The sequence below is a fragment of the Empidonax traillii genome, unplaced genomic scaffold, assembly GCF_003031625.1.
Source record: "Empidonax traillii isolate 1590-97213 ecotype Southwest subspecies unplaced genomic scaffold, ASM303162v1 scaffold187:size1931383, whole genome shotgun sequence".
Taxonomy (NCBI): Eukaryota; Metazoa; Chordata; class Aves; order Passeriformes; family Tyrannidae; genus Empidonax; species Empidonax traillii.
Genome location: NW_020955380.1, coordinates 665,942 through 809,089, shown reverse-complemented (window position 1 = coordinate 809,089; position 143,148 = coordinate 665,942). Strand labels below are relative to the sequence as shown.

Genomic DNA, 143,148 nt, shown 5'->3' with positions numbered 1-143,148 from the left:
CCCTTACACACCGCTTTCACTTTTTTTGTTCCTACTGCTGTCTTCACCACTGAACAACGATCAGCTTCTATGAAGAGAACTCTTTCCTGAAGGCAGGATCACATTTCTTTGCACTGTTCTCAAAGAATACCTAATTCTAATACGTGTTTTCTTATAAAACACTTGCCAAGTTTAACTCAGGAAGTCTTTTAACTTTGGGTAAATTATATGTTACAGTATTATCTGGCAAAGCCTTCTTTTTATTTCGATTTACCTTTAACAAGGTCACAGTCGTGCAGCTCTCCCAGCCTCCAATCCAGCTCTGAAACCCTCTGCTCCCAGATGTGCTGGGTCTGACAAAACAGTGATTTCTTGGAAGGCCACGGGGCACATCAATCCTTCACCCTGAGGAGCTTCACCTGCTGATTTGTGTAACCATCACACACTTATCTTTGGATGCAGGTTCCTGGACTCCAGCGGTCCAGCTGTCACTGAGTCAATGTGGCAGCAGGGCCTAACAAGCATCCCCCAGCACCGGGTGAGAACATTTCTGCAATCCTTGGCATGCAGAGCATCCTCCTGCTGCTTTCACTGCTGCTGGGCTTAGAGTTAGACCTTAAAAATGTGCTCCCAAAACGGGTGTGATAGAAAGGAAGAAAAACATCATGGATGGAAAATAGCAGAGAGGGACAAAGTAAGAGCCTGTATTCTGCTCAGTGCTGATGATGATGCAGGCTGGCAGCTGGGGATTGAGACCCCGCTGCCCTGGGTGGACTCCAGCAAGAACAAATGTGAAGAGATCACCAGTGAAAGGAGCAGAAATATCTTGCCAGGTACAAATGAACAGGAGCAGCAGCACTCAGGGCTGTCCCTGTCTATAGGAAACTTTCACCTACACACCAAAACCTCCGTGAGGAATTGTAGGTCATTTGGGTCTCACTCGGCCTCTCCAATCTGAGACAACTCTGGCCCAAAGCCTTAAAACACACCAATCCCCTCACCTCTGAGACTCTGAGGATAGCCTGGCTCAAGCAAGAAGCCTCCAGTGAGGTCAGGCTGGGTGTCCTGACACCTTACCCCTGGCATGTCCTTACTTGCAGTGCTGTCACTGCAGAGAGTGACCAGTCACCACTGGTCACATTCACCACAAAATCACAAGGCACCTTCCCTTCCCCTCACCAGTCATGGCTTAATTGTAGACCACAGAGGTCTGCAGGAGTGACTGCCTATTGACAGTGACCAGGGGATTCTGTGCTGTCACTCAGAATTAAAAAAAGAGTCTTCATGGATACATTTTTCAGCACCCTGACCCTCCCTCCAGGAGAAAGGCAACTACATTCCATGCTCTGTTTGGTCCCCTCCCTGCAGAGGGAACTCCAAGGAGGAGGTGGTGTGAGAATGACTGGCACAATGGGAAACCTGGTCCTCCTTTCTGGAACCTGTCTTGTTCTCTTCTGCCTAAGCAGGTGTGAGGAACCTTGAGATGTGCTGCATAGTCTCCCCCTTACCCAAGCTTTCAGGAAGGAGTCAGGGAAGAAAAAGCCATTTATGAGAAAAGACTGGGTTTGTGGGAGCTTGTTGAGCCACAGCATGTAGTCTTTAGGGTATGTGACTATTTACTTCTGCTGAAAGCTAAAAGTACAGCCAGAGCAGTGACAGCTACAGTTCTCTTTTTTTTTTTTTCCATTTAAAATTACCATTAGCTGAAATAAGTCTTAACTTGAAGTGTTAACTGAATACCAAGAGGAGGAAGATACTTTAAGCAGCAGCCACTAACCAATCCTGAGAAGACAGGCTAAAGCCTAAAGGCCCCTTTCTCCAGCTTGTCACACTTTGATCCCCCTGTTCACAGGGAGCTCTGCAGACCTGGGAGCTGCAACTGCTTCCAAAAGTTCTTCTCGTGAACCTTTGTTCATGAGGTATTTACATCACTGTTAACCGGATATGCCAGGGTATTGCAGCTTAAATATATCAACTCCATCCTCAAATGAACATTATTATCTTTTCATGTTTTACCTATGCACATACACACAGAATTTGTTAAAAATTAAGAGCTTTTTGAGAAACTGGGACAGGAAATGGGTTTATTAAATGTAAAGTGATTTTTTTTTCAGCCAAAAAACGCCCCCAGACAATCACACAGAAGTGCTCTTAAATTTTTGTTTAAAAGCAGTCAGCTTTCAGTTGGATTGGCTTTTCCCACTTTCTGCAAACTCCTGGCTCCCCAGCCAACCACTCACAACCAACAACTGCTGTTCAACTGCTGTTCTAACACAGCACCAATATCTTGTGGGGTTTGTGATGCTTTGCTGTTGCCTTGAATTTTCCTGTGCTCAGAAATAGTGCTTTGGAAGGAATGCCTGTGTTTTATCCAAGTATCTTTACTTCATTGTCATCCTGACAGGAAAAATCTCTGAGGGAAGTGAATTCACTGAAGCCATTAGAAAAAAACACAGCCGCGGAACAAAGCAAGAGGCAACAGCCTCTGGCACAGCATAAGGGAAGGGAGAGCCTTGGGCACTCCCCCTCTTTCCTTGCATGGCATTCCTTTATTTTTAAGGCACTCCTGGGAGTTTCCTTCCAGCAAGCCCCAGCTCAGAGGGCAGAGTGCAGGGCAGGAGCCAGGCACCCACCAGACATCACATCTGAAACGTTCCCAGTTGCCAAAGCTCACCCCAATCCCTGTGTCTCACTGAGCTGCTCCCCAAAGGTGTCTTGGGCCTGCTGGGCCCATCAGGACAGAAAAGGCATAAAACAGTGACATTCTCTGTCCCAGCACTGCAGGTTTTACACTGTTAGCACAAGGCACAAAGCAGGACACCGAGCATATCAACAACCTGTGAGCAGGAGAGTGACTTACCCTGGGGGAGATTCACAGCTGGCAAAGGATTCTGCCCAGACTTGTGCACCACTTTGGCTCCATTCCCGCCACGGAAACTGGTTTAAAGAAAGCAAAAAATAGGTAATTTCACTCTCTGAGAATATCTTCTTCCAGGAAAAACCAATTTACTAAACAACACAGCAAGCTTTTTTTTTTTCTAAACTAATTTAGCACAAGACTAGCACAGGCCCTTGCTGCCTGTTGACCCAGCTAAATGCAGACAGCTGCTGAAATTCCTAGAACAGGAGCTTCTTCGAGGCTCAGTGCTGACAGACAGACACCTTCCACCTGAATTTGACCCACACATTTGTCAGTGCCCAGACTGCTCTGCCGGAGGATCCAGCATTTCTTAGGTTTGTGGGCTCATATCCTATGACTCTACCAAGTTTATTCTGATGTCCCTTCAAGGATTAGAAGCAAAGAGCTTGATTTACCTGGCCTGTCAAAAAATCCTTTTAACCCTCTTTCTGCATTGCAGCTGAGCCCATTTTTAGCAGCTCCTTATTTTCTACACTTCCTAGAGATCATAAAGTCCCCTGCACTGGGAGGAAGGTGGGGACTTGTTGGGGCCACAGTATTTAATCTGAGCTGAGACATGAAATAAGCAGCTCACAGGTCCTCATTTTATCATTTTTATCATTCTTTACACTCCAATGACCCTGTTCAAGGAGAAGAAACGGCTGTCCATAGTGTCAGTCCATGGCTACTCAAGGGAAGTTGGTAACTCTGTCATACAATCCTGGTAAACGTTTACTTTCTCCTGCAGATCCTTTTCCTTTCCCAGTGGTTTTGGCAGAGCCCCCTTTCAGGCTGTAATCTGGATCACTGTGTACCTCGTGTAGTTTTTGTTACAGAGAAGCTGCACTGAGCATACTATTATTTTGCACATTATCCTTTCTCTCCTGTACCTCTTATCAGATCACAAAGAATAAAGAGTTGATCTCAGCTATCAAATAACCACAAATGCCTGCTGCGAGTCCAAACGGGGCAGAGGTACAGATATTACATACAGATAAGCAGAGCTCTCAGTAATCTCAGCTGCAATAATCACCTTACAGTTAAGTGTATTGCATAATGTGCTGCCCAGACCACAAATTAGCAATAATATGGAATCAATTCAAGTAAAAAATTAAATCAGAACACTGCCATAAAGAATGACCTTTTCTTTAATCAAATCCAAAGCTTTCAGTTCCATGAAAAATAATTTTCTGTCCCACCATTTTTAAGGACTATAGTAACTTCTCCATTTCTTGCCCAGATTTACAAAAAATCCTTTATTTTTGCACATATTAAGCACCAAATATTTCAGTTTTCACAGGCTATCAGGTTCGGTCTGACTCTTCTTTCTGAAGAGAAAAGCCTCATCTTATTTACAATCATATTTACATCTCACCATATTTAACCCTCATCTTTCAGGCACACAATTAAGGCTGGATTTATTTCCTTTTAATGCACACAAAACTGTGTGACAAGCAAAAAACGACCTTGTGCTGATACAGTTCCCTTGAGAAGCCAGGGTAACAGAGGGAGGAAGACTAGGAAAGGGAATATATTCACTTTACAGAGAACTCTACAACAATGAAAATAATTATCAAGCACAATTCTCCACTTCTTCCTGCTCTGTTCACACCTAAAGAAGCAGAGCATTTGGAATAAATCACCACCAAGTCAATGCAGCACCCCTTTCTTTGCCAGCACACTGCTGCAGCCTCAGCCCCACCGCTGTGTGGGCAAAACTGCCCACACCACGTGGCCTCTCCACTGCTCCTTCAGTGAGGAAAGGTCAAAGAGATGAAAAATTAATCAGTACCTACTCTGAGACACATTTACTCTGCCAGAGAGATGTAGAGGAGCATCCTGCAAAGCAGATCTGCGGCCAAGCTGCTCACACGCTCTCTGCAGGGACACACTTGATTTACACCCAGCACCTGCCTGCTCTGAGGGACACCTGCACCAAGGGCAAGCACTTACGAGCCCTCATCAGCCAGGCAAAGAGCAATTGGTCACAGGTGTCCCCACTTACTAAATCAATCTCATAAATACTTCACAGACCTCACGGACCAAGCTCAGCACAGAGCGGAGGCAGAACCCAATAATAATAATAATAAATAAACCAAACCCCAAATAATCTGATCATTGTTTCTGTTCTCCCTTGAAAGAGCATGAGAAAACCCACCAAACTGTTTGATGCTCCTCAGCCTATGACATGGTGTGTTACATCATGACTACAGCTCTTGGCTAACCTGCCAAAGTCACTGGAAAGCCCGCGAGCTCGGTGTGAGCTGTCAGCCACAAACCTGCCAGCAGAGACAGGGGTGTGGAGACAAGCACCCACATGAGCTGCTGTGATCAGAGCAAGGGATGCTCCAAACCTTCCTGCACAGATCTTATCAGAGCAGGGCAGGCAACAGGCAGGTTGTGAGTCACCTGGCAGGAGTCACACTGCCACCAACCCCTCCCAGCAGTATCAGGGCTGAAGGTGGAAAATTAAAGGTGTGTTGCAGATCAGGTCAGTCTGCGTGGTTGGCTTGCAGACACTTCCAACAGGTGTCAATGTGAACAGCTCAAGCATAAAAAAGGTGTAAGAACTTCAGAGAAGTGGTTAAAACAAGCACCTCACACAAATATCATGGTGATATTGCAGGACATTTGCAGCTGAACTTAACTCATACCAGATGACGTCCTGTCTCTATGATAGCCCTTGCCAGTGAAATGGGGAGCAAATGCCTCATCACTGCAGGGACTGTCCAGCATTGCTCCTGCTGGAGCACAGGGGTCAGACCAAGAGGCACAGCACTGAGGTTGGGGCAGTTCCTGGTTTGTACAGGTCTTTTCAGACCATCACATCATGTTAGTTCACTTTCTCCAGGGGGTTTCCTCTCCAGGGCCTGCCACTACTGCCTTGAACCCAGACTAGTGTCCTAAACTGCACTAACGTCTTAAGTGAGACACAAGTGGGGGATGTAACTTCCAGGATCAAGACCTTTCATTATTCATTGCAGGGATTTTAGGCCCTTACTGGAAAAATCTTGACAACCATGAATGGGAGCATTCAGATGACAAGACAACTGTGCCTGGGTTTTTCAAGACATCTTGTGCAACACCCTCCAAACTCAATTTGTTTTGACTGAATAAACTGTTCTGAGTTTCTTCAATGGGACTTATGAACACACTCTTTGGGATTCATGTACTCCACCCTGCATTATTTACTGTCCAAGTGAAGCTGATGCAACGAGAGCTGGCCAGGTTTGGGAACAACCTCATTGCAGTGACCCTCCACCACTGGCACAAGGGCAAGGACTGAAACCCAGCTTGAGGGAGGAGCTGAGCAGGTCATCCTGACAGGACAAGCAGGAACTGCATTTGTGTGTGGAAAAAGGACTCCTTCCTTGGAAAATACACGTTAAAATTTCTTTCAACCCAGTTACCACTGCTAACTAGCAAATACCATTCACCTTCCTCTCCTCCCTGGAGAAGTCTGCTTGGGTTGCTCCATGGCTGGCTGCCTTTCCATCCAGCTGAGGGTGGGGTCTGATACCCCCAGTTTGCTTCCACGAGCCCTCAGGTCTGTAGGGCAGCCCTGTGGTTGGGTAAACAGGGCTAGACAGGATTTTGGGGCTAAATGGAACAGGCAGGAGAGAGGAGATGGGGCAGCGACACAAGGAAAAGAGGCACAGCAAACATTTTCCATTATTCTGAGGGCACTGCCATTCTGGAACGTCCATAGCTGAGAGACTCTACAGTTTACAGGAATACAGGAGCTCTTGAGGATCCACTATTCTAAGCTCAAACACCTTGCAAAAAAAAAAAAAAAAAGAAAGTTTCAAAACTGAGCATTCACTTGGGGCAAAACTCCAAGTTTACAACTACTCCTTTTTCAGAATTATTTCAGTCCTTTTACAACCACTGCAATTACATCCACTGCTCTGGTTTGGCGTAAATAGCAACAAAAAGGGAAGACAAATGAGATTTGAGCCCTTTGTTTCTGTTATTGCTGTTTGCTGGAACTAGTATAATAAAAAATAGCTCCCCAATGTGTTTTCTTAAATTTCTCTCTTAACTAAGAGAGTTACAATGAAAAGGAATGAAACCAGTACAACCCTTACCAAGCACCTGTGCTAGTTTCATTTAAGCTGTGAAAGAAAGAAAAGAAAGAATGGAGTGGCAGAGGAAGAGAACAAAACATGGTAAGAAAGACAGAAATTTGTGCTGACTATCCCCTGTGCAGACTATGATAAATTGACAATTTGGGGCAAATCTCAGAAGGTGATAAATTCATCTTAGTCATGGTTTCTTGTGGCTTTCAGCTTCTTAGTGAGCAGCATTTGTTGTAGTCACCTCTTCTATTTGCCAGGGCTGGCTGTAGGCTCCTTCCCAATGCCTCTGTGATGCTGAGGCAAACATCCTACCACAGCTTAGAACAAACACGTTCTTGTCATGTCTGAACAGGCATTGTTTGGACAACTGGGGACCAAACCTTTGTCTCTAAAGAATTATAAGCCTCTGACTTAATTTTTCAGATATGGCAGAAAGTGAAAAGTGAAAGGAAACCCCTCCTTCCTGCACACTGCAGATCTAGGGCTCGCAGAAGAAAACCACAGCTTTTAACTTCTGGAAACCAGACTGAAATTTGGCCTTACCACAGTGGTATCTGGAATGTTTGTCACCCCAAATATTCAGAAGAAAGAGGTGATGTTGCAGAAATCATTCCATTAACACAACTCAGGTCATTTAAATTGGATCACCTTTGCCTGGTGCCAGTCTGTTTGTACTGTTTTCTGACCAGCAGTTTTCCCCTGGTAATGTTGAAAGACGTTGGGAAGAGTCAGGGTAACACTGTGCTCATTTCCAGACAGGATATGTTAGAACACAGTTTTGAGCATAATTTGTTTTCATTTATAGCAGGTAAGACCAGAATTCAGTCCTGTCTCTCTTGACCTGTCAGGCCAAATGGGGAGAAACAGGAAATGCAGGTTCCATATTCTCTTTATCCCTCCAATGCATTGACTCCATCGATTAATGGCAACTTTCCAAAGCTCTGCTTGCCTTTACTGCCAAGGCAGGACCCTGCTGGGGGACAAATATGTGAAGTCTATTGGTGAGATAAAAATGCTGCACAGAAACCCAGAGTTACACCACAGATATTGTGGCAAAGTTCAAAGCAGCAGCAGGTGTTTTCTTCAGATGGGCAGTAATGCTCCTCTAGTTTTCTCCCATGTACCTCTGGTGCTCTCCAGGTCTGCAGTCAGAATGAATAGGAAGCAAACTCTCTTTGCCCTGAATGCTCAGGTCTGAGCAGGAGCTGAAAAAAGGTACTTGCTCTGCTGCCCTGCTACTCCTTATTTCATTCCAAATGCATCTTCTCTTTGTTGCTTGGTTCTTGGGTTCTTCAGCCCAATTCCAAAGAACTGCTGTTCCTGGGAGTACCTTTCTACACACCACCACCGAGGGCTGAAGTTCTTGTTTTACCTGGCTGGTTTTTTGCTCATCTGTTTGCAATTTTCCCTCATTTTCTTGCCTGAAAAGTTCAGACTTGTCCTATAGGTGAGCTATTGAGTTCCTCAAAACAGGTACTAAGACACGTCCTAATCTCTTATGAGGAATTAGGGGCACGGAGACAAAGTCACCCTACTACAGTCACAATGCAGATCCGTGCCTGAATGGAGCAGGAAATGGCAGCAGCTGGGAAGTGGGAGGGAAGAGTTAGCACAGAACCCTACTGAGCAAGTTTTGATTCTAAAACATGGTGTGAAAAGGCTCTACACTCAGTAAATTTGGCCAAGTCTGTTTTTAAACACGAAATACAGCCAAAAGTGGGTATCTGCACAGCTGAGCTATCCTGAAACTCCCCACCTCCTGTAGCTGATTTGTACCTTGGCTATTGATTTTCCATTACAGCTGCTCACTGCTGCTTCCCCTGCTCCTGCCTGGGCTGGTGGGTCAGGCTGTCAATGGCCTCTCCACGCATAAAAGGAAATGAGACTGTGTCAGATTTAACTTGCTACTGCAGACTCCTCAGGCTTCTTTACAAAGCTCCTTTGGTTTTCATTTCTCCCTTTGAGACACTGCTCCAGAATCTCACTCCAGTGACTGAAAATCTGATTTCCAGGCTAAGTTTATTAATAGCAAATTTGCACCACTTTGTCCTTGTGCCAGCATTGATCTTTATTATAAAGAACTTTTCTTCTCCTCTAGTACCTACTTGCCAATGAAGTGTTTACAGAGAGACTTCACATTCCCTCCCAGGCTTTGTGTTGCTAGGCAGAACAAACTCACCTCTTTTGGTTTCCCCTCACCTGCCAAGCTTTCTGTCCCTTTTCATCCTCCCAGCCCCGTTCTGGACCTGCCCCTGCACAAGTCCATTTTTTGGGCTGAACCAGACACAGAGCTCTTGGTACACTCTTGTGTCTTGGTTTCAAACCTCCCTGTTTGTAGCAGGACTGTCTCCCTGAAACCATCCTGTCAGCCCTGACACACCTTCACCACCCGTTCCCATCGCAGACCAAGTCCCTCTGATGCCTCCAGCAGCCGCCTCAGCACTCGGCTCATTCCCTCCCCTCCCACCTCATGCACAGCATTCCCAGGCTGGCTGGGGACACACAGGGTGAGAGCTGGTGCCAGCACCCAGTCCCACACACACTGCAGGGACCAGTCACGCTGCTCTGCTCCTCAGCCTTTAAAACAAACAAACTCCCACAGATCCTGATCCTCCTGATCCTGGGCCTCATGGGCCTCCTTGCTTTGATGGCAGACTCTTCTGAACACCACAGGCTCTGCCTCTCAACCCTGGATCTTCCCTGGCTCAGGCAGTGGTGACAGAAGGACAGAGCCTCCCTCAGGCCCTCAAACCTTAGACCTGCCCTGCTCACAAGTGCACAGCCCTTAACTGATCCCACAAGCTCTAAAATGCAGCCAAACAGCCCCTTCAGATACATCCCCTGAACCTCCTCTGCTGCCATGAACATCCTTCTCCTAACAGAGGTCAGTTCCCATCAGGCTTCCCTGCTAATGAAACACCGGTTCCCTGCTCAGGGGGAAAATTCCTGCTGATTTCCTTGCACTGGTGTTTCCCTGTGGTCCCTAGTGCTACACACAGGCACACTGTCTACCAGATCCCAGCCTCTGCCTCGCCCTTCAGAGATCCTCCTTCACAGGAAACCCAGACTGGGAACAATGGTACACAGAGCAACACTTAAGGACAAGCAAAGGCATTTCCATACTTGCATAAAGAATCAATTTGGACAAAGCTAAATCCAGATCTTAGCCTAGGGAATAAAGAATTCTTCTGTTCTTCTGTTCCTTAATCTAATTCTGTGAATTGGGGCGAGTGGGGACATTTCTTATCTATAAGAAATAAAATTCAGAGGAGCACACCCATGGGAACTTGTCCAGTGCTATTCCAGTGGCATGGATCCAGAAACTGCCCTCACACCCTGTCTGCACTGCTCCCAGATCCTTGCAGTAATATTGGCATTAAGGTCACACAGCACAAACCGATCCATCAACCTGCTTGTTCTACACTCCTACACTCCTCAAAACCTGTCCCTCATCTTCCCATCTCCGCATCTGCAGCAAAGCTGCCAGTACCTTCATTTCTGACTTCCTGGGAGCTCAGCCCTCCCTGTCAGGTACGAGTTTCTGTCCCTGACACTGTTAAGAAAAGGATAAAGGAAGGCTTTAAATCAGTGGAGTGGGGTGAACACACAACAGCTGTGCCTTGCCAAGGGCAGAGCAGTTCCAGCAGCACCCTGCTGATCCGTGCTCTCTGCTGGGGTACTTCACAGCCTAGAACTGTTGGTGCCTGGATTGGGTACTGACTCCCATGAAAATAAATCCCACTGTCACTGCAGCCCTTTGCCACGTCACACCCAGATCTGCTCCTCCACTGCGGATGCCATTCCCAAACTGAACATGTTTGCTTAGAACAAGGAAGCTGCTTCTGTACCACCAGCTCTTTTTTCCTTTTAACTAGACGGTGTAAGAGCTGCATGGATTTAATTTAAGACTGCTAAGTTCTTCATCTGTGCTGTGATCCACACTGGAATTTGATTCCCTAGATTGTGGATTCCCAGCAGTGTCTGTAGTGGTGAATGCTGAGAGGCAGCCACAGGAACACCTTTCTCTACGAGGGTAGCCAAGGCCCACCCACCACACATCCCATTTCAGTGCAAAGCAGGACAGGAAAGGAAGCTTTGGCTCCATTGCTTTTTTGCCCTCCCAGGCATTCAAGGCATCTTCCCTGCTCAGGACATGCTGGGCGGTTTTTTTAGAACTTATTTGTGTTGGTTGTTTGGGCAACACCTTGGAGAAGAGAAACAAGACACACCAAACACTTGGCATTCCCCCCAGGTGGAGGGAGGCTCCGTGGCAGAGGTCCAACAGGGAGAGCACGCTGTCCCTTCCCTGAGAGGGGCAGGAGGGACAGCAGCTGCCTGAACGGCAGGAGAGGAGGAATTACCTCAGCCCTGACATGATGTGCTACAAGCACAACCAAAGCAGTGCAGAGCCAGGGAAGGGCAGCTGGGGCAACAAAGGGAATTTGAGGACTTTCACTGTGGAGATTTGGGCTTCAGTCCTGGTGAGAACATCCAGGTCTTCTCTACCAGAACACTCGGGAGCGTAACGAAGAGTGCCTTTGCTGGGACAGAAGGACAGCCAGCAGAAAAGCACCAGCAAAACAACAAAACAGCCTCTTGGGAAGAATTTCTTTTAAGAACAGACCTTTCCTTTAATTTGTTTTTGAAAGAGCATTGGTTTTGATAAAAGTTCCTGCCAAAGCTCCTTGGAACAGCTTTGCTTCTGGCACTTCAGAAGCTCTATTCCACAGCATCCAAATTTTATCACAAGAGGTTTTTATCCCACAAGCGTGGTTATTGCCTTGCCCTAACATGGAAAAAGCAGTGAAATATTTTATTACTTTTCAGATCATTAAGACAAATCAGTCACATTTGTTACTCCATAACAAAATGCTACCCAGTTTTCCAGACTGAGGCATTGCGTGGTGCTGGAATGGCAGTGCCAGACTCTCATTACATTGCAAACAAGGGAGTTCTTGTTCTAGCAAATAAGATAAGATGTTTCACTGATAATAAGCAGCAGTTGTTCCTACTGATTTAAAAAAAAAAAAAAAAAAAAGGTACCTAACTACCATTTTCTTATATAATATACATACTGTGACCTGCTACTAGGTTTCACTTAACAAATCAGCAGGAAACATAAGCAGTACAACTTAAAATGGATATAACTCAAAGCAAAAATTCAGAAATCCCAGAGCAGAACATTTCTAAAACTCAAAATCTGGGACATAGTGTCCTCATAGGAAATTTTGAAAATGATTTCATTCTGATTAAAGGGGAAAAAAAAAAATCTCAGAACAAGCTTTAGAGTGTCAGAACTTCCCAGGAAACAGCAATTCTGAGTTGGGCTGTATCTTAATTCCAAGAAGCCCAAGCAGCGTTTTTTGCGAGGAACAAAGTCCAAGATGATCTGGATGGAGGGAGTTCTGCAGGGATGGACAGCACAAAGAGAGGTTAGAGGAGGTCAGGCACAGCTGGCTCCAGGCTGAGCAGAGCCTTGCTGGGCAAGCAGGCAGGGTGTTCCCTTCACTCCTCTGCCCACTGTTTGCAGAAAGGTCAGCCTCGAGAAGTGTCACGCCCTGTGTGGGATGTACAGTGATATCCATGCTCAAGGCTCCACTGGCCAGTGCCCACACGTTCCAGAAGGGCTCAGGAAAAGGCAGCACCATCAGAGAGGGATGGGGCCTCCCCTCCTGCCTCTCCTGACACTGCACCAGCAGGGGGAGGTTCCAGCAAGCACCAGCCACGGCAAAGATGGGATTCCAAGCAGTTATTTTGTGATCAGGACACTAACAGGTTATGGGGCATTCCTCTGGATGCCTTCATCTTCTAATTTTTGTGCTCGTGACCTACCCTGGCCTTAATCCCAGCCCTACTTAGTAACAAAATTACTTAATTACTATGTTCAATAATATATTTAATACTAAACCAATTTTATTAGATTATCCAGCTCTCACAAGTTACACAGATCACCTCTCCAAAGACAAGAGTTTTACTCTCAGAGTATTTATGGCCTCCTTCTTTCCCACCCAGGCAGTGACGGATGGAAAAGCCAAATTAAACAAATAAGTATCTACCTCCATAGTCTTGGCTTTATTGCTGGTCAGTAGGGCACACAATCAAGCCCTGAAGCAGAACAGACAATAGATTTGTCAGGCTTATGGAACTTACCCTGGAGTTTATTGCACAACTCGGGACCTGCATCACATGTGTGTGTGTGTGCATTGCTGAGGTGGAAAAAGCTGTGCTGCTGAACAAAGGGTTACTGTCTGCTGACACAGACAGGACAAAAAACTCACTGACCTGGAAGCTGAAGTACAAAATCTACTTTCAGCCTGAAACCCACTGCTCATACACATTAAATGAAGAAGCCTTGTTTGAGTGAGGCAGGATCTTAATCTGCTCTTCTCAAGCACACAGAGCACATGGCAGCACCAGGACCCCACCCAGCAAATCCCATCAGCTGCAACAGCACACCAAGGGCCAGGCAAGACTTAACTGCCTTTTGGAGTAGATTTTTTCTCTCACAAGCTCACTCTAAATTATCCATGATAAATAAATTTATCCATGCAAGCCAACAAGACTGGCAAGGGGAGAGTTACACAACAAGATACTGGCAGGGGAATAGAGTAGTAAAAATTTAGAGATGGAGCAACCTGCGAGGAGTTTCTAAGCTCTATGGCAATGAAAACACACCACAGACTGCAAAGGCTCAGAGAAGGACTCCAGAGGAGCAGCAAGCTCAAAGTCAAAGCATGGCAAGCAGGTCAGTCCCGGGTAAGTGGCAGAGCAATACAGGAGAGGAGAAAAGATTTATCAGCTTAACAGCCTTCAGTCCCTGGAAAGGCTTAAATCAATCACTGGATGGTTGTTCCACAGAATACAAATAGCACACAGCACCAGGTGTGCCAACTGGAATGGCTGGGATGACTCCAGTGAGGTCAACAGAGCTGTAACAGTTTGCTCTGGATTTACAGCTGGAACATCAAAGCGCTACGCAAACCTAAGTAATTAATCATCAGCCAAATTCCAGGCCAGGAATTTTATAATTCAAGCCTTTTTCAACAACCCAAGCAACTGTGTTCACATTCCAGACAGTCTGAGATGTGTATTCCAGTTACAACAGTGAGGATGTTGATGGCAGAAGCCACTCTCCTGCCAGCACTGCTGGGTACTGCAGCTCCTGCAGCAGCTCAGGCTGCCAGGTAAGGCCTCCATGGCACTGGTGCTGCCAAGCTGAGGGGCAGGTTGTGTGTGTGCACAAACACAGAGACAAGCTAACCACCAAGAGAGGAAGAACAAACAGGTGGGTGGCTAAAACTGTAGACAGCAGCTGGCATAAACTGGAAATCAAAATCTTCCACGTAAGAATTGCTGAAGACATCCCACTCCCCTGCACTCACAACTTTTACAGAAACTGGGTTTACAGGAGCTCAGGCCGGTGGCACCTTTGTGACACACCCTGAGCAGTGCTCTGCTCTCAGTCAGTAGAGCTCCTCAGTCCTGTGCTCTGTCCACTGTTCCTTGCCCAGAATCCGTGGTCCACCAGGAAAACATCCACACTGGAGAAGGGGCTGTACTCACTCACTGCAGTGCAGACACTGAGCAGAAACGCTCAGTTTGCCTCCCATATCCAGCTTGCACCTTCCAGAGACTCAGCCCCACACCTGTGCTGTGATTTCAGAGTGCCAGGGCAGGAATGTGGCAGCACAGGCCATCCCTCCCAAACCTCGGCTTCACTCTAACACACCCTTTCTCAAGGATCATCTTCTCTAGCTGAGCTTCATGTGCTGGTTTCTTCACCACTCCCTTTCTCCAAACAATCTGCCACTTGTGTGCCACAGGTCCTGCAGCAATGGCTGTGCCAGGAACACTAACTGGGAAAATTGCCCTCCTGGCACATCCCAGCACCGGGGCTCTCTGGTCACACTCTCCACCAAAGAATAACCACCACTGCTTCCTGCTCTTGAGGCACTATCAGCCTTCCAAGGAACAGCTGGGACGTGCACTATTTAAAGAACCAGCCAAGGGAGGAACAAATACAGCTACAGCTCAGTTGCCAGATCTGCCACTGAGAGCATCTGAGCTCTTCCTTTGCTGTGCCTCAGTTTCTCACCACACCTGTTGGATATTTATATGGCAAACTCTTCTTTGCCACGCTGCAAATTCCAGCCTGGGAGCTGAGAATCCCTGCCATGTGTCCTGATGCTCCCTGTCATGGACAGGATGATCTCAGAACATCCCAGCTGGCACAAAAGAAAGGATGAAGTGTGAGACTACTTAGGTGGCTCTTTAAAGCAAGCTGAATCCAGAGTGTGTGGCCAAGGCCCCTTCCTCCCCAGGCAGCAGTTTGCTCACAGACAGTGGTTCTTGGGCCCTCCATCCTGTGGTAGCCTTTGCTCATGGAGCTCTGGTTACACCATAAGGCTGATGGAGCAGCTGCCACTGAAATGTTGATGCCCACTCTGCCCCAAATGCTGGGATGAGCACACAAGGCACAGGAGAGTGACCACTCTCTCGGGGTGTGCTGGTGAAGGGACAAGATGAAGCAGATCTTCAGAGCTTGAAGCTGCCACCTAAACAAAGCGACAGCTCTGACACCAACCACATTAAGGAGACAAACCACAGAGACCACAACACGTGGCACCACTTCTCTGCACCTGCCTGCAAGGCAGCACATTTGACTCGTGCACTGTCAGAGCACCAGCTGCTTCTGTGAACAGGATGCACATTCTCAGCAGCAGCCTCTGTAAGGCTCTCATCATGCTCAGAGATGCTCTTGCTGCAGAAAAACTAGTGCTGGTTCTCTGGCTCCCTCCCACATACTCTGGGTTTGCCCTGGAAAGCGGCAAAGCTGATCTGGTTTACCAGGCTGCAGCAGGTGGTGAGCCCTGTCACCAAGCAGCACAGCAGATGCATTTCATACAGGTTGGCTGTTTCTTTGCTCTCTCTGGGTGTAACTGAAGAACAGCCACAGGACAGTCACAATCCTTCTGGAAGTCAAGAGGTACCCACAAGCTCTATATCAGGTACTCTGACAATGGTTTGTGAGACAGCAAAGGAATACCATTCCAACCACAACAGCAGGGAACAGAGTAAGCCAAAATACACCAAGGTCAGGCCTGCAGTTTGTCACACAGCAGGGATCTGCACCTCAATCTGGTGAATCCCAGTATAGCATAGAACCACTGGAAAGTTTCCAGCAAATGCAGCACTGAACTTCCCAAAGGGAGCAAAGTGGAATGGCAGCTTATTTACCTCTGACCTAGTAATACAGATGGAGAAGAACGCAGGTCACACCTGCGTTTGGGCACCGCTGGAGCTCCTCAGGCCTTGCCCGTGGGCAGGAACTACTGCAAACAAACTCCCCCTTCTTTGTCATCCTTACCCACTCTGTTCCCACAGTGAAGTCCAAAGGAATGTTCATTTCTTTCCTCGGACACAAGAGAAAGAAATCTAAGGCACTTTGCTCAAGAGAAAATCCCTTGAAAACCAGTTAATTTGGCAAAACCTGCAGTAGATCTGCACACACCGTACTCCCCAAAGGCCCAATCCCAGGATCCAACCCAGAAGGCAAAATCATCGTGGTGTTCAGCTCAGTGCAGCACACACAGGTCAGCATGATCACACCTGGTCCTACCAGAGTGCTCCTGTCTGCTCCATTCCATGTGTTCAGAGGGTAACATGAGCCTTACAGACCCCCTCTGGAGGTGACCAAAAACTAACCCCAACTAACACGAGAAGGCAATTCAGCAAAAAACTCGTACTTTTATTCTACCCTCAGAGGCTGCTCTGCCAGGCCCTGTGGCAGTGGCAGGCAAGGCCAAAGAGTCCAGTCCAGGTCAGCATCCCACAGGATCCCACCTCCTGCTCACAGGCACACTGAGCAAAGAGTACTCCAGGCTGGAGGACAACTCCTGGGAACAGCTGAGATGCAGACTCTGATCCCCAGGCCTGTCAGCCTAAGCCTGTCTGGCACAATCAGACAGGTGACTGCAAAGCAGGAGAGCGCTGGGCACGGGCCTGATTCTGCAGAGAGGGCACGTTTTAGAACACCCTGGAGGCTCCAGGACCTTTGCTCCTGTCCCACTCACAAGAGCTGCAGGCAGGGCACCCCTTGGCCAAGACCCAGGGCTCAGGATGGCAGCACTGAAGAGCTCCTGCACTCACACAGACTGGATGGACCAGCTGAGATCTGCCAGCAGCTGCCAGGCAAAAGAAACAGAGAAGGACTGTGACATGACCCTCTACAGGAGAAAACATCTGACACTTCTGACACGTAACTGAAAGCATCTCAAAACATCTATGGAAAAGGAAATAATCTGGAAATTGGATTAAGTCTCTCTTGTTGTCTCATTATCTTCCTGACTGTGAGAGAGAAGTCTTCTTTCACCGGTTATTTGTCCCTCTGGATTCAAACTGAAGTGGAAACTGAAGTTTATTAAAACTTAAATATACTTTTTGATAACTTTCCCAGAGAAGCAAAATGTTAATGCAAGTTTTGGCTTAGTCTTCACTTGGGAAATGACTCCTCCTCCATAACAGGATGAGCTCTAGCAGCTTTGTTATTGCACTCACCAGAGGCCCAAGTATCACCTGCAACACATGGTCCCCTCACATTTCAGGAGCAGGGAGGGAAGGATGTGCAGGTGCTGACAGAAACAGAGAGTTGGAATTCTTTCCCTCAGAAATGAAGACTGAGGAAACATGGGAACAGACAGGGAAGGTGCTGCAAGCAGAGAGGCAGCTGTTCACCTCAGGACAGGACAAGTGCTCGCCTTTAATCACACAGAGCTGCCATTACAGGGGATGACTTTGCAGCAGATAGAACAACAAAGCACCAAAACCAGATTGCATGCAGAAGTCCTTATCAGCACTGGGAGCCTTTTAGATCGGGCTGGGCAAACATTTGTCAGGAATGATGTAACGCAAGTTGGTGCTTACTTGGACAGAGAAATTGGGCTAGCTGACTGTCAAGCTCTCTTCCAAACCATTTTGATCTATGGCCCTACATCGAGGAACATCGAGTGTTGGCCAGTAATCCACACACAGGCGGTTATCTGGGTCCCCAGAGATGTTCTGTGTCCCCCCAGTGGAGTCACCCTGTCAGTCAGTGCCTCACAGGAGCAGCAGTCTCATTCCTACGAGACCATGGGTAGTTTATCCTCTGTGAGGATGAACACACTTCTTTATCTCTCTAAGGTCCCTGGGAAAGTCCCTCTCACCCCATATCTTGGGCGGACACTGAAAGCACAGGTGGCACTTCAGGGTGCTCACGTGGACATTACACCAGAACAAGAATGGCACTCTGACCTCCAGCCCTAGGGGGGCTTCAGGCCCCCATTAACAGCCTGAGGTACAACCCCAGCCCCGTACCAAGCTGTGAGTCCCCTCCCAGTTTGCCGACACAAGCGCAGCGTGGAAGCTGTTTCACCGGCACAGGAACCGAGGGTAAAGCCCCACTTTGCAGCTGCACTGACAATGCACCCTCTGCTGACCCCAGTTCTGTCCTTAGCGGGGTCTGCAGCTCCCCACGCAGCGGGCAGGCTGAGGCAAGAGTCTCTCCCGCACGGACACGGCTAAACCGGGCCCGCAGCTCCACCTGCAGGGCTCTGCCAAACCGGGAGCCTTTCCCACCTCGCCCTCGGGGCAAGGGCAGTTACCCCAGCGGGTACCGCACACCCGGTAACCCCCAACCACCGCTGGGAGCACACATAGCCACATCCTCAGGGGCCTGACAGCAAACAAAGCCCCTCTCGGAAAGCACCGCCTCGGGAATCAAATCACCGTTTCCATACGGTTCCAAAGGCCCAGGAAATTCCCAGGAAATTCGGACCATGTCAGACACTGGATTTCACACAATGCCAAGTGGAGCGTCAGCCTCCCGCGGCCCCAGGGGCTCTGCAGCTCAGCCTCCTGCTCACACACAGCCCAGGGCTCCAGCGAGGGGCCTGGGGCTCCCTGAAACCACCACCTCCAAGGAGCTCCTCTGTCCCAAAACGAGCCGGGGCCAACGTGTGTGAAGCACTGCAGCACACACTGTTCAACACCAGCACAGGCCCTGCGATGTGAGTCTGACAAGAACATCCAGCCTCTTGGGAGGAACAGCAATTTTTCTCCACTCTCGTCTTTATGAAAAGGTCAGCAGCACCATGGGATTTTCCAAGACATATAACCCCTATGCAACGCAAATCCATGGAAATGCAAGCATTTTCACTATTGCTTTACTATAAATATAGGAATTTAACACTTGCCCTACTGGATTAGACCAACAGTCTGTCTCACAGGGGATTTGTTCTGCTCAGAGCTTGGACAAGTGACTGATTGATGATTCCAAGAAAAAGCACACTGCCTTCCCCAGCCCAGCCACCCGCACGCTGGGAGGGTCAGCTAGCTGCAGCCTGCTGCAGGGAAACAGCCAACCCCTGAAGAATGAAGCGTGAAGTGTTACACTCCCATGACCCAGCTCCTACAGCACCCTGTAAAAGCAAGCTGTGCATGTTGCCCTGTTTCATACAGGAACACTGCTAACACCCAGGAGAAATCTGTGAACCCATTTCTTTAAATTTAATTTCCAAACAGTGTCTGAGAAACTGAATTTAAAAAATATCCATGAATTACTGTTAAAAACAAATCCAAAACCAAATCAAACAACACCTCTTTGACTACAATTTGTACTCATGGCTCTAGCAAAACTCTAGCAAACTCCCAGTTTCAAACAGAGAGTGTACAGGCCATGGTTGTCTCCTGGGGGGATAAATGCAGTGTGAGAGGTACAATGAGGGAAAAACCAGTGAGTGCACAGAGCTGTAAGAGCCCAGAGGGTGGGAAGGATCCAGCTGGAGACCCGAGCACTGGGGGAAAGCAGGGCCAATGTTCAGGAGTTAAGGGGGAATGAAAGAGCAGGGAGAGTGGGAGAGGAAGAGGGGAAAGGGAGGTGTATTAGTGCCCATGTAATGCCTCTGAATCTGCTGCAGCCTTCCCAACAGACTTAGTTTGCTGGTGCATCTCCCGCCTAATGTGTCTGGCTGTGCAGTCCAGTCCAGCCTGGACAGGGCCTGACAGCACATCCCCAGCACACACACATTGCAGGGTCACTGTCTGGACACTTCCACCCCTACTGAGTCCTCACCTCCACTGGCCCAGCAACTGCTTCCATTTGGACTGGCAGAGCAGATACTTTCCTTGGCTTGCTTTCCTTCCTTCTCTCACTAGCTATGGTCAAGAAAGGAACTTACAACACTGGAAACAGCAGCAGCAGCAGCAGGAAGCAGCAGCTTGAATTTAATCCTGCCATTATTTATAATGTCTGATGTTGACTGTCCATTTCAGGGACTTCTCTCAGTGCTGTTTCAGGCAACCCTGCTCTGAGTCATCCTTCCCAAAGAGACAGTGGGATAGTTTCCCTCAGCTATTCCCATGGCTGTCAAGAGACTGAGTCCTACTCCAAACTTAGCTTGCTGTCACGTTTTGTACAAGTCATTTCACCTCCTGTTTTCCAACTTCTCCATCTGCAAAACTGGAGTAGCAACTCTGGCTTTCTGTGTAAAGTCTTGCTAGTAACTGCCTCACATGGAAGCTGGGCATTTGTATTACTATCAGAGCAATGTGTGGGTGCCAGGAGTTTTGTCAGGCCTGAATGATTGCAGAGCAATTCCTGTAAAGACACTGATCTGAAGCACTATATTTATTACAATGTTTTGACTGATTCTGGCAGCATCCACCAAGTGTCAGGGGTTGTAGATCAGGTGCTGTAACATGAGCACTGATCCTTCAATGGCATGTCACTCAGCAGGAGTGGGAAACTAAGGCTGATTTACTGTTGGAACATCAGGATCCTGGAACAGAACTGAATTGGAAGTGTGCAGGCCAGCCATGTCCTGTTATACCTGCAAATCCATGTGCCAATATAAGCCAGAATTTGAACCTATCATCCAATCTGGTCACATTCTATATAAATGAATCTCAAGGCCAAAAAATAATGGAATCCTTTCTAGGTCAAATGGGTGATCTGGCACGTCAAGAAGTTGTATTTTTAATGAAACATCTGGAGCTGTGAACTCTGTCTTGGGTGCTGAGATTAATGAGCCACTTTAGCAGAGCAGACTAAAAAGCTTCCTGAGGAAGGTGAAACACTTCCACATGCTCAGTTGAACTTCTGCATCTCTGGGTGAAGTCTGTATCGGGAAATGAAGGGGTCTGTCACTGCATGGAGAGTCCAACACAGGGGAGTGAAGTGGAGATTCCTTTCACCCAGCAAAAGGAGTTTTCTACAAGCTGTTCAGCCGGGCTCAAGAGCACAAAGCATCCTGCAAGGAGAGTTATGTCTGCTGCAGTTGTCATCTGCTTTGTTTCTGGATGTGCAGAAACCGAGGCCTGTGGGAAGAAGAATGACCAGAACTGTAAGTCTCACTCAGGGACAATGTGCCACTACATCTATCCTATAAAAGCAGCAATTTTCCAATGGCAATAATCCCACCAGAGCCTGTCACTCCATCAGAAATGCTCACCTGTGTCAGAATTTATGACTCAGAAACACCTGCCAGGCTGTCTCAGGATATCAGAAGGCTGAGCCCCTCTTTTGTCAAAGACTGGCTTCAGCTGTGGCCCTTCTCTGGCTGAGTTCATTCAGCTCATCAGAGTGCAGGGACATATTCCACAAAGGACACAGACCTACACCTGAAGGTAAAAAAAGACTTACTTGCCACAGAAGTCCTTGTGAACGGCACGGAGGGTGAGGGGTAAGTTTGGGTGTGCCTGTAGCCAGTGCTCCACCATATCTGGGTGTCTGGGATCAACTTCCAGAAACACACTCCTGAAAAGACACGTTCAGGTGTAGAAAGCAGGGAGATGCACATGTTTAAGTTGTTAAACTGATAAAAATGAAGGTCTTTCCCTCTGGATGACTCCTACCAGTGGGAAATGAAAAGGTCAGTAAAAACACTGCAATCCAGTAATCCTAAAACAGATCATAGCTATCCATTTTAGATGCATATCCCAACTGCCTCCTTCAGGGGAGAAAGTGTTGAACCTGGTGGGGCATTCTCATGGTACTTAAGCCCTTGTATTAAGATGTAAGGAGCCCTGTTGAAGCCCATGCAGAGATACCACCAGCAATGAAGCCCCCAAAGATTTAAGGCCAGAATTCAGCTTTATGCTGCAAATTCACAGAGCACTGGCCTGGCAGCAGGAGGTTCCTCTGTGTGGAAGCAGCAGGACCATGAAGCACAAGCCAGCACACACATCCTCCCACAGTAAATGTCTCTATAACCCAGTCATGAAAACACTACCAGCATTCAGGCTACACAAAACTCATCAGCCAAGGCACCAGGACTAGGCCTGGGCACTGCAGGGCTACTTCCATTTCTGCCAGGCTTTACAACACCAGCCCATTTCCCATCTCCCCTCCCCTGCTGGGGCAGAACCAGCCCAGCTCAGAGGCACGTGGAGGATGGAGCTGGTCATGGCCTGGGACAGCACAGCAAGATACAACTTCAACAGGCAAAGGACAGAGGCCAAGCTGCATCCTACGCTCTCCTGGGAACCCCTAAAACATCCAACACTGAAAACTCCCTACAAATTCACCAAGCTGGGTGTGGATCTCATTTCTGACCCTAAAAAACTTCCACTCCTCAATGGGGTCTCCACCTTATAAAAGGAGCAAGAAGGGAAAGAAAAGAAATAATCCTACAAATAACCCCATGGGACCAGTCTCTGTTGCTGGGAAGTTCTGAGGAGCATCTTCTGCTCCTGTGGTCATGCAAAGCATGAGGAATGAATTCTGCATGGAGGATGCCTCTTAATATTCCCATTCTTCTTCTCAGAACAGCATATTTTCAACAACCTCTCTCATGCTGGCCAAATGTCAGGAATATTCAGGAATATGTGTGAATGCCCTGGCACATGAACAGTGCATTCAGACTTTTGGTTATCAGCATGATGATCTTCAAAATGGATCCCACATGACAGAGGACAGGAACAATCAGTCTTGAATACTAATCATGGAGAAATTTAACATCTAAGAAACCACCCCTGGCTGATCTTTCTCCTGGGATATTCAGCATTATAAACTGGTAAAATAAACAAGTTTCCCCTAATTAAAGGGTGGGAGGGAACAGAGATCTACATCCATCCTCCCAGAGTTCTCCAGTGCTTCTCCTTCCATCAGTTATTCACCTTACAAAGTTTCCCTGCTTTTTGCACTCTCTTCCATGTTCTTTTTGTTGCTGCTTTGACCTTTAAAGGTTGTCACTTCACTAATGACCATGACACAGCACCACCAGTCAAGGAAGGCCTGTATCCCTGTATTAACCAATTCCAAGCAAATTTTGCTCATACACCTGACATTTTTTGAAGTGCTATTATTAAATGGGCAACAGGGGGATTGTTTTGCAACTATTTTCCCTCTGTTTTGTTTTCATACAGGAAGGTATAGAAGTTATAGAACTGAATGGATAAAGGGCACGAAATCCAAAGAGAGAGCAATGCTTACCCAGAATCCTTCACAAGAGAAGGAGCCAAAGCCAGAATTGTTTTGATGACTCTCATGCCATCATCTCCCCCATCCAGAGCATCAAGGTCCTCATAGCTGGAGTGTGGGAAGAAGAAGACATTTAACAGCAATTAATGTGGCCCTTGAGAATGGATCACCCCATGCTCCATGGAGAAAGGTGCACCAAACACACCTGAGCTCCAGTGCTCCTACAGCAGAGCACAGCACTCAGGGCTTTCCTGCAAAACACAGGGGGTGAGAGAGCAGCTACCACTGGGCTGGGAAACTCCACTTTTAGCACCAGCAGAAAACATGCCCTGGAGTTTCCCTGAAAATCAGGAGCCAGCTGCAGCCAGGGGCTCACAGCTCCAGCAGGTGGGTGTGTTCTCTGTGTGAGCTGTGCTGGGAGAGCAGGGGATGCACAGCCAGGGATCGCTGCCTGCTCTCAACCAAGCCAGCAACCACATCAGCTGCCTGCTAACCCAGCAGAGCCGGCTGGGGGGGAGAATGCTCTGCTGTCAGAACTCTGAGCACATCTCAGACAGAGCTGGGGGCAGGACTTTGTCCTGACACGCAGACAGTCAAGTCTGGGGAAGAACCAGCACACACAAAGTAGTTCCACATCCCAAAAGAGCTTATTCTGTTGTTTTGGGTTTTGTTGTTGTTTTTTTTTTTGCTTAAGACATGTATTGGGATGAGAATGGGTAGCAGCATTTCAACCCACCACAGAAAGCTGTTCAGATTACTCTTTCTTTCATAACCTCACACCAATTATTAAAAAAGAAGTCTAAGAAGAAAAATGCTCTGAAACAATTTTGGATTGAGAACTTGTTGGTTTCAAAGTGTGTGCGTTTTCCATTTTAATGAGTATTTAAAATACTTTGATACCGCTTCAGGCCTGTAAGCAGCATCAAAGTAACACTGAACTATTATGTACCACATAAACACACCCACACTTTGCCCATGTATACTTCATTTGCATGTTTTGTGGGCAGTTGTGTGCAGCACAAGGAAGCAGATAGAAAATCTTGCTCAGAGGAACAAGAGAGGACAAAACCATTTGTCTGATTACCGGAGGATTTCTGCATCCAAGGAAGCCAAGTCTTCATGGAAAACATACGGGGGGTTACTGACCAGGACATCGACGGGGCCCCAGAGCAGCAGCTGCTTGGCAGAACCTGGAAAAGAAGAATCACAACCAGCTCTGAACTGTGGCATCTTCCCTGTCAGCTCAGGGTCAACATCCCACCCAGCAAACAGCCAAGCATCGACTCACTGCATAAGCCTCAGCAAATGTCAGTTTTCACTGGTTTCAGCCAGGTCTGGGCAAGACAAGTATCCTTCCCTGGGTCAACTCACCTAATTTCAGGTGAATGAGGCTGAGGATTTTAATGTAAGCTAAACATATGGTCTCCCTCTAACATCAGTGGAGGGACAGGCATGTACATGTCTATCTAAAGCATTCATGTCAGCATGGAATGAATTATAACCTGCATATATTTGTCTCTCCCCTGTAACAGCAAAGAGCACCTGTGCTACCAGCTCAGACACAATCTTTGGACACATGAAATCAGGAACAATTCACCTTCTGATATGTAGGTAGGGACTTTATTCAGCTGCTTATGTGGCCTGGAACTCTCTGAAGGGAAAAGCTTCAGTGGCTCACTTCTTACTGACCTTTTTCTCTCTTAACTTCAACACCCCAGAGGGGTCCCTTGGGGGTGTGTCATACCTGCCTCCACATCAAAGAGAAAAGGGAGAAAGACAAGGGGGATTGTAACAGCGAAAAGACTTACTGTGGGAAACATCTTGGTGGATGACATGAATCCTCTCCTGGAGCTGCAGCCTCCAAAATTCCAGATGCAAGAACAGAAAGATTAGGAGGCATGTTTGTGTGGATTCACAAACAGCACATTCTACAAACAGATCTTTAAGTATTGCATCCCTTATCTGACACACTTACATCCCACCCCACTGACTGCAGCTGCATTCCCCTCAAGGGAAATTTAGGACCTGCTCTTTGCTTGAGGAACCAAATTCAAAGCAAAGAGCACACTGTGCACCCATGGTGATTCCAGGGTGGGGCTCCTCTATATTCTCCTTGCCAGGGTAAAATAGTTGAGACAGTGATCCCCTTAAATCTTAGGAATTCTGAGCAAAGCTCCCTTGATGCTCCTGGGACAGGAAAGAGAGGCCAGTCTGAAAGTAGCCTTGGGCTTGGTGACAGCCTGATACTACAGAAACGGGGAGAGTGACACAGCAAGGAAGGAACAGAATCTCTAATTCCTCAGCCACGTGGTCCATCCATCATAAAGCCCTCTCTTTTCTCTCCAGTTTTGCCTCTGGTCCTTGTGAAGACATCTGAACAATGCCAGAGGAAGTACTTTGCAAAGGCAGAAAGACCAGGCTGATCAGGACTCCAAGCCTCCCACACAAGATGCCATTGCCAGACCAGCAACAGCTGCCCTGTCAGCATACACAGGCATCAGGGAAGGGAGGGATTCCTGCACTGGGCCCAGATGGACCATCTGGCACCAGGACTGATTCAGTGACAGTAAGACTCACCTAAGCATCTGGAGATCACAGCTAGGATAAGGGAGCTCTGAAAAGCAGGCAGGATCCAAGCTGGGTTCAGTCAAGCAGTAACACAGTGATCCTGCTGGCTCCTCTCCCAAGAGCTACAGGGCACCACGCCATGGACAAGATCTCAAGGATGCAATGAAAATATCCATGGAGAAATACGAGGTTCTCTGACATGGTATTTACATTCCCTCGTGCACTCTAAGGTCAACTAGCAATGTTAATAAGCAAGACAATTTTTCCCAGATGACAGAGCAATAATCCACTAAGGAGGCAAAGATCTGGCCAGCTTTTATTATATCTATGAAAAATTGCAACAGAACTTGGTTTGACACTGCCCCATCAGAAGGAAACCTCTGCTCCCCATTCTGTGTAACTGGGCTAGGAGGCAAAGGGTGACAATGAGGTGACAAGTCTGGGAAGGGCTTGTTCCTACACATCTCTTCAGGCTCACTGTGAGCTGGGATTGGGTTGCAAGAAGTGAAGAAATACAGCTCATTGCAGCCAGAACCAGAGGTATCCTGTCCCTGTAGCCCCAGTGCTGGCAGCAGCTTGGGAAAAAAGGGTATGGGGGCCCTGTGGACAGAAATTCCAGTTAATGAGCACCTCTTGAGACTCATGGACTCCATGAGCAACAGGAATTCTTTGTGACATGTCTCTAATTCATGCCAAGGGCCCAGCAGTTACTCAGGACATGGATGCAGTCTGGGGCTCTGCACCTTTCACAGTGTCTACAGAGACTGGATCCAGGACTCGGGAGCATTCTGGGATGCCAACTCTGGAGCTCCCTGTGGCAGTGACAGTCCAGAACAGCCTGACAGAAGAACCAGCTGAGGAAGTGGAGCCACTAGGAAGGACAAGGCCAACCTGACAGGCATCTGTCCTGATTTCAGGCACACGGGGTTGATTCAGCAGCTCTGAACATCCAGGTGTCCAAACAGCATGGGGCCCAGCAGCACCATTCCCACCCAACCAAGACTGCCAGGAGGATCCTGAGGGAGGCCACACTCAGAGCACATCAGAAGAAAAGTGCTACTGGAGTGGGCAAGCTTATTTCTAGAGGAGCAAGGACAGACACAAGCACAGCAATAATGACCTAGGGAGCCAGAGGGAGAGAGGTTCAGGCTACACTTGTCCTTCAGTCCTAAGTGACATAAACATTCCTCCTGCTGCCTTGAGCTTCCCCAGTTCACAGAAAGGGATAAATGGAGTTACCAAGAAACACTTTGAAAACCCTTGACAACAGTGTGTAAGTACTGTTGCTTTATTGAGGCTGCTGCCTTTACAAAGCATGTTCACAAGTCAAAGAAAAAATAAGCGTTTTTTCCTGAGTTATTACACACTTTAGGAGCTCAACCAAACATTCCCTGTTTCCAGTGGTGATAAAAATGAACTACATGTACAAAAGACTCTCGGTCTTTCTCAAATAACAATTTACAAAAATGAGTAATAGGTGGTCTTGTACCTGTGTGCGTTCTCCCTGGTGAGGTGCACAGCAGCCTCCTCTTTATCCACGGCTATGACCTGGCTCTGGGACAGAAAAGAACCCAACAAACCCCACCAAGCACGTGTTACAACATCAAGGTTCCCAAGCTCTGCCAAACATGCAAGATCAAAACTGACAACTGACAGCTCATCTTGGCTCCTGAAAGGAACAGCTCATGAGGAATGTATTTGGGGCACTGCTGGGATCATGAGTCACGTCCAGCAAGGCACTGATGTGACCAAAGGCACTCTGCACCACAGCCAGGAGCCACCAAAACAGACAGGCCTCTGAGCTGACAGCAACAGCCACACTGACTCACATTACCTGACGTGCTCACAGCTCCTGGTAGTGTGAGGCTCAGCACTGGCTTCTCTGTGGCAGACACAGGCTGAAGGAAGATCACACTGAAGGTTTCTCCTCTCTAATGCAGACAGAATCCCTCCCAGCATCAACACAACCACTTGGACAGAGGCTCTAGAATTTTCCATCTGTTAGGCAGACACCTTTTACCCAGTTGCTCCACTGCAGTCCTTACACCACATTCACTGCCTGCACTGACTGCACGTACTTGACTGTGTGTCAAGTATTTGAGAGTTCTCCAGCAAAATGTTAAGAGGCAGGGCCACACAGCTAAGAGATTTGTCTGACCTTCCATTCCACCTTGGGAAAACCACAGGCAAAGGCCTAACTTGGTTTTGCTTTGCTCAATGCTTTTTAAGCATAGATACTGGCAAGAATTTACACAAAGAACACATGCTTGAAGAAACTTGCAGAAACACCATCGTTTGCAGATGATGGTGTGATTTGCCGTCATGCCTGAGGGGATTAATTTCACAGCCCCAGGCTAGAACCCACACAAGTGAAGCTGACCCTGAAGGTGAAGGACAGAGCTGAGTCCATAAATTAAAAGCTGCTGCTGTCTTCTCAGTACCCGAGTGCCAAATTCTGCCTCAAACACTACAGAGATCACACAGTGTAAACTCCACTTAGCTGTCAGTGTGGGTACCACTAATTCTAGTCGGTCAAGGCTCCTTATTTCTCTGGACACAGTTGTTTGTGCTGGGAAAGGACTGTTATCAGCCACAGGGACAGACCGACACGGTTCTTTACTTAACAAGCAAGGAAAAGAGCATGAAGCTCTTTTCCTAGCTCAGGAAATCAGACCAATTCTACTTTGAAGTCATGAAAATCCAGTATTAACCTTCTCGGGTCACTGGGAGGAGGGAACACCCCTCCCATTACAGGCATCAACTTCTAATTTTTACACAGCCAGGTCTACACTTCTACAGGAAGAGGGGTTGGCCAGAGCAATTCTTGTTCATGAGAAGGAACTGGCTGGTCTGCAGTTCTGAGGAAAGGGGAATACTTTCCCCTTAAGTACACGCAGTGAGATCTTGGACTCACTTCTCATTTTCTTTACCAGGAGTGTCTCAGTAAACATATCACATGCCACAAGAATCAGGGGCAAGAAGGGCTTTGGTCACCCAGACCTCAGTCCCTTCCTGCTCTTTTCACTCTGTTCAGAAGCTGTGGGTTGTTTCCAGGGAACAAAACACTTGTAAAAGGTGGTTTGGCAATGGTGGCAGTGACAGCTGAAGAACGAGCACATTCACTTCTTCCATTCTGATTATGCCTCTGCTACTCCTGCAGACAGCTGGGGAGAGCAATTCCCAGATACCCCTCCTCTCCCTAGTATGAACTCCCAGAGCCTGACTGCCCAAATCCCATCAGAGAAGTCAGTGACATCTCAGTGACGAGGAGCAGAGTGGGGCTTTCCTCTAGCACAGGCATCTGAAGAAAGCTTACCTGTGGCAGTTTGCTCAGCAGGCTCAGAGCAATTGCTCCAGAGCCACAGCCCACCTCCAGGATCACAGGATGAGGAACAGGAACTGGGAAGCAGGGGCCTGAATTCGCACATTTCTGAGATTCTTCCTCCACTACTAAAGAGACGAGATCCTAACAAAAACAAACAAATAACATTACTGAGGGAGCTGTTTTGATTCACACCTTTGTGATCTGAGGACTGAAGTTTAAATTTCTCGACTGTGTACCAGTGAAATGTACTTTTGTTGCTAATTTTAAAAGCACAGATGGTAGCAATGGAACTGACGTGCCAGAAGTCACTTCAGCTCCATCTGCCCCACAGGGTGCTTTGATTAGTAACCAATCCTCAGGATATAATTTCCCACAGATCCTCAGAAATCTTCTTGCTCTGTTGGGAACAGCAATAACCGAACAGCTGGAGCACATTATCTTCTGCAACACCGTTTTATTTACTTCAGAATTTCAGCTTTCAGAATTTGCAAGCATCAAAAGTTAAGATTTCTACACTGTCTCAGTAGGGTATGTGATCTGGAGGAGCTGCTAACAGCATCTAAACCAATAATCCAACCTGCAGATGAAAAGCAAAGGCAGTGCGTTACTAAATGATCCAAATGAGCAGCTCCCTGCATGGATTTCAGATTGTGGACTCCTACTATGCTTTACTGGTATAAAGTCACATGGTGACTGATACCTAAGGAGCCCCAGCCAGGGATGAGCAGTCACACCACAATGCCCTGCCCTGGTCACTGAGTCATTACTGGCATTGCTCCCATACAGGATTTTGCTCACAGCCTCCAAAATCACGTCTTGCTCGCTGCTGCTCTGGCATTTCTGTCCTAGACAGCAACGGATGAAAACATTCTCACAGGCCCCTAACCTGTAGGAAACTATTAGAGGACTATCAGACAGCTACAGGGAAAAATAAAACACCTTATCTACCCACTTTTGTGTAAAAATGGCTTTGGCCATTCAGCCAACAGCTCCAGATGAATCGGTCTGAGAACACTGGCAGTGGAGACAGCCAGAGACTGGAACCACAGCTGGTTTGGCAAAGCAGGTACTGATGATTCCAAGAGGCACCCAAAAAGTTCTGCTTGGCCATTAAATCACTCTTTGAAATACCAGCCATTTCTGGACACTTACAAATATTTCCAGGAAATCTCCACAGTAACTCAGAACCATCTGTTCCCAGAGAAGCACAAGTTACTGATTATAAATGTCCAAATGTGACTTCTATACACTAGAACTATTCTCAGCATTTATTAACTTCCTTAAGGTTTGTCATTAGCAATTTCAAGCTTGATGGTTTTTGACGGAACTTTACACATTCCACAGTGAAAGCATTTTACAGTGCTTGCCAAAGCTCCTATTTAAATATGGCCCATTTCAGTCTTTACCACATGTGCAAATGAAATGGGATGTTGGTATTCCTTAGGCTTTGTATTCTGCTTCCCAACCCCGCTTTGTCTCATTGTCCTGGTTATTTCATATGCTCCTTACTGAGGCAAAGGCTGGTTCTCTCATAATATTTACGTTTACCATAATAGTACCAAATTAAAAGATATTAAAAAATGATGTGACAACCTAAAGAAACTACATCTTTTTCTGAACATTAGCATCTCACTACAATAAAATAATTATTTCCATAATTATTCAACGTGATTGGCAAGCAAAGATGATGGTGTTTTCTAACTGGCAAAGAATCAGGAAAATCCAGCAACCATGGACACAGAGCATGTCCAGTCATCCCACTGCCATTGCCACTAGGCTTCCTTCTCAGAAAACAGGAATGATTAAATTATGCTAAATTGTTTTGAAACCACTTTCGTCAGATTCTTCTCAGTATTTCTCATCTTCTAGCAAATGATTCAGCGAAAATCTGTGCTTTTCCAAGCACACCATCATCTCCAGAATATCACCACTGGAAATTGATAAATTACAGCACTGTGCAGAACCCCTTTCAAATCTCATCTTGGAAGATGATGTATTTCTGGCCAAGCATTACAGTGTTCACACGGAGACTACAAAATACCCTGCAGGTCAGACATTCCCAACCTCTGCACTGGAATCCGACTGGAACCACAGCAGGGAAGAGCAACAGAGGGGTTGATGGTGCTAAAAAGTGATGCCAGTCCCAGACAGAAACACTGGGAACAGCAGCTGGCCAAAGGCTGGGCAGGATACCCCACGTCTTCCCAACTGAACAGGTTCAGAGCACAAACATCTAACACATAAAAGCCATTTTAACCATCAGTTTGATCACCAGCTTTAAAGGCTGGAGATGAAATGACACAAATCCCACTGGGATAGAAGAGAAAACACTTTGGCAGCCTTGGTGATTAACCCTTGGAATGTGTTAGGTAAATTCTGCAGGACCTGGCGCTCTACACTGAAGTGGCAGGCTATTCAGTAGGGCTTATTGTCACTCTCACCATTTACAGGGTTCAATACATAGTCAATACATCCTGGAGAGCCATGTCCCTCACTACAGAAAAGTGCTAATTTTGGAGAAAACAGAGACTCGACAATGAGTGTCTCTAAAACCGGAGAACAAGTCAGCCTGTTCAGATGTCCTGCCTACAATATCTAAAGAAATAGTGATTGGCTGCTCTTGATTTGGTTTTGGGGTTTTTTTGTTTGTTTGTTTACTGTTGCAGCTAAAAATGTAAACACGATTAAAAAAAATAACAACAACAACAAAGAGCTGTATTAAGGAGCAAGTAAAATCATAAATTAAAAAAGTATCTTAGAAATGTGACCCCATTCCATATTCGCCCACAGCATTCCAACCACTGGGTAGGATGAATGCTCAATTGTGGAGTCACCAGAACTCAAATTATTGCTCACAGCATGAGTCATTACTGTCAATAACAACACAGTCTACACTAAAAACCCTGCTGACCAGTGGTACAGGTACTGGCAGAACTCCTTTGAACCTGGAGCCTGGTGCACACACGCAGGGGTGTAAGTCCCAGCCACCTCTGAAACCTGTGCGTTCATGAGGGGGGCAAGTGAGGTGCAAGGCAAAGTATCTGGAAGGGTTTTCAGACTGCACAGGGCTGAAGGTGACACAGGCATCAAGTGATGGGTTTTCAGGGACTGACACTCTGTTGCTTAGCACAAAACAGAGTGGGGAAAAGCTACAGACCCTCTGTGTCTTTGACAGAAGATAATTTAAAAATCTACAGTGGGAAAGGCAGGACATCCTTGGGAGAGAGAAGGATATTCAGTCCTGACTAGCAAAGGAACACCTTGAGAAGATTACATCTTTTAGTGTATTTAGTCTAGAAAAGTTCATCTCATTAATAAAAACAGCAGGTGCCAAGAGGACGGTGCCAGACTCTTCAGTGGTGCCCAAGAACAGAACGAGGAGCAATGGCCATAAACTAAAACACAGCAAGTTTCACCTCAACACGAGGAAGAACTTGTGTCTGTTGTATGTGGCAGAGCCCTGGAGCAGGGAGGTTGTGTTGCCTCCCTCTCTGTAGACATCCAAACCAACCTGGACACGTTCCTGTGTCACCTGCTCCAGGTGGCCCTGCCTTGGCACGGGGGTTGGACTGGGTGATCTGCAGAGGTCCCTTCCAGCCCTGACCATTCTGGGACTCTGATTACCTGCGGTTCCACGTACGGGGCACACAAATATTTGCTTCCCATGCTACTTCATTTCCAGCACTCAAGAGGCTCTCAAGCTTTTGTCTCTCAGCCAAGCCGCTCTCACCTCACGATTCCAGGAAGTCTTGCTTCACTGCCAGATTCACCCAAAGTTCACATTGTCATTTATTTGGGGTTTCTCTTCCCCCCCCATCTTGTCTACTGAGCAAAAGCAAACCCTTGTGCACACCTCCGGCTTCCCCTGGGCCTCACCCTCCCACCACAGCTGCGGTTCCCCAGGCCCCCCAGCACCACTGGTGTTCTCACAGGTTCTCGGTATCACCTCTCCCCCGTGGCCGGGTCTCCAGTGCACCGTATTTCTTGGAACCACAGCTGCACAGAGCAAGTGTGAGGCCAGGGGCTGCCAGCACCCAAACCACAAGCCCCACAGCTGCAGGCCCAGCCAGCAGCCAGCGCAGGCTCAGGCTGTGTCCAGCCCCAGCAGAGATTGCTGCGCTCCAGAGTGCAGCCGTGTGCAGTGAGGGAATCCTGTGCTGCAGCCCAGCAACAAAGAACCATCGGGGATGCTTCAGCCATTGAAGCACAAGGCTGAGAAAAACCAGTGGAGGCACTGGAAAGGCAAGGCTAGAGGTCACAAACTCACACCATGTTCCCTACAAGCACCTTTCTGGTGTCCCATGTGCTCCGGGGAAAGCAGGGAAAACAAGGTTCCAGGAGCATGAGCCAGGGTGGCAGGGGGCTCTCAGTTCCCAGGTTGGCAAACAGGACAAGGAAAGCAAAAGAACCAGGAAAACCAACTTCTCCCTGCTCTCGCAGACTTCCTGGGATTGTTTTTTTTATTTGTGTGCTTTCCAGAAACTTCTGTTCTCAGAATCCAGGACTTTCCATAGAGCCTGATCTGATATTAACCAAATCACCCCTCCCCTCCTGTTTGTCCACTTGGCTGCAAATCAGCACATGATCAAACACCAGGAAGCCAAGCTGGAAACCTAACTCCATGGCACTGGCCCTAGGAGATCCCTGCCAGGGACCCCACTTGCAAAGCAGTGCAGTGCTCTGTGGGCAGGCAGGGCCTTGTCCTGGGCTCTCCTGCCTGGCACCCGAGTAGGAAAGAAAAAATGTTGCACGGAGCCCAGGAAACTCCCCCATAAAAGCAAAGCACCAGAATAACTGCAGAGAGAGCTGCTGATTTTAGAATAAAAGATGGCTTTATCAGGCATGAGCAATGACAAACAGGTCAAAGCATGCCCAAACTGAGGAGGGGGTTTGGTTTCTCTGTAATACACGTGTCAGGGCACACGCCAAGCGCTGCTTCTGTTGGAGCAGAGGCTGTGACAGCACCCAGACCAATATGAGTTTACCAATAGGCAGCAACCTTTGCAATCCATATGTGCCCATGCCCAAGAGAAATTACCACAGCTGCCATGCCTAAATTTAGCCACAGCCAAGGGACAAGAGTGGCTCCAAGTCACGGCGCTCTGGCCCTCCCTCAAGCCTCCAGCACAACGCTCTGTCTGTCTATACATCTATACCTAGCAAGGTATTTTCCTTCTCTGCAGATACTGCTATTGACCACTGCCAGACACAGCATCTGGACAGACACATCAGTCCAGCTCACTAATCCCTAGCTCTGAAATTCCAGTTGCTTGGATATCTGAAAAAAGCTGGGGGGGAGGAAATGTTTGGATTTTTTTTTTTTTCCCCACTCACGTGGGAATCTCCTTGAGTCCCATCTGTTCCAGCCATTCTATAGTTTGTTTTTCTCTATTCTAGTCCCACATCCTGCATTAACTGCTGATGAGCTTCACTACCCTGCTGAAATGCACAGTAATAGAGACCCTCTTTCAATCAGAACTGGGAGATTAAAAAGCTAAAGACATCAGAGTTCTTTTAGGGCCAAAAAAATACAGGCATTAACAACACAGAGACCTGTGGGAGCATATTAGGTAAGACCTGGGGAACAGGTTTGTGCATGAATTAAGAGAATAGCTGTTGCTCTCCCTGCCTTCAGCACATATTTTAGCTTTAAATTTACATTTTTTAGTCTCTCCTGAAAATCACCAACTTAGAAGTAATTCTCTGCAACAGCAGAGCCTTTTTTTCTTGCATAGGAAGCCAGAAGAAACTACTACCATAGTTCATCAAGGCCAGTTAGCCAGGAACAACCCTGTTTCTTCCATCATTTCCTTTTGAACAAGAATAAATCTTTCCAGGGAAAATATTCTGTCCTGATTTTCAAGTGGCCAGCAACAGACTTCTGCTAAGCTGTTTCAGCATTTTATTACACTCTCTGGTGAAGATGTGCACCTTTTCTTCTGGCCTGCATTTCTAGTGCTTATTGTACACTTGTCTGTGAAACCAGAGAGATTTCAGTTATCAAATTCCTGTCCCTGTGCCACCTAATTAACCCTTAAGCTTGTCTTTGATGAGCTAAACAGCCTGTAACAACAAGGCAGAATTCTTCCAGCTATTAATCCACATACTGTTTTTTCTCCAAACCCAGTTTTCCATTTCTCTCACAACCAGTCAGTAGCATAACTGGACACAACAGTTCTGCAGCTCCTGCACTCCTGCAGTACCAGTTTTTTAATGCTGCTACTGCCCCACACGCAAGGACCACGTGAGCCCCTGGGCAGCCCTGAACATGGGTGCTCGTGGTGTCAGTCACTGGCCAGAAGACACTGGCGATCCCAAATGTTCCTCCAAGAGCTTCTGGCAGCAGCAATGCCTGGGCCACGAGGCACAGGCTGTGCTATTTGTCTCTGTGTTCCTGTCAAACGCTCAAAGGGCAATTCCAATTGCTCTGCAGCAGCAACAGGCTCCCTTCGCAATTGCCATTCCCCAGCCTGTGTGCCACAGCCCACTGGCACAAAATACTGCTCTCCTCCAGCACACTGATCAAACACTGCATATCACACGGGCAGAATGTGACCTGTGTGAGGCCACACAGCAAGGCTCCATCTTTAGCACATTTGTTTACGCCTCCATTTTGACACACAGTAGTTAACATTTGATTTATTAAACAATGCCCTACTGCATTTATGATCAATATACCTTATACAAAGTCACGAAAGGACCTCAAGCTACGTCAAGACAGGACGCCACAACCCGTTTCATTTCCCAAACTGGGAGGCCAGTGACGCAGAAAGGACAAGCAGCTTGCCTTTCAAGGGACAACTGGTCAGAGCCAATACCGGGAAGAAAAAGCCAATCTCCAAACTCCTGACCAATGTCTGTACTCAGTAGACAGTGTGACCTTCAGACGTTTCCAAAAAGTAACCATCTGTGGTAAGGAAATTAGGGAAATGAAAGGACATTTCTGCATCAAAGGTTTCCTTTCAGCACTGATTAAACCAGAAAATGTGTCACTGCTTTGACATAAAGCACTGGCAAAAGGCCCCACCTTGCAACCTGTGTATTTGCATATGCAGGTCAGGAAGGGAAAATCCTCCCTTCTCTGTGTGCTGGACCTTCTTGAAAGGTTAATGATTATGTTTAGCTAGAAGTAAAGTTAACCTTTATGAAAGGTTTCTCTGAGCAAACCTTTGACTCGAGTGCCTTCACAGAACACCCCACACAATGACTGTCATTGCAGGAGCAGATGCAAGTAAACAGCAATGACTTCAGGGCTTTGAGCACATTTTCATGGAGAGAAATGATCTATTTTGGGAAACAAGCAAAAAGCTTAAAAATCATAGGTGGAAAAAAACTGATTAGACAGCGACATAACTAAAAATTACACATGTTGTGGATGCTTAAGTGAATGACTGAAGTGTTAAGCAGTAAAAAGGAAAGGTTTTCCTTTCATGGTTAAATGAGAAGGCAGCACCACAAGCAAAGAACACACTTTTCCCACTTACAACACAAAATTAGAAAGATTCGCTGCCAGATGATGTCAGGGAGGTCAGACACAGACTGACTCCAAAGAGGATTAAACAAATCAATGGAGGACAGATCCATTAGTGATTACAAGGCAGGATGGCCCCAAATCCAGCTTTGGCTAAGACCAGTCCTTAGCTGCTGACTGTCAAAAGAAAAGGGGACCCTTCCACACCCATCTTTTCCCTTGTGATTTTGCCCCCACCATCTGCTGCAAGCCCAGATGAGCCCGAGGACACTGAACTGGACACACCAGTATAGTGTGACACACTGAGCCTGTAGTTTCTTTCTCTAGACACACAAATCTGTAGTTTCTTTCCCTAAGATGCCTCCCAGGCTTAGCACACATCCTCACCCTGCAGTGCCTCCCCTTCCAGGACAGTGGACTGTTCCCATGTCACAGCCACCACAACAAAGGCCACGACAGAAAAATTATATAGGGTGTGAGTTTGTGCTGAGATCACAACAGGTGAAGGAGGTGACTCCAGGAGACTCCTGGGTGGCCTGAGCTTTTTGCTTTTGCTGCTGGGAGATCTCCAGAGCTGCCTGGGAGGACTGTCACACTCCCACAGCCCCAGCAGCTTTCCTTCAGCAAAAGCAAAAGCTCGGTGTCTGAGAACCTGCCTGTACCAACACAATCGCTGCAAGGGATAAAAGATGGCCATCTCTGTTTCCACTGTGCAAATAAGCCTTCTTAGAAACACCAGAAATCCCGGGATAAGTGATAGGAAACAGAACCATCAGGAACTCCGCGAGCCTGGAGCGCCCTCTAGGGGTAAGAGACGGGAGGGCCACGCACCCCAAACTACTCCGAGAAGTCCCGGACCGAACCAAACCTTCCCTTAAGGAAGTCATGGTGAGGCCTTCACTTGCCTGGACAAGAATGGGATTATGTAGCCATGGTTGGCTGGACTCTCCTCTCTGTCCTCATCTTACGAGCCCTTGCTTTGGGAGAAGCTCTTTCTCCTCCATTAATACAGTGACCAAGGAGTGTCGAGACAGGGATGCATTGACATTACAAGAATAATTGCATAAAAAACATAATATGAAACTGAGCACACCCCCAAACGTTGGTCCAAACATCCCCCGTGCAGAAGCCTGGGGAGGATGCAGAGCTCCACAGGCCTCACAAACCCACTCAGCCCTTGCAGCAGCGAGTCCAAAGCTTTGCTCACAGCAGGCCAGAGCTGTAACAGGACCTGCTAGTTCCCAAATTTTGTTCCCAGTTTCCCACAGAGCAGAAGAACAAAGACATATGTGCTGAAAAATATTCCCAGAGGGAGCGAAGGGGAGAGGGCTCAGCTACCGGAGAGGACTAAACAGTCTGCACAGGGGCAATTCCACAGGGCAATATTGAGCAGGCAAGGGAGCTTCTCTCTCTGCATGTGTCCCTGTCCCCAGGCCCAAAACAATGCTCGTGGTTTGTGTCCTGCTGCGTTAAAACTTCATGCCATTACCACGGCGCTGGGAGCAAGAGTCACAACCCTCCTGTTGTAGCCAGAGAACAAATCGTGTCAGAAACACAGCTCCCCTTCTTCTCAGACTTGAATCAACATACAGGAGCACTTGATGAAGCTACATAAATACTACTAGGGAACCAGTTTCGCAGCTGCTTGTGTATCTGCACCAAAATGTCAGTTTAGGGAGTCACATTTGCTCAGCCAAGGACAAGGCACGGGGCTTGTGTGTTCAGTCACAGATGAGCAACTTGAACGTGGGATAACAATGTTGATAACGAACTGCTTCCTAAAGAACAAGGATTGTTGACAGATACTATTGGGTGAAAAGTTTCAGCACTGCTGGATTTGAGAACACTGCAGACAAATCCTAAACACAAAGAAAGCAACAGATGCAATGAACTTCAACATTTCTGAAGTGAGGTACTTCCACTGCAGTCCTAAAGTCCAGTAAAGGCTGAAAAAAATCACTCTGATGAAACAAAATGGAGGCAAATCTCAACCCAAACACACCACACAAAGCTCCCAGTCTGAGATGACCAACCTTTCCTTCCAGCAGAAGGAAAGGATCTGGACACCAACGTGCTTTGTGCAACAGGTTAAGTGCAGGACACGGTTCCTGGTAGCAGCAAGTCTGAAGCCATGCCCTGCCAGGTGCTGCCAAACAGCTGGATCTTGTCCCCAAGTCAAAGTAACCTCCCCAGGACATCACAAGGAAACTCTGAGTTGTCCTCAGAGCTCCGTTCCTGAGCTATTCATCATAAACTTCTGGTCTTCCATAATAAATGTGCTATAAACGTTCCTTCAGGGTAAGTAAAGTGACACATCAAATCAAGTTTTCCCAGGGAAGAGGTTTGGGTTAAGCTGTTGATGCTGCATCTTTGCACCAGGGTATGTTAAGTGGTTTCAAACACAGCGTGTTGCACAGCACTGCACTCCAGCTCGGGCAAGAGGAGGTGATTTTAGCAAACCCAGGCATGTGGGCACAACCAACCACGTTCTCAGCTGTCAACAGCCACTCCACACACTAGGCCTTTGTTTGGGGCCTGGCACTGCATGGGGAGCACCAGAGCACAGCCCCAGAGAAGCCTTGCCAGCAGATACTTCGCCTTGCAGAATAGGAGTTCTCTCTGGTTTTAATGATCCAAGAAGTCATGGGGAGTTAGAGGTTGGAAACACTCTCTTCAATCAACCAGAGCAGAAATGCTGTTGACAATAACAAAGCCAACCATCGCTGGCTCCAACTGGCAAAACTATTCCAGAGCTCCAGAGAGCTCTGTCTCCAAACTTAAACACCACAGTGATCAACCCAGACAGAGCAGAGAGCTCCCAAGTTCTCTGGACAGAAGTGCCTTCAATATGACTTAGGGCCCAGCAGGCCCTCCATGAGATGCTGCTGATGCCCCACACCAAATCAAAGCTCTGGTCCCGAAAATTCTTCTACAGGTTGAGATGAGAGGATGTCTAAGCGGTAGTTGTGCTGATTGCCACCAAATGGTCTGGAACCCTCTCATGGATTTTAGTAGCAATCTCTTCCTCAAAGGGCACAACAGAAGCACAGGCTGTCTTTGCCTGGAACTTTTGTTTGTTTTTGAACACTACAACAGTCACCAAAGCAGCAGGCAAACAACTGAAGAAATGACTACTAGACTGAAACTAAGTTTCTGGGACTCATAAAATGGACAAGCTATGTCATCTCCAAAAGTTAACCCAAGCTCCAGAAGAAAACAAACCAATCCAAAACACAGGAAAAAAAAAACCCTCACAAATCTTAAACCCTCCTGAGGGCTAGTAAAGAGCTTCCTTGTGAAGATGGTCCATGTGCTGAGAGCTATGCTACTGTCAGGGAAAGTGTCACCATGTAGTTCTCGAGTTTTTCTGCAACAGCAGGAACACTGGGGAAAATGGAGTTTCACTTGGTCATGGATGGCTGTCCTTTACATTCTTATGACTGACAGTCATGTTTCATTCCAGCCCAGGTCAGAACTTATCTTTCATTTTCCTGTGCTTGTCCACCATGGAATCATCAGACAGGTGGTAGGTGCCATTTCCTACCAGCCTGCACTGTCTCAGTCTGCCCATGGACAAACAAGCTCTCTGGAATCCATTACTATTTTCCAGTAGCAGCTTCCTACTACTGCAGGGGTTTGCAGGCAGACTCTGGACAATGTTTCTGTTCTTATCCTTGTATAAATGTACTAAGCCACTGGGATATCAGTATAGATTTTGAACTTCCATAGCAGAACTAAAGAAAGCCAAGCCAAGTCCTTCCATCAATGGTGATGGATCTCAGTGTAATTAAGTGAAACATCAGCTTGCAACATCTCTCGCTCTGAACCAGGAGGCAAAGGTCACCAGCATCAGTTCCAGGTCACAAGATCAGAATCCCTTCCTTGTTCTAAACAAAGTGGAATGACCTGACCTCATCACTACAACCTCAGGACACACAGCGCACCTCCACAGCAATGCTCCCATTGTGCTGTGTCCATAACTCACACATCCGACCTGCCCCCAGCCCCACATCCATACCTCTGTTTCAGGCCGTGGAATGAACACTGGGGGTCTCATCTTCAGGGTCAGGTCCTGGAAGTCCCACTCACCAAGCACATACTGCACTGGCATCCTGTGGCAGGCAAGAGCAAGTGTGAATGCCTTGGGACCACGCTCCGTGAGCCAGAGGAGATCTCATGCCGTACCACGCTTACCTCACTGCCCACCACACCCCCCTTCTGAGGGGGAGCAGCTCCACACCCCCAGGCCCAGCTGTGTGAGCAGCTGGGGGAGCTGCATTCCCACAGCTGAGCTCGTTATCAGACACTGGGCCCAGGGAACTACAGGTCAGTCAGTCTTACACAGATACTGGGGAAAGCGATGGAACAAAGCAGTCCCAGAGACTGCTTCCAAACACAGCAAGCACAGGAAGGGGACTGGGAGCAGTCAGCATGGATTTATTTAGTCAGGGGAGATCATTCCTGTCTGACCTGGTAGCCACCCAGGACACAATGACCAGCTTGGTCACGAGGAGAGCAGTCAGCAAATACTGTGTATCTTGACTTTCCCAAGAGCTTTGATTCTTGTATCCCATAACTCCCTCACACACCAGCTGATGAAGTACATACCAGATAAAGGAGGTGGACTGAAAACAGACTGAACTGTGAGGCCCAGAGGGCTGAGTTCAGCAGAGCAAGGCTCAGCTGAAGGCTGATCACTAGTGGAGTACCCCGGGGTCAGCAGGGGGGACAATACTGCAGAACACCTTCATTAGTGACCTGCATGCAGGGACAGAGAGCACCCTGGGCATGTCTGCAGGTGACAGAAAACTGGGAGGAGTGGTTAACAGACCAGGTGGGTGTGCTACTTTCCAGAGAGACCTCTGGAGAAATGGGCTGACAGGAACCTCAAGAAATGCAGCAGAGTAATATGAAGCCCTACAAACTGGGAAGGAATAACCCCATGCACCAGTACAGGCTGGGGGCTGACCAGCTGGGCAGCAGCCGTGCAGGAAGGGCCCTGGGGATCAGGTGGACAAGTTTTGCCCACCACTTTAATCACCACCAGAGACCAACACAGCACTGGTACTTGACATCTGAGCTGCTGCTGTCTGCTACGACTCTTCTGGCTGATTTAAGGCTGAAGGAAAACTCTCTAAAGGAACAACTCTAAGAGGATGCTCTTACCTCTGTAGTCGCTTGTTGCTCAGCTGCTGGATTTGCTCCTGCTGCACTGCTGTAAGCGGAGTGTGGAGGCTTTTGGAATTCAGGCTCTGAAACTGAAGACAAAGTCACTTTAAAACCTGCCCACTTGTGCCACTGGGGTGTCCTCTGCCACCCTGCCAAGGGCATCCTCCAGGGAGATCCAGGGCACTGACAGTCACACTGCTGGAAAGCCCAGGTGATGAACAGAACCTATCAGCATGTTCAGAAACAAACCCATACCACTGTTCTGCTACTTCTTGGGGCTCACAAGAATAAGTAAAATTAACAATCACTTCATCAGGCAAATCAGGGTAAGTGTGTATGTCACAGGTTACACTTCAGTGCCTGCAAAGGACAGCATTTAAGAGGCCCCAAGTGTTGTAGTGGCATTAATAAACTATGGCTCACCCTCTCTGCCATTTAAGGAAAGATAAGTTGTTCTATTCCCTACAAGTGAGATAAAAAGGAAGGTAAGGGATTCAATCAAAATGACAAAGTGAGAGGCAAACACAGACCTTATTCTTTTCCTATTACTTAACTGTTTTTGCTCCCAGGACAAATGACACAATGTATTGGCTGGATTCTCGTGCTTCAGGGATCCCATTTGTCTCAAACACCTTCTGCCAGTAGTTGACCATATCAGTGGCAGTCAGGAGCCCAGGTCCAGCACTGCAGCTCTGCCTCAGAGACAGCTGGTTTGGACTGAGGACACCACCTTCACTTGGACTCAATCGCCCTGGCACGTGCTGAGGTGAGAGGCTCAACAACCTCCTGAGCAGTGGATGGCTGAGGCATCTCATCATTGTGCAGTTTCTGGTTTCCACACGTGTTCCTTGTTGCCATCTGCTGATCCAGTCAGTGCTGAGGCTCACAGGACACCTGTGGCTGAGCACCAGCTGACCACAGAGTGGGTTCTCCTCGGGGCAGTGTGAAAATGGCACTGTTCTGCAGCTCTTCTGGTCTAGAAAACAAGGCAAGAGAACTGCCTGAATCCACCCAATCACAGGTTCCCCTCTGACAGAACACAGACTGCTTGCCCTAACCCCTGTCCACAGGTATAAAACCACCTACTCACACCCTAAGATTACACCAAAAAAAGACTCAGGTGACAGCCAAGCAGCTGTGTCGCTGCAATCCACTTCTCCACAGGTCAGAGGCCAGTCCGTGCCTATGGCAGGGCAGAACGAGCTGCCTACAGAGCCACAGCCCTCCTGCCTATTCTTGCTCCCAGAAAGCCACTGACACACCAACCCTCAGCTGCAGCCCTTGGCTCTCCACCCCACAGATCACCCTGGCTCCCTGCAGGAACACCTTCAGTCTCTCCCGGATTCTTTCTTTTATTCCTCTCTCTGCTCAGAAACCCCAAGTCCTCGGTTAGCAGGGACGCTCACAGGAGACCTGGACTCAGTGGGTCAAGAGTCTTCCACACTGTCACCATCCCCAAAGGGCAAACAAGGGGTCACAGGGCCAGAGCTGAGCTGCTAAGGGCAGAGAAAGGAAAAAACCTCACAACGTAACAGAGGGAAGAGAAACACTTGGAAGATGCAAAGGCCAGAAAGGGCAAACCCTGCCAGAGGGAAGTCGGTCTCTTAAAGGAGAGAAGAGGCAGAGTCAGACAGAGAGAGAATAAAACCAAACAAGATGACTGCAGGAGACAAAGGAAATGAAACTTTACAAAACAGCTGCTGCACATCACACTTGGAGCAGTGGGAAACAAACAGAACAACCACCACATTTTCCTGCTGTGATCCATTTGAAATGAGGGCCCCCCTCCCTTCTGACTCACAGCCCCTGGAGCAACTGTGGGTTTCCCTGAGAGTCCATTTTTATTCCTCTGTTAATGGCTGCTTTTCAACACTGTCTCAGAGAGGCCACAACCTCGTCTACTCCAGTTCAGAAATGCACTACACAGCTAAATCCCTCTCCTGAGCAGCTGGCAGCACCCAGAGCAGCTCCCTGCCCCACAGCAGTGCTGCTGCAGGGACAGCTGGGGATGCCAGTTCTGTTCCAGCCTGGCACACGCTGGCACCACAGCCCTGCTCCTGCTGCACAGCAAAGGCATGGGACAGCTAGGCCTCCACTGCCCTCCTCCGTAAAATCAGAGCCCAGAAGGAAAACCCTGAAGCAAAGACCTCCAGACTGGCTTACATGCTACCTCCTGGCAGAGGGATTGGTGCTGTAAGAGCTCAAGAATCCCCTTCCTACCCTCTCCATTACTCTCAGCAGAGAGACAAACAGTCCCTATGAAAATCTGCCTTTATGTTATGCATAAGCAGTCCCTCAGATACAGCGTCCACCCAGGCAGCTTCCCACTCCAAGGTCCCGTTTAGGGGATACTGCCACAAGGGGAGCACTAAAGGAATAAAACATTAACAACCATTAGTGTTGTTAGGGAGGCAGAGCAGACCTTAACTGACCGTACCTGGAACAAAGCTGGCATTACTAGCATTATTAATCACAGATTCACAGAAATGTTAGGGTTGGAAGGGAGCTCTGGAGAATATCGAGTCCAACCCCACTGTCAAGGCAGGATCACCTGCTGCAGGTGACCCAGGAAGGCATCCAGGAGGGTTTGGAATGTCTCCAGAGAGGGAGTCCCCACTACCTCCCCGTGCAGCCCATTCCAACATCCAGTCCCTCTCTCTGTGAAGAACTTCTTCCTAATGACCAACCTAAACCTCCCCTGGCGCATTTTAAGACCGTCCCATCTTAACCTATTGCTGGTTAGCTGGGAGAAGAGCCCGACCCCCACCTGGCTACACCCTCCTGTCAGGGATTTGTAGAGAGCGATGGGGTCATCCTTGAGCCTCCTCTTCTCCAGACGGAACGCCCCCCGCTCCCTCAGCCGCTGCTCACAGCACTTGTACCCCACAGAGCCGCCCGGGACCGGCACGCGGCTGCTCCTCCCGGCCCTCCCTGCACACGCAACGCCCCAGCCCAGGTCGGGTGAGGGTCCCGCGGCCTGAGGAGCGGCGGCGGCTGCTCTGAGGCGAGCGCGCGCACAGCGCCGCCTCACCTCGCGGCCACCGTCACCGCCGGGGCCGGGGGCGCAGCCGGCTCCCTCCGAGGACTCGGCCGGGCCGCGGGCGGGGCGGGGGGTAGTCGGCAGCCGCTCCCCGTGCCGGGGCAGGGCAGCGGGTAGCCAGGACCCCAACCAAGTGCCGGGGCAGGGCCGTGCGGGATCCGCTGCGGGGCCCCGGCGCTCCCGCGAGCGCCCCGCCCGCCGCGCGCCTGAGTGACAGCCGGGCCGGCCAACCGCGAGCCGAGCCCCGGGGCTGCCGGCCAATGGGCTGAGGCGGTGCGCGGCGGGGCGGGGCCAGCGGCGGCGCGCGCGAGGCCGAGCCCGGCCCGGCCCCCGCGGCCCCGGGCGCGCCCCCGCGGCCGCTCCGCCCGCGCGCCGCGGGCACCGGACGGCTCGGCGGGGAGCGCGCAGTAAGTGCCGGCCCGGCGGGCGCTGCCGCCCCGGCGCGGGGGCTCCTCCGTGGGCTGGGAGGGGCGGGCTGGGCTGGGCCGGGCCGCGGGGCTGTCCGGCCGCGCCGTCCCGTCCCGTGGGCGCAGCGGGACCGCCGCGGCCTCTCGGCCCCGCCTGAGCCCCGGCGGAGCGGCGGCACCGCGCGGGCAGCGGGAAGGGCCGTGGGACCCGTTATCCGCCTGGGAACTCCTTCTCGAGATGGGGAAGGAGCGGTTGCCCGCAGGGATGGAGCAGCCGCGGTGGCACTGCCCGCACAGGGACAGGGACAGGGACAGGACGGGCGCTGCTGCTCCTGTGTCAGTGCGGGCTCAGAGCGCTGACATTGCTGGGGGGGTCCCCGCTCCGGGGCCCGGGTGGGATGGGAGCGCGGCCCCTGTCCTATACCCGGGGGGCGGCAGCGGAGGAGCCCCGGGACAGCGGGAACACGGGTCGGGGCTCCCCCCTGCCCTGCACCTGGTCAGCCCTGGGGCAGAGGGAGGGGAAGCCAAAAGTTCACGCACGGGGAAGCCACGTCCAACAGCAACCCAACGCCGCTTGCATTGCAGAATTACTAGAGCCACTTCATCGGGTGAAGTAATGCAGAAAAAATGCTAGTTACTCTTTGCGTTCTTCACCCAGCGACACCGTGACCCATCTTCATCCCTGTGACATAAACCTCTATTCCTGTCACACCCGAAATGGCAGGGCAGCACAGAGAGACTAAAACCAAGACTCAGAAAAGCCTCGAACTAGTGCCCAAAACAATGTTCTGCATCTCAGGCATGTTGGTCACCACAGCACCTACCAGAGATCAGTTTGGCAATACTGGCTTAGGAGAGAAACAAATGTCTTCTCCTTATTCCCAGATCCAGCAGAGAGCTCAGCACAGAGCAGTCCTGGCTACGTGAGGAGCTCTGTTGGTGCAGGCAATGGATCACTGCCAGCCCACAGCAGCTGAGGATCTGGTTGCTCTTCTATTTGTGCATGGACTGTGCTGAATCCTGTCAGTGATAGGTAGTATCTGTCCCTGGCCCTAAAGCCCTCAGAGACTTGGAGTGTGCCCAGCCTACAAATCAAACTTCCAGCACTCCAGTGACAACAGGGAAAGGAAGGTGGTGGGAAAGATCCACCACCCCCAGCTCTGCTGTGTGAGCCGTGGGCTCAGGGCCATCCTTGCACTCAGCCTCCCTCTCTGGCCCTCCGAAACCTGGACCACAAGGGGGCTTGGGAAGAGAAATACTCCATCTGGACCTGGAACTTGTTGTCTAAGCCAGGTCAGAAAACTTCCACACAGAACTGCTTCTAGAGCTTGGTCTGTGGGCTTGGGAATCCTTCAGCATTGAACAGGACCCTGAGAGCGTGAACGAGACCCCTGTTCTCACTAGAGCAGATTTCAGCTGGCCCATTTTAACCAACCCTAACTTTTTTGGTTTTCCAAAGCCAGCACCTCATTGAGCTGAAGGCCTAACTCACTTTGTTCCTAAAGTTCAGGAGCTGTTCATGATCTAGAGCCATGCTCTGCAAAGCCCTTGGGCCTGCTCCACTCCTTTCACTTTTTCCATTTTTTATTTCCTTGGTAGCGGCTTTTTTAAAAATAGGTATTATCATCACGGAGACTTTCCCTGAATAGCACAAATTGATGGACTCTGAGCAGCTGATGGATCTGCTCAATAATTCCTTTCCTTTCCCTGCTGGGCTGTAGGTGCTGCTGCTGCTGTTGTGATACTGATTTCAAACTTGCCCCCTTTGTGCCAGTGCTGAGCTGTAGACACCCTTTGTGCCCACAGCTGAGCTCTGCTGTGCTCAGTGCTGGCTGGGGGTGTCCAGGTGGTTTAAAGCAGGTGTTCATGGTCTGGTCTGTTCTGCAATGAACTTGTGACTCAGCACGATCTTAGGAGGGACCAGACCAGAACTGCTTTGCTCCCATTTCTCTAGAAACTCCTGTGAGTTTGACTCAGTCAAACTCCCACAGTCTCCCAGGCACTTCAAAATCCCCCTTTGCTTCACAAAGTTGTTCTCAGGGACCTGTAGACAAACCCTGCACGTGTGGCGAGACATTTACCTGCTCAGGGAGATGCAGGACGAGTCAAGGTGGCTGCTCCAGCTGCTGACTGTCCACAGGGCAGCCTGGGGCTGCTTCCCTGGTGTGATTTCTCTACTGCAGTAGTTGGTGACAGATGTTAATCACGCTGGGAAATGCAGTTGTGGGCAGCAGTGAGGCATCACAGTACAGGAACTGCACAGTAACCTTGCCTGGAATAGAACAGAGTGCAGCAGAACAAAGGCTCATTTCTCTTTGCAGGCACAGCTTTTTCTGTTCAGAGCTCATTAACCCCTCTGTCCCAGCTGCATTCCAGCCCAGACATGTAATGTCTGCTAAACTGCAGAGAAGTTACCAGAGAGCTCCTACAGTGCTTCCTGGGATCAGCTCTGCTCCAGAGGTAGCTGCTTTTTCATGGAAGCACTTCCATGAAGCATAATGTTATATACGGTGGTTTTATAAACAAAGTGTGCAAATACTTCCCACAGGCTCATCCCACAGCATTTTGTAACTCCTGATCATTTGCACAATCGAGGCATGAAGCAATTAGAGCCTTTCATGTTCTCAGCATGAATAGATCTATCAAATTTCACAACTCCAAAACTGGACTAGCTTTAAAATTAATATTGATAATTGCCAGTGCATGACTAAGCTTGAGTGGGTTCTCTCCTGGGAGATTTGAGAAATACTCAGTGTCTTTAGTAGCACATGGGAGAATGGTGCAACCCACCCTTTCCAGAGCACATGGGATGGCACCAGTGACTAGCACAACAAGGAACTCCTACTTTGGATTCAATAAAAAGCATCCTGAGATATGGATGCCTCACAGCTGAGTGTCATTTCATTGGATATATTCCCACTGATAAGGGGATGTGTGTAACTTTACACACTTTTCCAAGAGAAGAAGCAGGAAAATGCTGTATTTCTGGGGGGGATAGAGACCTCCTGGTTCAGCCTGGGGCAGACCAAAGACAGGGGTTCTGAGGTTGTCCCCACAGGGATCTGCCAAGTGCCTGCAAGGAGGCAGAGCTGAAGCAGGGAGGGGAGAGTTATTGCTGACTTCAGGTGAATCAGGCGTGGCTTTGAGGGCTCTCAGTACCCCTGAAAAATCTTTTCCTTATTTTGAGTGGACATTCAGAAACTGTCCTGGTGAATTGGGAACTGTGGAGAAGGCTGTACCCATCTCCAGGAGCTCTGCACTGTTGATCTGTTCTCCTTCTCTCCTAGGCACAATCCGGTGTGGTTCCTGTGAAGGAAACCCATCAGTGGTGATGCCCCAGGACGGGGCTCACGTGAGGGTCCTGCATACGAAGGGCAGCTCTGCACTTGTGTAGCTGATGGGTGAGGACACCAGCCCGGTGAGAGGAGCTACCAGGAGCAGGCAGGATGAGTTACAGCTCCCCCTCTGTGCACGACCCGTATCACAGCACCCCCACCACGGCCAGGCCAGACCCAGGGACAGCTCTGGATGTGACTGTACCAGAAACAGCCACCATAAGCCCTGAGACTTCCACCTTCAACAGCACCAAAATCCCAGATGTGGCCGGCACTGGAGCCAGCATGAGCACGATGCTGCTGTCCTTTGGGATCATTACTGTGATTGGGTTGGCTGTAGCTATGGTAAGAGAGCCAGCTAAATAATCCTCTGTTTCTTGAGGGTAGAGGGTGGCAAGGGGTTCTAGGACTGATTTGGGTTGAATAATTTATTTGTATTCTATAAAAGACTCACCCAGAACTGCTGAGAATTGATAGTTCCTGAGATCCCTTTCTTTTTAAAGCCTTTTTCCAGTGCTCCAGTATTTCTGAAGGTCTCCCTGAGGTCTCCAAACAGGATGCTCAGCAGGCCTAGAAGAAACCTTATGCAGTATTTGTTTTTCATAGCAATAGGAAGTTCCATTAAAAGAACACAAAGCAGATTCTGTTCTGACTTGTTACCTGGAACAGCTGCATTGATTTAAACCTTGTCAACACTGGGGACCTGCAAGAAAGTTCATCCAAATTAACTTTTACAGCAGACTGTTGAAACTGTGTAGATCTCCCCTGTGGACATGGGGTAATTGTTTTTGAATTCCAGTGGCCCGAATCCGTCCTAGCGAGACTCACTCTGGACTGCACGTCCCAGGCTGTGCTGGCTGGGTATCCGTCCTTGAGGGTTATTGTGTCGCTAACCTTGCCATTAATGCTGTGGGCAGCAGCTTCCAGAAACCACAGTTCTGGGCCCAACACAGGCAGTGCAAATGCTGTAGTTGTTCTTCTGATATGTAACCAGCTCGTTTCCCTGCCAGCAGAGAACAGGAGGTAGCAGCAAACTCCCATTCCTCGTACGAGGAAGGGCTTCACTAACACAACCAGCAGAGGAGCCCACTGCAAAATTTCATTGCAGGCCCCGGGAGGAGTTTTTCCAAAAGCCCCTAAGAAAACCTGGAAACGGTGATAAGCCCCCAAGAGCAGCACCCAGCATCCGTAGTGCTCAGCACAAGGCTGTGGAGGCCCAAAGCCTCCCTTCCTTCCCAGCGCAGCCGCTCGTTCCGGCTGACCGAGGCAAGTCCCTGAGCATGCCCTCTTTGCTTCTTCCCTTTCTCCTGGGGAGGGGGTAGCAGCACTTTTACAGATGAAAACCACCACAAAGGGAAGCTTTTCATCCACCCTTGAACTGCAGCGTACGTCCTGCAGCCACAGCAATGTGCTGAGCTACACCTAATAATACACCTAATACTCTTACTCCTACTAACACACCCAGTAACAGGCCACTCGAGCACTCAGTGCCAGACACGATGTGCTGCCAAGCTCACACTGATGCACATGGAATTTCATTTTCAGTTGTCACTTCTCCCTTCCCCCTGCTTTGGTGCACAGTGAGACCAACCTTCTACACCTCCCTTCTGTGTGCTCTGTGCCCAGAGTGTCTCTTCTCAGCTGCTCCCCGTCCTGCCAGGACTGTTGTTAATGGTGGTTCTCTTTCTCCTTCAGGTTCTGTATATCAGGAAGAGGAAGAGGTAAGTAATGCCTGTTGCTGGCAGAAGGAAACTCAGTGCTTCAAAATCCAGAGCGAGCTGGGAAGGACAGAGGGAGATGTGGAGGGCATAAGCGAGGGCTGTCTGAGAACAAGGCTGCAGGAATCAGCTGGGTGGGGCAGGCAGGGACACCGCACTCCTGCCACTGGCCCATCCTCTGACACCAAAGCTTCAAAGACTCCTCCACAGCTTTGGAAAGAAAATAAGGTTGAGCAGGAGGAGGTTGAGGATCCTGCAGGCTCTTCATCTCTGAGATGCACCAAAACAGAGGAAAGATTTATGGGTATATAAAGGAGCTGGGAACTCTGTCATGAAAGGTGTGAATCTCAGGTTTCTGCCGTTCCCAGATCCCTGTTTTCCAACAGCCCAGCCAGTGACAGCAGCTGGCAGCAGCACAGTGCAGAGATGCAGCTCTCTAGCCCAAGACTTAGTATCCTGATTTCCTTGCTAAGCTTCTAGCTGAAAATAGAGAGGAGAGCAGCATGCAGGGAGACACATGACTTGTTTCTTCTGTCTCTGACAGCAGGACTAGTGAAGATCCATTAGCTGTGGCACCTCCTCCCTACCTGATCCCTTGGGGCAGGCCTAGCCTGGCCCCAGACTCTCAAGAGGAGCTGCTGCCCACTGTAAAATTTCCAAGCCTACCCTGCAGCCCAGGCCTGGATATTGCCACAGGAGCAGCTGATGCTTGGCCTGTGAAAGCAGCACTGCTGGAGATAATGGTTGTGCTGGCAAAGCCATCTAGAAGCAGGGAAAGAATGTGTCATCCTCACACTTGCCAAAATAGATATTTGCGGTGACACTGCCAGTAACTGCTTGTGTGTTTCCTTCTCCCACCCCCTAAATCTCGGCTACAGCCCAAGGCGGGGCTCAGTGCTTTCCCAGGACCATGCCTACCCATCCATCATCCATCTCTGAGCTGCCCAGTACTTAGGGAGACTCCTTGGGCTAACACTTCATAGCTCTGTCTCTTGGAGCAATGATAACAAGAGCAGGAACAGCCTGTCCGCAGGCATCAGCCTCCTGTGAGAATCTCTCTCTTTCCTGTTCTCTATTCATTTGTCTATTATTTTCTATTTATTTTTATGTACTTTAGCCCTGGAGTTAAAGTAGTGTTAGGTCACTGGAACAAGAAGTGGCCTGCTGCTGGCAGACAGTGTGACATGGCAGGACAGGCTGTTGTGGGCACAGGGACAGGGGGAGAAGTCACAAGATGCCCAGCCAGTATGTTCCACTGGCTCTTTTGTGCCTGATCTTTTAAGGTCTGTGGGAACTTAAATCCCTGTCTGATTCCTCTGTGTGTAATGCCTGTCAACATAGATTAGTGATGGCAATTAATCCCTGTAACTGCACTCTGGGTATCTTCCACTCCTGCCAGCCGAGTGTAGTAGGTTCTTATCCTCATCCTGCAGGACAGGAGACAGCCCTTATGCAGCAGGAGCCACAGGAGCAGAATCCCTGTGCAGCAGCAGCAGCAGCAGCCTGGACACAGCCTCAGCAGTGGGGTGGGGAAGGTAGCTGAGCATCTGTTCTCCTCAACCAACCCTTCTCCCTCCCCTCCCACGGGCAGGTTGGAGAAGCTACGGCACCAGCTGATGCCCATGTACAACTTTGATCCCACTGAGGAGCAGGATGAACTGGAGCAGGAGCTGTTGGAACATGGGCGAGATGCAGCATCTTCCCAGGCATCGCAGAGCAAGGTAGGAATGATCAGGGAATCTCTTACTGCAGCCACTGCTACCTGCACTGCTTTTCTTACACGCTCACAGGGGGCTTGTAAACTAAGAAACCCCTGGAAGACCTCAGGAGGACTTCCCCACCTCTGCCAGCCCTGGAGACTTACTTGGGCATTTTGGAGTGCTTAGGATGGACTGAGGGAGTCAGGCAACTGGGACAAAGTGCTGGTTCTACTCAAGTAGGAGAGAAAAAGGGCAACATGAGTAATTAAGGGTGAGTTTATACAGTTTACCTCTCAGGTAACCTCTCAGGGCACCACAAGGGAGCAGTAAGATGAATGCAGTTTTCTGGGAGACAGGGCTTCAGTGCCCACAAAGCACTCAGGCTCCTTTGCCCTTACCCTAAATAGCAAGTAATTTCCACCCAATTCCAAGATATCCCCACTGGGCCTAAGGATTCAAGTGTGGAACGGGGCCTAGCTGAGGGAAAGCCTGTAATCAAAAGAGGTAACTGTGCTAGAAGCCCTAAGAACCTTGGCCCATAGTTTTTTGCTAATGGTCCAAGTGGGTCTTTGACAAGAGACTATCTCCTTCCCAGGGTAGCAGGAGGTAGGAGAAATAGGAAAGAAGGGTTTCTCACCGTCATTTGAAGCCAGCTTCACAGTGTTTCTGCTTCCTTTGTCACCTCCACCACACAAAAAGTCTTTCTGGAAGAACCAGCAGGGAGGGTTGGAACAGGTACATCTCAGCCAGTGACACAGCCTCTCCTTCCTTGAATTCCTCACCAGTTGCTCTGTGTTGCCCGTGTCTTCCATTGCTTTTCCTGTCTAGGAGCAGGAATTCTCCCAAACAATTCTCAGTCTTTACACCCTCAGATAATCTGTAGCAAGCTTGCTGTGGACAGAAAGGGAAAGGTGAGATAATAAATACAACCGTAATTCTAAAATATTTACCAGCCTGGTAAAGAGCGCAAAGGGGATGTGTGTGTTGGAACATAAAAGATAGTCAACCTATGGAATAGGCTGGTTTGGGAAAGCAAGAAATGTGTTGTATAAAAGCAAAAGATTGTCCTTAGAGCAGCACATACTGGGAAAACATCAGATCCCTCTATTAGCCCACACAGAGGACTTCCCTGCAGGTACTAGAGGGGGGAAATTATAAGGCCAGAGGTAACCTTAGTACAGTAAAAGCAGATCCTTCCTATACAGGGACTGGCCAGCAGGACACCTCAGATCCCTCCTGAGCTTGCTAGCACAGATACCTCTGCTTGGAAAGTAAAAGAGTTTAAAGGCTTAACATAAAAAGAGAGGGAGAGTCTAAAACAACAGCCCGAGTTCAGGCAGTGGCATGTTTCCAGGCCTTCTTGATGGCTCAGGTCCTTTCATGCTGCCTTGTATATATAAATAGGGAGACCCAGTAATCCAATGATGTGGGGATTTTCAGCTGGCGTGGATGTGCCGTGTAACTCCCCAGCCTGCTGTATTTTCACATTGCAGCCTCGCTAATGCCTTGTTAGCCGGGCCCCCCTGCAGGGATGGATGCAGTGCCCGAGCCATGGCAGCTGTGCTGGCTCTCAGCTGTCCCTGCCCCCCTGCAGGTGCTGCTGGCAGGCCCGGGGGCCGTGCAGAGACCCAGCCGCCTCGTGTTCACCGACGTGGCCAACGCCATCAACGCCTGACCAGCACCCGCCGCACCCGCCACGGCAGGACGAGCCAGCAGAGCAGTGACTGCACGGCTGATCCACTGAGCCCCCCGGGCACCCCGCTGGTTTGTGTGAGGAGTGGGCAGGGCACTGCCAGCCCTCGGGGAAGCAAACCCTTTGCGAGGGCAGTGGTGATTTTTTGGTGCGTCTGCTCCCACTGAAAGGTCCCGAGCTCATTTTTGGGCTGGCGCTGGCTGATTCCACCTGCCAAGCTCTGTGCCTTGGAACAGCGCCTGCCTGGGGGAGATTACCCTGGCAGAGCACACCTGGGGGCTGTCTGGGTCAGGGAAGGAGGAGAGGGGCGCATTTCAGACACCTTCCCCCATGGGTCTGTGGCACCAGGCCCAAGGAAAGCCATGAACAAACCTCTCTGTGCAGTGGCCACAGCTCTGGCAGGTCCTGGGAGTGGGATGGGACTGGTGGCAAAGCCTCTTTGAGCAAGGAGAGCTGAGTGGTAACTGAGGCACACCATGGAAAACACACACCAGGGGTTTATCCCCGCTGCTGATAAACGAGCATCAGGGTGACGTTGAAGCGTGGGGAATTCACTAGCTGTAAAAAGTGAAACAGAGAACATGTGGCTGATTACGTCTTAACTGAGGAAGTGGCTGAATATCCCAAATCAGGGCTATTATACAAAGAGTGGAATTGGCACAGCCAGAGGCAGGGGCTGCCAGGTCTGGCTGAATGACTCTGTGCTGCTGAACTAGGAATAACAGTGCTTGGGCCACGAAGAGGAGCTAAGTTGGGGTTCCAGTACCACGGATCTCCTCCTGCTTTGGCTCAGGGAAGTTTCTACAGGGCAGAGTGTTATCCAAAAAAAAAAAAAAAGATTAAGCTTTGAAATATTTTCTTTTAAATAAAGAAAAACATGTGTTGGCTCAAACATTACAACAGCCCCATGTCTGCCCCCAGAGGTGACTAACAGCTGGTTTGTACTTCCTTACTGCCAGGACCTGCAGTCAGAGCCTTCTCTTCTTCCTGCTGAAGGGAACACAGAGCTTTGTGTTAGCCTCTGCTCGTGTCACCTGCTAGGAACAGGTAGGTGGGACTAGACAGGTAAGCCAGGAGGTTCCCTGTAGCCCTGAAGTGTCTCTGCCTGAGCATCCTTCAGGGCTGCAGGAGAAGAGAGTGCAAAGGGGCCACCCTGGCACATGGCAGTGCAGTGTGGGGTCTGTGCTCTGCTGCTGGGCACCAGCCCCAAGGGCTGCAGAGCACAGCAGTGCCCAGCAGCAGTGCCCAGCCCTGCCCTGAGCCCTCCTGATCTTTTTCTGGTACGTGCATTTGTCAATCAGATCATAATCCATCCACAGTCAGAAGGGAATCGGGGCAAGCCAAAATTTGAATGCAGATCCAAAGCTTTACACAAGGGGATGTTTCAGAATGGCAATTCAGGTATCATGTGCTTTGCTGCAAGTCTGGACCTGCCAGTTATTTTTTGTTTTCCCAAATAATTTTTTTCCCCTTCCCCACTGTGTTTTTTTCCATATTCATCAAATGCAGGCTCTTTCCTGGGCGTGTGCCACTGACCCCTGCAGGGCACAGCTCCTTACCAGCCCTCCCCCCTTCACTGACACAGCTTTGCAGGGATAAGCTGCTTCAACTTTTCCCTATCCTGCAGTCTGTGTAAAGCTAGGGAGTTCTGGGAGTACATTAGGACTGGGAATGTGGAAAACAGCCCACTCTTCACAGCCAGGAGACCTGCCAGGAGGCACTCCAGGGATGCTGTTGGAAGGAAGGTGCCTGGGTACAAATACTCAGTTTAATCCAGATTAACCCTTAGAATTTGGGCTCTATCTGTGGGTCTTGCCAGAGGTCATGACCAGCTGAGAAACAAACATCCCTCCACCCACACACACTTACCATCTCCAAGTGCTCACTGCGAGTGGACAGCCACAGAGACATCCCATTTCTCCCCTCAGGAGCTGGCAGTGGCTGCCTGCCACGTTCCCATGTTCTACAGCAGGACAGGGATGCAGGGGGCACTGGGAGTGCATGGCCATCCTAAACCACAGCGCTGCCCCCAGAAATCTTAGGATCAGAACTTAACTGGTTGTTTTCAACTCAATAAAAGGCAATTGTAAGCTGAGCTGTTTCCTCAATCCCACAGCCCCCTTAGTGCTCCTCCCCAGCTCTGTGTGCTGCCCAGGCAGCTGCCCAGCAGTGCATGTGCCAGCTCAGGTGCAAGGACTGCACCTTGTTCCCCGTCAGTACCGAGATAAATCCTGTACAACAAACACACCTGCAGAGGAATCCTCTCCAGCCTTTCTCCCTGTGATGGTAGGCTTTGTGTCCTGTGATGACTGCCCTTAGATTAAAGAAGTACAGATAATAAGGCTAAAAGAATATTACGGGTATTTGCTGGGCTTGTACTGGAGTATTCTTTTAGTTCCCTAGCGCCTCCTCACAACTCTTGGAAGCATCTGTATAATTTAGCAGAAGCATTACAATGTAATTTAATTCAAGTGTTTCTGTGTTTTAAGCATTGAAATATAATTAAATTATCTACATGAAAATCTGGTGTGATTGTCTTTTCTCCCCCCCCCCCCCATCATTTGCATTTTCCACAGGAAACTGCTGGAGTGGATCCTGGGTATCTGTTGGTAATTTGTGTGAATTCCCCTGCTCTTTCAAAAACTGAGCTAAGTGTGAAAAACGTGGAAGGGGAAGCTGTGCAGGGGTCAGGGTTTTGTTCCTACTGCAGAGGTTTGATGAATTCTTGGTGTGGGCCCTCTGGGCTGAGGCAGAGCAATCGACATCTGATGATAACTCATCTGCTGCTCAAATTGAGGTTTTTTTCCCCAACTCTCCTAGCCCCAGGCTTTCTGCAGAGTCCACTCAAAACCTTTTCCACTGATGTCTTATTTTGGGATCTAACATCTGCCTCTTTCTTTTTAATTTTCTGAAAAACAAAAACTCGGAAAAAACTTTGGTCAAACATTTGCTAAATACAAGACAAAATATAAAAGAATACAAAATCTGAACGTTGCCACAATAATTATTTTCTTATAACTAGCATCAACATTGAAAAGCATCTAACCAATCAAAAAGACTATTAAACATTTGTTGGATATAGAAAAGTAAGCAAGGAACAAAATGCAAAAGGAATACAAAAGTTTCAAAGAATACTAAAATAACTAGGGATTAATATTAAACATGTTCAGATAGTTTAAACAGACTACTTAAACTATTCTATTGTCTTCTATCAGAACTTATGAAACATTATTTAAGCTATCCTTCTAAAGATCTTTATTAGAACTGACTTATAAGCAAATGAAAACAAGTAACTTTGATAGTTTTAGGGTTTGTGTTCCTGACTTTTATACAGGGTTTGTTCTTGAAAACTTTTATTCAATCCAAAATATCTCTGCAAATGAAACTCCATTCAGCTCAGGGTTTTGTGTTTTATAGTTTCCATCTAAGGGTGCATAAAAAACGTGGTGTGTGTATTTTGCAAACAGAAGCAGAGCATGTTAATACATTCACACATTCAGACATTCATTCACATACAGCTTTCACATGGTGGCCAGCAAACATACTTTCACACAAACATACTGCTGAGTTTTCTTTTACTGCGTTTTCTGGCTATGAAATGAGAAATTAGCACTCCTGTTTCTCACCCTTAGATTAGCAATATCTAACTCTGTATTTCTTTGTTGCTTGAATTACTGCTCTGATGAGAATATAACCTGTAAAACAGAAACATATTTCTACATGTTCAATTTAAAATTCAAACCCATGTAAACTTGTTTTATAACCCCCCAAGCTCCAGTTCTGATCAAGAGCCACTCACCTTGCCTGGTGATGTGCACAAACGTGTGCTGAGGGTGTTGCACAAGGAGGAGGCAAAGAAGAAGTCCAAGGTGTTTCATATCTTTATTTCAAACAAACTTCAAGGCTAATTTTCAAGTTGCCAACGCTCTTTATGCCTTCACCAAAACCATTTATGAGAAACTTCCCAACTTTGCAAGATAACAAACCTCATTTATCTTCTGTGTTTTGACCAGCTGTAATGACCTCTTATTTTTGGCCAAGTGAGACTAAAACTGCCTGAGTTTAAAAACCACTTGAAATGCATTTGCTCAGAGGTAGGATTTGGCTACACAGAAAAGGTAACTAACAATATGAAAAATAAGAAGTGATTAACATTTCAAAAAACACAGTCCAAGTAATCCAGTGTAAGATCCTAGGTCTCTGAAGATGGCTGGAATTCTGCTCACCTTTCATAGGCACTGACTTCCATTCTAAGTCTGCATAAACATGGAAGCTGAAGCTGTGGATTGGGATTTCAGCTACACACAGTGTGGAATTCTGCTGCTTCTCCTCAAGCACTTGCATTTTTATGGAGACATGTTTTCTACTGTGGCTTTCCAACCAAGTATTAAGAGGTAGCAAAGACTAGATTTTTATCAAACATTTTAAGAGAGGTACTTCGTATGCATTCCCAGAGGAATACTGCTGACCTAAAGAAAATGGATTTACTATCTAGCCAAGGCAGTTTCCACCCCTATTCCACGCCACCAGCTGAGAAAGCTCTGACTGATGGCACAGGAAAAGCTGGAGTCTCTCACAGATGTAATCCCTAATCCATTTAGGAGAAGCTCAAGTTCCAGTCTCACACTGTGACAGGTGCTGCTCTCAGGTAACAGTGGTTAATTAAACAGGCAGAAACAGCCTTGCAAGCAGAGCTCTGAACCTGCCGATTCACCTGTACCAAAATCAGGGACAGAAGTTGGTAAAATATTTTGGTCTGCCACTGGAGTGGCCTTTGAATGGACATGAACAGCAGCTGAACTCGTGTGCACTGAAGAGCAGCAGCTCCCTCACCTATTTCAGGCAAACACTGGTTGCCTCTTCCTGTGTAAGCATCGACAGTTACAGATTTACATGTGTCATGTCCCACCTGGATTTCTCCACACAGCAGGAGTCAAACTCTTCCCAGTCTGGCAGCAGAGCTTACCCTACAGCACAGGATTTAGGTCAGTCCCTGTGATCTAACCCAGTTAGTCCTCCATTTCTTTGCTATTTGGTAGCAGAGGCACAAAAGTTCCCTGTGATGCAGTTTTGTGCTGTGACCACCAAGCTCACAGAATTAGGACCAGGACTCTGATCACTACTAAGCAGAATTAATGGGATCAGGGCTCTCATCACTACTAAACAGGGTGGACTGGACAAAATGACCTAGAAGAAAAAAAGGCACTTTTTTCCTCCCTCTTATTTCTTAATCAGCCCTTCCTCTTAATTCTGCATACATTTTCTTGTGTTAAATAAATACTTGCCAAGGGAACAGAACTCTGATGAAAGGATAATAAATGAGCTCAATACATACTGCCATTTCATGGGTTTCTGCTATGCACCACCATAAATTTAAAGCCAATTATGTTCTGTTTAAATATTTAACACTGTAAAGCTAGCCAATTTTACATCCTGTCAGAGATAATTGAAATACCCACTTTGTCCCTTTAATAGGCAGGCAGAACATCCAGGAGACGGAAAATACCACCGGGATTTCACTGTCTGCAACTGGATATTGGAAACACCCACAACTCCTAAGAATTTTAACAAGTTCAGCTCTGGCACCAAAAGCACAAATCTGCAAACAGTGTGAGACTGAGAGCAGCCGGCACCGATCTCAAACTGCCTGGCTACTGCTGCCTCCCAAACCCAAAGTATCCCAAGGTTTTATTTGCATGGCTGTGACACTAGGGGACCCCCCCCACGCTATGGACTGCGGACACAGCCAATTTAAATGGAATGCTGAGGCTCTGCAAGAAAGTAACTTTTGTCTAACTGGTTCTTTACAGACACTCCTTTGAAGGATGAAATCCAGTGGCTGTGACTAAGCTTGTAAGCACTGGGAGCTGCTCTCAAATTCAGGGGGGGACCACCAGGCCAAAAGCAAGTTATAAGAGATGGCCCTGAGCTGATCATGTTGAGATAAAATTTTCAGAATCAATCCCCAAGACATAAGGGTGTGAGTTTTCCTCTAAAGCATCTGAGTTACTGAGGGCTGGAGCAACAGCACTGGAAATGCCATGAAGGTTTTTTCTTTCTGATATAGTCAGGAAAGGACTCAAAGGCTGTCTGAGATGCAACCCCCTATGAGCAACTAAGCCAAACTCAACTCTTGGCACTGCTCCATCAGTCTGCTGTGTAAATAGATTTCCCTTCCTGTATCTGCATTGCTCATTACTTTTCTGTTGAACTACTGCAGTCTGTGGCAGGGTAAGGCACCAGGTTATCCAAGTATTTTTAAAGAAACATTAATATCCTCACAAAAGGTACACTACAAACTGTGCAAGGCATCTCTCCAACAAGGCATTTGTTCTTTCTTCCCCCAAGTCCCTGTTTGGGTGTTTGGGATTAGCAAACCAGCAGACAAACAGGAGAGAGAACTTGGCCAAAATTATCACAAAGGAAGAATCTGAAATACAACATTAAAAATCCTGTTTGCTTTGCAGTCCTCTGGCTTCAGTAAGACATGAACAGGTGGCACTACTGAGCTGTGGCAGGGGTGGCAGTCTGAGATCTCTTAAAACCAGCAGTTTTGCCGGGCTTGGAACCGCGTTTTCCAGTGATGCCTAAAGGGAAAGATCGTGGGAGGAGACAGGGTTAGAGCTCTGGGTCCAGGAGCCTTGCTAAACAAGCGCCCCTTACAGAGCCAGTGCAAGGTTAAAAGGTGACAAGAATCCACTCCCAAACAACCAAAGGGCTTCAAAGCAACATTCCCATTGCTCTTGTACCAGCTGCAGGCTAAACGGGGCTCCTGACACAAATGGCTTCCCTGGCAGCAGGGCTCAGCATGAGGCTACTGAGAGCCCAGAAGTGACAGTCGGTGTGAAATTGTCTGCTTCTACTGTGCAAACTCACGATCAACCTCTGCTGAGAGCAGCTATGTGTTTCCCTGGATCCTCACCAGACACAAAGTGCCAGAAGTGCCCCATCCAACGTCAAACACCAGGAAAGCAGAGGCACAGAAGGGCTGAAAATTGGCTGAGAACGGGGAATGTTTCTGGCTACACGGGCTTGCTGTGATCTGTGGGTACCCCCTGGCTTTCAGGAGAGCTGAGGAGACCACCGGGGCAGCAGAGGGAACAGAGAGACAGGGAAGTTTGCAGCTGCTCCATCTCAAGTGCACGATGAAGAACGCAGGGAAGCGGAGACAGACAAAAAGGAGCAACATCCTGGCTTTGTACTGGGTCTTGGAAATTTTGCCATAAAGCAAACTCTTTCCCTCTCACACCTGTAACTACTCTGTTAGCCAAGCACAGTTACTGGGAAAAACCACAACTGCTTTCTTTGGCCTAGGAGGCTGTGAAATGAGGGTCATCACTCCTCTGGCAGTGGTACTTGTGGAAAAGAAGACAAATGCTTCAGACTCAGACAAACAGAGAACATGAACACCGCAGTTGTGACTGGCAGCATCTGCAGGTAGGAACACAACAGAGCCTGATCCATTAACAAACTCCTGCCTGCTCCTGGATAACTTGGAGTCACCCATAACCAATGCCTTGGGAAAAACAGAACTAGATCCCCAGCCAACAGCCACGGCAAAAAATACAGCTAGCTTTAAAACAGCTCTCTGCCCCATGGCAGGCTTGCAAGTCTTGCATATTTCTAATTCAGCTCTTCTTATTTCTTGATTTTCCCCATACCAGCCTGAGAGGCAGGCAGGCAGGCAGGCAGGCAGTGTTTATTTCAGCAATTCACCTCAAAGCTGCAGACACAAAGCCCAGGGCAGATCTCCTTCCCACACCGAGTTGTTCAGTGTACAACCTGCAGGGTGGGCAAGCCCGTGGATGCCCCTCTGCCCTCCCTAGTGCAGCACCTCACAAACCCTCACCTGGAAGGAAAAAGCAAATCAACAAACCCCTCAATGACCAAAGCTCTGGCTGTGGCTATGGCAGAAGAGCATTAAGTGAACACAGACTCCTGCTAACAAGTCTCAGAGCTGCAGCCTCCTGCACAAGTAGCACTAAAACTCGCAGGCACATAGCATCTTAGGTTAAACCCAGATCCACAGAATGGGTTAATCCACAAACTACCTGTCTGGAAGCTGCTACAGCTGCATTGTGCTGGCAAACAAGCCCCAGGATCTATAGCTTCCACTAAGTCAGAACAGCAAGCTTCCTCTTTCAGCCAGCAGTTTTAAGCCAGGATTACCACTCCATCTCAAGCTCCTGAGCAAGTAATAACCATTAAGAAGTTTTCCAGAGGACTGCCAGGTTTCATATTCCACATGCTCATTCGCACTGATTTTCTAGTTGTTGTTTTTTTTTGTTGTTTTCCTCCAGAAGGGCACACCTTCCCCAGCAAGACTCCCTTCTCCATCCCCAGCAGGAGCTCACACAGGGCTTTAGGCTGCGCTATCATGCACCGCTCGGCCATCTCCCACTGACCGCAGCATCCGCCTATCCCGGCACACCTGCTGCTGCCTCACTGCAGCAGGGGGAAACAGATCCCTCCTGTCACTGGTCCTGGTCCCAGTGGAACCGAAAGGAAGAAGGAAGCACCTGCAGTGGCTGTGGTTTGGGGCGATGCTCAGACGGCCGGAGGTGAGCTCAGCACCCGCGAGCCTGCGGCTCCGCTGATGTCACCGCCCGGCTCCGTGGCAGGAAGTGATATGGGAGCAGGAAACTGAACTAACTGAGCAGATGAGGTTAACTCCCCTGGCATTCAATCATGTGGCATTTCCAGGGACTTTCTAAGAACGTGAGGTTGGGTTTGGCTGCCCGGTGTCTGTTGGCTCACTCTGCACGCCCAGCGCTAACGGCAGCGGGGCCACATGGCAAACCAAGGCTGCACCTTCCTCTCCTGGGCTGCTGGTCCCTTCCCCCTCCCACTCGAGGGACAACAGTCAATGAATGGCTTCCTACAAGGCTCACTGAAGGCAGGACTCAGCCACACACAAGTTTTCCAGGAATCTACCTCAGAAACAGCCCTGAACAGCTGGATTTGGAGTTGTACTTGCCCAGGGCTGCAGAGAGGCTGGGGCTCTGGGTGGTGCACTGGTACATTCCTACAGCAGAGAGAACAGTTATCTGGGATCTCAGAGAAGCTTAGATACCTTTAACTGACCAGTGCCATCGTTCTCTGTGCTGCTGATGCACCTCTGCTAATGCCAGCACTGCCAGAGAGCACTGCCTGGGAGGAGAAGCCGGGAAGGAGAGAGCAGGACCATCATGGAGACACCTGGAGCTAATCCAGAATGCTGGCATGGCCCAAAGGGACCAAGGGATCATCTACTCTCTTTTTGCCAAGTAAGGCAAGACGTTCCCAATAGACTGCTTTCACTTTGCACATAACACAGCCAGCCAATCTCACTGAGCCACACCTTTAACAGTGGCCAGAACCTCAGATACGAGACTTCTTGGAAAGATAAACACAGAGATTCTCCTCCCATCTCTCTTTTCTGCCTCCACTTCTGCTGCAGTAGTCACAACTGAATCAGATGGAAGGAATGTGCTACCCCTCCTGTTGCCATGTGCCTGGAAGCTTCCAAATCCTCCTGTTTGCAGGATTTACCAGAATGACTGCAGCCAGTGCCAGAGCTTTGGGGGTACGTGCATGGTTTGCACAGTTTAGTCTCGTGTAATTATTATCTCATTTCAAACCTTGGGTGGTTGGTGCCGAGTTCAAATTCGAGTCACCGCTTTCCTGAGGATCTCCTTCCTGAGACTCTCCTTCTTTGACCACTGCTTGAGGCTACAAAGAAAAAAACACCAAAAATAAACAATACCCCCCCCCAAACTAGGTAGGTAGAGAGAAAATGCAGATGGAAAGCAAAAGCCTTTGATCAGTGTTATTTAAATAGGACTGTGCAGCCCTGACAGCACATCCATTGGCCAATTCCTACATCCAAACATAAGCAAGAGCACATGCAGTGTCCACACACATTCCCAAGTGTCTCTGAATCACTGTCAGAATCCATAACAAACCACCATATTACCAGCCTTGGCCCAACACTTGGAAAAAATCTGCCCATTATGCAACTGTGGAGAAATTTTTTCATCCTCGAGAATACTTTCATTGTTTCAGGATATTCCCCTGTCCTGACCAACATTTTTTCTACCAATAATTAAAAACCAAATAGCTGTTCTTTTTCTTCTGCTTTGGTTTTGCCTCACCCCAAAAAACTCTTCAGCTGTTTAATTTTGAACCGAAACATCAGAATGCTTCACTGACCAAAGTGAGAATGATACGTTTTGAAACATTAAGTTTTAGATGTTCCTGCTTGTCTTTGAGATTTGTCAGTCCACAAATGACACCAGCAGAACTCACAGGGTAAGGTTTTAGTCTCTAAGTTCCAGCCATTTCTGTCTCTGATGCTTTTCCACAGAGCTTGAGGATTCTGACTTGAAGAGCTTGTTGGTTTAAGTGCTGGTAACACACCAGATTTCCTTACTCAGTGTATTTAAATAAGATAACACAAATGGGCTTAGGTTTGGGTTTGAGTCTAGCAATTTTTGTGATGCACACTAAATAATGGTTTGTGGCTGTTATGGGGTTTTTAATCACTCCTAATGACAGATAACATGCCATTAATTGCCCAGAGGACAATGTCCTTATTGATTAAAAGCTTTCATCTTGTTTTCACACCTGAAATATTTTATTTTCAGCCACTGATTCTTACTAATCCTTTGTTTGCTGCATTAAGAGCCTCCTGCTGGCAGGACTCAAAGTTTCTTCTTTTGAGACAAACTGACTTGCTAAGCAAACACTTCAGTCTTTCAAGACTCCTGGGAAGACAATCCCTCAATGTGAGAAAGGATGGAATCCTCTGGTCTAACATTCCAAGCCTGGGAAAGTCCTATGGAAGTTTAGTATGTCTTGAATTAAGCCCAGCAGCTCTCCTGGGCTCTCAGAATACTTCGGGAGCTGAATCTCAAGGGAGATCAGGAAGGCAGTCAGGCCTTCCCTAATGATTCCCAGGCCACCCAGGCTGAAAGAACGTCATGGCAGATAGAGAGCCTGAGGAGAGCAAACACAGGTGGAAGTTCCCCAGGAGACTGGAGAAGGGGAGAAGGACTGAACTCCACACTCACCCACTTGCGGGGCCTCCCTCTTGGCCTCTTCTCAGCAGGAGGTTCTGCCTTTATTGAAAACAAAGGGGGAAAGGTATTTTCAGTTCTCACATTTGCTGGGCACTGTGACTAAGGTGCTGAACTTGGCCAAGGTGACCTTTATTATAAAGGTCTCACAAGTAGCAGAGAAAGCAAAAGCTGAGGACAGTTGAGGAGGAAACACCTGCCAGACTGCGCTGGTTGTGATTATTTGGCAGTGGTGGAGGAGAAGTACTGGAAGGAAGCTGCTGAACAGGCAGTGGCAACACAGAAAGGCTGGGAGGTGAGTTAGGACTAAAACCACAATAACTGTTTTGTCCTACAGTAGCAATTAAAGCTGAGCTGAATGAGGGGCAACTTTCACTACATCTTTAAGCAAAGAGAAGCCTCCCTGCTTGTCCCTCCAGCAATGCCTCCAGAGGGACAGCCAGCTTCTCTCTCCCTATGAAGAACATAAGCCATTTACTCTTACAGTTTCCCCAGTTACAGTAGTCCTTTTCTTGCTTCCTTTTGGCCTTCCTCGTGGTTTTGTCTCTGACAGCCGTTCCATGGTGTCCTCCTGGGATAAAAGGAGAAAACCATTTTAGCAGGATGATCCCTGGAACAACTCATTCTGATGTGTCTTGGACCCCAATAATAGCACCCAGACCACTGAACAGCTGGTTGTCTCTGCCTTTCCACCCATGAGGTGCATTAGAAGATGGCCAGCAATACTCCTACCCCGTTGTCTTTGGGGCTGGGGAAATGAGTAAGTTCCAAGAACTCCAGACAAAGTTCCTGGAATGAGGCCTTGTCTGTTCTGTCTTACTGGTGGTGTGGAAACAGAGGGTGACCTGAAAGTCTCCAGAACAAAGAAGCAGAGCCCAGTCTCACAACAGAGAGCTGGTCAGCTCCCCTCACAAGTTCCCTGGCCCGAACTGTCCCAGCCTGCCACGCCTGAGGCACCGCAGGGGCAGTGACTGAGATCCCCCGGGGTGCACGTCCTGCTGCTGTCCTGAGCAGCAATAACGTTTACCACAGAACTCTTTGCTTCCCTTGTTCTTTGTTAGTGAGCTGCTTCCCAGGGCTGCCTGCAAATCCCACCAGGCTAATGCCAGAGCAGCCTCAGGCAGCCTCTTGGGATGATGTGCCCTCACCTGTGGCTGCTTCCTTGGTCTTCCCCTCTTTTTCTTCTGGCCCTCGGTCGGTATAGATGAGACAGGGTTGTCTGGCCTCTCGTTGCTCATCTTGGCACTTCTCACAGTCTGCAGATTAAAATCCAACAGGTTTCTTTCCCAGCCCATACAAAAATAATCTTGTGTCCTTTTTTCCCCTATCTTGTTACAGATTCTCCTCTACCTGCAAGGCTGAAGCGGTGAGAGAGAACCAGGCATGACAGCTTGCTGTTGTTTTTATCAGCTGGAAGAGTCTGGGACCCAGCAGACTGTTAGAAGCATAACTGTGCTTTATAAACTTCTGGAATCCCTCTCTCACCTGGCATATTCTTCAGCTTTCTGAGGCTTTTGGCCACAGGAGCTCCAGGCACAGAACATGCTACTTACTACCTGTATCTACCTTTCCCCTCCTTGGCCAGTTTCATCTGAACCAACAAAATCAGTGTCTGCAGCTCTCTGAACTCCACTCTTTGGAGGCTTCCTCTGCCTGAAGAGGGAAGTGGGAGATAAAGTGGTGGTGGCGAGCAATAAACGCACTATTCAAGGGCAAAGCTTCATTGAGAGCTCCCATATCATCACATGGCAAAACTAACCCTGAAACCAAAATCTCCAGCAAAGAGAGAGCCTTACATGAGGGTGCTTGAGAGAACACATATCAGGGTACACACTCTGCAAAGTCAGGCTCTGGAGCTGCCCCTCAAGAGTTGGTTCCTAATCACTGACTGAACAGGCACTGGCTGGAGAGATGCCCGGCCCCATTCAGAGCACTCAGCCTCTGGCCCTCCATGAGGCTCAGTGTTTCCTTTGTAACACAAGTCCCCCAGATTGGACAAAGGTAGCTGAATGCTCATTTATCAGTTGTTCTTACCACAAAATAAGTAGCTGAGAATAGTACAGTTGAGAAAATAGCTCCATTTAATGCTTAGGAAAGCAGGAGCGTATAAATGAACCCTGCACTTCTACCTTCTCTGCAAAGCCATCACCCTCCCCTTCTCACCTAGACACTGCAGCTATAACCTGCCTTACCTACAGAAGCTCTTCTACCTCCACCTGAGGAATGTTTTTTTACAGCTCTTTGCTTTACCTGCTTTATTTCTCCTTTTCCACCTGCTAAATGAAAGGTAACAACAGCGAAGCTCAAAGAGCTCTTTGTCCCCTCGGCCTGAGCGCTGCTGTGTCCCCAGGTCCCTGTGGCAGCTCTACCCGAGGCAGTAAAGGCAGTACTGCAAGCAAGGGCACAGCTGCACCACGTACAAGTGTGACTTTTTTCTTCAAAATACTGCTAGAGGGCCAGCTGGGTTCAGTTCCAGTTCATGCATGAGCAGCCCTGCCGGGTGAACTCCCTGGATGCCCCTTTGTGCCCACTGCTGGGCCCCAGCTCACAGGTGCCGCTGCACACTCGGCTTTTCTATCAAACCCTCTGATCAGAGAGCGATGGAAAAACCACAGCGCAGGTCTCTGAGTTCAGGCTGCATCTGGAGCGGAGACAGTTAGGGAAAAAAAGTTTCTTTGTACTTGCAAGCCACTCACAGTTGCCACCACATCCCTGAGAGATAAGCATGAAACACTTGCAGTCTCTTTTAGAGAAGAGCTGTGCTTTTACAGACTGGAACCAGAGCTTTGTAGTTCGATCAGATGTTCAGGTTGCAAAGATGAGAGTGCCTTAATTGAAGATGACAACAAATGCACTGCCCTCTGGCCAGCCACTGTTCCCTGTGCCTGCCTTTACTGGTCAGAACTGGGGCTCAGACAGGCTGGTGCTGGCATTTGGGGCCCGCTGAGGCAGCAGAGAGGCAGTGAAGTGCACTGGACTGCCCCACAGAAGCCTCAGCCTCTCTCCCAAAGGCAGGTCTAAGCCAGCCCCTCCTCATGCTGCACACATCTGCTGCTGGATCAGCCCAGAGTCAGAAGTGGCCTGAAACCTCTGGAGCCTGAGCCTTCCCTCAGCCACCCATGGAAGGGGAACAGACACAGCCATGAGAACAGACAAGTGTGAAAGTGCTGTCCAAGCCAGGTCCCTGGGAAGAGATTACAGCTGCTTATCTGGGGCAGGCTGTCCTGACAGGAGGGTGGAGTTAAGCATTTGCATTCTGGTTTTTGGTCTCAGATTGCACTTTTTGCTTGGTCACCACAGGCTGGACACGCAGAATCTGACAATGCCACTGACAGATGCTGCAGGAGAACTCTCAACCTTCACTTCCTATTCCAGCATAATGGTCGCAGTCACGACAGACACTGAAGCCACTGCTCTTATTGGCACAACCTCTCTCACAAGTTCACTGCTACTGAAACCTGCATTGAACCCAAATTTGGCATGTCAGTATTGAAGTGGGAGCAACCACAGTGTAGAGAATTCATTTTCCCCCCAGTGCAAAGTCAGTTTTTGCCCAGTGACTGTTTGCTAAGCCTTGGTAGGCTGATGCACTCTACAATGTCTGTCATGTATCTGGCAAGCTTTCTGCAGGCAGGGCTGCAGGCAAATGCAGAGACTGCCAGAAGACAGAAGTCTTTGTACATCTCTTTTACCTTCTCATCACCCACCAAAGGCACACACTTCTTGAAGCCTCACGTGAAAAGAAAAACACACAAGCAAAGCTATACAAGCACCAGCCCTCAGGGCCTTTGTGAGCTTCACATGACTCAATGCAAGACCCAGGCAAAGCAAAAGCACCCACTGAAATTCAGCTTCACATTTCTCAACAACAGCTTTCATGTATACACAGAAACCCCCAAACCCATAATGACTCCCACTGTGTACCAAAAACCACATATACCTTGCAGGGTCACTGCACTCCCTGCGGGGATTGGAGCCAGCAGGGCTGAATCTCAGGCCCACAGACTGTCCACAAGGGCATGAGATCTCAAAAGCCTGTCTATCTGAGGGCCTGAAATCACCACTATGTCAGCCACATACACAGCTCTGCAAATGGGGCAGGTGTGGGATTGCACATTTGTGGCAGTATTGAGGCCTCTGTGTTGCAGAGACATCACCAAAAAGAAAGCACCTCATGTCCCAGGTACACTCCCAGGCACCTGGCAGAGGACAGGGGATGCTCACAGTGACAGTGCTTTACATCTCGACTGAGGTGGTACAAAGCCAGTTGTCCTACCATAACAAGTTCTCAGGAGAGCAAGGCTTCCCCTGGGGGGCTGTGGAGTTGTAGCCTAATACAGAGCACTGAACAGTGCTCTTGAGGGACTTTTCCCTTCCCAGAGGTTACAGAGCAAGCTTTGGGGATGAGCCTGCTGACTCGGGCAGGTATATTATACAGCAGTACCCCTCCCTCTGTTTCCTCAGGGAGGCTGAATTTTAGGCTCTGTCTTCGGGAGAAACACAGTGTGGATGCTCGAGGCATCCTACTAAAACCCCCAAACCATGTGCATGATTCACAGCAACACTGCCAGAAAGCAGCTCTCTGGCTGCAGTACTCACATACAAAATAAAGGCTCACAAAGCCTTTTTCAAGGGATAATAGGAGTGTGATTATAGGAGACCCTTCATTACAGCCTTAACTCTGTCGCTGTCTCTATAATAACAGGAAAAGCTATCTACCAAGCACAACTCCCACTTAGCAGCGCAGCACCACTGTGCTGCTGTCAACGTGTGAGAAAGCAAACCCAGGGTAAATTCACTGACGTGAACATGGTCACTCTTCACTCCCTCTGGTAAAAGAGGGAGGGAAAAATCTGGCCCGAGCCCCGCATCAGGCAGAGGAGGATAAAAGACGTGATTAGGTAAGGCATCGAAAGAGGAGGACGAAGGAGGCCAGGCAGAGAGAAACTCCTCATTCCAATAACTGCAGCAATAACGAGCTGCACTCGCATTATGAGAAATTACTTTCACCTTCCGAGAAATCAAATGCTCAGATCTTTTCAGATCTCGCCGCAGATCAAGAAATAACACAGCTTGTAGCGGTTCCCCGTGGACTGTTCCACCTGAACAGCAGGATAGCCAGGACCTGGAACAGCTCCCTTGGGAAAGAGCAGCAGCAGCAACACTCTGGCAAATGTGCCTCTTCTGCCAGATTTTTCTGCAAAATGAGGAACTTACGGGCTATGAAATCAAGCTTGTGGCAACAGCAGATAACTGCCATAGTTTCATAAATCACTTCTCAAAACCAGAACTAACATCTCCGGTGATTTCCCTGACTACTTTGAGTGGCTAAGTCTAAGGCTTCTTTGATCTCATGCTTAAAAGTCTCCTAGTTCATTGCCTGTTGGGGTTTTTCTTCATAATGAGCAATTTATTGTCACTTGTTCTTGCATCACACCAGAGCCCTACAGCAGCAATGTTCCTCTCTTCTCCATTTTTCAACCCACTCTACCAGATAAACAGGTTAAGGTGACCACCCTCACACCTTGCCTGTCTGAACAAGCCAGCCTGTTTGTTTCTTGGATGTGATCATATCTCCTGATCATTTTGATTGTTATTTACACTCTTTCCAATGTGAGCTCAACAGTTCTAAGGATCCTGACTCTCAAAACTCTTTTCAGTGAGGACAGCTTGTCTAACTTAACCTCTTGCACACCTGAGAAACATGGGCTAAGCAGCAGCTCAATGGGGAAAATTCAGTTCTTGTAGAACATTAATAGCACCAGCCCCAAAAGTGATTCAACCAGCAAGCTATTCCAGCACCTCCAGCATATCCTGGCTGATAAAATACTCAGGTCAGAAGACAAACTATTTAAGCTTAAAGAGCACAAAAAACACAGGGATTGTATGGGTGCCCCTGCTTCACATCACTGCGAGTGACCTGCTCAAGGGCTTTGCACTTGCCTGTAGAATGAGTCAGGCCACGTGTGCAGTGCCAGCTGCACTGAGGTCCTGTTCATGTCTGCATATGCAGGACTTTCCCTGAAGGTTGCCTCAGTTTTCAAGAGCTCAACCTCAATCCTACCTCAGTGTCATCAGCTTCCAAGCCCTGCCAAAGCCCCAGGTTCATATGCTCAGAGCCAGCAAAGCAAGGAGGGAGTTCACCATCCCAGGAAGTGGTGGAAAAGCACTGCTGGATACCAAGACTAGTGAGGAAGAGAGACCTGGAATCTTTTCCTGACTCTGGACTTGTGCAAGTCATACAATCTTTCTACACTTCACATTTTCTGCCTAGAAGGTTATGGAATAAAAGTGAGATATTTACACTTCCCTCAGCCTGGGATGGAGCAACTAAATAAGTCATCCCTATTTGTAGAGTGACACTAAGAACTCCCAACAGCAGAGAACAGAGCAGGGCATTGTTAGAGGAAGGCACCAGCAGCCCCCCGTGTCTTGTGCTCGGGAGCACAAAGGAGAGGCCGTCACAACTGCAGAAATACAGCTCAGGATCAGCCACATCCCGCTGAGCAGCAAAACACACCCTCACCCTCTTTCCCCAGGAAGCTGAAGGCTCGTGGGACTAGTTTGGCCCAAAGCTGTAAATTCCCTGCCCTGGGAATCTGGCACAGCGCTGCACTGGAGTGGGAGCTGGGGCTCCCCAGAGCCACTCAGAACCTCTCCCCACTCCCACACCATAGTGGGCAGGGGACCCAGATCACTCTCTCTGAGGAAACTCATGTACCAAACTCAGGACCACAAGCCTTGAGGCCACTGCCTGAGCTCTGAGACACTTCTCATTCATTCTCAGGACACTTCCAGCACTTATCCCAAAAGTCTCAAGCCAGGTCAGTGGGACTTAATGCTTCTCTGCAGATTGGAGACTCCCTGGCATTATGAGCCTGTTAAAATTCTCCCCTAGGGAATTTGCCCTAACACCCAAATGTTTTCTAAAGGACTCTTTCCTATCTTAAAAGTCTGTCTAGACACTTTCACCAAAAAGCAAGCACCCTAAGCACTGCAGAGATACGCTGACAGGAAAAAAACCAACAGTATTTACAGGAAAATCAAAGTAAAAAGGAGAAATCTGTGCTTACTAAAGATTAAAAAAAATCGCAGTTCTCATTTCAGATAGCATCGAGCCTCGTTCCTCTGCAGAATGACTATGGTGTTCAGCCCAGCTACTGACATCTGCAAAGCACTGTCCACTTGTGCAAGCCCAGGAGAAGGCCCTCTGCACTTCCTGGTGAGGACTGGCGTCGTGACAGGGGACACAGGAGGCAGCAAGCCCTCTACCTTAACCTACTTCCAAACAGTCTCTCAATTACCAAGCTGCAATGCATTGATCCCCAAGCTTTAACCTGCAGCCCCCTGCAGATGGGCTCTGCACACACATTTCAAACGCTACAGTAAGAAAGGAACGCGATTTACCTGCGGAGCAGTTGGGCAGCACTGCTTGACCTGAGCCCAGCAGAGCTAGCAGGGAAGGCAGGAGCGACAGCCAGCGGTGTCCAGCAGCTGACACCCTGCTGCCCCGGCAGAGGCAGCTACCCCAGGCCTGTGCACACACTCATTTCAGGAGCCCCACGGCGCTGTCTGCTGCGCTCCCGGTTCGCGATATGGAAACAGCCAGCGCTGCCAGCGCTCCCCTTCTGACGGCAGCCCTGAGCAGTGACAGCAACCGAAACCAGCTCGCCCCAACCCGCCGGGATCCCACACCAAATGACACGGCCAAGAGCCAGAAAAATCCCCAACCGCACCGCTTGCACCAGCCCGCTCGTACCACTGCCCCGCTGACAGAAAACCAGGCCGGTTTCCAAATGTGAAATGATTTATCTGACTAAAGGTGGCAGATCGTTAAGTAAAGACTTCCCTCTTTACAAGTGCTAGAAAGGATCACGCTGACCCTGTTCTATGAAAGAAACCAAAGCAAAACAAGAATCCCAAATGGGGAGGCCCAAGGAAGGCTTGGGATGACAAAGTGGTTATTAATCCGAGAGCAAAATGCGCTCAGGGCATTTACTAAAAGCCACAGATAAAAATGGGAAGCTGACTTCAGTTGAGCACAAACGTATTTAGAAAGGAGATGTTGCGGGGCTCTAAGTTAGGGATTCTGTATTAATTATGTGAACAACCATTAGAGCTCACAAAAGTCCCCAGAAGTGTTTCTACAAAGGAGAACGAAGACTTTCCATATGACTGCCTCGGTGTATTTAAGACATGTATACTGGGATTTTTTGGCACATCACCATTAGCAAAACCACAGACTTCAAATATCTCAGTCTGTACCTGTATAAAAGCCACTGCATTATCTTAGAGACAAAGTCTGAGACTCTTCTTTATGTCAAGTAGTAAATTGCTTACAGTGACAGCACCACTGAATAAACTGAAGACGAATTTTTTTTTCTCAGAGTCATCCATATAAAAGATTTGCATCACTTAAGTTCCTCAGTAACTTCTCTAAATGTCAGGACAACACCTAAATCATTTACTGCAGTCTGGAAAAATATCAATCCTGACCTTATTAATAGGGGGGAGCTGATCTCTTGGGTAAACAGGGACATGGGGGCTCTGGAAGTGTGTCCAGTTCTTGGGGCTGCCTCTGTGACCTCAGGAGCCTCACCTCTTCTTTTCACCCAGTTTCCCACACGTGAAGTGGGGATAACACACACAACAGGAAACACCTTGCTTGTTTAGACATTATTTTCTTTGGGAGGATCTACGTTTCTCACCATGTAATTACACAGGTCTGAAGCAAAATGGCTCAAGATTTTTTTCTTTCATTTTTTAATGAAACGACTTTATTTTCCTTTCAAATATCACTAGAGACAGAGCTGTCCACATGCTGTACAAACACAGTGTTAATCATAATGACTGAGTCAGAACTTGAAATGTTATGCTTTGTATGAAACGAAGAAATCTGCATTTCATGAAAATATTTCCCAGCAAGGAAGTACTAAACTTGATTCTACAGCACTAAACCAGAGATGGTTGACAGTTCATAAGTGCTAAAGAACATTACCATTATTCTAGAAATTAAACTTCTAGTTAGAAAATGTCAAATACAAAATTGGAACATGGAGTCCTATTTAATCTTTATTGGGCGCATATTTGAGAATAGTGTCTTCAATTTAATATCCACACTTCATAATTTCATTAATATTTAAGGCCAAGAGGAGTGATTTGATTGTTCTGTATATAAATGACTCCCACTTCATCATTATCCTTGGACTGAGTCCAAAACTCTCATACTTGACAGAACCATCAGCCCCAGAAAATGTGTTCTTGAGTAGAAGACACAGACCCATGGAGTTATCAAGGCTGGAGAAGACTCCAAGATCAAATCCAACCTTTGACCACACACCATGTCAACTAAACCAGAGCACTGAGTGCCATGTCCAGTTGCTTCTTGAACACCTCCAGGGACGGTGACTCCCTGGGCAGCCCCTGCCAATGTTTGATCCCCCTTTCAGTGATGAAATTTTTTCTGATGTTCAACCTGAATGTCCCCTGGCACAGCTTGAGGCTGTCACTTGTCCTGTCACTTGTCCCCTGAGAGAAGAGGCCAACCCCTACCTGGCTGCACTCTCCTTTCAGATAACTGTAGGGAATGAGAAGCTCTCATGGGATGGAAAATGCACCACACCCTTGGACATGTTTTCCAGTGGCTAAATCAGGGTGCCTGATTTACAGTTTGACTCATGTGCTATCAGATTGCAGGTGCTGATTCTTGTCATCCTTTTCTCAGAAAAGCACCCAGCCTAACTCTTCCCACCTCCTCTCCTCAGTGGTACTTCTACACTGGTATCACAAGTCCACTCACACTGTTCTTTTAAAAAACAGACTGAACTCCTTAAGCCTTAAAAAAAAAAAAAATTTAAAAATTGATTTTGTTCTACTCTCCTCATCTCCAAATATGAGGGTGACCAAAGCAGTTTGCCTACTTCAGGAGGGGCCTTTACCCTCATTAAACCCCTCCCAGGAGCCCTTGGAGAACATAAAATGATTCTTTCACTTCACAAGCTGTTCCTTCTATCCAGGGAGCACTGCTGGTTCTTTTCACCCTTGGCCCAGCTCTCCCTTGCTCTGTGCAGCCCTGTTTCTGCCCCAAAGCTGCTGTGCAGATGAGCAGCTCCTGACCCAGGGTTGAAGCCTGGTCACAATGGCACACTGATCAAATGTCTCTCTTGGAGGTCCCACGAAGGACAAACAAGCCTGACCCAGACCAATCACTAAAAAACCAGCAGCAGCCACATCTAAAGGACAGGAGTGCTCCAAATTCCCGCTCCTTAGATGGAAGGGGGGTCAAATCAGCAAGGCTTCCCCTCCTGAGTGACCTTGCCACAACATTCACGTCACAAGAGGGGTTTGTCTGCAGCAAGACACGACCTACACAAGGGCTGGTTTGTGCCTCTGAGATAGTTCCTAGTTTCCTTTAGGAAACATCCAGATTTTACCACAGTGCAGTGCAATTCTCTGCCTGTATTCCTATTCCTTATCTTCACTCTCCCAGAATCCAGAGTGGTCACTGTGGCACAGTGTGATACACGTAGGCTAACACCAAGTAGAGATTCATTTGTGTATAATCCCTTTCTGTTAGACAGGTGTGTATGAAAAGCTTCATTCACTGCTGTCCTGATCTTGTCAGAACCTCTCAGGTGCACAAACCTGTATCTCCTAAGTGTAAGGAAAGCTACATTCATAGTAATTGTTTTGTACATGCTTATTATTCAGGCTGTATTAATGAATATTTTAACTGGAGATTAGGCTGAGGTGTGATTTCCACAAGATAAGGAATAGATTTGCCATGCTCTATTTTATGATTGTAATGGAAGTGTGCCCCATAATCCTATATGTCTTAATTCTTTCATATTATGTTCATCAGCAATTTCAAACTCTCTGGATGACACAGGGTTACAAAAATCTCACTTTGAGAAAGTTGTGGACTTGCTGGAAGGCCTCCAAAAAATCAGAGGCTTAGAAAACATGGCCTGTGAGGAAAGATTGAGAAACTGGGTTGTTAAACTTAGAGATAGGAGAACAGAAAGGATATGATAATGGAACAGTGCAGCATCTAGGAAAGTAATAACGTGTGGATAGGATAAAAAGTTGGTTTAAATGCAGAAGGGAAAGTTGAACACCGAGGAAAGTCTAATGACTTAATGGTCCAGTCAGCAAACCACTGGAATAAGTTATGAGTTTGTGGAGCCTCTTCCCATGGAGAAACTACAAATGGGTCACACACATGCAGCAGGACTGGCATGGATGGTAATAAGGTTTCACAAGAGATGAAAAGTGTGTTTGGCAACTCCTTGGGCTGCCTCCCAACTCTCTTTTCTGTGACATGAAGTTTCTAACTAGGTCGTGGTTAAGTATGTTTATGCAGAACTGTACATATCAAAGGGCCAGATTAGGTGATTCTTGGGGAACCAGAATTAACTTCTACTTGTTCTCCAGGGCTGCAAAACCTCCTGAACTGGCTGTGTGTTATTTTCGAGGCTTTAGAATCCAGCTGGTTCTACAGCTACAGAGCTTGTGACTCACATTGGGAAAGCTAAAGAGTATTTCACTATTTCAGGCCCCAAATTCTGTCAATTAATTACCAGATGTGGTAGAATTTGACTCTTGCAACAATAAGGATAAATCCTGGTAAGCCAATGCCATAAACGCTCTCAGCTGGTAAGAAGGGTGACCTTTTTCTACCTTTCTAGAAAGAGACAGCTACTGTTCTGACAACATGCAGACAAGGAAGGTGGGACAACTGAGAATGCAAAGTGAAGAGGGAACAGCTTTGCTGCAGGCAAGAAAGGTGCAGCTCGAATTAGAAAGAGCTCACACTTTGCTCGATAAAGCCATGTGGAGACATTGTGAAAGATGGCCTGGGGACGGCCTTGAAGGACCTTTGTAACACAAAATGAACCTTGCACTAGCAGAGAGCTGAATGTGAATGAGGACTAGATCCCAGGGGGAAAGTAAAGACTGGAGAATTCTCATCTGCGACCAGAGGCAACCAAGAGCATCAGCCTAAGGATCCAAGGCAGGCACTCCACACCAGAGGACCTTCCCCTGAGATGCAGAGCAGCAATCTTATGGCTGGGGAGCACAGACTGGCAGCAGTGGCAAGCAGCCCCCCAAAGGCTGGGGTAGCTGTACATGTGGAGGAAGATGTACATGTCTGAGGGAGACAGCCCAGGCCCACGGTTAATCCATCAGGCCATCCAAAGGAGCAGCACAGCGGTACCACATGAAGGAGGGGTGTTCAAAGGAAATGCAGCAGCTCCTCATGAAGAGACACAGATACCCAAAGATACTTTGCTGGCAAGAGGGTATTGCACATTCCAGCTGGGAAGCCTGAATTTCTGGGAGAGAGATGCAGTGTAAGACAAATCTGTCTCTCCTCCACATCTGAACAGGGCCCTTCTGAAGATTGCAATCCACAAGCTGTGATTGTGTCCTCCTTCCAGTGTTCCCATAGAAAGTTCTCAAGTAGACCAAAGGCCAACAGAATCATTGGCATGTCTTAGGAAATCCATGCTGATGACAAGGCAGTGCCTGCCGTGTTCCCTGATTTAACAACGTGTATCCCATGAGCAGCTTCACGACATCACTGGTTGAATCCTCCTAGGCCTTACAAGAGTGAAAGAGGAAGCTCACATGTACTAAATACTCCCAAATTCCTTTTGACTGGGCTGAAGAGCTCATGGATTCAGGCTGTTTGGGGAGGATGTGTGCAAAGAGCCCCTGAGCACACTGATGGCTCAGCAGCAGAGCCAGAGCCAGGCTCACAGCACAGGTAGAGCCCACAGGCTATGCCCCTGGCAAGGTGGCTGCTGTTATTGTTGCTCTCTTTTCCATTCAGCCTTACAAACAACTTCAGAAGGAAGCATTCCCTTCCCTGGAGCAGAACCAAAGCAAGTTACCCACAGAATTAACATTTAAGGACCTTGAGCTACAAGGTACTGAAAAGCAAGAACTAAGGGGCGAGACCTGCTTAGTAAAGGCAAACGACCAAGTTAGGAGGACGTCAGGACAAGGGACTAAGACAACTTTAGTCTCAGTATTAGCACTGGGGTGCAGAATGCACACTGTAACAGAGGTATGATCACAGTACAGCCCCAGCATCACTGGCACAAGTATATGAAAGCACAGCCTTAAGTCCCTGAACTTGTGTTGTTCATACCTGACACAATCTGTAGGATATAGTCCAGACAAAATTTCAAAACAATATATTATCTTTATATGTCCTGTCCTTATCCCTTTATTTCACTATCCTTTGAGGAAAGGCATGATGTTAACATTATATGACTGGAAAAAGAACACATTTACTGGGAGAGAGAAGGGAAGGAAAAACAACATAAAATCAAAATGTAAGGGCCTGAAGTGTTGCTCCCGCTCCTTTACCAGGCACACCCCAAATCCTGGGAAGAAATCAGTCCCACCTCCATTAAGTTCAAAGAGACGCTCTTTCAAACCTGCAGTGCCAAGGACGCCGTGCTCCGTGTCACCACACAGCGGCACTCTGCCCACACATTTCCCACAGGGAAACCTGCAGGCTTCTTCCCCCCCATCACCAAGACACCCACGAGCGTTTATGCTCACGGCTGAGCAGGCAAGGCTTTCAGAAACCACCAGTCACTGAAACACATGCAACTTGGAACCTGCAGTGATGGTCAAACACCTGCTTTGACAGCACAAGCATTAGCTGATTACAAGCTGTTAGAAATCAAACACGAGGAAAATCTGATTTAAAAATTGCTGGTCAGTCTGTTCTTCAAATCCTTTTGTTTCCTTTCTCTTCTCTGCACACTTCACTTGCACATCAGCATTCTGGCTCTACCATTTTGACACCTCAGGTACTTCACACCACTTCTTTCCTTCCCTAACTCCAGCAGCACCACTCTGAACTCTGGCAAACCACTTACTCTCCATTGCTTCCTTAGAGGAAAAGCCCCAAGGACTCCCAAGCAATTACACACCCATCAAAACACCCCTCTGCTAGGCACACATGGATTTATTAAAGGTGACAGTGGTGGTGTGCTGAGAGGACTGGGGCAGAGAAACAGAACTCAGTGAGGGAAGTGATGGAAGTAGGGATTAGTTGGGAAAGAGCCACTCACACAGGCTCTCCTGATAAGTGTTGATTTTTCTCCTTAAGTGCTAAACGTACAGGGACAAACACAAGCCTTAATCTTTATGACCTAAACATTACACACACCTTGCACAGAGACAAGAGATCAGAGCTCAGGTCTGTAAGGATGCACATAAAAGAGAGGGAGCCTACACGATGTGAGAAGTCCTGCTCAGCCCTCCCAGCTGACCTCTGGACGGGGCCTGTGCTAATGCAGGTGGGGTCGGCCTGCTGGCAATAAAATACTCCTCCACCCCAGCACTTTCCCCAGGGTCCTTAAGCCACAGATCGACTGGGATTTGCAGACAGCAAATCAGGTGTATTTAGCCCAGTAAGACAGACTATGTGAGAACATGCAGGTGCTCTAAGTCCACCTGGATCCCTGAGCCCCTTCCAACCACCCCCTTCTCACTTCCTCCCTTTCCCAGCTCTCACAGAAGGCCCCGTGCTGTGGGGACAGAGGTGGCACAGGTGGCTCTATAAGCGATGGTGCCAACACAGCAATTAGTAGCGCAGAACCTTCACAGCCCAAGGAAGAGGGGCCTCCAGAAAGGGTCCTGCCAATTCCCCGCTATTTCTGATCAGTCTCCACCTTTGCAGCTGCCAGCTCCGATGAGCCAGGCTTGCTGCCAGTTAGCCAAGCAGAAGAATTCCAGATGCCTACAGAGATCAAAAGGATTCTCATGCATGTGTGGCATAAATACCAGTGACAGAGATTCATCTGGGCGAGGAAACTCCCTCCGCAGCCAAACCTCTATTTGGAGACTGGGCCAGAACTGTGAATCCATAAATTATTAGACAGGTTTTTATCTAAAGGGTAAAATCCTGTCTTCCCTTTTCTGAGGAAAGACAGACAGGAAAGGCTGTTCCTTAGGAAGGACAATTCCATTGTACATGAGAAAAATCACTCTAGGATATAACAGGTAAGAACATTTATGATGGTTCAAGCCAAGGTTTTCTATGGAATCCCCTTGTTCTTGCATAGAGGAAGGCAATGAACAATCCCTACTCGTGCTCCTCCACCTTGTCTATACTTCTCAGCCATGTCTCCCCCAAGCTGCTGCTGATTTCTCATTCAATCCTATACAGAAGCTATTCTTGGAGCTTTCCCATGTCTAGTAAACTCCTTGAGGATGAAGAAAACAAAACAAGATGTTGTATTCAAGGTGAAAGCACATCAGGCTTTTTTAAATCAAAACAAACAAATGAACCCAAACAACATTAAAACCAAACACACAAACACAGAGAACAGAACAAGTGTCTTCTGGTTTGTTCTTTCTCAGCTTCCAGCATTTGATTTGTCTTTCTCTTAAGCCTGACCTGATTCTTTCATGGGGCCATCTGACATAACCCCAAGATCCCAGTCTACTCCAAGCCCATGATTTTATATGCACAACAATCACTGGTTTTCTCTGCACACCTCATTTCACTTTTATTCACATGAAATTTCACCCAGCACTGTACTGGGCAGCCAGTCAGTCTCAGGGTTTTTCAACACTTCTTCACTGTTGACCACTGCCTTTCCTGTCTTTAAAAACTTTAATTTCAAAGAGCAAAGTCTGAGGTCTCCAAGGTTTGGTGCCATGTGACCCCTGAGAGGAGGGGACCCCTCGTGCTGCAGGAGGTCTCAGCATCCAGCTACTCTGCTTCCACGCCCTGTAGGATTTCTCCATCTCCCACCCCCATCCTCATTCACGGCATATTTTAGAGGTTCTCCACAAACCTTCCCCTTTTCACACCAGGGTCTCTGGGAATTCAGCATCCTTCCAAGGGAGTCAATTTGCCCCATTTCTCTTCTCCTGCACATGCACTTCACGTGTGTCCCCCTGTTCCTTTGTCATTTTGTTTTCTCCCAGTTTCTTTACCAGGGCTTTCATTTTCTCTCATTCCAAGGGTTTCACATGCCGCGAATTTCATTGTTTTTCATCTCACTGACAGGATCACAACTGCTGGGAAAGTCAGGCCTCTTTCCCTGTTCTGATCCTAAACAAAATCAGTGGTTTGCTATCCAGAAATCAGTCCTGAATATTACAGCTGATCAGATGCAGCAGCCACTGGCAGCTTGTCACAGGCAGATAATGCAGAGACAGGCAAGTTCTTACTCTTTCACCTTGCTTCTTTAATGGGCAGATCAAAAACACTAACTGTGTGACAGAAATGAAAATAAAGTATCTGGGCTCCTCGAGATGTATTCATTAACCAGGTGCTAGGTTTGCCAGGGATTTCAGTGGCTTGGGGTTTGAGATACAGGCTTTGAATTTTGATAGCAGCGGTGCCATTTCAATCGAGGTAGAATTCAGATTCCACAGATATCAGAAGTCTTCATTAAGAAGAAAAGGGAAGGGAACTAAAAGAACAATCCTGCAGAAAAATCAATCTATTTTGAAACATCAGCTCAGCCAAAGCAGGAAATGAAGCCTTCAGTCTGATATGCAGCTTTGGACCCTGCTATTCCAGGAAGAAAGGAGAGGCCGAGGCATGAAGCACAAAGACACAAGTCAGCTTGAAGTGCCCACGGATTAGTTGCCAGACAGTGTTGAAGTTATATAGTTCTGCATTTGGGAAGTCTTGTGCTAGCAATAAGATTGAATAAAAGAAACTAGTTTTGCAGATAGCTTAAAAGTTGAAGAAAGCAGGCAAACATGTCTGACAAAGCAATCTGTTTTTCTTCTAATTACCTCCAGTTTCCAGAGAGTTTATTAGAAAGCTATAGCATCTGGCTCTTTGGAATCAAGTTCATCCCTTCTGCAGTAGTTACCTGGCTAATCAAGGCAGCTTTGAAAGCCTGAGATCTGGTATTCTGCAGGCCACCAGGAGACAGGAACGGCCTGTTTAAAGGAGAGGTGATCAAACAGGGAGGGGCAGAGCAGAGCCCACAGGCACCAGGCACTCACGTGGGAGCCCATCTAGAATTCCAAACTCTCTTCTAAAGGAAATCACATGGAGAGCAGGCTTGGGATTCATCTGCAGGGGAACAATTTGCTTTTCTTATCTGGCCCTCCAATGCTATAGCACACTTGTGACGTGATATCCTCCTCCTCATCTGTCTCTCATTCCTGATCCAAGTCCTCCTCCCTCCCACACAGTGCTACACCATCCCACCTTCTCCCCCAGCTCCTACCTGTGCCCAGAGAGCCCAGGCACAGGCACTTGCTGTGACTCCTCATTATGGCTCAGAATTTTCCATTGCTCTCTGCAGCCCTCACGGTTATTACACTCCCATCGCCCGGGCAAGTGAGCTCAATCTTCGCTTTTCTGATTTTCTATTGTCTGTTTATTAGATGGGCCCTTTGTGAACTCAGCAGTTCACACTCTCCTGTGGTGCCAAGTGTAAAATTAATATTGACTAAAAAATCTGGGCACTTGTTTCTGGCCAGAGAGGAGACATTTCGGATTAATGGGAATGTTACAGTGTTTCACACCCACTGTCATCCTTCTGGAACCTCCAGTTCTTGCTGCTCATCCCGAATTGCCGGCATTAACTCTTAATGGGCCCTGTCTGCTCCGGGTGCCCACACGTGCTGGGCTGGCTGGGCACAGCCAGGACTTACTCGTGTCCTCACAGGCAGCCAGCAGAGGTGGTGGTGTATCAGACATTTAACTCCCTCCATCAGCTGACAGGAAGCAAAGCCATCACCTCTGCCTTCACCAAGTGTCCCCACAGCCTAATGCAGGTGCAGGGGCTTGGCTAAGAGCTCTGCTGGCACCTGAAGGGACACAGCCCAAGCACCACTTTCTACCAAGCTGCCCATGCAGCTGACCTGTTCCTGCAGGCTGACCTGGCAGAAATGTCTCTTAGCAAGGAGACAGTTCAGCCTCCGTGGCTCCAGCTCAGCTCTCTGCCTGAGAGGTGACTACCAGCGATTGAGGGGACAATTATTGCCAAACCTAGTAGGCCATTTACCCCCCCCCCAGCAGTAGCTACCTGGTTTACAGCTGAAACCACAAGCTCTTTTGCTAAATATCACCAAATAGCCCCTAAAGACAGCGTGTTACCTCTAGCCAGCTCAGAAATTTGAGAGGTGAAATCCTGTATCAGCTGAGCACACAGTGGGGAAATCCATGCCAAAAAGTCCAATTCTTGTATCTCTCTCCAGACATTGCCCTGTTTTCACAGAGAGGTGACAGGATTTTCCTAACTGGCATCACTGACCCAAGGCCACTGCAGAGCCCAGGAGAAATGACCGCTTGAATTAGGTACCTCAGCAGTCTAGCACGTTTTCAATGCTTGTAACACTGCTGTGATATCTCTGGAATGGTGTCACATCCACATGCAGAGCAGACTCAACTGAAGAGTTGAGTCATCCAGTGGTCTTCCCTACTGCGTGCACACTTGCTAACGTTTGATTTCTTTCAGAGCAAGCCCCAGTCCCCCTGGCCTTACCCAGGAGCAGAACCACTGCTGGGACAGCGTGTGCTCCCTGAGAAAGCAGCACTGTGTCCTGTGCCTGCAGACAGCTGAGCACTGCCACCCCCAGAGATCCCAGCCAGGTCAGAGGGGAGTGGGGAACAGGTGATGTATTTACCGCTGGAGATGGAGACTGTTCTCTCACCTGGACTGATTTCCAAGGTGTTGGCAATCAAGGTTTACTTCAGGGTATCCCCACGGGCAGTTATGACCAAGTGATAGATCTGGGGTTTCTGCTGATGGATCAAAATGCCACAAGGAGGTCAAGAAACGCAGTCCAGGAAGGAAAAGAAGATTAGAGAGATGCTGAACACGCTGCTATGATCTCAGGCAAAAGAAGCCTTGCTCTTGCATTCCTTGCACACCCTAACCCTTTGCAGCCAAGAGCTCTTTGCCAGCCTCTCAAAACAAACATACAGTGCAATTATATCAGTGTAACACCATTACCACTAATACCTCTGAGCACTTGCACGGCAAGTGTAAGAGGGCAGATTTAGACTTTTATATTATTATCAGTCCTTAAAGTAGTTTTGCCAACATGAATCATTGATAAACACTGAGCTAACAAACATGATTTATCCCCCCCCCCCCCATTTTCCTCACTTTCATTAACTGTCCCAGCCCAGCTACAGGAGACTCCAGTATCACTGCTTTTAACTTTCAAAATGAAGATAATACTGAACAAACTTTTGTTCTCCAATGAAACTGAACTAATGAAAGAGGCCAGATGTAAAAGTCTCTCCTGGTCACATTAAGCACATTAGAGATTTCCAGCCCTGTTATAAATGGAGTGGTGCAGTATTACTGCTCATGAGAGAGCCAAGCACAGAGAAGTGCTGTCACATCCCATGACAGCGGATGACCAGGTACTGAGCTCCCACTTCCAGCCATGACAGATAAAAAATTTCCTTTATTTAAAAGCAAAGGACACATACATGGTCTCTAATGCTTCACCTGTGGATACTTAAAATAATTGGATCTGGACAGATTAAAGGGAAATGGCAGTTGCTCAGATGAATACAGAGGACTACATGGAGCTACGAAAACGGCCAGAAGTACTTGATTTTCAGATTATACCAGCCGTAAAAAAATATGGATCACAGACTGCTGTCAGGAGAGACAGCAAACGCTTTCCAAACGAAGTGTCAGAGCATGGCAGCTCAGGCACTGATAAAACAGTGCACCTGCTCAGCAGGGCGATGTGCAGTGAACCCCCGGCCCAGCACAGCTGCAGCTGTACAGGCAGAGCCCAGGCATGGCCAGCAGGAGGGTTTGCAGCAGCACAGACCCCCATCCCAGGCTGTCCTTCCCTCCCTGCAAAGGCAGAAAGTTTCCAAGCACGGGACTGACTCAGCTCGGCTCACACCACAAATAACAGTCGAGACCAACAGTGACAGGTTTTGAAATCCTCATCTTCTGGCTCACAGGAAGATCTATAATAGCAAAGGCACGGAGAGATAAAAGCCTTCCTGCAGTATGAGGAATTTCACTTTACTAAACCAAAAATTAAAACCCCTCTCCTTTGAGAAAGATGGCAGGTTTTGCTTTATCTTGAAAGATCTCTACAAAAAAAGGAAAATACACACGCTCCAAGCTCTCCATCTCATTAAGATAAATCATCTTAAAGGGCATATTATTGTGTAGTCCTGTACAATCTACAAATCATATTAGCAAATGGGCTGCAGATCAAGTGAGGACAGGCTGGCAGCAGTTACCCAGGGTGCAGCCCCAGGCATGACAAGCAAATCGGCCCTGCTGTACACCTGACAAAACCCCTCCTATGGCCCTTCATCTCGGTGCTTTACAGTGTAAGGAAAGTGAAGCTTTGAAAAACATGTATGCCAGTCTACACCTTAAATGTGTGAGCAGCCCCCAGGAATATCAAGTCAATCAGGAGTGGGTGACTGCAGGACCAGGCTGAAACATGCCATTTGTACTGAAATGCACCTTAGGGATACCCTGATTTTCCTTCTTCAGATGAAGCCAAAGAAGGTAGGGGAGCTTCACACCTGTGCTTGGTATGGCTATTTAATAGCATCAGCTGAGACTTCACATCGTTTCACTTGCTAACTGCTACTTGCCTCAGTCTCTTACAAAATGGCCACAATGACCATCATTACCGTGCTGTTTGTCTAATAAAACTGTAAAAGGCACTTTTTACTTGGCAGTTGTTTATGAGTGTGATGAAGGCAAACTTCTTCAATAACCACTCAGTAATGATTAAGGCATGTTAGAGTTTAAAGCTCTAGATTACAATAACCTTTAAAAACAAATTGTTTTCTTTTGCATTGCTGGAGGGCAGAGTAAAGAAGGTTAAAGGTACCTTAATTGCATTTCCACTCCTAGCATGTTTTTAAATCACTCTTGGACTACTGCTCTCAAGTTTCTAAGGCTTCATTTCAAAGGATGTCATCTGAACTGCAAAAAAAAAAGGGGGAAAAAAATAACCCAACCAGGGAAACGAAATTAAACCTCAGCCAACTGGGGTATGTGTGACACTCAGCAATGACGCAGTGCAGAGACAAAGGGGTTAACACCCACCCAGCAAAGGGCACAATAGCTCAGCTGATCCAGAAAGCTGTGCCAGAGCACATATATGAGTGGTCCAGGCCCCAACATATTTCACTGTGGCAATCCTGCTTCCAGTTCTCAGTGGTTCTTCAGTAGCTCAGACACTTCTGCAACATGCAGTGTTGACACCCCTTGCTGTGTACCTGCTCACACCTTTCCCCTACAGATTCCCCTACCAGCCAAAATTACAGCCCGAATGTTACAGGCAATGCAGAGACAAGGAGAGGCAAAGTGCTCCTCTGACACTGCCAGCTTGTGCCACGTGTGTTGAGTGCAGCCCCAAGTGAGTCCTTTCAAAGTCTGGTGTGTTAACTTAGAGGACAGGAGTTAACCTGGACGCTCCTGGCTGGGGGTAGATGGCAGCATTTTTAACTCTTTAAATGGGAGTGGTTGCCTCAAGCACAGGGGCACTGTATTGGCAAGTCTGTTTCTCACCACAGCGTTAATAAAACGTATGAGAGTGCAGCACTCACTCCCAATTTGTGGGAAGTGGTTTGAAAGTTATTCTCTACCTCCCAGGCTCACGTGTGATATGGCTGGGATTTACAGCCTCGGTTAACTTAATGTAGGTTTTCCAATTTGCATCTATTTCCTGAAAGATTCAAGCCTAGGGAAAGTGGATGCTAATGTAGAAGCCTGTATTTGGATTGGTGAAGCAGATAATCCAAGATTAATTTCATCTGACAAAAGAAATCTATTATTACAGTGTCAAACTCCAGTGTGCAGCTCGTAGCTCTCAGCAGGACTGGAAATGCAACTCAGCACGTGCGTTCTTACACACAGGTGCTACTTGAAAATGCCCAGGGAGACTGGAGGGATTCTGACAGGGGCAAAAGCCTGTTGGAAAGCAAGACTGAGAGCATCCCCTCTTATCAGCTGGCTTCTGGAGGGATGGAGCACTGAGCCTGCACAGGACACTGCAGCAGTAAGATGATGCTGGGCACTGATGGGCACAACATTCCACGGAGCAGATCCAGCTCCTCACCAAACACAGAGCTCATTCAACCCATCACCCACCACAGGTGATGCAGGTCCATCACACCTCTGCTGCCCAACGCTCACCTCCTCATTACACCTTCAGCTTGACAAAAGGTGTTACTGTGACTTTAGCAGTTACTGCAATAACAGTGGTTGCCAGTGCAATCTTTATCATAGTGAAGATGTTTTGTTTCTTGCAAAGCCTAGAGCAATACTGTCCTGGCCCTCAGATCCCCACTCCTGTCTAAGACACCAATACTAACCCCAAAGTTTCTGTACTTGTGAGAAATGAGCCTGTCTGCACCACCTCAGCTGGAGATGGAGACAAGTAGATAAAAGAGCACCTGCACTTCCTATACACTCACATGTGGCTCTGGTAAGATTTCTATAGAAAACCATCACTGCAGAGTCCGTGGTACAAAATGCTAAACAATAAACCAGCTTCAACTGAGAGAAGCACACAGAAATGGCTCTGAGCAGGAGGCTGGCTCTTGCAGCCACAGCAAAACTCACTGTTCTGAGGGCTGTCTGACACTCTTCCCCACTTCAGGCCTTCAGTTGAGGCTTCAGTGATGCTTCCAAGGCTCCTGAGAGGAGCCCTGGACAGTGTTCACACCATGCTCTCACTGCAGCACACTCAGCTGCTGCACATTGCAGGAGTGTTTTGACCCATGAGCCTTGTTCATCTGCACGACCTGAGTCTCTGGCTGTGTTTCTTTCCACTGTTTGTTAATTGTCACAGCCCTTTGGTTCCCCTTCAGTCATCCAGCAACACCTCCCACTCCTTCCTCCCCAAAGCTTCAGCTTTTTTCTCCCCAGCTCCTACACAGGTGACAGTTTTCACTCAAGGAATCTGCAGTGACCTCTTGGCTATGGCAGCAATCTCTGCTACTCATTTCTGTCTCTTGCTCAGCACGAGCACGTGGGCACACAAAGGCAAAACCCAAACAGCTGGTTGTTACAATAACATATTATAAAACTTATTAATCACTTCTTCTGCATATTAAGGGACTCCTCCTTCCTTTGTCTGCCTGCCAGAACCAGGTTCCCAGTTGGTGACAACTGGTGACTCTGCTTCGGACGAGGCAGTGAGACAAGTGTTGCAGTTCTGGTTCTGTCCTGCCCAGAAGGGGTCAGTGGGAGTTCTGCAGCCCCTTTCAGTCAAAGTGAGCAATTTCCAAGTCACCTTTACATACCAGACAATACTGGAGCAGCTCTTTACCCTTGAGATCAGCTCCCATGTAGCACTGCTGTTTCTCTGTTGCACAGCAGCAGCAAGCTTGTTTTCCAGAGGAGAGACCACAGCAGAAAATATCCACAGACAGAAAAAAATTATTAAATATCCAGTGACAGGATAAAATCCTGGCCCAAATGAACTCAATAATCCTAAGCTATAGAACAGACAAATGTTACAATTGGCTCTGCAACCCTAGTTACTGGTTCAGACCTCCTGGCATCATGCTGGGAAGGCACTTGGCCATATGCACCCCTCCTTGAGCAAGAAAACTTGGGCAGGCCCAGAGGAACCCCAGGATGCACCAACAGGATCCCCCAGCACAGGTGATCAATGCAAAAGCATCAATGCTTTTGTCACAGAGTAGTAGAGTCCATTAACCTTCAGCACCCTGATTCTCATAAGCTCAAATATCTCGACTTTCAGAGTAATGCAAAGCCTCTGTGCAACATTGCAGGGGGTGGACACCACCACCTTTCCAAACAGCAAACAGCTTACACCCTGGAGGCACAGAATTTATTCATCTCCATCTCAGCATGAATAAGTGCCAGACCTCAAGCAATCCATCTTTCAGACGTGGCAGAACGAGCTGGTTCAATGACCTGTTGGGGTAGCAGTTGCCCCTTGATGTTTACAGAAACAGAAAGTCCTGTCTGATCCATGTCCTGAAGAGGATTTGAAATCCCCATGCTTGCCTGAGAGGAGACACAGAAGGATTACAGGCCTAAACCGTCGGTGTTGGGTCCTCAATCCTCATACATGCCCCACGGTGCAGAAGAAACATGTCATGAGACATGACACTGCCCTCCTCCTGTCGAGCTGAATCTGTCTCCTTGGCATCAACAACTCATGGTGACATGTCCCCATCACATGAAGATGCAACACTGCAATACTGTAATGATCCATAAGTCTCAAAATAAATTTTCACCCTTTGTGCTGGAAGCAACAAAGACCAATGGGAAAAAAACAAACCAAACCAAACAACAAGAACACCCCAGAACAAAACACAAGGAGTCTCTTTCAGACTGTGGAGAAGGTGGCAGCTCAGAGAATAAACCCTGGGAAGCTAGGAGTGTGCTGGGGAAAGGCTTTTAAAATGACCCACAACAGGAAAAAAAAAACAATCCCCAGGGTCTGACAGGATCCTCATCTTGCTTGCGTTCAGCTTGTGTGTCATGTTAACTCAGCTCCTTGTCAAAACAAGCTCTGTTTTGCTGCTGTCAGCACAGTGGGCTTAATGTAGCTTCAGAAAAGCATCTCACACTATTCTTCATCCTTCATATATCATCTCCAACAAGCCAGAGAGCAGAAAACAAGCTGCTACTGTGCAGCTGATTATTGGTGATCATGTAGGCAGGCAGGCCCAACGGTGGAAGAACACCACGGAACTCAGCTAAGATCTGTCCTTAGCTCTGCACAGAGGCAACCAGTAACAACAGTAACTCAGGGAAACTTCCAGATGCCTGTGAACTACAGAAACAAAATTCAACCTTTTCAGCACTAACAACCTCACCAGGGAGCACCAGTCTGACAGCTCTCTTTTACATGGTACCCATTGTCAAAAAGCAGCAAATTTGTTGACCATACGAAGCATTTTTACACATAAAGACTGTCAGCAACAGCTGGAAAGAAGAGTCAGAAGAGCTGACACTGAAAAAAAGTAGTGCTGTTAAAAACATTAAAGCAAAACCTGCCATTTGGTCCTTCCCTTTCTCAAACAGTTTGGCTGCTGGTCTAGTGAAGGCAGTAAGTTACTCCATTCCTTGTAGTTATGCTATTTTGGCCAAATCCATTATTCTGGATGGTACCTGTGTCTGCTCATACAGTAATTTAATACAGCTACTGGCTTCAGTCACAGAATGTTAAATAGTTACCTATTTTTGTTTAATTGCAGAAATCAGGACATTCTCCTAACAGCATGTTAATAGAAACTTGGGGGATACATCCCTGAAATAACTGAGGTCAATGTTCTAAAACATCAGCTATTTAATTTAGGAGAATCCCAGAAGACATGAAGAGGATTCCTGTTACCAAGGTATTCCTGCCAGTGCTTCCCTGTGCACCACGTATCTATTTCGCTTTGCATATCTACCCTGTGAAAATCTCATCATCATTTTCCACTGGTATTCAGGAGGGATCTCATACTGCTCTCAGCAGCCAGCATTATAGTCTTCATATTCTGCTGAGATTTGATGGTTCATTTCCTCTGCCCAAACTAACTTCAGCTTGTCAATATTGCCCTGCAGTTCTGTAAAAAAAGGACATGCAAAACATACTTATTTGTACTTCGAGCAGATAGTTCCTCATCTTGTAATTTCCTTACACAGCAAGCCAGTGGTGATAAAACAGGTTTAAACTACAGATTAATATTAAACATCTCTCGCTCTTCAAAGCTTCCATGCTGAATTCCTGGACATCCCTGACACTGTGCTCCAAGTGGTCTCGCTCCACTCCCTGGTGAGGGACCTGAGTGCAGAAATGAAGTTTATTTCTCACTACTTTTCACAGGCTGGGAGCTTAGCATGAAAAATTAAAAGAGTAGGTCTGGCTCAGAAGGGATGTTCTGTGTTTCCAAGTCCAGTCTCTGCACTGCTGCTGGTACTCATGCCCTGTAATTCATCAGCACTATCTTAGACAAGGAGTTTTTTCTCTCCACTTTTCCTGTGGGAAGGATGCTTCGCAACCTCACTGATAGTTGAAAGCATTCTTCTCATTTGCAGCCTCAGTTTGAGGAGGACTAACTTAGTCTTCTTATGCTCACATTCCCCTCAGCTTAAATAATCCATCTCCTTCCCCAGTACCTTTTCCTAGGATGCAGGAGCAGACAGCTTTCACAGACCTGTCAGACTTTTTTATTGCTAGTTACACTGAGTTAGATTTTTAGCATTCTCTTACCAGACAGGGTCTCTCTTACCCAATCACCTCAGCTATCTTCATCTCCCAGGCCAAATTCAGAATGGATGGGGAAGGTGGAATAGGGCTCAAACATGAACCTTAAACATGTTGGATCCACACTCTGGCTCCTCATTCCCATCTCTGTGCAGATGCTCAGAACCAGCTGAGGTGTCCCAAGACAAACCTCCTGTTTCCAGATGTTACAGATACCACTAAGAACAATTCTTGCCTTTCCCCTCCCAGGAAGAAGACACTCACTTTAAGCCAGACCATACCAGAGTTCCAGTTACTGCGTGGTGACAAACAGCCAAGAAGGCAGACAGAAGCACTGGTTTCACTACTGCAAACAGTGGCGTGGCCCCATTAAGATGTGCAAACTCAGAGCAGCCAACTCAGGACAGCACTGATCTGCCTTGTACAGACAGCACACCACAGCCTGTTGTCAGGGTGTCCTCAATAAACCCTCTGTCACTTCCCCAGAGAGGTGATATGAGCCATCTGCCCTTCACACACGCTCGCTTCACCTCTTCTTTCATCCAGGCATTCATTAGGCCACAGAGTGGAGAAACCATTTCTTGTAGCATTTAGCACATGCACCTCACTCTCCTGTTGCAGATTTTTCACCTTCTGTCAGGTCACTGAGAGAAGCTGGCTATGAAATTGTTAAATGCATCACGTTAAACACTGTTAACCTGTAAAACCCCACGGGGCAGCTGCTGGACATGCCTATCTCTTTGCAGCCAGGATCTGCCATCCTGCTGGATTAAGAGAAACGTTAATTTTCCCAGGGAGAATGTGGAGCTGCATCCAATTCCTACTCCTGCCCCTTTGTTCTCAACTCTGTCAAAGCTTTTTTTCCCCTCCTTCCTTAATAGTCACGGGCCCTACAGCAGCATCCTGGCAGACCCTTGTGGAGAGCACAAGGTAGTAAACACCTCCAGAGCAATTGTTCCCATTAGGCAGCGGTGATACCTGCACAGACCTTGTAGCAGAGCACTCAAAGAACGGCTTGTTTCCCTCTCCCCTGCTTCTCTTTCCAAAAATCTCACCTCATGGATGAAATATCCCTGCTTGCTGCTCTTCCTTGTCTACCTCTTGCATCAGAGAGGAATAGACACAGCAAGCTAGGCTGTACTGCAAACCTCAACCCACATTTCAGTCCTTCTGTTCATCTGGTGGAAGGGAAGAAGAGGGAATGTGATCTTCTACCTCCTTTAAAAAAAAAAAAAAAAGCTCCCAACACTGTGTGGGTGTCAGGAGAACAGAGCAATAACCAGCCGTGCCCAAAGTCACTCATTTCGCATGCAGAATCAGGTCACAGCACACCTCTAGCTTCATCAAGTTATCAAGCACTTGCAGTCAAGCCTAGACACTTGGAACTTAGCAGTTCCCAATGGGATGGACCCATCCTGAAAAAAGAATTTGGCACCACACAGCAGCACAGCAATGTTTGTATCATCTTGTTGTAGCATGACATCACTGCAATTCAGAATGTGAACCAAACAGCAAAGAAACTGCAATTAAGAGCTGCATGACAGGAAGCAGAAAGTTCACACCTGCCACTGAGCCTTTCAGACCAAACTGAAATAACCCACTTGGATTTAATCTCTCCTTCCTCAAGACAAAGCCATGACTCATATGTTTCCAGTCTGCTGATGACAGACGGGTGATCTTGTCAGGAAGCCAAAGACTTAAGCACAAAATTCCTGATTCCTGTTCCTAATTCTGTCTCACATTGTCTTAGTCAAGTCATCTCATCGCTGTTGCTCAGCTTTCCCCCCATGAAAAGGGGGAGGTTGTATTTCCCCAGGCCCTACTGAGCTCCAGTCATGCACTCAGGAATCCATCACTGCTATCAGAGCATAACTTCTTGTCTTGTTTCTTGAACACCGGAAGGAAGATAACATATTTATACCCATGCACACAGAGAGACACCATCCCAGGGAGTTCATCCTACTGAAGGAGGCAGGAAAGAGCACAGGTACAGCATGAAAGAGAAATCCCAGTCATGTTCTGGATCTCCTCATCCAGATCAGAAATAGAGCATCACCTCTCCCAGACTTCAGCTCCTTCTCTTCCTCTGTCAGAAGCAGAGTCTGCACCCACAACTGGACCGACCAATCTGCATTCAGGGTCTTTCATTTCCACCCTGGTCTCTTTTCCCTCTCCTGGATGTCCCCACAGAGCTGTTCTAAGCACACATGCTTTTTGCCAGCTTATACTGAACATAAATACCAATCTGGTCAGCACAGAAAACCAATGACATGGCCACTTCTTCTAAATGCAGCCCTAAAATGACAGTCTTAGCAAAGCCTGTGCTGCTAAACAGGGAGAATGGAGTCTTCTTGCTAACTAGGGACAGTATGGGTGCACTGATTAACAACCACTTTGAGATAAAGGAGCGAAGTGAGTGATGATAATAAGCCATCAGATGGAATAAACTGCCTTGTACCGAGCATCACCACCTTTTCTGGAAAGTGGGGCTGAAATCCTGCATTTCGATTTTGTAAGGTGAAAGAGATTGTGCACTTTGCAAAGAGAATTGTCTGTACATATGTATTCTACAAGGAATAAAGGGATGCTGTTCCTGCAAGGAGTGGGAAGAGGAGGAAAGTGGTATTTTTAAAAGCATTAGTGCATAGAAAAGCAGGATGTATAATGGGGAGTTCCTCGTGTCTCAAAGCTGTAAGAGTACCTATGTTCTTGCTCATCGCAGGGACTATAAAATACCCACACACAGGGGAGTAATTTTGTCCCTGTTTTTTTTTTTTTTTTAATTGCACTGGTACCATCTCCCACCCACCTGCAAACAGCTCCCTCCCCTCCCCTGTTCCTGACAGGGAACAGAGCAGGCTGTCCTGTCCCCTGCCATGCTCTGTGCTACCAACAGAACCAAAGCACTTTCAGTGCTGAGAATTTCAGTGACACTCTCCGGGGCCTATGAACCAGAAACCCCCTGCCTGCCCAGGCCAGCCCCTCGCCACACCATTTTTTTGACAGATGCATATGGAAACCCTCACTGCAGGGGGCGGACAAGGGATATTGTTTCTTTATTTTCCTGCAAGCAAAAGTGAGAACTGCTAAACAAGCAAAAATGAGCACAGCTTCTATTACAGACAACGCTGGTGTCCAGCAGCTGGACTATAGCAGTCACCTGTGCCCGGTGTTTCCTGATGGGTTCTTACCTGACCCAGTAGGACAATGATGGCAAACTCTTTGTTTTCTGCTGTGAAACACATTTTTTCAAGTATGGGTTTGTGTTCTCAGTGCCAGCTCAGATCTGTTTCTCCCAATGCTGGCAGCAGTGCCAGTTGCTCAGTATCACTCCTCGAGAGCTTTTTAGATCCCGACTTTCAAATTACACTAAATATAAAATAATGCCCACCTGCACACCAAACATTGCCCAAAGTGTACCTTCCAGTGGGCAGCAGCCCAGTGTCCTCTTAGCTCTGCCACTGTCCCTGTGCCATCCTTCCCCCTCCCAGCTCTCACCCAACACATCCATTTGATGGGAGTTTATATTTTGGCTGGGCACAGTATATGCTTCCATCCTGCAAGGACAAATGGTTTTACTTCTGTCAACTGCTCTACAGCGGCTTCCTGCCACGCTACAGAAATTCCAACAATCCTGAAGTCATTTTACTGTCTCTTGCAGACTGCACTTCATTGCCTTAATGAGAAGACAACACTGTTTGCGTTACCCACAACAGAAAGATGAGAGTGGGATGCATCTGATTTCTGTAACACCCTTGCTAGACCCTTGTCTTCTCTTTCCAGGAGCAGAATAATGCAATGACTTGTGTCTCTCCAGATCTGGAGTGTACCTGCATTTTGCAGAAACAGGCCATGCCACGAGACATGGCACCTCCACCACCAGCTGACCCTTTGCCCACCAGGGAACACTTGCAGAACAAAGTCCCAGCAGAGTTTATTGTTGCCATTTCTGGTGGAAAAGCAAAGAGGCAGAAAGGACTCACTCCTGGTAGCTCCACCCAAACACAGGTGGAATTTCAGACCTCCCATTGAAGCCAGGGCTGTAAGGCTGCCTCAGCTCTCCATCAGCTCTCGGATGGTGAACACAAGGATGTCTGTGCCAGTTGTGAAGGGAGAAGTAAAACAAAGGGAAAGCTCAGTCACAGCTGCAGCACAGGAGGCTCTGCCCCTCCATAAGCCCTGCAAAACTGAAATACCACAAGGTGCCCTCTGGGTTCTGAGTGGCCTCTGCACTGGGTCTAGAAGGCGTGAGGTGACAGGATAAAATAGGTATGTACAGAGCATTTCTTACAGGAAAAAAGATTCCCATTGTCACCACCATAATTCTGCCAACCAGCAATATCAAACAGGAATGAATACCAGGAAATCCTGGCCAACAATCCTGCTCCTGCTGCAGAAATCCACTGGTCAAGGGCACAGATCCAAGGCATCCTCCTGGTACATACATGGCATTGGAATGGGCACAGGGTGTTTTGTGGATGGGAAGCCAGTGTGTCTGCACATCCACCTCCTGCAGTCAGGTGCTGAGGTCTGATACGTGCAGACAAATACCAACACGCATTTTAAAAGCCTTTTTAAAACTCGAGTGTTTATGTAGCTGTGATCAAGTTGCTTTAATTCAACCCGAGGAGAAGTATGGCATGGCCATGTGACTGCAAACAGTCAAGTTTCCTTGGCTTGGCAAATTACAGTGTGTTCACTGGGCTGTGACAACACACCCTTTTAATTCAATCTAATGCAGAACAGAGCTTTTTTTGGTTTAAATCACTGGGAAAGCAGTAGCTTTTCATTCTGGGGGTTTAAACAAAGGCATTTCACTGCTCAGTGAGGATAACAGGGCACACGGCCATTTGCTGCCAGGGCTGAGCTTTGGTATCTTGACCACTTGCAATTATACAGTCTTGGAACGTAAAATAATCTGTCTAGACTATAGAAAAGTACTTCCTACATATGAAGTTGGGGTTTTTTTACCTGAGTGCAGCACCGTTGCAAACACCTATTCCTAAATTTTCAAACCACAGAACTGCCAGGGTTTATCACAACATTACCACAATGCCTCCTTGCCCAAAAACCTGGGTGCAGAGAAGGGGCCTGTAACCCACTCAGGAGCAGGCAATGCTTCAGACACATCCAGCTGATCCTGTTGGATGTCCAAGTGTCAGCATCAGAGCCAAGCCATGGAGCCCTACAGTACTTTAGGACTTTGGCTTGCTCTAGGCTGTTGCAAAAACCCCCAGCAGGGACAATTTTGTCCACTTGAAGGCAAGAAAATCCTGCATTTATCTCAGTGGTCAATGCAACTGCTTGGCTGCAATGCCAGATAACATTTGTCAGCCCAGCTGAATGTTTTACAACCCAGCTGTGTAAGTTCCCACCATGGAGAACACCCCAGTACAACAAGCAGCCAGTCTGGGAACGCTCAACGTGCTCTTACACCATTTCATTTGTCTTAGTTCTTAGACACAAGTAAGGCTGAATGTGCTAACTTGTGAACTGCTCTGCTCACGTGCACATGGCAGACCAAGCCAGCCAGGAGAGGATGAGCCAGTACAGGTGTCACCAAACTCAGGCAGGAGGCCAGGGCCTGGCTATCGCTGTGCCACGAGGGGTTGTTAGCAAAGGGGGAGAGTGTCACCACATTTACAGCTCTGGAGAGGGAGACACTGAGAAGTAAGGAGCTGAGTCTCCACCTTGCCTTCTCCTGTAAGCAGAGCCACACTTAAACACGTGGCCAGCCTGGCTGTGCTAGTTTTAAATTAAAACAGAGGTGCAGAAGTAAGGGGTGAGGGATGGCTTTACCCTTCCTCAGAGCAGCAGCTGACCAGGAGAGCTGGGGGGCAGGATGGCTGTGCACCCTCTGTTCTGCACTACAGAACACAAGTGGCTGCTGCCAAAGCAGGGACAGAACGTATAGGCCAACGGCTCCTGCTGGGAATGAGGAGCGTGTGGAGGGAAGGCCTTTCCCAGAAGCTGTTATCATTCCTATCCCATTTTTTATTTTTGTACATCTTGCAGCTGAGCTCTGCCACTTGGTTGAGTCTCACCAGCTGCCTCGCTTCCCTTAGCTCAGCAGTTTTTTTTACACCACCCATTGCAAAGAGCTACCCTGCACCACCCTTCTCCTCGGGACTGCACACCACAGCTCCATCTGCACTGCCAACTCATCCTGAACCAAACTGCCAGAGACGCTGTGTGTGCTGCCCAGACTGCTCCCTGCCAGGGAACAAAGGCAATCTGGTTTAACTCTACTCCCTCTCACCTCAAGCCAGTGTCCAATTAGAGCAACAGAATTCTAATTACACGGGATGGCTGGACGAGGTAAATAATACCAGCATGGTTGTAGCCCTGGCAGTCCCTGCTTCCTGAGCTCCCATCTCGGCTTTTAAAAGGTGCTAACACAACTGCAGCCCTTCCAGTGGCTCCAGATAGCTGAATCACTGCAGTTAGGACATGACTGAGACAGAAGGGATGGGGTGGGAATGTTCTTATTCCCACATCCTACTGGTGTTATGTAGCTGGGAGTGAGCTACCTACACCCAGCTGTGCAGATATGGTTCTACAGCCTCTTCAGCACCCTGGTAAACTCATTCAAAAGCCACAGAAAAATTACAGTTAAAAATTAGCAAGTAATATACTAAGCACAGCAGTTGGTATTTTTTCTTCCACTAGAACTGTTTTCAGAACAGGCTGGAATGAACAACACACATGTGGGTCAGTGCTTGCCTAACAAGGCCAAGAAGATCTCACCTGGGAACTTTAAGAGCTAAAGCAAAACCACCAACCCATTACCTTGGCTCTAGCCTATGCTGTTGACCCTGCGTGTTCCCTGACATCAATTCACAACCTCAAGGAAAAAAAAGGAGGAGATGAAAAATATATATCTTTGAACCTGTAAATCCCAGAGGCCCAGTTCTTCCTTCTAGTCCTCCCAGAAAACCAAGCCACTTGCTCAGGAACATATCACCAACACTGGTCACAGTGAGAAAGCAAAAGGCCCTGACCAAAATATCACTCTCACTTTATAACCCAGCACTGTCCCTGCAGGAACCATTTGCTGCAGCAGGGAAGCTGGAGGCAGCAGATAAGCCTTAGCTGGGTGATAGGGATCAGCTGCCCAGTTATCAAGGGAGCACAAAAATCAAATAGATTTTGATTTAGTAGTTATAGCTTTTCATATATCCTGGGAAAAGAAAAGAGAGGGACCAGGGAGGGGGAAGGGTGAGAGAGGAATCTTTTCCAGGGTGTTGTGATGTCAGATCTTTTTAGCAAAGAATTTCTAGGTTAAGCAGTTAGTGAGACATGTGGCTGCAGAGAACTGCAGTCAGTGCAGGCGTTTGTAGGAGGGAACTGAAAGCGGTGGAAGAGGCAAAGGATTGCACATCTGAGGGCTGCAAACCCTGCCTGGAGTAAGCAAGACACAGTAGAGCAAAGAGGCTCTCCCAGTCGGTCCAGAAACAAAGAACAGCAGCTCTGTACCCTCAGAGAGCCACTTCTCACAGTGTTACAACTCATCCATCTGATTCAGATGACGAGTTAACCTCGTCCTTCTCTCAGATGTGACCCGAGCTTTGGGCTGCAATGACAACTACAGCATCCAGGGGCCTCCATGCCACGGATCCAGCTCCACAACTCTTCAACAGGAGCAGTGGATTAGATCAAAAACATCAGCTGCTTAAGTCCAGAGGCAGATGAAGATAACACACTGGATTTCCGTGCCAGCAATACAACAGGCAATGGGTGGCAACAGCCAGGCAGAGATCATTGAACAGAGCAGCAGGAAGAAGTGAATATCAACCTCTGATTACATGGAATCCGACCCAATAAAGCCTGGCATTCAGGTACAATTCTGATATCAGCTATGACAAGGGCTACATTTGTAAATCTCCATATATTCATCCAAATATTAGCACTTCTGGCATAAGCTTCTAGGCAGAAGTTTTGGAAGCTGCAGCCATTTCAGTCATGAGGAGTCTTTCACACAGCGTATCAAAACTACTCTTGAACACATAATGGCTTGCAACAACCAAAACCTACAGGAATTGAATTCAGAATTTGCCCTGCCATCACGGGATCAAGTGCATAGAGAAGGCCAGGCCACTGATTCCCTTCTCATGGTGCCTTGGCAGTGCCATCAGATCCTTCTCACCTCCACGCTCAGCCTACAGAGCCTGCACAGCCCCTGGGATCAGCATCTAGTCCCACTGGACAGCACCAAGCACCAGTGGCACAGGGACCTGACATGACCCAGACAGGCCCAAAAAGGGAGATGGTGTTTCTACCAGGCTGCAGGGGAGACTCATGGAGTGACCTGAGCCACTCGGCATCCTCAGTGAGCTACGTGCTGTATTTGTGCTCCTGTAATCTACTTCCCAGCTCCATCTCCATCCCTGGTAATTACTGTCACAGCAGGAGAGTTTCTGGCATTTCACAGAATGGCCTTTCTTATTAAGCAGGAAAATAGGAGGAGATAGCAGGCAGCACTACCCACGTGGACACTGCCAGAGATGCTCTACCCTTCCACCACAGCACTGTTCATTCACTTCCCTGGGCTGAGCCAGGAGGAAAGGTGGAAAAGCTGCTGTAATGGGTAGGGAACTCCAGGCCTTTAGGTCTCCACCCAGGAGAGGCTGAGGAACAGGGGATTGGTGTGCTGGCAGTACTAGGAGTGTCAGGCATCTTGTCTGATCCTTCCTGACAGGGAACAAGGCAGGGTCACCAGCTGCAAGGATTTTGGATTGAACCTGGTCCACTTTCTCCCAGGCAGACCTGCCATAGGGCAGAAGGGCTGGGCCTGGCAGGAGCTCCAAATTATTCTAGGCTCTCCTGCATCTAGCTCTTTCTGTGGGCATCTCCAGTCCAATTTCAGACACATTTGCTATTGAAGCAAACCTTAATTCTGGTGTTGGCTGGGATCTTACATAAATCCAGCTTTTGAAACAACTGGTCCTCCCTGAATCAGCTGAACAAGACCACGACATCCTTATGCAGATGAATCTGCTCTTTTCATTTAGAACCTGCTTCCTGGCAGCCTTGCTGGACTCAGATTTTAAGCACTTCCCATTGAACAAAACAGGTTATTTAAATGGGAGGAAAAAAATGTAAAAGCACAGCTCACTCTCTCCATTTGATTGTCTTTGGAAACAGGACTGGAGGCTGCTGTCCCAGAAGACTGAGCTGCCCTTATCTCAGGCACTCTGTTAAAAGACTTGGAATCACTTATTAATTTAGTGAAAGCTCCTTAATTTTGATCCTTTGTCTGCATTAATTGATTTGCTATCAATAACCTGCATTGATTAGGCCTCCAGACCTGGCAGCTGCTGAAGATGAAGAGACAGAGACTCTTTTTCAGAGCAGGAGTTCAAAGCCTGAAATGATTAAAAGAGGACAGCACCAAAACGGCTGATAACAAAAAGGTGTCTTTCCTTTTCCATTCCAGTATGAAACTGTGTGCAGTTAACCCTTTGGTGCCTAAAAATGCACTCAGGTCTAAGGGATTTGTATAACCTAGAGCTACTGGACTTACTCCATTCTGCTGTTTTAATTAGAATATTATGGGTACACTGAAACACCTAACAGGATGAGAGCAGAGGGAAGACTTGATCTGCTTCAGCCACAAAGAAAGCTCAGGAGAAGAGACCTGACCTGGCTCAGGTAGTGCTCTCAGACCCCTTCCAGCAGACAGCGTTGTAAAGAGTGGTTCAGAAGTCAGATTTAATTTGCAGCAGATCCAAACCAAACGCAACAGTGAAATTTAACAGGCACCAGTTAAAATTTTGACAATAAAATTCTGACAATAAAGCTTTGAGAGCTGAGAATGGCCTGTTTGTCCAAGATGCCAGGAAGCCATCAGCAAAACCAGCTCCCTGTCAGAGAGGGTGCTGGCACAGAGCTGCGGGCTGCTCCCAACTCCAGATCTACAGGGAGGGCAAAAGGATGTCCACACACAAAGTTCTTCCACCAAGAAAATCAAAGGTACTGACTAGGGAGAGCTTTGAGGCCACTTGAGGAAGAATGTTTTGGGACAGACTCTGGGCACAACAGTTACTGTAGGAGCACCTCAGCTACCCTAGATGCATCTAGGAAACAATAATAAATAAATTAACAAAATCACTGCCAGTACACACAGATGTGGTCTCGGGTGGTTTTGTTTGCTTTGGATTCCAGATATTTCTTCCTCTCCTTTTTTTCTCTCCCCTCCCTGCACACATTACAGAGAGGTGCTAAATATCCCTGCAGCTGCAGTCGCTCCTCACGAGCTGCTGTCCTGCCCTGCTGTAGGTCTCTCATATTTATTTACTGTGTGTCCTATACATGTCCAGAAACCCCAGGAAACTCCCAAGTCCTAGCTATATAAAATTTCTGGGAGAACAAGGAATGTTGGCACTCATGCTGTGGTCACACACCACAAGGAGGGGTGAGTTCCTGAGCGCTCAGGCTCACATGCAGCTCTGGACATGGTCATTTAGCAGCTGATTTCTTTCAGGTGCCCAACCCATGCCACACCTATGACTGCTGGGAAGGGACCATCTCACGCACGGCAGGAGAAACAGCACACTGAAATTACAGAGCCTGTATTTTCTGAAAGTCCTTTCCTTTTGTATGGAAGCTGTGTCAGCCTTCCTGTCCTCTAAAAATTAAATGTGAATAACGATTAGGACAGCTGAGCACTGGAACAGATTGCCTTGGGAATTTGGGGAGTCTCCATCACTCAAGTTTTTCTGAACGGGCTAAACAGTCATCTGTCAAAAAGGGTTTAAGTATCACAAACTCTGCCTGGAGGAGCAGAGGGAAAGGGAGAAGTGACCTCATAAGCTCTATTTTCTGTTTCTGTAATTTGAGTATCACTTGTGAGGACTACAGAAATTCCACTTGCCCCCTCAGCTGGCCACAGCACACCTTCCCTAAGCCCTTATGCTTCCTGTCCACGTGTTACAAAACCTCCCTTCTACAGCAAGGGTGGCCTCCTTCATGCAATGGCTCGAGTGATCCCTTCACGTTACCCTCCTGCGTTCATGAAATGCCGAGGGGTGGAAAGCACAATGCTGCAGGCATCTCAAAATCTCTGCAGTTAGAAAAGCAACTTTTATTCCTGCTTTTAACACATGACTAGCAGATCAAAGTAACTGAAGGCTTTATCTGGTATCTCCCCGATGCTAACGCTGGGTGTACATACATCACGCTGATGTGCACAGGATGAGAAACGAGGGAGCCAAGCTTGCTTTCCACCCACAAGGAACAAAAATAGGCTTTTATTCCGAATGACTTATTTTAGACTAAAAACGAGAAAGAACAAAAGCGAAGGCTCCAGGAAGTGGAGTCTGCACCCGCATCTTATTTTAAGATGCTGCCTTGACTTTTTAGAAATTTAAAGCTGCCTTGCACAGAAAGCAAAATCATATCAGTGATGAGCTCACTATTTCCAAATATCAATCTAGGATCTCAAAGGCAATAAAGATTCAATAACACTCCACAGTCTGCAGCTCTGAAAATCCAAAGAGAAAAACTGTAACAATTAGGGACAGATACAGATATGCAATATACATTGCACAGATGTTTTATTTCCCTGCAATTATATATATGTCCTCCAAAATAAAACCCAACCTTCATTAACTCAACATTACAGTGTTGTTGTATATTCCTCATGAAAAAGAATCAGTTAAAGTGAAGGAAAGTACTCATCAAGATGTCATCAGCATCCAGACTAATCACATCCACATTCCACCAAATTAATTTCCAGCATATTCAGGTACTGGCCTTCCATGAGTAATTATTACACAAATATTTCCAGTGTTGCCTCTTCAGTCTCAGAAGTTGTATCTAAAGGAAATATTTTTGTTTGGAATGGAAAACAGAGTTTTACCCACCTACAGGAAAACAACAAACACACCCCCTTTGGGGGATACACAAATATAGCCCTTCATGGAGAACCCACACAAACGTGTGCACACCTACTAGGAAACAGAAGTTCATCATCAGTTAACAAGAAAAACCTCTGCTGGGGACACAGCCTTGCATGCATTCCGGTAATTTCAGCCTCAGCACCCTAAGATAGCTGGCTGAGACCCCCAGGAAAACAGGGACAAAGCAGCCGGCTGTACAGAAGCAGCATTCATGGAACGTGGCCGGAGGAGATGGATATGTCTATTCTCCTCTCAGCTTATTAAGGACATCCAGCACTCCCAGCTTGCTGGCACACAGCACTAACTGTGTCTGCAGCAGGGAAGAGGAGCCACACAACAGCCCCGTTTTTTGATGGCAAAGAGCATTCAATTTCATCTTCAATCATTTTACTTATTGATTGGTTATCTCAGCCAATATCTCACAAATTCACTCAGTTCAGAGGCAGAAGAATGCCAAATTCCTTTTGTTCCTGGAAGTTTTTTCCTAACCCAAGGGAGAAATTGGAGGGAAATCATTTCATTCGATAACAGCTGGTTTCCCTTCCTTGGTATCCCACACGGTGATTGGAGAATCTCTCACTCCAGACCCAGCCTAACCCTTCACAACACTCAGCCTTGGTAGTGATTTAGCTGCAGACTCCCAGGCAGAGCAGTAACACACACTATTCTCCCTCTCCAGTGGGTGTTTAAGACAGCTCACAAAGATATTTAGGTACTTCAGTTTACCTCGAGCTCCATAAAGAAAGCAGTCAGCTAAGTACCATACAGCTCTGAGCTTGAACTTAAAAAAAATATAGTATGTTTTTTCCAGTTTTGGGAAGTGACAGGAAAACAAGTCTTTCAGTTCTGATGAATAATCTGCTTTGAGTTAAAACCCACTGCTGAACTGCAGCTTTCCTCAGCTTTAATACCAAGGGATAGACCAGCAGAGACTACATTTCAACACACAAATTAGGAGGGGCAAGCACTAGGTAGCAGGTGATGTATGGCTGCTGCATCACCTTTCGTTTGATTAGTTTAGAAATTAATTGCCTCTCTGCACAAGAAAGGAAATCTGGCAGAGCCCTTCTGAAATAAACACAGCATTTACATTCATTCCTCTAAAAGCTATAAAATACTTCAGTCTCCAAGCAATGGAGCCCTAATAGTCTTTGAATATAGTTGGGTACAATTCCTGTGCACAGCTCGTTAGGCACTGAAATCTTTGAAATAAGAAACTCCTTTCTGTCATTCATAAGCAAATCTAACACAGATGCCCCCACTTGGCAGATGCAAAATGCTACTGCAATAAGAGGTGATAATAAAGGGACTTGGCTGGGTAAATGGAGTCACATATACTGATGGTGTGGTCCTTGAGAATATTCTCCCTCTACTTCAGTTTCCCCTCCTGTCAATGCTCTCCAGGGATTGGAGGAATAGAAGCATGCAAAGGGAAAATTCAGGTTTGTTGGAAGACGTGACATTTTTGGATGAAAATACTATTAATCACTGTCACTGAGACAAGATCAATAAAAAATTTATAAAGAATACCTCTTCTAATGTGTGCATATTCCAAGAAACACTGACAGCCACACCAGCACCATGAGACTAAAATAAATCCAATTCTTTTCCTCCCCTGAGTTTTTACTTTTGTCTCTTCATCCCATGTAACTGAGCCTGGAGTGATGTTGCCGAGTGTCTCCTGTGACTGTGTGCACTGATGCCTTTCACCAGCTCCAGTGGGGTGCTGAGGTTTGGGATATGGAAGGTTTGACAGAATAAGCAAAGGGAAAAAAAAAAAGAAAAAAAAATAATCAAGTCCTTTGCTGTGATCAGTGCTCAGACTTGAGGGAAGGGGGTGGATGTGGTGAGAACACTACAGATTGCACAGTACTACACATTTCCATACTGGCTTTATTTCTTGACCACTCTGCAATTAACTCGAGTTGTTGAGTGCTGTAGGCCTTGCATGTGAGGTGAAAAAACTATCTTTTCACTTGGATGCTTGTGCCTTTTCTTGCTGAGGGTCTGCTCCCTCCCGCAGACCAAAGCGCCTGTCACTCAGAGTAGTATGTTTCTGCATTTGTTTATTTTTAAGGCACAGCTAAACAGTGATACCAGTTTAACACTGCACCCACAGCACTAGTTCTTAATTAAAATAAATTCATTGGGGGACCAGGAGCATGAGAAAATAATCCAGTGCCCTAAAATGGCACTGTCAATCTCACCTATTTTATCAGGGACATAACCATATCTGAGCCTTTCACTTAAAGCTCCAGTGTCTGGATTGTGTAATTAAACAGTAATCTGATTTTAAATAAAATTTCTAGAATACTGCATTGAAAAGAATGAAAGAGTAAGAATATCTATTATGCTCAATAAACTAAATACTTATACTTTTTTGGTTTCTTTTAGTGTTAATAAATACAACAGATTTTAAGTCAGTATCTGGATTTTAGGAGACCTGTCTTACGGTGTTTTGATGCAGACACCTGCTCAGATTAATATCGCTATGAAACTCTGTAAATTGTTTTCTGTTCTCAGTGCTCATTGCTACCTGAAGTACAGCTTAACCTCTCTTGAGAAAATAGTCCCAAGTGGAGTAAAGGAAACCTGTTTACAGATAAATTAAATTTCCAGGGCACACAGAGACACCCAACATTTACTCCTCCCGAGTGAAGGTTCAAGACGGAGCTTGAACAAATGGCTTTCCCTCTGCCTCTAAAAAGCCAACGATGGACATGCTTATTATTTACATCCAAACTGGCTGGCACGCCTAACATTTCAGGGAACAGATTTTGCAGCTGTAATACAACTCGAGGAAAACCCTATATTTCACTGCTATGAGGTACCATAATAGCTGAGCAACACAGGTCTTTCTATACATCACATTCAAAGCTGGAAAACACTTTTTTTGTTGTTTGCTGCCAAACATGCTTTTTCTTACCTATAAAAGTAGCCGTAATAATGATGCTTTACACAGCTCAGGAACCCCACGGCCCTTTCAGGGCACTGAGCACCCGTGTGGTGGAGCTGAAAGAGAACTGGCATCTCCACAAATCAAACAGTGAGGAGAAGATGAAACACTCGAGAAGAAGCCCAAGACTAGAACTTGGAGCTTTTTCGTCCTGGGGTGCCTGACACTGTGAAACAGTTATTTTCTATAACTGCAGAGGTGCCAGTTTAACAAATTTAGAAGCTCGGTGACATAAGACAAATATGATTCAACCGTGGAGAACATTCTGAATTAATATGGAACATTATAAATGCAGCAAGTACTGGGGTCTTATGCAAGGTTTTTTCACTTCAACCAGGGTAAAGAGCAGATACATTGCCAAAATAACACTTTTAATATTAACTAGACCCCTCTAGTACAAGCCGAGGGCTTAGAGATGAGGTTAAAGCACACACTCACACACGCCCTTAGCAGACCACACACCACCACGAGGCAGGAACCTACAGCCTGGGGAAACTTTGGGGCTTCACCCTCTGCATCCCTTTGTTCTGTATTACTTCTGATGCAAGCCAAAAAACCATAAAACACCGGAGAAAGCAAGCACCGAGCCTTACAGAGCGAGCAGAGAAGGAGTATCAGAGCAAGTAAACCTTCTTACCAGCACAGGAGGGACACAAAGCAAGCAGGAGCCGGGAGCCCAATGGCGCTAAATGGCTCCTCAAGGCCTGCAGCTGCCTCCACTTGCCACATTTAAAGGGCCAGCACGGGGGGCAGGTGGGGTGGCATGGGCAGCCCTTCTGCGGGACAGCTCGGTGGAGGGCAGGCAGCATCAGGATGGCTCCGTGATGGTTCTGACCATTAAATGACACTGCAGAGAAGTGTAGGTGCTAGATTAGATGTAGATGCTGTTAACAGCTAAATCACATACATCTGCTTTAGATACTAAATCAGAGTCCTGGGCCTTTTAGGCCCTAATGGGAATCACCTGAGGGTAATACCAGCTGAAGGAGCCTTGCTGAGACATTGATGTCACACCTCTCAGTTACACCTACACTGATGACATTTCTAGCAGTCATTAGATCTTGGTCTGAAGGCACCGAGTTGTTTAAAGCAGTTAGCACTGGAACCTGCCAGGAAGACAAAAGTGAAAAACTATTGCTTGTTCAGCAGCTTGGCCCAGGCTCAGCCAGCATCTGGCAAGCCAGAAGTGTGCTGCTCATCCCGTAGGTGTTCTGGTCTGTGGGTTATGCTGCCTTAACCAACACCGTATGCTCCCGAAAAGGCAAATCCCCACATCAAAGCCATTCTCATTTTGCTCACACAGAGAGATCGGTGCTTACAGTAACAACAATGGGATGCTGAGTTTGTGCTCAAAGCTGTAAATAGAGCACCTGGCTGCAGCAGTGTTTCGTCCCTTCCAGAAAAATTACTTCAGCTCACGAAGTGCTTTTGCTGTTTCACATTCCTCGGCAAGAAAACTGATGAGCAACTTGAAACCAGATGGGCAGCGGAATTGTTAGCAGATAGAACAGCAAGTGAGAAAGCAGGCAAGCAAGACAAATGCCTGTGGCTTTGGAAAGGGCAGTCAGAGGGAAATCCAATAGGAGCTTCTCCTGCCACCACCCAGGCAGTATCTCCCTGCCGTGTTCCACAGCAAGCACGTGCCAACAGGGGTTTTCTAGTTAGTGACAAGTTTTGTGACAACTGTTGTCATCTGAGGATGTGAGGTTAGTGCCTTGACAACTGTGGTAGACTTCTGCCTGTGTCCTGCATTCCACTTCAGAAGTTTCAGGTCAGCCAGCACTAACACCAAAGATGATGTAGGTCTTGCAGAAGTTTGTAAAGGCTGTGTAGCACTTGTGAACTCCCTTAAGGTGAGGATCATGGTGAGGTGACAGAGCTGACCCCACACGAGGCAGCTGTCATTGGGTGGATTCAGCATAGCTGGGACATTTCAGACTCAGAGAGAGAGAGAGAGAGACTTGTCTGCAGCGTCCCTGCGGCTACATTGCACTGTTCACCTCCACACCTCCTTCCCCTCTGCCTACACCACACTTACACTGGCATGTGGGACCGGCTTCTCTGTGAGTGTGGAAAGGTCAGCTGGCTGATTTTCAGTGTAGTGCCTCTGGCAAACACGAACCTCTGACAGTTCTCAATCTTCATTAGGTGGTTCAGACCCTCACATGTCCTTCCTTTGCCTTAGCAGATGAACCCTTCAAGGTCTCTGATGTGTTTCTCCTTATCACACCTCCCTGAGATGGGCAGCTCTAACCCTTCCTTAGAACTTGGAGGTCAGGACACAGAGACTAAAGGCAAGGTTTTAAAGAGCCTTAAGAAACCCATGGATGCAGAGTTGGCTGATACACTTTTCAAACTATGAAATGCATAACTGCAATTCAAATTGGCTGAACTGAAAAGCCCTGAGGAGTCTATTTCTTTTTGATTGATTTCAATGGGAATTAGATACTGTTTGTTTCTGAAAATTGTCATCTTTAAGAATCTAAAAGTCTCACTTTTTAGCACCTTGCCTACAACATAGCAGGAAATGGGAGTCAAGAGTTTTCCAAGCATGAGGCCACTGCTCCAGCCACAGATCCCCTTCTTAGTCCTTCCTTCCTTTCTTATTTTTAAATAAAAGTCAGCAGCCAGCCTGCAAAGGAGGAATGTGGAACCATCAGGTTCAAAAGTTACTAGACAAATTCAAGAACAGATCCACAAGAGGCTACTGAACACAGGGCAGAGATGTATCCACAAGCACCACTGATCCAACCTTTCTGAAGGCAGTGGGGACACAGCAGCAAGTGCCACAGCTCACAGGCTCCCCCTGAGGAGTGTGTCCTTTTGCTGTGGGCGAGACAGAACTCTTGACCAGATGGCCCAGTGCTCTGCTCCAGGAAGGCATTCCTCATGCTGTCATGTGTCGGGTTTTAAGCAGTCTGTGCTCTAGCAGTATAAATGCACCAATAGCCTGCACTGAGCACCAGCTCCCATCCCTCTGCAGTCACTGGTTCTGCTGTAGAAACAAGAACTCTCCTAGCTGGACAGGAACACGTGGGCCTTGAATGATGTAGTTGCCATTTGGTTATGTAGACTGCTTTTTGTCCTGATCCCATACATTTTTTAAATTGGAGTCTGAGCTGGTTATCTTTGTTTGAGCTGTTTCACTGCCACACTTCCAAACCTGTGAATACACTCTGCTTTCTCTTTCTTCTTCAAACTCTTTTGCATTCCATGTTTTCCTTCAGAGCAGCGTTATTGTGGCAGTGGCTGGCATGATTATTGCTACTTACTCCCAATCCCCCAATGGCAGAGTAATACCTCTTTAATTGGGTATTTCTCCCTCCCGACACTAATCTCCTAACAAATACCGATGCCGTGTTAGATGCTGTGTGGGGATCTCTCATCACTATCTCTTTAAGCAGGCAGTTGTGTGTGGAACGAATGCACAGTCACTCAGCATGGATGGATTTGTCTGAGTCCCTGTCAACTCCCTGTTTTTGTCACTGAAATCTCGCACTGCTGGATCCGGATTTCTATTGCTTTAACTTTTTGAGGCAGATTTATCTCAGCCCCTGTCAGATCAATGGGTTTTGTCACAGAAATCTATGTGACTTTGTTCCCTGTGGAGATCTGGCTAGTCAAGTTTGTGGAGGCTGATTTGGAAAGCTGAACCTGAGGCCTTGTTTGGCTGTGTTGGGGGTGGGGGGGGACAATAAGGACTGAAAAGAGCAGAGGCCTAAGAACCATGAAAAATTAACTACAAAACACAGCAGCAACATACATACCAATGCCAAGACAACACATACCCCAAGAGAGCACGTTCCTGCTGAAATGTGCACATGTGTATTTTTGCAGGTTCAGGGCCCTCTGCCCACTGCCATCATAAACAGCTGCTCGGTGTGCCCATCACAGTGGCTGAGATCTCACAGGGTTGCAGGTCTGAGGCAGATCAGCCTTTCAAAACAGTCCTTTGTGGCTGCTCAAACCCCCTGGAGCTGTGGAGGCAGGAAGTCCATAGGACTCTGTTCCTTTAATGCCTCCAGTATATTAGGAAACGCTGTGCCATCAGAGATGATCCCTCTCAAGTGATACAAGCCCAGTTTTCTTTTTGCCTGCAACCATCAGACTGCATGGTTGTCTGATGCTGCGACAACAGAGTCTTCCAGATAAAGCTCAGCTCCAGTGAACTGCTATGTGTCCATCTTGTCTCTTTGGCTGATTCAAACATTTCCAGGAACAGCTTCAGTAAATGGAAGTTTCCTGATGAAAAGTGCATTTTTCAAATAAATTTTTTTCTTGATCTGAGGGATACCATTATTTCCTTTGCTTATTACTATTTGAAGATTCTTTTTTTAATAATGATTATCACCGTTGAAATTTGACCATGATCAAGGTCTGAATGAACTTTAGGAACAAAGTGGTAATAGAAATAATGACAGCAATAACAATAATAGGAAAGCAGGTAACATACATTAAAGGAAGAGCCTGGTGTTGACTGATAAAGACTCAGAGTTGTCTGGAATAGGCAACTCAACCTGAAAGCTCAACACAGCAGGGATGGAGTCCCTGTTGGTGAAACTGCCTCAATTTTGTATTTGAAGTGGAACATTTCAAAAAGAAAGGGTACCCCAGGAAAGAGGAGGTTTGGAGAAGGCAGCCATTAGCATCTCAGCATTAATGAGAAACAGTGCAAATTGTTGGCCGTGGGTGACCTCATTGTTCTCTTTGCAATATTCCAGTCCTGGGCTTTCTTTACAGCAGATGCTCATTCCTGTGCCTGCCTTGTGATAATTCCCTTCTTTCTTTTTAATGAAGCTCTCCTTTTGTTGTGTGCTTTTCTATTTCAACTTTACCTCTGGAAATTCTCCATTCCCAGTTTTCACCTTCTAATCCTTCTTCATCCATCCTTCTCTCCCTGCCTCATTTAAACATTCATGCCTCTGTTTTGCTCCTTCCTCTAGGTGATTATCTATTCTCTTTTAACTGGTACCCCTCCCTTAGCTTTATTCCCTTTCCCGTCCTTTCATCTCTCCCTCTCCCGTTTGCTGCTGCTCTCTCAATCTCAGGTTGCTGCTGAGGAATCGGTAGTCCTTAGATATTGAAATGACACGTTTAGTTCCCGCTTGTGATTCTGTGCTAGATACCTCTGCATGTCTGTGCAGCTTCACACTTCGGCCTCGTGTCTGGGTAAATACAGGAAACCGAGGGAAGCAAAGCTGAGTGAGAGGTTGCTTACTTGTGCCTGTGATTTGTGGCTGTTTAATAATGGCCTCCTGATTAACACAGACTGCAATTCCAGAAATGCCACAGTGATAGATGCCCAGTATATACCTAAATAGAGATACACAATTCCCTTAACATTTAAAGCCAGTGCTAGCAATACAACTATTACCTTGGAAGTTGTTCACGCCGCTGCCTGCGTGCGTATCGCCTGGTAAAACACAACTTTAATTCTGCACGGGTCTCTGAGGACTAACAAGGTGTTAAATGATCACTATTACGTGCAGCTGTCACCATGCCTGCAGTTTTATCAAACCAGAACGATGCTGTAGCTTTCATGTTTCACTTCAGAACAATGCAAAAGAGAATGTCTTCAATAATGCTGCTGAAACTGTGCCCCCATAAGTCATCTTGTCTGCTACAGCAACTGCTTTTCATAGAGGTCTTCCTATTTTATCTGTTTATAGTTAGTTAACAAAGAAGAATTACCAGGCTTGACCAGACAAAGAGCAGTGAGATACCTGTAACCATCCTTTTGCTTTAGTCCATCTCTTTTGGTACATCTCAGTGTGCAGCAAGGTCACTTCCACAAGGAGCTTTGAAACACGTGCTGTTGCTGCTTTTAGACCCATTCCAGAAGCACAGGTTACTTTAGTCAGCACTTCTCTGTGGTCTCCTTCTGCAGGTGATGTGTCCCAAGCAGGCAGAGAGAAAGGACCCATGTCCAGTAGCAGGTCACTCATTAGTAAGACAGTCCAAGAGCAAAGGCTGCCTGTTCTGTCCTCAGCTAATGATCTCTCTTGCCTTCACCGCAAGTATAAACCAGGCTGCTTAGTTCAGTCTGCCATCCTGGCTCAATAAACCAAGTTGAGAGTTGCTGTTACACACTCTGTTGGGATTATAACTATCTTTTAGCAAAGGTCCAGGTCTAGGAAGGAGGAGGTGCAGAATTGCATTCCCAAAGATTACTAATAGCCTGGAATGCTCGAGTATTAACCAAGAGTGCCTGTGGGAGCACATCTCAGGTGCTGTCACATGTCAGAACGAAAAAGAAGATGTTTAAAAACCAGTTTGGAAAAGGGACTTTAGCACAAAATGTGTGGGAGGCCACATTTGGAAAAAAAAATAACTAGACTGAGTTGCAGCAGCACTGCTGTGGGAGGAAGACTTGCACAATGCCTTGACTGCAACCATGGCTGTTTTTCCTCACATTCGTGGGCTCTAATTCTACATAAAATAAGAAAAGGGGGAGTGAGAGACAACACTGCATCATCTTGACAGTCCTTTCTAAGTCTATAAAAGATGAGCTGTAAGTTCTTCAGAGTCTTGCTAACATATAAGCCGGCAGCAGCAAACTGCCATCTCCAGAGCCATGCAGGACAATGACAGATTGGTGAAAGCCAGGCTCGTTCTGCCAATAGCAGTGTCCAGCCATACTTCCCAATTGTTGGCTAATTAGTAGAAATAGAGATTTCCAAGACAGCAAAAGACGATTAGGGGGCTCTGCAGAAGCCTCAAGGCTGGCTGTGAGACAAACCCCAGAGGACTGTGGTACAAAGGCTCTGCATGTGTGCCCCCGATTTTAAGCTGACAGAAATGAGTGCTGGACTGAAGGCCTGACAGTCATTTATTACCTGAAACTGGCTGATGATCTCAGTCCACCTTTTACTGGATAGCTGCCTACACCACTAAAGAAACAGCTCATGCTACCAAATTTGTGGACATTCAGGCTACTGCTTTAAATTGACCACGAGGGCTGAGATATCTGAGCCACCTCCACAGAGTCCATCTGGTTCAGGACTGAGGCAAACTCAGTCCTGGGAGGGGAGAAGGACTTTATGTAGTTTGCTTATACTGTACCTGTCCAGATTAAAGAGAGGACTCGTTATTTGTCTGTCAGTCTGGCATACTTGCCATGCACTCCAGTTCTGTAAAACTTGGCCTCTGGAACTCTTTAAATAACCGGATGGACTGGTTAGCAAAAGGTTGCTGGGCGAGCAGAAACATTAAGATACAGCCTAAACAACTTCAGCAACTGTGGGAAGTCAGGTGGATTTGCTGGTTGTACTACCCCAAAATTAGCTTTGCAGGGGTTATAATTTAGGACAATATTGTGCAGCTGTAAATTCAACTGAAGCAGTTGTGTAGGGCTCCCATCTCAGAATCATTAAGGTTGCAAAAAACCTCCAAGAACTTCCCCTTGGGATGAGTGGTAAAAATGAAAGAGGTCACCAAATGGTTACACTCAATGTAAAGCCAAATAAAATTAATTTAATACTTGAAGAGAACTGCAAGATAGGAAGTTTCCAGTGCTATAAAAGAGGTTCAGTCCTTTGTCCCCCTTTGAGGCAAAACTACTGATTGTAATTAGCCTCATGTATGAACTATAACTACTTGTATGAATACCCAACTTGTAGGAATTCTGGTTATTTGTCCAGAATAGACAAACCTTAGATCTGGAAATCAGGTCAGAAATCAGAATGTAGGGTCAAATCATTGAAATTCTGGTTACAGTGAAAATGCAAGGGTTGCTTTTGAGGTTATAAACCATATATATGGCTATATTCAGCTTCTTTCTAGCCTAAACCTCCATTAGGTAATCCCCCTGTACCTAATGTCATTCAGACTCCCCTCTAATACAGAGCCTACAGAGTAAATGCTGTGTTGTTTAAAAATCAAAATTTTATGGTAAAAGTGAGGAGCAGAACTCTGAGGGCTCCAGAAGGATGCTTTGGTGACAGCCTGCTGTCACTTCTAAGCAGGAGGGAAATGTGATGCATGACAGACAGACTGACAAAACCTGGACTCAGGTCAGGTGCTGCTGGAGACACCAAATCTGTTGCTTTGAACGGCTCTCTCGAGGAAAGCAGCAGCTGCTGCTGCCTACAGAGAACTGTGGTGTCTGAAACTGCTCAGGGGTCTAAAAGTAGTCCCATACAGAGCCTCCATTACAACAGGTAATCAGAGTAAGAGATTCTTCAGAGAGACAAGGGATGAGTTCCTTGGAAAGTACTTGGAAAAGACAATTTCAAGCTATCTGTGGAGGAAAAAGATCAAAAAGAGATAGCAGATTTTTATCCTTGTTAGTAAGCACCTCCATAATGGAAACAAATGCTCCGTGTTCCAGCTCTTTCTCAAAGAAACTGGTGTTCTGTGCCTCGTCTCCGAGCTCCAGCCCAGCAGAACAGGGATGTCTGCTCACAGAACAACGAGGTACAGCAGCACAACAGATGCAGCTACATCACTTTAGGCCTGTTTGGAAAATTTCCCATAGCACTTTGGCCTTAGACACAAAACTCAGCACATCACAGCCCATGTTCCCAGACAACAGGATATTCCCATACGAAAAGGAGGGCTGTTCAGCACTGTGGCAAAATGTGAGAGGCAGTGTCGTGGCAAAGGCTCTGCCAGAGCCAATCCTTTCTGGAAAAGCAGCAAAGGGCACTAGAGCCCAGCTCCATTCTGCAGCCAGGGTGATTCCCCACCTGCCCCCAGTGCAAAGTCCTCCAAATCAGCCAGGCCAATCCTCAGAGAAAGTGGAAATTACAGAGCAGAATCATTACAAGGCACAGAAAATTATGCAGTCCAACTATGAAGCACTACTATTGCTTTTTAGATTGGAAGACTCATTTAAATTTAATTAATCAGACCACCTTCATGTACAATTAAAACTGTATCTCTCAGTGATACTTCAGCTTGAGAACCACATGACCTTCAGGAAAACAGAGCTTAGCAAATTATTGCTTCTAAATTTTGCATGTTGAGGATTTGGTGAGTCACCTGCAGACATGACTTTTGGGTGTGTTGAAATGGTGACACAGGCAGGCCAAAGGAAGTATCCTTGCCCTTCTCCCTGCAGTGTTAAGCACAGATTTTCAGTTGTTTGGGAGCTGACAGCATGGGACCAGCTCTTGTCTTTGGTAAAACATCCTTCCCTCACTGTAAAAGCAGGTTTTTCAGTCAGCTTCCCTTAAGGTTAAACATAATCACTCAGCTGCTCTTCCAGCCTCCTTATAGTCTCCTCAAACAACTGTGAGATCACCTGCAAATTAGCATTAAAAATCAGGGACGGCAGCAGTGCTGGAAGCAGTTCAAGCTGAAAGTCAGACTGAGTGTGCTCCACTGCAGTCACAGTCTCAGGTGGGAACTCTGATAAAATGACAGTGTAGAATGACAGCTTAAGAGGAACCTGTGGGTGGGTAGGCATTAAACCTGTCCCAGACACACAGAATCATCACCCAAGTCACACAAGAAAAGGTTGGTGAAACAGCACAAAATTATCTAATTGTATTAGGAAGAAGAACATGTTATCTAATTCATGTGTTGCGCTGCCAGAAATCCAAATCAGAGCTCACAACACTGTAATTTTGGATATCTTAAGACACAGAGTAAAGTGACAGATAAATTCTTCTCATCTTCATTCAGGATCAAAAGCCACTGGATTTTTTGTGGCCGTCACAGATTCAAACCAAATGAAGGGGAATGCAAAATTTCACAGTGCCTGTCTCCTAAGACCTTCCATACCATAAACACCAGGGCAACAGTACTTGGTGCTGAAACAGTCTCCCAGTCAGCCTCAGAGTTAGATGAAGCAAAATCAACACCATAACTAAAGCAAAGTGAAGAGGAACTTGCAGTGGGCCACTTTTGTATCTCTAGTTTTTATATTACAACACAATCAAGAAATCACTGATGAAGATTGAATTCTTCATTCCTTCCTATATCTTAGCAATTCTCAGTAGAGAAAAGAAATATTAAGAGTACATAGTACCACTACTTAATGAAATAGTTAATGATCCTTTCATGAGGCAGCTCTTGCCCTAGACTTAATTTCTTTTAGCATCTAAACAGTGCTAAGAAACCCAGTAATTAATTCTTGAGCCCTTGCAAACAGCCACCTTCCTATTGTTAACCTTCTCCCCGTGAGACAACGAGTACAAAGCTGTCAGGGCTGTGTCTCCACGGGGGACAGGCATGGGGAGAGTGTGATAAAACACTTGAAACGTCTCTGGCTCTTCCTCTCACACGGTGCCCAGAGCAGCTGTTCCAGTAACAGCTCCTGGGCATCCAGAGGGATGGGTTTTGCCCAAGCCACAGTGGTGACTGGCAGCCCTTGCCATCGGTGATCGATGGGAAGGTTGTATCCGTCACTGCTCCTGCAGTGCCTTGTGTCCTCTCTGCTGATTGTAACCAGGGACACACCTGCCTGGGAAGAGGCTCTTTTGGCATGCAGTGCACCGAGGGATTTACAGTTGGATTAATGGCTGTATGTCTGCTTTAAATACCTCATAGGACAGATCTTCTGGGAAGGGCAGGCATTGCAATGGGACTGGCAGAGTCCCCTGGCTCACAGGCACCAGGCTCTGAATGCAGCAGCACATGGGTAGGACTGAGGAATACTGTCCTTTCACAGTGTACTAAACCAGGCCCCAAGAAAAGCTTTAATATCAAGACATGCTCCCATGGTGAACTTGTTTATCTTGTTCAGTTTTCCTTGTGACCTCTCAGCAAACCTGTTTTAAAGGCTTTCCTGTGTCCCACTACTCTCTGTCCAGCAGCAGAACTCCTCTGCACCAACTGTACAGACATCTTTCTCTCTCAGTTCAGCAAAGGGTTCTTTGGTAGCCAGCAATCCCCTGGCCTTGCAGACCTTGGTCTAATATGAATAACACACTTTTTAGGAGTTCCCTTGACAAATACCCAGAGCACACAGAAGTCCAGCCTCCTGAGAGGACAGACAGACTCTGGGCAGTGGGTGGTGAGCTATACACACATGCACCAAAGGATCACTGCTCTCCAGGGAGCATGGAAAGCATCTGCCAAAGGAAACCCTCCCAACTTCCTGCCAGGGCATGAAAAGGAGTGACACCATCACCGACACAGTGACAAGTGTGGAGTGACAAGTATGGAGTGACAAGTGTGAAGTGACAAGTGTGGAAGTGCCTCACAAGAGGGACTGATTTGTTGGTAATGCTCTGAAACCTCCTCATCCCCCTAAGGAGTAGGAACAACAGCCTCCACCAAAGCTGTCACCTCCATGGTGTCCAATATCCTTTCCACATCTTCATCAATCACAAAGCCACATCCCAGACAGGCAGGCCAGTAACTCAGGGGTAACATTCACATGGACATCATTTGGGCTCCCTAGGGAATATCTGTTCTACAGCTGGGGCTCTCATTCAGTAATAAACTAATTTCCTTAATCCTGAGATTTTACCCTTTCTTCTCCAGAAAGACACAAAGAACAGTCCACTCACCAGCAGAAAGGGCCCTGAACCTTCCCGACAGGTGTCCGTGGAATCTGTCCTTGAAACTGCAGTGGAAGTGATTCCCATCTTTCACATTTACGTGATGATAATTTCCCACTGGAGATTTCTCATTCTGGGTCTCCGTTTCATTTTGCAGGATGGCCACCACTGCTGTAGCTGAATGCCAGCACCGAGTTCATGCCACCTCCTGCAGTCAACGTCTGCCTGAGGAGACAGAATAAATAGTTATTAAACCTTCTCTGGATTTGCTGTCATATTGTAACTAGGCACTGGAAATCAAATAAATATATCATAAGACGAGCAGTTAAGATGTCTACTGAAAAAACAGACTCAGGCAAAATGGCTTAATCTGCAGCATTAATGAGGAACAGATTGTTCCATCAATAGTATATAAGGAGCAGCACGCAAGAAGGCAAGTCCCCAAGTTCCCTGGGACTCACACCCTTGTAAAAGGCCCAGTTCAGAAGAATACTCAAGGACATGATTAAGGTTAAGCATGTGTTTAAATCCCATTGATTCAGTGAGACTGAGGTGCTTTACTAAACTGGAGATTATTCTGTGCATAAAGCTCAAAGTCAGAAGCAAGAAGGGCTGGGAGGAGGGGGCTGGCCAACTCTATGCAGATGGACATATGCATCCATCCTGCTATCCCAGCTCTTAGCAAGAGGGAGATAGCTGTGTCTCATCATCAGCCTCAGAACCGCCCCTGAGATGCACCTCCTAAGTCAGCCTCAGTCTATGCCACACATTATCTTTCTTCCTAATGTAATCATCAGTATAAAGAGAAAAATGAAAAGGGATCCTCTGACTTTGCCTGGACCAAGTGTCCATCCTGACTCCTGCCAGCACAGGCACAGCTCCCAGACACATCCCAGCACAGCCATCCTGTGCTCCCTGCTGTGCAGCACATGCACATTTGGAGATGACCAGTAGGAGTTCCAGGATCCAAACAGGACCAGGGCCCCACTTGGCATGCAGACTGAGAAACCACATTCTTTCTCAGGCAGCTTGCTGACTTATTGAATGCTGAGAGAACAAGGGAATAAACCATGCCTTTAAGGACAGAAAGGGAGTCTGAGAAAGGGAGATAGTAAAACCAGATGGATAATATTTCTTCTGTTGAATACATGCACCTAAACCCCAGCAGAAACAATACAAGGCTATGGATTTGTGTGTGCAGCCCTGGCTACCAGGAAGGCCCATCTCATATGAACTGAGTACCTCTGCCGTGCCATTAACTGGATGGGGCAGAGCAAATAAAGAAATTGCTTCCCAGAAGCAGTGGAGACAACTGGCCAGCTCTTGCTGTGGTTGATTGAGATTGGCTCTGTGTTTCTTATGTATTATTACTCTGGCTTAATTTATTCCTTCATTTCTAGTGTCTGATCAGGTGAAGCAGACATAATACTCTGCTCCTATACACACACTGTAATCTGTTCCTACTCCCTTAACAACAAGGGTCAGCATGGACTGTGGTTAGGAAAGCAGAAGAAATCAGTGTGATGGGTACTAGTGAATGGCCTGCTCTTCCATGAATGCTTTGCTGCCTAAAGCTTAAGAAGTCACATGGGGTGTTTGAAGAGAGGAGAAAATATCCTTAATTGGCAAAGCCTTAGGAGACCAGGGCTTTCATCCAGCTGTTGCATCGAGGTGAACTGAAGCCTCCAGGGTGTTTGTACATGGATGGTGCTCACAAGTTAGGCTGATGTGGACAAATACGGGGAAAGAGAAGGACATCGCTAGGATCAGTGCAAACCCCCTTAGTTTTGATTTCTTGGCAAAACCAACTGTCTTGATGTTTAAACTTTTTATATTATTTAATCAACTTGGTGATTCTGAATCCAAACTAGCTCAATTCACAGTTGGGATTTGTGGAAAGACAGTGGGTCTGCTACTATTCATACCATAGTCCCTCTTCAAATCCCTTGGGAAATGAAGACTGAGTCTGCAGTCTAGTAGCAGAAGACAGTGATTTCACTTTAACTGCAACAGGAAATCACTGCGATGACCTTGGATGAGTCAATAACTTCTGGCTCCTGTCAGATGGGGAAGAGGGAGCCTTACTTGCCTGCATGGGAGATCATGAGGGCTGGAGCTGGGTATTCTGAACAAGCCCTTTGAAATTCTGTGGGGAAGGGTTCCAGAACAAGGCAAAGCCATGGACCTCCCTCACCCACAGCTCTGTGCAGCTCACCCATCCCACGGGGAGGTGCAGTGACGTGACCCATTGGAGCAGAAACCAAGAGGCTGCCAGGAGGACTCACAGTTCGCTCACACCTGTAATGTGTGTGACTCCTGGCTCGCACTGCCCCACCTGAACACGGTGTGCTCGCTGTAAGGAGCTCCCACACGAGCCAGGAAGCTGCCTTGGTTTGATGCCACGGAATAGACACGTTATTCTCCGAGTGCTGGGACCCGACCAAGGATGGCAGCAAACATTTATGAGCACAGGTGTTACTGGCAGGTGTTTTGTTTCCGAGGAAGCTCCTTCTGGCTGAGAGGCTGCCAGCCCATCTATCCGCCCCCCCGCATTGCCACACAACCTCGCCTCCCCCAGGGACTTCCAGGCAGGCCTATTTGCAAACAGCAGGCACAGGCAATGAACACATCAGGCAATTAAATGGCAGATCAATTCGACTTAGCTTCTCTTGGGAAAGCAGCCCTTGGGAGACAGAAGAATGAGGCAGCAGGAGACAAAGGCAGAGAGAAAAATTGAGAGGTACAGGAGAGAAGGAGGAGAGCAGAAGAGCAAAGATGGAAACACAGCAGGCAGACAGGGCTGCACATAATGTGGTGTGAAACCACGACTGCAGGGGAGGAGGCACTCAGGGAGAAAAGGGCATGGCTGGTATAGGCAGCGTGAGAAAGACAAAACTGTGGGGAAGACACAGGAAAGAGAGAGTATATCTAAGGGAAGGTAAGAGCAAGACAGAGAAAAATGAGACTGGAAAGAGTGGGATAATGAATATTGCAACTGTAGAGTGGCCCCAGCTGGCTCCCAGGATCTCAAGCACAGTGGGTCCCCTATAAACGTTTGCGTATAGGCAAAAATTGTAAGCCTTACAATTTTGGAACCATCAGCAAAAAAATACATTGGTAATATCCTATTCACTTTCTTTAAACTTATGGAGAATCACTGGCTATGGACAGAGGACTTCCCTCCCTGAAATACGCCATGAAGCGGGAGCTTTCTGGTACCAATACGAAAAACAGACAGTGGAAGTGACAAGCAGAAGGAAAGGAAATTAAACAGGCTGGTATCACTCCAGCCAGCTGAGTGGAACACTAGAGCAGAAAAACCAACATGAACTCCTAATTAGTTTTCAGCTTCTATCTTTAATAATCTGAGATACCGCTAACACTAACCCACTTAGGAATGCTAGTGGCAGGCCTTTAAGAGTCATGAGCAAGGTACCAAAAATCTGAGAGTCTTTTCTTTAAAGAAGTCACAATTCCTGGTGGTTTTTTTCTTCTTTAAACAAGCAAACAAACAAATAAACAAATCCTGTGTTTTACAGTTTCCTCTTTTCTTGTCTTCAACAGAGGTACTAGAAATGTAATCACATTTTTAAAGCAAAGATTAATTTCACAATTACAGCCTGACTTGGGGAGGGGGAGAACGCTACAGTTAGGTGACACAGAGAAGGTTTGACAGTCCACAACACAAAAGGAGCTTTATCCTGCCAGACTCCCTTGCAAGAGAAGTGCCCCCTTGCAGTACATCTCTCTTTGCACTTCCCCCCTCAGCTGGGAACAGCGCAAATACCTCTCTCCCTGCTTCCAGACCCGCTGCTGCTGCTCTGCAGGACTCTGCCCCATCCTAGGGGTGTGCTTCTCACATTCCCTTTACAGCCCGGCAGGAGCCAGCCACAGGAGGGACATCCAAATGTCAGGCCTTGAAGCTGCTGTGCCAAAGGACAAATGAAAATATCTCCCAGGGACTCTGGGGAAGCCATGTCTTTCCAGATTTTATGCTAAGGCTCTGTAGTATCACGCTATGCTCTTATAAATTCCTTGCTTGCATGGCTTCCATCCAAGCCTGTCGAGGCTATTTACATACACCCACCATATTTACAAGAGTGCTGTGAAGAAGCAAAAGACAAACCCAAACCAAACCATGCAGTGAGTCAGTGGCAGAAATGCTGATAAACCCAGACTCCTTGCTGCCTCCTTCTTCATACTAGGTAGACAATGCTGCCTTTCTTCTTCTCCCTTCAACTGTCCCATGACAGATTTTGAAGAATAAATCTATGAAGGGTTAATATTCCAGTTTCTGCTTAGGCAGAGGAGCCAAGAACATTAAATCCAACATTAGGGATGACCCCACAATAGGTAACCAGTTTGGAAATCCCAGGCCTGGTTGCTTCACACCTCAAGTCCAGCACATTAGAACTGCCTTTTTTGTACCACCTTTGATTTCTCTCTTTGCAGGAAAAAAATGAAGTTGCTGAGTCTGAGAAGGTCTAGCACCAGTTTGTCCTATAAGGTGCAATCTGACCATACTGCTCATTTAGTTTTCTCCCTCTATTTCCTAAACCTTGTTTCCTCTCCCCCTTACAGCCCAGCTCCACAACCTGCACTGTCCATTCAGTGGTGACAAATTCTTTTAGTCCAGTACAGTCCTGGCAGATGTTGTTCCTCAGGCCATGAGGTCCACATTCTGAAGCAGAGTACAAATGACTGGCACTTGCAGGGCCCACAGAGGGAATGAGGATAAATTTACCAGCCAGTTGCCACTTCACTCTCACTAACCTCGAGCCAGTGATCTCTGTTGCCAAAGCACTGAATGGAACAGGAAGGCTTGCACTACATCTAGGAGAGAGGTCATCCCACAAATGGGGAGGGTGGAGAGGGAAGAAAGCCAAAAAATTTAAACGAAGCTGACAAGAACTAGGAGAGTGACAGAAGATGGAACATCTGGTCTGCTGGCTTGCTCTGTCCTGCAAGCACACACACACAGACAGATGTGGACATGTGCACACACTCCTCCTGTCTGCTACATCTGGGCATCTGGACCTCTGTCAGCTCATATGGCCAACTCTCCATCCCTCCTCAGTGTAGGTTCTTTGGCTACCAGATCCCACAAACAAATCAAGTCCTTATGTGGACGTGAGTAACTCTCTGAAATCTGCTTCCTCCCAAAGTTTGACTCTGTAAACAACTCAGTTTTTCAGCCTCTGCTTGTCTGTCCTAAATTTTCCACAGTACTTAATCTGTGAATGGAACGGTCACATTGGCAGAAGATGCTGCAGCCTCAGTTCCCTCTTTCTGCACCAGCAGAAACCAGGCAGGGATTAGATGCTGTGTGCTCCACAGAGAGCAGGCTGCACAGCAGCTGTGCTGCCACAGAGCTCTGTGTCACAGCCCTGGTCCCAGCACAGGCCTGAGGGGAGAGCACCATGGCTCTGGCAGCCGTGGCTCTGAGGGAAGCTTCTCCTGGGGCTGGAGCAGAGAATCTGCACAAGCACCCAGAGGAGCCCTAGCAAGGCAGATACTCCCAGTCTCTCCTGCCCTGCTGCAGCACTGGCGTGATTTATATTCCTAGTGCACAGCTGGAGACAAGCTGTAGCACAGCACTGGAGAATCAAAGAGCAAGTTCCTGCAGCAAGGCAGACATACAGGAGCTGGAGGTAACTAGAAAGGGGAGATGGAAGTCCTCCTGACTCTCAGTGAATTCTCACTTCCACTGTTCTTTGTCATGAGACAACAGGACTACCTGGTACCTGCCGAGAGGAGAGCTAACAGAGAAATCCTGGCTATGCTGGAGTGGCCCTGTTCCGAGCAATCAGCTCTTTCTGACAGGAGTTCTCCCCTTTTTTCAAATTACCTATTTTGCTATATCTACATTGTCATCAGGGGTGGCTGCAGCACCTGCAAACAGACCAGAAAGGGTTTTCAACTCTTGCTCCTCTTTTTGCAACGCATGAATGATCCAGCTGCCTGTGTTCCCTCTTTCTCACCTGCTAAATTGCTGCTTCTTCTCTCACATCATGACATGAATTCTTCAGTGGCCCCCCAATGTTGCTTTTTCAGTCCACAACCCTCAGCATTGTGGTTTTTCTTAGCACTTTGGATCTGTGTCCAGTTTTGACAGGATTTAATGGGTGCTTGCTCCCAGACATCTGACACATTAAATAAAAGGAGCAGATAAATATGATCAATATTAAATATGAGGAATGTATCTACAGGTAGTAAAAACTGACTAAGCTTTGTAGACTTTAGTTGTATTCCCTCAATTCTGTGAGGCACTTGCTATAAATTAAAGGTTGGTCAAGACTCTACAACTCACAGCAAGACCTACAGGTTTTTCAAAAGAGTTCATGGAGACACTAGAGCTCAAAACTGGAAAATATGGTAAGAACTGCACATCTGCCTCAGTGCTGGCTGCAAGAATGCCATTGTGCCCATTGTTTGTACCTGGAAATTCAAAATCAAGAGCCCAGCATCAAGACATTCAAAGAAAAAAATAAAAAAAATCAATAATTAGTTGGCTTTGAGTCTGTACATGTTTTTGCTTCCAAGTCTTTCTCCACAGGTAGACAGGTTAGAAACTGACATTTTAAAAAATGAAAGCAGAGACTCACATAATTGCATGACCCGAGAGCTTAGACTTTAACATCAGATTTTACAAGGCTTACAATGAAAACGTGGAGACTGGTAGCATGGGGGATTCACATTCCTTTCTTTGTGCAACAAAACGAGAGAAGAACATGAACATTCCAAATACAGCCTGTCACCTGTGTTCTTCTTGATCTTTCGGAATTTACTGAGCCTGTCAGCTGCAGTGGAAGCCAGTTCCACATGTGATCCCCCAGTGGTAACACTCACAAATAGGTTTGCAGTGTGTGACACCACCCCTATCATAAATGCTGTGGTTTATGAACTATTCCTGGGGCAGGGAAAAGGAGCACTAAAAATTGATATAAATGACAATGACCACGCTGCCTGGCTTTATGTCCTATCTTTTTATAGCCCCCCCCCCCTTTTTTCTTCAATATTTGTTTCTTTCTAAAATCTTTACCTTCCAAGAGTTCTCCTATATTTTAACTCTGCCTTCAGTCTCTTTTCTCTACGGTGATTCTGATTTATTTTTGTTTCTCTATCCCCCCTTCTCACTCCTTCCCTTTAGCTGTCTTTTAGCATTTAGTAGGGTATGATTTTTCTCCTATGTCAGGTTGGCACCAGTTGAGTCGTGATCAAATCCTTTATCCCCAGGGATGCAATGTCTCTGCAAAAGGACTCTGTGCCCTGCCAGAGCAGAAAGATTCTCCCCACCATAATTCCCAGACGTGCCATCTTCCTGAGCCCAGTTTGGTTTCTGTGTCATCACCTTTCATGTGATTGCTGCCCTCGCTCATGATACCTGCACGTCCCTGTCCCAGTCCCTGTGACTTGCTGCTCTACAGGTGCTGGGGAGAAGCACGTTGTTCCCTCCTGCTGGACTGGGGCTCTTCTGTTCTGTCACTTGGCCCAGATCTGTCATCTACAAGTCTGTCACTCTCTTATGCACAGAGCTGAGGAGTGCACAGGACCTGAGAATGGTTCAAACTGGCATATACTTGTTCCAGCCTGCAAAGTGCTTTCCTGGTCCTTTCTCAGTTTTCATGAAAAAAAAAATATTATTTTTTTCGTATTTCTGGCCAATTCTGGAGTAGCAAACCCTTCCACAGGTCTACCAGGACCTGGTATGTTATGTTGATGAATCTTATCACTGAGAGTTCCAGAGGAGCCCTGGCCAAATAAGAGAAGCCCATGCTCTGAAATAAGGCAACTGGCAATCACACAGACTGCCAGCTGCTGAGATGTGGCCTTGGGTAGGGAGCTGACTCTAGGAAGGCAAGACTCTGGTGATCTGGACTCACAAACCCCAAACCAGTAACCACACCCGGCCTCCCCGATCCTTCCTGATGTGTAAGTGGATCCAGCACTCTCCTCCCTGGCCGGTCCCTCCCCGCTGGGTGGCACCGGCAGTACTGAGGGAGCTGTGGAACATCCTCACCTCCCAGTCGCACCAGCGGAGCTGCGACCCCTCCCAGGGCCGGCCTTTGCCTTCCTGCCTCCCTCTGTGCTTCCAGCAGGGCCGGGTGCTCCGGAGCAGCTTTCCAGCTGATGCATTGTATTTGCATAGGCCATTGTCATTCCCCGCGCGGCTCCCTGCAGCTGGCACCCTGAACCGGAGAAATGTCTTCTGCAGGGAGGAGCACGAACGACGCAGCTAAAGATAAAAATAACAGTAATTTTACTAGATGAAACTTCATGTTAAGCACTTAAAAAGCAATAAAAAGTCAATTTTCTCTCTTTCAATTATTTTGCTTATTCCATTTTCGAAAAAAAAAAAAAAGAAAATAAAGGGGGGAAAAGGAGAAAAGTTTCCTAGTTAGGAATGATGTCTGCTCTTCTCATCAGCATCCAGTGTCTTCATCATTTCTCACCTCTCTCTCGTCCTTGCCCCCCAATCCTACTTTAGGTCCCACTCCCCGTGAACATGAAAACAACCATTATCAGGCGGGGCTGGGGCTTTCTGGCATGTAGAGAGGAAGGAAAAGGAGCAGTGATAACTCCTGAGTGCTTGCTGCCTCTTTCAGCACACAAGCACCTTTTCAGAGAAAAAGATAAAGGCAGAAATTACTGCTCTTGCACAATATATGCCAAGTTCATAAGAGCAGCGTTTAACACTTAATCAAAATGGTTTGACAATGTAAAAATTAGGTTTTCGAATGTCATTAGTGCCTTATAATAGGTTCAATTTATATCACTCCCATCCCTGTTTTTTTCATCTCTGCTAATTGTTTTTATTCATTTCTTTCATTTTTTACACTGTTGTCTTGTTGGTTTTAATTTTTAATTATCGTAAGACTTTTTCTTTTACCTTGTTAATTGCTTTATGTTTGAAAAGACTGGTTCTGTCATTCTTTTTCTCCAAGGGCAGCTATAAGGGATTTTTAAGCAGGTTCTTTTCCATTGATAGGCGAGCTCTATTCTGGGCTAATTTGGGCAAAAAAAGTGTTTGCTTTTGGGTCAGTACAAACACCTTTTTTGTAGTGTGATTCACAGAAACGCTCCCTTATATTGACCTGTAAATTCCCTTCTACCCTGGCATGCAGGATTCCTCTGGTATTGGCATAGAAATTGCACCTCTGTTCTACAGTTGATATGCAGGCTCTTTTCTGTTTGGAAGGAGATGAAAGCTCTCTCCTGCTCTGTCTGGCTTTTCTGTATGGGCTCTCCTTCCTGTCACCCATCGAACACAAGCACACACACCATTCCTTTTCTCTTTCCATGGACAAGAATGTTCCAAGTCTTGGTTATCACAGGGCTGCAAGATGTCATTTGCATGGAGATGCATACTGGCAACTTGCTGGGGATTTTTTTTTTTTCTGCCAGTAGAAATGGAACTGGTTCAAGTAATTCCACTGACATTTTGGGGGCAGAAAACCATTTTGGCAATGGACATTTTTTAGGAAAATGCTGACACTTGCTTGGTTGTACTTGGCAGAGGAATGGACTTTGGGTCTTTGGGGGAAAACCTAAAAAAAAAAAAAAAAAAAAAAAGGCAACAAAATCTAGGCAAAAAAATACAAGGGGAAACAATAATTCTCAAACTCCCTTCACGTGCAGACAGATGAAGAAATGCTTGTAGGGTGACTTCTTGCTCCTGGAGGAAACCAAAACTAGCATATATGGGAACTTTGGAATCTCTCTGCCATTGCCAGCCAAAGTGGGCTGTGGCTTCTCACCGACAAAGCTGCTTTACTCTGGCACCACAGGGACACATGGAAATTTATTTTACTCTCACTCCCACTCAGTTCAGTCCTGAACTCCTCCTGGCACAACTCCTCCATGCCCTCCACCATTTGAGAGGGAGACTGTCACTACGATCATGAGTTACAAGTGCTGATGTCTGGAAGGATTTTGCAGAGGCACCTCTTGTATGACAACCAAAGGCCTCACAGCAAAGGCCTGAGCTGTGTGATAGTTTTATTCTCTCAGCCTTTAACAGTATATTCAGTTCTTCCTGCTGGGAGGGCTTGTACTCTCATGTCCTGCCCAGAGGTCTACACTGTCTCTACTCCTCCTTATCCTCCTCCACCCACTGCAGCTTGGTGTGTTACCCCTCAGCTTGTGGGTACAAGCACGAGTGCTGCTTCCTTCCTGCAGCATGAAGATCCCCTGTAAATGCCACTGAGCAGGTCTCCAGTGAAGCCCTCAGTGGCAGTGCTCATCAGCAGAGCCCTCCCTGACACAGTGCCAATAAGCTGCCTGGCCCTGGGAGGCCTCTCAGCCTGCGTACTGCACTGCTGGCCCCAGGCAGCTTTCTGCTGTCTGATGGACAGCCATCAAAGGTTCTGCAGAGCCTCACATCGAGAGGGATACAACCTGTATCTATGGGATGCCAAGAACCTGCACGGATGCCTGATAAAAGGAAGGCCTTTTACTCGCCCCTCTCTATATTTAGCAGCATTCCCAGGCAGTGTTTCTAAAATTACCAGCTGCAGTTATGTGATTCATACCCCCATCACCACCAGCAATGGATAAGAAGAGTGTAAATGACATGCAGGAGAAAATCATGAGCAGTGCAGCCCAAATCAGGGCTGTAATGGTAGAGTCTTTAGTGCTTGTGTTGACGTCTCTGCCAGGCTTTCGGGGAGAAGCAGTTACCCGATCTCAGAGGCTGTTCTCTCTCACAGCAGTAGGTGGGAATGTCCCAGGCTGCAGGAGAAAAGGCTTGAGACTATTTACTAGCCGTGTTTTTGGGCAAGTCTGGTCTGATGACTAATGACAGAGGACGTGCACCAATTGTTTTTGCAAGGACACTGTGCCGCTGGGGATGGGAGTGCTGTCACTAGAGCAGCCCCTCTGCTATCTAAGAAGGGTCTCCATCTGTAGCAAATTAACAACAGACAGGCAAAGCATCTTTATCAGCTGTGGAAACTCATTCCTGAGATGGAAAGGATGGATGTTGTGATGGTTGTCATAGACTGCCCTGAACCAGTCTGGAAAGAGGCATTACTGTGGAATCAGTCCAAGAGCTGGAGCTGTTACGGTAAATACCATAAACATCTAAATCTTTTAGGAGGTTCAGTGTGCATATCTGGCCCATTATGGGATATTAACTAAAATGCTCATTTGAAAAATTATCCTGTGAACCACTACAATGTAGCAGAGGAGCTGTTTTGCTCAGATAAATAATAATTGAAAACTGAGGCAGAAAACCTGCAGCCATATCAGCCTGTGTTGTGATCTTCTCAAATCTCATCACCTAATTAGTACCAGGCCTTGCTGGGCTGTGGAAGAGAGACCTGCAGGAGAGGCAGAGCCTCAGAAAATAGTATTTATAATTCTGAGGGAAAGCTCTTCTCTCAGAGTGGGTGCTGAACCAATCCTTCAACAAAATTAAAGGGACCTGCGCTTCCTGCAATCCTTAAAAAGAAATTAAAATGCTGCTATCCTTAATTACTGTTGCCTCTAAAGACCCTTGTGCCACGATGGGGTATTTGTTCTGTTTGCTCTGATCAAATTAACATTTGAGAATTCCTTCCCGCCACTATGAAATATCCCTCCTTCACCTCATCTGCACAATTTCAAGGCAAAACCGTGCTGTTCCTTTCTTCTCATTTCCACAGACATTTCCCTGTACTTTCAAATATCTGTTCCACAGCCAGGGAGTGATGGTTATTGCCACACATGCTGGCAAAGCGCACTTGGACCCTTTAGGGGGAAAGCACATATGTTTATTATATGAAAATATGTCACTGTTATCATCTCCCATTGTGACAAGTTGTTAAAGACTGGAAATGAGGGCAGTAATGCCATTAGAGAGAGGAAGGAGATCTCAGAGATTTATAAAACCCACACACGTGCTGCAGACTGTTTTTCCAGCTGAATTGCTCTTTGGCAGTTTGTTCTGATGGCCAGGATAAGTCCATATTCATCCACTGTTGCAATGGCCTCAGGCAGTACAGAGACATAAGGAAACCCTCTCTGTGCACTTCATAAACACCTTGAAAAAAGTTCAGCCCAAGATATAAATCCACACAAATGCTGCGTGAACCGTGCACAGAGGAAAGTCTAATTCCAAAGGGTGGCAGCAGAGCCAGGCAACATTTCTCCAGCATTTTGACAAAACCTAGGTAATAGAGAAGTCATAAGAAGACAGTGGTCTCCATTTCCCGCAGCACAGGTGAAGAATATGAGTGAAAGAAAAGGGCTGAGTTCTTTATATGAGGGGCTGAATGCAGGAACCCAGTAATCCACACTCTCACCCTCTCTCAGTAACATTTACAGCGTAGGCATAGTTTCCTTCAGGATACTTCTTCTATTCAGATGATTTTCATTATCTTCACAGAAATACCCCATATTTCCTTTAGGGATTTTCTTAATTTCCATCCAACCTCCCCAGTTCCAAACTGGACATCATCCAGAGAAGGCAATGGGAGCCCCATCAGGACTAGAATAATGAGAGGGTTCACAGCTCCTTCCAACAACTGTTGGGGATAGGGGACACAATTGTAAAATCAAAGAGAAATACAGTTATGAGGCAATTTTGTTCTACATTAACCCAATCAATGGAAGGTTCCCATAAGTCATTACCAGGGATTTCAGATGCAGAAGATGTTGCGAGGGGTTAAATAAAGATGATTCTGTGTTCGTTAGTGCTGACAGCTCAGGGGAAGGAAAGGAAGGAGGGAAGAAGGGTGAGAGAGAGAGAAAAAGGAAATTCAGATTTGGGACACAAGGAGAAAAGTAATTACCTATCAACATGTAAATTGTGTAACATTCCTGTGTAGATATTACAAGATATACTGAGGTGGTGTATTAAGCCACACATTAGGGACGGGAAATTGGGCCAATATCCCAGGCCCCGTCCTGCTCAGTGGTGAGTTTGGAGGTGACCTTGGAATATCAAATCCAGATTTACACGGTGCAAACAATGGTGATGAAGGGATGATGTGCCCGTGCTTGTGACCCACAAAACAGCTGAACCTCCAGCAAAGATCAGTTGGTGCAGCAAAGTGATCAGCACTGAAACTTCTCTTCCCTGGTAGAAAGCTTCTAGGTGACAAAGGAAAAGGACCTCTTCCAGGGACTCTCAACAGACTTTCTCTCTACCATATGTAGGTCTAACCAATATTATCTAGCAATTTTTAAGTCTTAAGATTCACACATAATGGCAGCAACAGTCAACAAAAAATAAGTCATTCATAAAAGGAAGTTCAATTGCATCATCCATCTTCAGTAAAAATTCAGTATTTCCCAATACAAGCTGTTTTGATTTAATGAATGGGGAAATCATCCCTTTCCTGCTTCCCAGCACGCTTATTTTTCCAAATGGGTCCTGCATCGTTGGAAAGCAGACAGAAAATGTTGACAGAAATGCTGGGAAGTGCTGCTAACACACCCTGGAAAAGCACCCTCATGGGAGGAGGAAGAAAAGTGTGAGCAACCCCCTGTTCTTCCACAGGGTGGGGGGTGCTCTGCTTGTAATCTGAGTCTGCCTTTCAGCTCTAAACTGGAAACTTGCATCGTGTTTGCTTTTATCCCACAGGGAAGACATGGCACGGTTTGGAAAGAGGCTGGAGGTGTGTAAGGGCTCTGTAGTTGGGAGAGGAGCTGGGAGGAAGCATGGAGTGATGCTGGTGGTGAACAGGATATGTCTAGCTCTAGGAGAGTCCTTTCCCTCCTCATCTTCCAGAGGTTTTGATGACACTGGTGTAGCTCTCTCTGAGGAGACAAGATCTTGGTCATCTGGGTGTATTTAACTTTTCTGGAAATCTTCCCTTTCCCTCCTGAGTCCTTTATTTTCACGCTAATGTAGCCTCTCTGTGCTGTTTACTAACCACATGCAGGCAGCTATTCCCTCTGCTTGCTCAGGACATTAATAAAATGCCTGCCCACCCATGCAGCCAAACACAAAGGGGGCTGCTAATGGCATCTTCCTTTTGAAGCAAAATCCCAAAGCTTTCATTCGGTTCATGTTCCTCCCTGATAAAACTCTCCTGCCTCTGTCTCAATATGGGGCGCTCTTATCTAGTCTCGCTCAGGGGTGACAGAAGCTCTGAGGCTGATCTGGGGAGTGCTCTACCTCCCGTCTGTGAGGAGGAAGAGCCAGAGACCATGGCACATCTGAACCAGATGGCTCAAAAGGGACACAGGACCACCATTATTCCTGAGGCAACAAGGAATGCACATAATATATCAGAAAGGCAGGGAAACAGCCGACCTACAGATGTAGGGAGCCGTCTGAATATCCCTAGGATGAGCCTGCAGGATGAATTTGGGGGGCAGGGATTCACCAGACAAACCCTGGGCACTGCAGTGCAGCTGTGGGATGTGGCATCATTGTAGTAAATACGAAGCTAATGTGTTCATTTCTGAGATAATGTGTTTATACAGACAGACCGACAGATACACTTTAGGAGACAGGCACAGCTCAGAGAATCATATCCATACATTTTCACCTCAGATTCTGATGTGGTAGTCAGTTCTGAAACTATAAGGCATTTGTGTTCCTCAGTATGGCATCTAAGCCTATAAAACATACTTGTCTTCTGTACAGAAAAGCAGCAGCCCCTTTGTGACACTGGGGCACTGCCACAGAGGACACGCACACTGTGCTGTCTCTGACCTGGAGAATTTGATTTTGTACTTTTCTCTTCTTGTTTCTTTCTCTAAAGATTGTGAAATCCTTCTGGTTCTTCTTTGGCAAGTGTAGAGACAGAAGAATGGCACCAAGGCACATTGATGGGACCCATTTTCTATTAAGCCAGTACTTTACAACACAAGATGTTGTTTGGTGGCATGTCCTCCTGGGAATCCCCTGGAAGAGAAGCAAAGATGGGGAAAAAAATCCCCGCTGGATGCATTTTATTGATACTCTTCCATGGTCTCATTTGACTTCACAGTTTAATCCAAGTAGACAGGGATCTTTAAGGGATTCTAATCCATTTTAACAGGAATTTGAACATCCACCCTGGGAAAACTTTGGTTTTCCATCATGAACACAAAGTATGTCATTGCTAGATGAACCATGAAAAGCCCGTTCTGGGAATAAGGTGAACATTTGAGGGATCTTAGAGGTCTTTTGCAACCTTGCCAATTCCATGATCTGAGACTTGCCTAACCATCAGTGAAAAGCTGTGTCCTTTTTAGAAGTCTTGATCTTAAAAATTATTACTACAGTGCCTATATTTAGGTAGTTGCTGGAGCTTACCAACAGGGGTTATCAGCCCTACTCCCAGTCATCTCCATTCCAAAGGTGCCCACGCTGTGCTGTGAGGAACTGAGAGCCAGTGTGGAGCATCCTGGCCTGTGAACTCAGGAGTTCACAGTGGCCTGTATCCATTCCCATCTCCTCACAGAGGCACTGCTCCTGCACCTCAGAAAGCCTCCTTGAGCACAGGGGCTGTGAGCTCTAATGGGATGGGAATGGCTTCTCCTTTCCTGCCATCCTACCGTGGTTTCATTCTCCCCCTGCTGAGGCTGGGTGACATGTTTCCATTGAGTTCACTGATTCAGCAAGATCGAGCCCCTGGTCTTAAATAACTAAAGACTGCAAACTGAATATCGTAGCCATGGCAACAGCCAGCTCAACTTTAAACTCTCTGATATATAAAAAGGCAATTTTCTTTATTTTTTTCTCTCTGCATTTTTATATTTCCAGAACTTACAATGGTAATAATGGCCTCAGGCCTTACCCTCCACCAGCCAGCCATTAACTTCATGGAAATGCCTTCTCCATCAGCCCCTATTGTCAACAGCCAGCACCATTCCACAGAAACCGTAGGGTCTCACCATACTGACACGACTGGACGTCTCAGCTGTGCCACAGCCCTTTGCAATCCTGCTGCAGACTTATTTCCTGATCCTGACGAGTGAACCAGGACTCCATTTAGAGAGGCCGCATGACTCTGCGGCGCTCGTACCTTCCTCTCGCAGAATGGGGAGCAAAATGTCTCTCATCAGGCTGATTGCCATTGTGTCCTGCACGCAGAAGCTCATGGGTAGATGGCACGTGTCTCTGCCTTCCCCCTCTGCCTTCCAAGCTCATCCATCTTTCTCTGAGTGGAGCAGGAATACTTCCATGTCTCAGTTTTATTTGGTTTCCTGTTTGCGCCCCGGGAACGTTGTCAATGCCGTTGCAAAACCACTGGAAATAGCGGGAATAGTTCTTTGCCCAGACAACAAGGGGAGCTTTTGCATTTTAGGAATTATTTTTTTTATTCTTTCTCAAATTCTTTCTGAAACGTTCCTTCAAGAGCTAAGTCTGGATTAATGACACAAATTAACTGTTTAGCATGTGTAAGACATTGTTTGACTATTCTTAACAGGAACAGAAGACCTCAATCTTATGTGTAATTTTGTCCTTGATTGTGTATGTGGCCGGGGTTTTAACTTCTGTGCCTCAGTTTCTCCTTCTGTTAAAAGGGAAAATGATACACTTCTATCTCTTCTAATGGTCATGAAATTAATTTCACTAGTAATGCATGTATAGTATGGAGAGATGGCAGGAAGAATGGCAATGGCTGCAGCTATTATTAGATATCACTTTCAGCAGATAGCAATTTCTACAGTAGGTTAAATTCTGGCCCAAAAAGTACTTGACTGTGTCTCTTTAAGGTCACAAGCTATTATGATGTTGAAGACTAAAATGCTTTGTATATGATCATGAATAAATGAATTGAGTATCTCTGCCCAGCTATGTGGGATATGGAAACGATGCTGAATATCATCAGGCTGAGCTATCAACATCCATCAGCTTTCCCCTTGCTCATCTCTCAGCTGTCGCAATATGAAACCCACTTTCCCCCAAGATTTCAAACGACTGGGGCTAAACAGCAAAAACATTCGGTGACTAAATTTGCCAGGGAAGGTCTCAGTCACGAATGACTAAAAACAAAATTATAGAGCAATCTCGGCTGACTGAGAGCAGAATGAAATGTGATTCATTTTCATCCACCCAGCAGGGACTGCAGGGAAAAAAAAAGACTGGGTTAACCCCTTCCCTGCTAGCAGTGCCCATGCTCCCTGGGCTGATGCACGTGTGGTTTGCATTCCTCAAATATAAGGTCTTCTGCTTGTTTTGTGAGGCAGCTCATGGCTTTTATGACTCAGATCAATCAGACCAGTAGGAGGACTGTGCTAAAAAGATTAGCGTGGTATCCTTAAATATCATACACAGTTCATGGCAACATTAAGGATAGACCCCACTGCCCTCTACCAAGTGAGACACCACTGCCTGCCCCAAAAAACTCATAGTCTAAAGACGAAAGACAAAAGCTGGCTAATGACACGTGGTGGTGGGGTAAGACATTTGTCAGCAAGGCAGGCAAAGGCGTCAGCACTGCATCACCTCACAGGAAATAAAAGAGACTTGTAAGGTGGGGAACAAAGGAGGATAATGACATGGCTTTCTGAATGCCTACGGGAGGGATCACTCACATGTGAAAGCATGGAGCTGGTAGTCTGGAAGTTTGACTAGCAGATGATGGAGCCTGGTCTCATGGGAAGGTGGGTGGATGCAGAAGCCATTGTTCAGGCTGCCTTTCTCATCCCTGCCGTGCTCACAAGCCTGGGGATCACCCCTGGGCTCAGCTGGAGGCCTCAGGGAGGAAATGAGACTGCCAGTGGTGCTGAGACAAAGCTGCCCGTGTAATTTCTGCCCCTTATGGGAAGGGGACAGGCGAGGCACTGGAGTTGAGTTCCTGCCATGCCAAACCCCAGCACCTGAGGGCTGTGTTAAGGTTAGCCCCGTGCACCAGGCGGTTCTGTGTTCTGGCTGACCACCTGCTCAAACAAATGGATTAAAAGCATGTCTGCTGGGCCTAGCCCAGAACAGCTGTTTAAAGAAAGAAATCAAAGTAAGAAAGATTACATTTTTTATCAGTAAACATCAGAGATGATCTTTTCTCCAGCCTTTTCTCTGACACTTTTTCTAAAAGCACAGTGAATAAAGGCTAACAATGTACCAAAAAGGCCAAAAAAGGCAAACAATTAGTACTTTATTAACAAGTCGAAAGCAAAGGTTCTGGAAGGTCATATAGTGATCCCTCTGGAAACAGAAGCCAAGGACCTGTCCGTAAGTTGACCTACCTGAGGCAGCATTGTTCCTGAGGTCAGAGACTGAACTAGGATATGGCAATTTGGGAATGGTTGCTCCTTGGTTGTCTGATACCCTCCATGTCACCACTGCTGTATCTCTGTAAATCTCTGTATAACCACAGCAACAGAGTCATGATACAGTAAGTCAAGCTAATGGATGATGGATGTGATGCTCAGAGCGAAGTGGGAGCACAGGTGAAGTGTTGGAGCAGGAACAATTTACTCAGAGCTGTACAAATGCCAGATAGAAGGCAGACTTCCCCTGCCATCTTTTGAGAACACTGGATAGAAAGCTCCCTAAACAACTCCCAGATTAAATCAAGAGGTCAAGCCATGGGCAGGATGACAAAGCAGCAACTTCATGATTCAACAGCTTGTACATGGTAAAGGAATGGTCCCAGATAGGCTTGGCTGATGCCAAATTCTTTCTGCTTTATGCACACTGTTGTACAACTTACATGCTTCATTTGGTTTCCTTCTCTAAATGGAAAAAGTCCTCATGAACCTTAAAAGCAATGTTTTAAAATCATTCAGGTTTACTGCTTATTTAATAAATTTATAGTTGGTCAGTCTGGGTCACATGACTGTGCTTTTCAAACAACATTGACAAAACTATTAAGTTTACCGAGCAAGAGGACTAAAAAAGGATGAAAATACCAACATTGTAGGTACTTGGGTTTGCTGGGGTGTGGCAGAGGAAAAAAAGCTCTGTTAATATTGGAAGGTTATGGTCTGCCTGGGCCAAACACATCTCAGCAGCACTGTGAGTCCCAGTGGAATTACCAGAGCTGCACTGCTTCTCCTCTGTAAAACTGGCTTATGCAGAGCTGGCTCAAATTTAATGGTCTGGCATGGTGGAACTGCATAAAGAATTATCCACAGGTTCCCACACTGCATTTCCAGCTCGAAATTGATTGTCCTCTCACCTCTCTTTGAAACTGGCTTCTTGTGTTGATTAGATCTAATGGAAAAGATTTTCTTTCTTTTACAGTTAGCAAAACACCAACATACCTGTAACTAAATAATAGTAATTGGCCAAATCCTTACACGGATAAAATGCCTCCTGAACACCACAATGGTTATCTTGTTCTCTGATATACCCAAACAAATCCATTATCTTCAATGGAGCAGCACTTGTGCGATGGAGGGAAAAAAAGAAATTTGGCCTAACAAGACTCTTTCAAGAGAAGTGACTGAGTAAAAGGGCTGTGAATTTTGCTGATTACTAGTTATTTTAGGAACCATATGCACAGGCACTTTCTGACTCATGTGGCTGTCAGTGAAGGGCAGCTGTGCAACAGCAAACTGGGTCCAGGAGTCTGGTTCTGACTCTGATTCACAGCATGATCTTCTTCAAACCACTTCTCTCTGGGATCAAGGCACTGTGTGAAACAGGCTTGACATTATCCCGTGCATACAGATCCTTGGGAAAAGATTTCTGTGCTTTTAGTGCAAAACCAGGAGTCCAAACTGCCTGGCTACTCCCAGAGAGCCTGAAGAGGCAAGGATGGGGCAGGCTGGATGGGCTGGGTTTGAAGGTGGGATGCCCAGCATGGTCTCCTTTACGTAGTATGAGACACAGCAGTAAAATAAGATAAACAAAAGCTTCCCAGCGTTTGGCTTAAAATGGGCAGGTATTTGCAATTTCTAAATATATATATATAGCATTTGCTTTGGTTGTAATTTGCTTCGCTTGCTTAAAGTACAGCCAAAGGATGCAATTAGGATCTCATGCAGATGATGTTCCGTTATGTTTTGTAAAGTGAAATCCATTTCCTTGACCTGGAACCGCACACCACAACCTGTTCACTGCATGAACACAACTTGTAATGGAAATTATGATCAAAATAACACCCAGAATCACAATCAGCATCAGTTCCCTACACTAATCTGTGCTGGATGGATACACACTGAACTAACACTCTTGACTAAGAACTTGTCATCCAGAGAAAGAGGAAACAAGCAGAGAAGTGCTGTGACCTTCTAGGACCACACAAAATGCCGGTGGCAGAGAGGAGAACAGGCCAAGGTGTCTGAAGTCCTTACTAATAGTCCTAATTTCTGCCTTCCCAGAAGAAATATGTCAGTATTTTTCCTGTCAGACAGTAAGTTTGCACAAAATAGTGTTTTAGCAGGAGATTATGAGAATAAAGCTGTTGATGAGACTGCACTGAATTTGCTGAGCAGTATTTGCAGAAAATCAGGGGAGAGTTTTCAAAATGTCAAAACAGTTCATTTTTGTATAAAATGTTTCCTTATTGCTTTAGAATATTTTTTGCTTAAGAAATTGATTTGAAGTAAAAAAATAAAGGGTAAAAAAAAAACAGCCCAGGAGAAATGGACAAGTAGATTGAAAACTAAAGAACAGTGTTTGGCTTAACCAAATACCAAATACAGAATTCCGATTTTAGTGGGTTTTGGTTGAGCCAATGAACCAATAAAGTCATCATCTTCCCGACTGTGCTCCTGACATTTTAAGCCACATGCCCTCCATTCGTGGTGGTGTCAGCTCTACATCATTCCACATCCTCTAGTGACAACACTGTGCTTGGAACATTCTGCAGGGGAGCTCCCATGAGCAGAGTTCTGCCACCAGTCCTTTAATGGATCTCCTGTGCTGTGAGGAATTAATATTTTCCACTATTAATTATTCACCTGGAGCTGAATAAATGCATGGGAAGATGGAAGGCAGCTCCTTCTGATGTCCAAGAATATTTGTGCAGCCAGGTAAACTCTTCTCACATAATTCCTCCTGGTTTCTTATGGGCCACGTCAAACTTGGTGATAATGGACACCAAAATCACACCTGTGCTGAAAAACCACTTGCAAAATTAATGGAAACCTGCAATCCAAGTGCAAAGAGAAAGATAACCAAAGACATAAAAGACATGATCTGTCTTTGCATTCAGTCTGCAGTCCCAGGGGACCCGAAGCATTTAATTACTACACAAGACTGCAGTGCAAGTGAGACTAAAGGCACACAGTTCCCCTTGAAGGAACAGGTAGGTGCTCTTGTTTGAGGGGATGTCTTCTCTGTAACAGATTGCACAAGCTTTGTCACACAAAATGACATTCACCCTGCAGGCAGACAAACAAACCCTTTCAATCCAACAGCCCAAATGCAGCTGCATTATGTATTTAACCTTTTTGCAGGGCACAGCTTGGACAGAGGAGGAGCTTGCTGGTCTGCACTGGTACCACCCTCCTCTCACTCCACATTGCACAGAAATACGTATTTAATTAAGAGTCATTGCTGTGCACAGCTCTCCTGAGAGATGGGCTGGGGCTCCCACAGAGCCACCAGGATTTTAAGGAGCAGAGGGCCTTGGGAGAAGGATGGGGCTTGTTTGTTTTTCCTTGTTACCCACAGCATTTCCATCTCAGACTGCCTGATTTAAAGTGTTTCCAAGCCTGTGCTCTCTGAAGGCCTGGCCCCATTCAGCTCACGGACGGTGGAAAACAATTTAGGTCTTGCAGCTACAGCAGGGTGATGCAGCTGATAAGGGAACTTCAAGGTTAAATAAACTGTTCTGTGGGCAGAGGATCGGGAAAGGATTCCACAGAGCCAAGGAACTAGGTGGGGAAGCACAGGCAGTGGGAATGGACAGGATGGAAACACTTCCCAGAACCCAGAGAGACTTGCCTGAGGCCAGGGCAAACAGGGCTTGGACAGATGATCCACAGATAACACACTCGTTTTTGTCACTGCTGTTGTGCCTTGTATAAAGGAAAACAGAACAGGATTTTTGGCTGGAAAGTACTATAATAAATGAAAGGTAAATTAAAGATTTTTTCTATGTTCACAGCACCTTCCAGTCAAAAAATTTGTTGTGCTTTAGTCCTGTCACCTCAGTGATGCCAAAAAAAGAATGAGGGAAATTTCTGTTTGAGGGGATGTGTTCTCTGTAACATATTGCACAAGCTTTGTCACACAAAACGACATTCACCCTGCAGGCAGACAAACAAACCCTTTCAATCAAACAGCCCAAATGCAATGGCAGTACACATCTCATCTATTTGCATGCCACATCCATTAGAACTTTGTATCACCCAGCACTCCGTCATCATGCAGCTTCCCACGTCCATGGGAAGGAGAACTTATCATCCCCACATCCCACATGAGGAGATTCCTGAGGGAGTAAGCTCAGTGCCCGTGGTGTACTACAAAATGTCTAGGAATGAACCTCAGGGGTTGCTGCCCAGTTCTCCCCTCTAGGTGTCAGACATTCTTCCATCGTAAACAGTGCACTTATCTCTGTTTAACAGGCCCAGATCCTAGAGGAAGGCAAATCCCAGTTTTAAGTGTGTTATCAGTCATGTACCTTCAGTTGGACAGCAAAGAGGAAAGGGGCACTGTGTAGCTGATGCTTTGACACTGCTGTTTTAAGCCATCAGTAGGGACTGGGCAAGCTGTATTTTCATAGAGCTGTAATCATGCTACTGCTGTTTCCCATTTGGTAATTGCTTGCTGCTAGCAAAGAGTAGAACTTACAAGGCACATCCATCCTGCGGGGAGCTGAGATGGGGTTTTGCAATTTAGGCCTCTCTCTCGCAGAAATATTGTCAGTGAGGAGGAGTCTGGGCCTGATGGTAGATCACCATTCAGGTCAGCCCTGGATTCCTTGAGACAACCTCCTCTTTCCTTTAATTTTCTCAACTGTAATTTTTTTCTGGCAGAGACACTGATGTAAGAATGCAGTCCTTGGGACTGTCCATTTGCCAGGTTACTCTGGCACTACACTTCTTAATAAAACTGTCAGTACATTACATAAAGTGACTATGCAATGACTCCTGCAACAAATGAGTCAGGATGGTCACTGGCACTGTCCTCGCAAGAGGACTGGAGAAACGGGAGATTGCAGCCTCCCCACAGGACATCTTGCAAATTGCCGTAATTGTGTATAAATAGAAAGAAATGCAGAGGCAACTGTCAGCCAAGGTCCTGCTGACTCAGTGCCACCTTGTGTTTTCACCAGGAAGCACAGAAGCACAAGGAAGACCGTCAGTGGGGGGCAGAGAGCGAATCTGAGTAAGAACTCAGCCTACTTTAATCTTTATTATGGATTCACTCAGAGCAGCCACGGAGCAAACTCATAAGCCGTTCTCCTGCTGGAATGCCATGCCTCTAAGCCATCCAAGCCTTCCTGGAGGAGAGCTGGCATTACTGGGGCAGAATGAGGCACAGAAGGGTACAAGTTTTTTGCCCTGCATCACAGCCAGTCAGTGGAGAGCTTTGAAGCAGGGCTTTGGTTTTATAACGGTGACCTACAAAGTCCAACCTCTATTCCAGACTCCTTTGAGACAGAACTATGTGGGCAGCATTAGTAAATGTCATTATACAAACTTGCAGGATGCTACAGGGAGGAGAGTAAGCTTATACATGTTCCTCCTTCCTTCCCCTTTCCTTAGTGGTTGCCTTTGCAGAGGAGCAGCCCAGGAGGGCCAGAAAGCTGTCACTCCTCAGGAGCCCTGGTGTGAGGGACTGGATCCCTTGATTGTCCACTGTGCTTCCACTGAGGTAGGAACACACCGACTCCAACACGACAGACAGAACTGTACTCATCTGTGCTCTTGTCTTCCCTGAAGGGAGGAGGCTTGTGCAGTCTGACAGCACTGCAGCTCGAGAGGATGCTCGAGGGTGCTGGGGGCACCCCTGCAACTCACAGCTGGGGGTACACTCTGCAGGAGGGAGCACTGATGGGAGTCTCTTGGCCCCAGCAGCCTCCCTCCACTCCTGAGGTCTTCTAAATCACAAAATAAAAGAAGCTGGGTACCAGCTTTTGTTTCAGTTCTCCTGTAATTCTTTTAAAAATCATGAGTGGTTTCCATTTCAGCATTGAAATGTTTCCCTGGGTTAACTTTGCCTCCTCTGATGAGAATGATCGGATGACTCTGCCTGGGACTGTTCAGTGCAGGAGTCTGTGACTCCTGCCCACCCTCCACAGGCCTGGCCTGCACCATCCCATCACTGGGCCTGCCTTGATCTCCCTGTGGCTCTGCCAAGCTCCTGCACTCAGTATCCTAACCCAAAACTGCTCCTGCTCTTCCAGTCCTGCAGATCTACACACAGCTTTGCCCATACTTCTCCCTCAAAAGCAAATGCAAGCTTGCTGTTAATGAGTAAAAAGCCTCCAGATGAATTACCTCAGGTTCTAAGACCATTTTCATTATCTAATATTTTAATTTTACAAGTAAGTAGATATAGAGACAGCTGTGGAGATATAGATACATAAATATGGTTTCTTGTCCCACAAGAAACACGGTGATATAGCATTTTTTTTCAGCCTAACCATAGCAGAGAGTATTAACAGAAACCCTCACTTTTCCATTTAGTACACATAAGTACACAGAACCAAATCTCTCCCTGGAGTAAACTTGCTGAAGTCAAACAGGGCTTACATCAGAGATGAATCTGGCACTCTGTTTTTACTGAGCTCTACAGCAGAAATTCAAACACAGACATATTTCCACTGAACATGCAGAAAGCATGAGGTCACGATCAGGAGAGGAGTAAAAACTCTGCTGCCATTCCAGGATTATTTGGATCGTCCCGTTTGTCTGACATGCCCTTACCCCTGTCCTCTCTTCAGGAGAATGGAGAACATTAGGAATTGTCTGCAGGAGTAGATGGGAACACATCTTTTTCACTGTAAGGAAATGCATTTGTTTGCACAAGAAATTTGAGAAATAATGGATGAAACGCAGTCTGCATGAGAAAGACATCCCAGAGCACTGTTTTCCACAAGCAGAGCCCGTGTTCCCAGAAGTTAAAGCCCAGCTTATGGAAACTGTGCACGTCCTAAAGACTCACCCAGGCCTAAGTCACCAGTGAGATGATTCCTTCACTCCAGTAAGTTGCTAATACATGTTGGCTTAAGCCAAACTCCCAGAGAGAAACCTTGACTCTACTGAGGCCAGTGGAAGCTTTGGTATTATTTCCAGTTGCCCCAGAATTTCATGTCTCCCCCCGGTTTCTGTTCTTCACTGTTATTTGCTGTCAAGGCACACAGGATGGGAAGCTTTTCACTGGAAAATAAATTGCTGCAGATAAGTTGAACCCGTAGGAGCAGACCCTTGGAACTGCAAAAGGACCATGAGGACATCAATAAAATGTGTTTGACCCTGTTTTTCTAATATTAATCTGAAATCAACAAGTTTGAAACCAGTGAAATGAATGTGAACACTCTGGATTTTCTTACATACACTCTTTTATAGGGTGTTTTCTTATTACAGATGCTAAAAGTGAACCTTTCTGCTATGAAACACTGATTTCACAGATAACTTTCTGTCCATGGGATGTGAGAAGCTCGTTATAATCACCTGAAAAGATTTCTCTTCTGAGTTTTGATTGCTCTTGATAATTTCATTTAGCCTGCGCTAGTTCATTAATTTACCAAAGACATATATTTTAAAATTGCATTTCATCAAGTTTTTTATTTTGTCAAGCTGCAAAACAAATTCCTAAGAGAATCAATCTGCCAAATGGCTGGAGATGGGGTGTAAGCCCATTTAAACCAGGATCTATGTGCCCATGTGAGCTCAGCTCGACTTTCCCAAGTGGCAGAATGGTCTGTGTGCAATATGCCAGCAATCCCCATCTAGATCTCCCTAGAAAAGGGTCCATATCAGAGGAAGCCAC

At 47.1% G+C, this 143,148-nt stretch overlaps 3 protein-coding genes across 5 annotated transcripts; 1 reads left to right on the top strand and 2 right to left on the bottom strand.

The window, feature by feature from the left end:
• Positions 1-20,946: 20,946 nt before the first annotated feature.
• Positions 20,947-44,739, bottom strand: HEMK1 (HemK methyltransferase family member 1). Its single transcript, XM_027886477.1, has 11 exons — positions 44,717-44,739; positions 42,504-42,925; positions 41,947-42,038; positions 40,799-40,892; positions 29,301-29,450; positions 27,474-27,538; positions 25,225-25,274; positions 24,501-24,606; positions 23,429-23,524; positions 21,638-21,751; positions 20,947-21,312 (listed from the first exon to the last, which is right to left on the bottom strand). The coding sequence occupies exons 2-11, from the start codon at positions 42,765-42,767 to the stop codon at positions 21,276-21,278; spliced, it is 1,068 nt and encodes a 355-aa protein (XP_027742278.1). The 5' UTR covers positions 42,768-42,925; positions 44,717-44,739; the 3' UTR covers positions 20,947-21,275.
• Positions 44,740-45,335: 596 nt separating this feature from the next.
• Positions 45,336-55,335, top strand: CUNH3orf18 (chromosome unknown C3orf18 homolog). Of its 2 annotated transcripts, none has more exons than XM_027886457.1 (5): positions 45,336-45,396; positions 48,684-49,076; positions 50,427-50,452; positions 52,041-52,170; positions 53,744-55,335. In XM_027886457.1, the coding sequence occupies exons 2-5, from the start codon at positions 48,843-48,845 to the stop codon at positions 53,822-53,824; spliced, it is 471 nt and encodes a 156-aa protein (XP_027742258.1). In that variant the 5' UTR covers positions 45,336-45,396; positions 48,684-48,842; the 3' UTR covers positions 53,825-55,335. The 2 variants fall into 2 exon arrangements, with proteins under 2 accessions (XP_027742258.1, XP_027742259.1); XM_027886458.1 differs by lacking the exon at positions 45,336-45,396 and adding an exon at positions 48,646-48,657 and having other exon boundaries at positions 48,791-49,076; positions 53,744-53,849.
• A 4,659-nt stretch (positions 55,336-59,994) lies between these two features.
• Positions 59,995-117,526, bottom strand: LOC114058794 (high mobility group protein HMGI-C-like). Of its 2 annotated transcripts, none has more exons than XM_027886501.1 (6): positions 117,399-117,526; positions 66,048-66,155; positions 65,384-65,470; positions 64,894-64,941; positions 63,463-63,553; positions 59,995-60,429 (listed from the first exon to the last, which is right to left on the bottom strand). In XM_027886501.1, the coding sequence occupies exons 1-6, from the start codon at positions 117,474-117,476 to the stop codon at positions 60,344-60,346; spliced, it is 498 nt and encodes a 165-aa protein (XP_027742302.1). In that variant the 5' UTR covers positions 117,477-117,526; the 3' UTR covers positions 59,995-60,343. The 2 variants fall into 2 exon arrangements, with proteins under 2 accessions (XP_027742302.1, XP_027742303.1); XM_027886502.1 differs by lacking the exon at positions 117,399-117,526 and adding an exon at positions 106,904-107,006.
• Positions 117,527-143,148: the final 25,622 nt, after the last annotated feature.

What these genes read in the sequence shown, in the direction of transcription:
- HEMK1 (XM_027886477.1), bottom strand. Translation starts at nt 42,767, where the DNA reads ATGATGAGATGCCTCAGCCATCCACTGCTCAGGAGGTTGTTGAGCCTC. An exon ending in TTGTCCTGGGAGCAAAAACA is followed by an intron (nt 42,039 to 42,503) that starts GTTAAGTAATAG and finishes CTTTGTCTTCAG; the next exon opens with TTTCAGAGCCTGAATTCCAA. An exon ending in CACAAGGACTTCTGTGGCAA is followed by an intron (nt 21,313 to 21,637) that starts GTAAGTCTTTTT and finishes TTCTTCCCACAG; the next exon opens with GCCTCGGTTTCTGCACATCC.
- CUNH3orf18 (XM_027886457.1), top strand. Translation starts at nt 48,843, where the DNA reads ATGAGTTACAGCTCCCCCTCTGTGCACGACCCGTATCACAGCACCCCC. An exon ending in TTGGGTTGGCTGTAGCTATG is followed by an intron (nt 49,077 to 50,426) that starts GTAAGAGAGCCA and finishes TTTCTCCTTCAG; the next exon opens with GTTCTGTATATCAGGAAGAG. An exon ending in CCCAGGCATCGCAGAGCAAG is followed by an intron (nt 52,171 to 53,743) that starts GTAGGAATGATC and finishes GCCCCCCTGCAG; the next exon opens with GTGCTGCTGGCAGGCCCGGG.
- LOC114058794 (XM_027886501.1), bottom strand. Translation starts at nt 117,476, where the DNA reads ATGGGAATCACTTCCACTGCAGTTTCAAGGACAGATTCCACGGACACC. An exon ending in GACCAAGGAAGCAGCCACAG is followed by an intron (nt 65,471 to 66,047) that starts GTGAGGGCACAT and finishes CTTTTATCCCAG; the next exon opens with GAGGACACCATGGAACGGCT. An exon ending in GAGGGAGGCCCCGCAAGTGG is followed by an intron (nt 63,554 to 64,893) that starts GTGAGTGTGGAG and finishes TTTTCTTTGTAG; the next exon opens with CCTCAAGCAGTGGTCAAAGA.